The 136,142-nt window shown below is 42.9% G+C and overlaps 4 protein-coding genes and 1 pseudogene across 20 annotated transcripts; 3 read left to right on the top strand and 2 right to left on the bottom strand.

The window, feature by feature from the left end:
• Positions 1-2,725: 2,725 nt before the first annotated feature.
• MEIG1 (meiosis/spermiogenesis associated 1) lies at positions 2,726-14,185 on the top strand. Of its 2 annotated transcripts, XM_064592026.1 has the most exons (3): positions 2,726-3,249; positions 10,391-10,557; positions 13,871-14,185. In XM_064592026.1, the coding sequence occupies exons 2-3, from the start codon at positions 10,420-10,422 to the stop codon at positions 13,997-13,999; spliced, it is 267 nt and encodes an 88-aa protein (XP_064448096.1). In that variant the 5' UTR covers positions 2,726-3,249; positions 10,391-10,419; the 3' UTR covers positions 14,000-14,185. The 2 variants fall into 2 exon arrangements, with proteins under 2 accessions (XP_064448096.1, XP_045730325.1); XM_045874369.2 differs by lacking the exon at positions 2,726-3,249 and having other exon boundaries at positions 8,846-10,557.
• A 14,632-nt stretch (positions 14,186-28,817) lies between these two features.
• Positions 28,818-57,456, bottom strand: ACBD7 (acyl-CoA binding domain containing 7). 8 transcript variants are annotated; one of them, XM_064592021.1, is made up of 6 exons: positions 57,292-57,456; positions 45,547-45,664; positions 44,040-44,200; positions 41,978-42,053; positions 38,920-39,018; positions 36,854-38,412 (listed from the first exon to the last, which is right to left on the bottom strand). In XM_064592021.1, the coding sequence occupies exons 1-5, from the start codon at positions 57,439-57,441 to the stop codon at positions 38,954-38,956; spliced, it is 570 nt and encodes a 189-aa protein (XP_064448091.1). In that variant the 5' UTR covers positions 57,442-57,456; the 3' UTR covers positions 36,854-38,412; positions 38,920-38,953. The 8 variants fall into 8 exon arrangements, with proteins under 8 accessions (XP_064448094.1, XP_064448091.1, XP_064448092.1 ...); XM_064592022.1 differs by having other exon boundaries at positions 38,926-39,018; XM_064592023.1 differs by having other exon boundaries at positions 36,854-41,841.
• LOC123844976 (U3 small nucleolar RNA-associated protein NOL7-like) lies at positions 46,707-47,972 on the top strand (annotated as a pseudogene).
• Positions 57,457-64,588: 7,132 nt separating the features above from the next.
• On the top strand, positions 64,589-69,928 carry RPP38 (ribonuclease P/MRP subunit p38). Of its 5 annotated transcripts, none has more exons than XM_045874364.3 (3): positions 64,590-65,151; positions 67,440-67,535; positions 68,632-69,928. In XM_045874364.3, exon 3 carries the CDS (start codon positions 68,646-68,648, stop codon positions 69,489-69,491), a length of 846 nt encoding a protein of 281 aa, XP_045730320.1. In that variant the 5' UTR covers positions 64,590-65,151; positions 67,440-67,535; positions 68,632-68,645; the 3' UTR covers positions 69,492-69,928. The 5 variants fall into 5 exon arrangements, with proteins under 5 accessions (XP_045730322.1, XP_045730320.1, XP_045730319.1 ...); XM_054507348.2 differs by lacking the exon at positions 64,590-65,151 and adding an exon at positions 65,212-65,257; XM_045874366.3 differs by lacking the exon at positions 67,440-67,535 and having other exon boundaries at positions 64,589-65,139.
• Positions 69,929-72,515: 2,587 nt separating this feature from the next.
• Positions 72,516-135,402, bottom strand: NMT2 (N-myristoyltransferase 2). 5 transcript variants are annotated; one of them, XM_045874361.3, is made up of 13 exons: positions 135,187-135,358; positions 103,232-103,367; positions 102,774-102,816; positions 99,100-99,244; positions 96,266-96,384; positions 96,073-96,164; positions 95,835-95,951; positions 94,303-94,473; positions 93,020-93,128; positions 85,448-85,618; positions 74,534-74,701; positions 73,131-73,268; positions 72,516-72,949 (listed from the first exon to the last, which is right to left on the bottom strand). In XM_045874361.3, exons 1-13 carry the CDS (start codon positions 135,212-135,214, stop codon positions 72,929-72,931), a joined length of 1,458 nt encoding a protein of 485 aa, XP_045730317.1. In that variant the 5' UTR covers positions 135,215-135,358; the 3' UTR covers positions 72,516-72,928. The 5 variants fall into 5 exon arrangements, with proteins under 5 accessions (XP_045730317.1, XP_045730316.1, XP_064448087.1 ...); XM_045874360.3 differs by lacking the exon at positions 102,774-102,816 and having other exon boundaries at positions 135,187-135,399; XM_064592017.1 differs by lacking the exons at positions 85,448-85,618; positions 102,774-102,816 and having other exon boundaries at positions 135,187-135,402.
• Between the last annotated feature and the right edge of the window lie 740 nt (positions 135,403-136,142).

Genomic DNA, 136,142 nt, shown 5'->3' with positions numbered 1-136,142 from the left:
AAACAAGTTCATTAACTTGATTGTGGTGATGATTTCACAGGTGTATGCATTATGTCAAAACTTATCAAATTATAGGCTGTTGGGGCGCCTGGGTGGCTCAGCCATTAACTTTCTGCCGTCGGCTCAGGTCATGATCCCAGGGTTCTGGGATCGAGCCCCACATCGGGCTCCCTGCTCAGCGGGAAGCCTGCTTCTCCCTCTCACACTCTCCCTACTTGTGTTCCTTCTCTCGCTCTCTCTCTGTCAAATAAATAAATAAAATCTTCAAAAAAAATTATAGGCTGTTAAGTATGTGCTAGTTATTGCATTTCAATTATTGCTCAATGGATTTGTTTTCAAAATGTTTGGAGAGGGTATGGGAGAATGTGGACAAAGTGAACAAGATTGGCAAGGATATCCCTTCTCTACAGGCGTGAAGAAGACACTGCATGGCTAACTCACATAACAGAAGCTGGCTTTGAAAAATCAAAATGTATGTTTATTTTGCATTAGTTTCATATACATCTCCATCACCAATATCTCTTCTTCACACCTCCTACCCTCAACCCTCTGATGGATTAAAGTGTTATTATTCAACTAAGAAAAACTAAAGTCTACCCAAAGTCCCAGAAAATGGTAAGTGTTCAATATATATTAGCTTTTATTATTATTTACTGGGCATCCACTAAGTGCCAGACACTGTGCTTGAACCCGGATGTATATAAAGGAATCAGCCTTGGAACAAGACCTACAGTCTGACAGAAGTAGAAACTCGTGGAAATAAATAAATGCAAGACGTTTTACAGTGCTTTATGGGAAGCCTGCTCAGAACACAGTGGAGACCAAGCAGAAGAGCTCAAGTCTGCAAAGAGAAAGAAAACTTAGCAGAGAAGGTAAACTCGAGTTCAGCTTCCAGGCCCAGGAACAGCTTCAGTCCCAGGAATGAGCATTTATTCAGTCTGCACACTGCAAATAGTTCCTTTTAACCAAAGCACTGCAATCAAAAGGAATGAAATAATAGGGACTTACCAGGGGAAGTCAAGGCTAAACCAGCTAAGGGACTAGACACCAAGCCAAATAGTTCAAACTTTAACTTGAGTGACAGCGAGAAGCCTGGGTGGTTTGAAACAAAAGAGTGACAAGTGAGATCAGAACAGTTTCTCAACGTGTGGGCCCTGGAAGAGCATCACTAACAGTATTTGGGAACCTGTCAGAAATGCAAAATCTCTCCCGCAGCCCAGACCTACTAAATCAGAACTCTCCAGCAATCTGTTTTAACACACTCTCCAGGGGACTCTGATTGATGCTTAAGTTTGCAAGCCTCTGGATTTAAGTTTGAAAGAGCACTTAGGCAGTTCTGAGGCAGGACGTCTGGATAGGAAGCTGCCACAATATTCCAAAAAATGTGACGGTGTGGATTCATTTATTCACTCAACAAATAGTCCCTGACCATCTACTATGTGCCGCACACTGTTCTAGACATTAAAGATACAGCAGCGAGCAAAGCAGAGAAAAACCTATGTGGCAATGGAATGTACATTCTAGTGGAAGTCATGTCTATCATTTATATAGTTCTAAGTGCTCTCCTATATGGTTTATATTTGTTATTTCATCCTCACAACTACCCCATCAGATAGGTACACTTTTTGCCTTTACAGTTAAGAAAAGTGAGGTTCAGTAACTTGCATGAAGTCATGTGACAACTTAGTAGAAACCAGATCCAAATCCAAGGTCATGCTTTAGACACGATGCTATACTGCTTCCTAGTGGCCATGGTGGCGAAAGATATTAATTCGAAATACATTGCTTTGGCACCTACTGTGCGCTAGGTACTGTTCTAGAAATTTGGTCAACAAAACCTGTCTTTATGGAAATTATGTTCTTGCAGAAGAGAAACAATAAAATTAAGAAAGAAGCTATTTAAGTAGTATAATAGATGATGATAAGTGCTGTGGACAGAAGAAACACTAGAACATAGTAAGGGGGATAGAGAGCATGATGCAGTAGCCACAACAAAGGCCTCAATGTGGAAAGCTGGGCCAGGAACAGCCAGGAGATCAGTGTGGCTGGAGCAGAGTGATCCAGGGCACCAGAGCAAGGGAAGAAGAGTTGTATGCAACCCTTGTAGGGTTTTGTTGGTTTTTACTCTGTAAGATGGGAGCCATTGCAAGACTGTGAGCAGAGAAATGGTACAGTCCAAGTTATGTTTTAAACGGATTGCACAGATTGTTGTGCTGAGAATAGACTAGCGGGGAACCAGAGATACCTGTTGGGGATTATTGCAATAACCAGAGTGGGGTAAAATGATGGTGGCTTGACCTCGCTGGGAACAGAAAAGCCAACAGTGACGGATAAGGAGGGCAAGACAAAGAGTGGACTCTAGGAGCCATTTACTGACGGGGGAAGATTGTGGAAGGAGCACGCTGGGGAGGGGACGTTTGGAAAGGGGTTGTTGGGACAACTAGGTGGATGTTGAATATGGGTTGCATATACAAGTCTGGAATTCAGAGAGCGATCTGAGCTGAGGAAATAAATTTGGGCGTTATAAGTAAATCGATAATATTTTAAATATACGGATAAAGGTAAGGATAGAGAAACGTCATTTAAGTTATGGAGGTTGTTTATTGTAAGTTCACTAATTGTCAGGCACTAAGCTCTAACCTGTGAATTGACTGGTTCATTTAATTTCAACAAAATGAGAAATGGGGTGGGACAGATAGGAGGTACCTTCTCCCAGGAACCAAAATCGCCAACGGAATTCTGTCTGGTACTGAAGAAGCAAGTTACACATTCTGCCCGATTCCTCTGCCAAATAATCAGCCCCCGCGAGCTTCCCCTCCCGGCTTCAGCCTTGACGCTCCAAACTGGCCACGCCGCCCAGCCCAGCCCTCGCACCTGCGCACAAGGGCCCGCTCGCAGGGGGCGGGGCCGGAGCTCGGCGCTCCGCCGCGCCACGCGTTGCTAGGAGACGCGAGGGTCGCCGAGGCGCGACAGTTGGCCTCTCGCTGCCCAGCCCACGGATTCCTGAGTGGAGAACTCGAGCACTGCCGCGCTCTCCTGGGAGCTCCCGGGCGGGGTGCCTCGGCCTCTCCAGATCGGCCAGCGAGGGTAACCACGGAGAGCTGGACCCAGGGGCGGGGGTGAGGGGCGGTGGGTGGACTCGTCCCGAGGGACCTGAACAGTCCGCCCGCTCCGCTGAGCCTGCCCGGGCCCCGCCCCGGAAGCTCGGCTCCGCCCCTTCCGCTCTGGCACGCCTTTGTGATTTCTGAGGTTTGATTTTCTTGCTTATTTTCCGGGTTAGCTACGGTCTTTATTTGCTACCCCCTGAGTTTCAGAATCTGATTTTCCAGTAGCTTCCAGGCCAAGCCGCGCCCCCTGCGGCTTGATGTATTCTGGGGTCTCCTTTCAGAGTTCTCCTGTGGACCAGTCATTTGACCCCGCGTTTTCAAAACTCTTTCTCCGGCTCAGCCTCCTGTGGCAGATTCACATACAGAATTGGTGATTTCTGTCAGAAGAAAGGCTTGAGGGACTGGAGAAGGCATGGAGTGGCTTTATGCTGCACAGATGCAGATTAGCATACCTAGACCATGGACTACAAAGGCATATTTGGGAAACCAGTTTTGTTTTTCAACTGACTCCCCAAAAACTTTGGGAAGGGAAGTGTGCGGACAAAAGAGACCTTATGATGAGACTTTTTCACTGTTCGGGAAACAAGCCCAGGGATGTTAGCTGATTGGCTCCTTTGCCATATCCTGATGCATCTAGGAACAGAATAAAATAGGTACAGAAATGGAAGGAATACTAATGCTCTTGGGGTTTTAATACGACTAAAGGTAAAAAGCACTTTTCAGAGCGAACAAGGAAGTGAAAAGGACTTTTGCATAGAAGGGAGTTTGAGATGACTGGTAGGTACATCAAAGGCTTCTACTGTCAGATTAAAACCTTAGATTGTCAAGGGTTTGATATTGCTGGGTTTAGAATACCTATATAAACCTAATACTGTTTAATAAAATTAGATTTTCACAAAACTAGAAAGTCAGGCCATTGCCATTTCCTGCTTCTGTAGCTACAACTTAGTATTATAAAAATCAGATGTGTTTATAGTAATTATTTTTTGCCACAACTCTCAGCAAAGTAAACCACTAAATTTCAGAGTGCTGAATGTTACTAGTGGGATTAATATTGCCACTGAATTTCCCAGGATTACTGAAATATTTCATCGAAAAGTTATAAGTTGATCTTTCCCAATTTTAGTTTCATTCTGTTTTTAATAAGTAGAAAGTAAGTTAAAAGAGAGACAAGGGCGCCTGGGTGGCTCAGTTGGTTAAGCAACTGCCTTCGGCTCAGGTCATGATCCTGGAGTCCCGGGATCGAGTCCCTCATCGGGCTCCCTGCTCAGCGAGGAGCCTGCTTCTCCCTCTGACCCTCCCCCCTCTCATGTACACTCTCTCATTCTCGCTCTCTCAAACAAATAAATAAATCTTTAAAAAAAAAAGAGAGACAAAAAAGTTGGAGGGTGGGATTTGCACCACTGCTATATAATATAGTTATAGTAACCCCAGGGCTTCCTATTATGATGAAAATGCATTTAAGTTCCCTTTAGCTATTGTGGGAAAACAAAGTTTTGAAATGCGTAGTATGTCTAGAGGATACATATTTCTACTGAGAAAAAAATGGGTTTTTTTCTCCAGTAGTTCAGCTCTTCTATTGAACAGTTCTTCTGTTGAAAGCATTTTTAAAAAATTTTTTTAAAGATTTTATTTATTTGAGAGAGAGAGCACGAGGCAGGGAGGGGCAAAGGGAGAAGCAGCCTCCCCACTGAGCAGGGAGCCCGACACAGGACTCAATCCCAGGACCCATGAGATCATGACCTGAGCTGAAGGCAGATGCTTAACCAACTGAGCCTCCTAGGCGCCCTTGTTGAAAGCATTTTTATATTTATAGTTGACATGATTGTTTTGTTTGAAAGTGGCAAAAGATTACATAGACGACATTCAGGAAAATACTTTTTGAATGAATATGAGTATATAAAAGTATTTTGTTATGTATCAAAAAGCCAAGCCTGAAGCAAAAATGGCTTGGGTAAAACAAAAAGTATGATTGTGCCACAACTTTTAGAAAATGTGCTTCATCTATAAAGGCAATATAATACAGCCAAAATTCATATAACAAGCATAACTAATTCTGAAAGTCTTTTTGTACAGCAAGTTTGCACCTTTTTTCCTCTCATGTTTCTTTGTGTCATTTTTCTATGAAAAAATAGGTTATATATAGTTGTGTATGTTACTGGATTGTCAGGCTGTACCACACATGTCCAGCTCACTGTTGGTCATATCTAGTGTGCAGCAACAAAGCAGTGAGCCTCCCACTGAAATGAATGGAAATGAAATAGAAACCAAAAGAATAGTAGGATAAATCAACAAAACTAGGAGCTAGTTCTTTGAAAGAATTGATAAGATCGATAAACCCCTGGCCAGACTTATCAAAAAGAAGAGAAAGAACCCAAATAAATGAAATCATCAATGAAAGAGGAGAGCTCACAACCAACACCAAAGAAATACAAACAGTTATAAGAACATATTATTGGCAACTATATGCCAACAAATTAGGCAATCTGGAAGAAATGGATGCATTCTTAGAGATGTATAAACTACCAAAACTGAACCAGGAAGAAATAAAAAACCTGAACAGACCCATAACCAGCAAGGAAATTGAATTAGTAATCAAAAGTCTCCCAACAAACAAGAGTCCAAGGCTGGATGGCTTCCCAGGGGAATTCTAGCAACCATTTAAAGAATTAATACCTATTCTTCTGAAGCTGTTTCAAAAAATAGAAATGGAAGGAAAACTTCCAAACTCTTTCTATGAGGCCAGCATTACCTTGATCCTAAAACCAAAGACCCCACCAAAAAGAATTACAGACTAATATCCCTGATGAATGTGGATGCCAAAATTCTCACCAAGATACTAGCCAATAGGATCCAACAGCACATTAAAAGGATTATTCACCATGACCAAGTGGGATTTATTCCTGGGCTGTAAGGGTGATTCAACATCCACAAATCAATCAATATGATACGCTACATCAATAAAAGAAAGGACAAGAACCATATGACCCTCTCAGTAGATGCAGAAAAAGCATTTGACAAACTACATTATCCTTTCTTGATTAAAACTCTTCACAGTGTAGGAATACAGGGAACATACCTCAATATCATAAGAGTCATACTCAAAAAGCCCACAGGGAATATCATTCTCAAAAACAGAGCTTTTCCTCTAAGGTCAAGAACACAACAGGGATGTCCACTCTCACCACTGTTGTTCAACATAGTACTGCAAGCCCTAGCCTCAGCCATCAGACAACCAAAAGAAATAAAAGGCATCTGAATTGGCAAGTCAAGCTCTCATTCTTTACAGATATTATACTCTATGTTGAAAACCCAAAAGAATCCACCCCAAATTGCTAGAACTCATACAGGAATTCAGCACTGTTGCAGGATATAAAATCAATGCACAGAAATCAGTTGCATTTCTATACACTAAGGAGACAGAAGAAAGAGAAATTAAGGAGTCAATCCCATTTATAATTGCACCCAAAATCATAAGACACCTAAGAATAAACCTAACCAAAGAGGCAAAGGATGTGTTCTCAGAAAACTATAAAATACTCATGAAAGAAATTGAGGAAGACACAAAGAAATGGAAAAATGTTCCATGCTCATGGATTGGAAAAAAAATTTTGTTATAATGTCTATGCTACCTAGAGCAATCTACACATTCAATGATCTCGCTATCAAAATACCATCAACTTTTTTCATAGAGCTGGAACAAATAATCCTAAAATTTGTATGGAACCAGAAAAGACCCTGAATAGCCAAAGGAATATTGAAAAAGAAAACCAAAGTTGATGGCATCACAATTCCAGACTTCCAGCTCTATTACAAAGCTGTAATGATCAAGACAGTATGGTACTGGCACAAAAACAGACCCATAGATCAATGGAACAGAATAGAGAGCCCAGAAATGGATCCTAACTCTATGGTCAGCTAATCTTCGACAAAGCAGGAAAGACTAATGGAAAAAAGACAGTCTCTTCAACAAATGGTGTTGGGAAAATTTTGCATGCACCCCAATGTTTAGAGCAGCAATGTCTACAACAGCCAAACTATGGAAAGAACCCACATGTTCATCAACAGATGAACAGATAAAGAAAATGTGTTATATATATACAATGGAATATTACTCAGCCATCCAAAAAAAAGAAATCTTGCCATTTGCAATGACATGGATGGAACTAGAGGGTATTATGCTAAGCGAAATAAGTCAATCAGAGAAAGACAATTATATGATTTCATCATATGTGAGATTTATGAAACAAAACAAAGGATCATAGGGGAAGGGAGTGAAAAACAAAACAAGATGAAATCAGAGAGGGAGACAAATTACAAGAAACTCTTAATCATTGGAAACAAACTGAGGGGTGTTGGGAGGGAGTGTGTGGGAATGGGGTAGCTGGGTGACAGACATTAAGGAGGGTACATGATGTAATGAGCACTGGGTGTTATATAAGACTGATGAATCACCGAACTCTACCTCTGAAACTAATTATACACTATATGTTAATTCATTGTATTTAAAACTAAAAAAAAAGAAACCATAAATAAATAAATAAATAAATATTTTAAAAATAACAAAAAATAAAAATAAATAAAATGAATGGAAATGAAGGGCAAGGGTTCCACTGAAATATGGCTCACTTATTGTTTTGTTGGGTAATCCAAATTTTACATAAATTCACAATAACATAACAACATATTGCCTTAAAATACAACATGAGCCTAAACCTAAATTAATAAATAAGGGTCAAAAGTTTTTAAAAAGTCAAATATTAACAATACCATAATTTTCTTTGGTCTAGTCAATATACATACTGGTATGCATGATGAAAAAAAATGCAAACAATATTAATGATATATCCATTGGGTAGTTGCTCCTTTCATCAGAGTGAACTGTGTAACTCAAATGGCTTCATTTTAATTTATTTAAATCAGGAGCTAAACCCAAACAACTGTGAGAATTTTGGTTTCAGGACGGAATGTAAATACCACAACCTTTAGAATGTTAAGTAAGAATGTGGCAAAAATATACAGGAGGTAGGGGGGAGCACAGGACCAATTCCCTTATTTTTCATAAAAGAGCCAATTGGTACTTGTGCATGACTTATAACATAAAATTCAAACAAATGATTCTTAGCCTCCTAACAGTCTCCATTAATCTATTTTTATTAACTATGAGGGAAATTTTAGGCCACATCTTTCACATTGAAGAAATATTTATCTGAAATTTAGCAATTCCATCAATTTTATTTCCATTTCCTACTTCCCACCCTGTTAAATCCAGGCTGAGATAAATTTGTTATACTTGTGAAAGCATTTATTATAAGATTCCTTTTTTTATATTATGTTATGTTAATAACCATACATTACATCATTAGTTTTTGATGTAGTGTTCCATGATTCATTGTTTGTGTATAACACCCAGTGCTCCATGCAGAAGTGCCCTCTTTAATACCCATCACCAGGCTAACCCATCCTCCCACCCCCCTCCCCTCTAGAACCTTCAGTTTGTTTTTCAGAGTCCATAGTATAAGATTCCTTTTTATAAAACTTTTAAAGTCTGTCCTTCTAACTCATCTTATGTTTAGGATGATATTCACCTGATGTTAAGGATTGATACTTCTAATTGGTGTGATTATTTTGACTTTTCTTTTTTTGTACTTTAATGTATTTCTTGACCTTTTCAACACACATTAATTCCCCCTTATCCATGGGGGATACATTCCAAGACTCCCCCCCCCCCCCCACTGGATGCCTCAAACCACAGATAGTACCAAACCCTATATATTCTGTTTTTTCCTATATACATGTCTATGATAAAGTTTAAAACAACAATAATAAAATAGAACAATTGTAACAATATATTTTGAAAAGTTATGTGAATGTGGCCTGTCCAAATATATTTTCCTGCACTCACTATTTTTGTGATAATGTAAGATAAAATGTCTGTATGATGAGATGAAGTGAGGTGAATGACATAGGCATTGGGATGTAGCGTTAGGCTACCATTGACCTTCTGACAGTAGGTCAGAATGAGGGTCATCTGCTTCCAGACTGCCGTCAAGTTTAGAAAGTGAAACTGCAGGTGAGGGGGTAGTACTGTAATGAGTATTTGTCATTGTAATTGAAGAAAATTTAAAAACAAGAATTCATTTATAAGACCTACTCATAAAGTCCGTATTTAATGTATTTCAGCCAATAGAAACGTATTTTAATAGAAGAATGGATTCAAGGGGGCGCCTGGGTGGCACAGTCATTAAGCATCTGCCTTCGGCTCGGGTCATGATCCCAGTGTCCTGGGATCGAGCCCCGCATCGGGCTCCCTGCTCCGTGGGAAGCCTGCTTCTCCCTCTCCCTCTGTCCCTGCTTGTGTTCCCTCTCTCGCTGTGTTTCTCTGTCAAATAAATAAATTAAAAAATCTTAAAAAAAAAAAAAAAAAGAAAGAAAAGAAGAATGGATTCAAGGAATCATGGTGAAAATTCTGGGCACTTTATTTCAGTTAACTGATACATATTTTGTTAATAAAATAAGATGACTCTGAGAAAACTGTAAGATATGTCTTTGAAAAACTGACTCTAGAAGTTTGGTGAATAGACAATTACGTGTACTTCAGTTGAATATTTGAACTTCAAAAGCTACTGGTGACTGCTTACATTGTTTTGAAATCAATGATCTCAGTATCATACAGTCTTACAGCTTTCATGGACTTTGTGTTCGTCTGTCTTTTCACATCGGGCTGTCACAGGAGCAGGGTTCCAGTGACCTCCTGAGTGAATGAACTGCAATGATTGGATGCCTCCAAGTAGTTAAGATATGGAAAGAAAGGAAACATGGCTCCTCAGCAAGAGGAATAAGAAGACAGTGAGAAGACTGATCTTACATTACCTTTTTAGGAAAAAAAAAAGTGGGGGATGCAGTTTTTAATATAATCAAATGTAATGGTGGTGAGATATTTTGACAATCTACTGAGTAGTTAAAAATGAGTGTGACTTCAGAAAAGTGTATGCTATTGCCCAGGACACCAGAATTAGGACATCACTCTCTGAATACAATTTTATTTGATGAAGAAATAAACACTTCCCTATGTATCTTTCAGGGTTTATTTCATTTTATTTCCAAAGTAGAGCATGAATCCTTCTCAATCTTGAAATTGAATGTTTAAAATTTAATATGCGTAACAGGATTCTCAACTCTCTAAGTTTTTTTTTTTTAATTCCACTTGTATTCATTTTTAAAGGGACTTTCAAAATTGTCACTATTATGCTATCTATTAATGTTGTTTTAACATCTTTCAGAAATAATTGGCAATAAGACCTCTGTAGCCATGGCTAGTTCTGACATGAAACCAAAATCAATAAGTCGTGCCAAAAAATGGTCAGAAGAGATAGAAAATCTGTACAGATTTCAGCAAGCAGGATATCGGGATGAAATTGAATATAAACAAGTGAAACAAGTTTCTATGGTAAGATGTCTCTACAGACCTGAACTCAAAATATTCAGTGAAAAGTATCAAAATCAAACAAAGAACCAGAGAATAACTAAATGGAAACTCTACTCCATTTCTCTTATTTTATTGACGAGACTGAGGCCCAGAGGAGTGGTTTTCAGGTAGACTGGAGGGAGAGGTGGTCCCTCAGCATGGAAAGATTAAGAACTTTCTAGCTTTTATTGAACAACCATGCTCTGCCAGATAAAGCTTTGATGATAACCACAAAAGCAGAGTCTTTTTACCTTACCCAGGTAATTCTATTGCCAGATATTCAGTTTATTGTGTAACTATTACTTCTTTCCAGTTTCTTTTTTTATCCCGAATTATATAGGGGTTAGATTCTGTTTATTATGGAGATTATAAGTGACAGAAAACTATTAGAGAGCAACTCCTGACTGTTTGTGCATTACACTCCCATGCCCAATAATGTGACTGAGATAAAATCCGATTTAAGAGAACACAAAGAACCTCCTTGAAGGGGAAGTCCCACAAAGTGAGAGGAGTGTGTGTGTGTGTGATGTAGGGAAAAACAAGCCTATTCACTGTATGACTTGGCAATTTTGAAGAGGTCTTGCATTTCATTTCAGTATAACTAATTGGATATAAACTGTTGGGAAGGAGAAAATTTTCGCTTCTTCTTTTGGCTGGTCTAATAATTAATTGACCCATGACAGATTAACAGGAGAAAAGACAAATTTCATCTAATCTCATATATACAGGAGCCCCAAAGATATAAGACCCAAGAAGTGACCAAAGCAGGCCATTTATATACCTTTTAGACAAAGAAATGATAAATGTATGAAGAACTGACAAGACAAAGTAACTTGGGCTTGAGTACTAATTAGTGGGGAAATGAAGCAGAATTTATTTACACAGCCCTCTTGGCTCTGAATGCTCTGTCTGTGGTGATAAGGATGTCTGTTTACCTCCAGGTGCAGGGAGGGTGCCTTTCACGTGTGAGATTTATTTCCTGCTTTCAGAGGTACAGAGAGGAGGGTCAGTGTCCTTCATGCACTGGTTTCTCAAGTAACTTTAACTTGAAACCATCAGTATGCCAAAGTGGCGTATTCTGGGGCAGCATGCCCTCAACCCTGTCACTACCATGTGTAAATTTCTGTGCCAAGCGCTTTAGGAGATAAAAATATGAGTACCTGACCTCAAGAAACTGATTGGGCCAGTAGGAAGAGAACCAGATTTGGAACCTATCCAGGGTCCGCATCCTGGATCCTCTTTCTCATTAGCTGAGCAATCCTGAACAATGTTCTTAACTTGGCTGAGCTCAACAGTTGAATTGTGATGGCAGTGTCTGCTTTAGAAAATAGTTACAGGAATTAAATGAAATCATGTGTTTGAAGTGCCTGACATTGTAGTGCTTAATAATTTGTTGAGTGAATGAAAGATAAGTGTTAATGATTGATAGCTTTTATTATTCTTATTATCTTGGAGTAGAAGATTAATAATGACATGAACAGTAAAAATTTACACAAGTCAAAATCTGTGTGCCTTTAAAAAAGATGCAGGAATTTAGAGGAAGACAAAATCTCTTCCTTTGGGGGACAATCCCCCAAAAGGGCTTCATGCCCCCAGAGACATTTGCAGAGGGCCTTGAAGATTGGCCAGGATGGTAACTGAATGCTTGCCTTGATTGGTATGTCTCTACCAGTGTACAGAGATGGGAAGGGTTTGAGCAAACTTCTCTTTCCTCACCTGAAGCATATGTCCTTTTGGGACACATAAACTATTAGAGCTTACTGACCTCCCCAGCTGCTCTTAAGGACCATACCACTCCACTCTGTTCTACTAACAGGAGTGAAGCTTTCTTCCATCGACTGGGAGTCCTCAAGTGAAAGGCCAAGAAGAAAAAATTATAAAATACAAGGGATATTTAAAATGACTAAGGGTTGATGAGCACAGAACCAATACAGCTGCTTGGAGGCTCATCCCATATACAGAGGCTATTTCTTCACTGGTTGAGATGCTTTTTAGGACCCTGGTAAATGAAAGAGAGCCTGATCCTGGCCCCAAGAGGAAGAGAGTTATAATGGTGTCTTGAGAACACCCTCCTTTCTCTGCTGGGGGCAATGGAAGCTATGAAAGGCAAGCTTGACCTAAGTGATAGGAAGCATTGATTTTTTTCCTATACTGTAAATGTCAGAGAGCCTGCCAAGGTTCATCTGATATGCTGCTACCTATTTTCATTAATTCTTAAATAAAGGAGACAACACAAGAAAAAGAAAATGTGCTGTTAGAAAACAAAGGCCATGCATTCCTTTGTATTCATGATGTATTCCTAACCCAGTGGAAAGTTATGATTTATGGATGGGGCATATGAGAAGTGACAAGCTGCCTGGAGAGATGGTGGTGAAGAGCGTTCAATTATCTAGACCATGACACCTGAGTGATCAGGTTTTGACAATGATAGAGTAGATCTTAAAGAATCCAGAAGAAATATACCAAACAACAAGAGAAATGTATTGATCTGATCATGATCAAGAAAGTAGAACATGAATTTGGAGAGGAAGGGGAGAAAAATGTCCAAACTAGGTCAAGCCAAATGATAAAGTAAGCAAACCAATATGACATATGAGAAAGATGGGGAGAAGGTAAGAAAAGATAGTGGAGGATTAAATTCATGACCTCAAATTTCTATTAAAAATTAGGTTCCAAGGGGCATCTGGCTGGCTCAGTTGGTGGATCATGAGACTCTTGATCTCAGGATTATAAGGGCCAGCTCCACACTGGGTGTAGAGATTTCTTAAAAAAATAAAATCTTTTAAAAATTTGGTTTTCAAGCTGAACTTGTGATATGGATTGAGGAATGCATATGCACTTTAGGTATCTTGAGTCTAGCTGGTCCCATTTGTCACTGTTGTGACATCAATGCTCAGCACCCAAGTGCTTTCAGAGTGGGGCCTGAGCCTAATTTCCTCCTCAGGCATTACTTTTAGAAATTAGGAAGTAATAATGTTTGAAATAATTTGTAAACATAAGAAAAAGTTTTGAGTGTTTTGAATGTTTCCCCTATCTTGGCCACTGAGTAGAAATTTAAATCTAGAGATTGGGATCTAGAGACAAGCACCAAGTTAGCTATTTTGCAGTATAAGGATATAACTTAGGATGTGTTTGAGGTATGTATAATACTCTCTTGAGAGCTCAAGAATTTTTAGATTTAATTTTATGCTTTAATTTTTGGATGTGAGATAAACTGTTAACTATTTGTTAGTAAATTATTATATAAAAATAAAACCAGCATCATAGTATTTGCATTCTGGTTTCTGATGTGCAGGTAGATCGTTGGCCAGAGACGGGATACGTGAAGAAACTCCAGAGAAGGGACAATACTTTCTATTACTACAACAAACAGAGGGAGTGTGATGACAAGGAAGTCCACAAAGTAAAAATTTATGCTTACTAGTCTTTGTTCTTTGTGTTGTCATTACTTAAGACTTCATTGCTTCATTCTACATCATGTAAATGTCATTTTACAAAATAATTCAAAATGCAGACTTCAGCTGAATACTGTGAAACACAAAAGCCATGAAACCATGAAACCATCCTGTTCTGTTCTAAAATATAATTGCAGAAGCATTAAAGGTGTATCCATCTTGGTCCTGTTCTTCTGATTATTTTAACTGAGATAGACTAACCATGATGCACAGAAAGAGACAGCCCCATCTGAAACCATTCCAGTGGTGAGGCTAGTTATGTATAGGTTAGTGTTCCATACTCCCTACCCCCACCCCCAGCCTTTACCACTTTCCAAGACCACCATTTTGAACTGTCAGATCTGCCTCTTGTGGCCCGAGGGCTTTCTCTTGTCCCTGGAGTCCTTTGCCTCTTGCTGAGTAGATTGGAAATGCCAAGGGCTTCTGGCCCCTGGGAGCAGCCCTCAACCAATGACTGATGGGGAGGAGGTGTTCAAAAGCTCCAGCCACCTGGTACCTCAGAGGAATCCATCAGAGGTGTGTGCTTTACACTGGCGCCCAGTTTCCCAGCAGGATGAAGCTTCAGTCACCAGCAGAGGGTGTCTGGCTGGATCACAGAGTCTATTGGCTGTCTCCCTCCATTGCCACTCCCCCCACTCCCTGCCAGGCGTTCCCTTCCTCCTGAATCAGCTCCTTGTATGTGGAGCCTTGTCCCAGGATTGGCTTCTGGGTTCCCAATCTAGACAATTCCTGTTTCAGTCCTGCTTGGAATCACTGCAGAAACAGCCTGAGTGCTAATGAGCAAGGCAATAATTAACCTGTAAGACATAGGAAGTCCCCAAAATTCGTGAGTCTTGAGTGCTTTGAGGTTAAATAGATGAAAGACACCCTTTCTATTTTAACTACGTTTTCACTAGATTTTTTGTCACCATTTGTAAACCCTGACCTTTAAATAGATTTTTGGATACGGGGATCATAACCATCAATTCATCCAACTTCAGCTCCCGTTTTCCAGTGCCCCGTGAAGCTCCATTAGTTTTCCTAAATCAATGTTGTGCTTCTTCAGCATTTTTTCTTTTTGAGCAAAAACATCACAGGAAGGATAGATTGGCAAACTTCTTTTATGCCTTTCCCAGCGTTGCTTGAGATCATCTCACCGCTTTGAACCCATTTATCTGTACCCCTCTGCTCATGCTTTTTATCATCCTCTTTCAGATTTGGCAAACCCCTCAGTACTGATCATAAGGGATCTTCTGAATCTGATAATGCTTTTTTTTTTTTTAACCTACTGTGATAGAAGACATCCCCTGACAACTGCATTGCCTCCAAATACACCCTTATCCCTGAAACCTGTGCATATGGTAGCTTACACAGCAAAAGACAGTTTGCAGATGTGATTAAGTTAAAGAACTTGAGATGGGAAATTATCCTAGAATATCTGGGTTGGCCCAATGTATCACTTGGGCCCTTAGGGCAGCAGGCTGGTCAGAGTTAGAGAAAGAGGTGTGACAATGGAAGCAGAGGTCTGAGGGATGCAAGGAAGGAACCAAAGTCCAATGAATGCAGAAAGCCTCTAGAAACTGGAAAAAGCCAGTAAATGGCTAGTCTCCAGAAAAAACACGATCTCGCCAACACCTTCGTTTTACCAAATAAGACTTATTTCAGACTTCTGGCCTCCAAAACTATAAGAAAATAAACCAGTATTGTTTTACACCACTTCGTTTGTGGTAATTTTTATAGCAGCAAGAGGAAACATACCCCTACATAGAATGGTTGAAGGAAATACCCATCCATAGCCATGGAGTCTACATGAGCTTCAATTACAGGCTGCCATTTTTGACCAGGGAGCACAGATAATGTTACAAATAATATCCATTCCAAGGAAGTTGACCAGGGCCTTTTTGCCTGGAACCTTCTCACTAATTAGCGCAAATGGTCTAATGCCACTTTATCCTCCTGCAGCAAGACCCTCTTAAGATATATGGCCCTTGGGGAAATCCAAATCAAAACCTCAATGAGATACCACCTCACACCAGTCAGAATGGCTAAAATTAACAAATCAGGAAATGACAGATGTTGGTGAGGATGCGGAGAAAGGGGAACCCTTCTATGTTGTTGGTGGGAATGCAAGCTGGTGCAGCCACTCTGGAAAACAGTATGGAGGCTTCTCAGAAAGTTGAAAATAGAGCTACCCTACGACCCATCAAGTGCACTACTGGGTATTTACCCAAAAGATACAGGAAGTGATTTCTGAAGTGGTTTTCAGAAGACACAAAAGTCAACACGTTCTTAAGTTCAGAGAAGCGGGAACCAAATCTAGCCCTACATTCTTCTCTCTCATAAGAAACAGCTTCCCTCATTCTGATACTTATCAAGGCAGGAACATACTGAACTCATTTAGCAATTTCACGGACTATGGATTTTATATTCAGCAGGAATAATGGCTAGAAATCACTGGTTCTCTAATTTTATGGTTCAAGAATTAGGATTTCTGAACATATGTCATCAAGATAATGCGTGACAGAAAAGATCAAATCCTTCTATGATTTAAAATCTAGGCATTTAAGCATGACTGACCCCTTTCTTTACCATGATTAGTGTGCACATAGTAAGAAAGAGGGGGGCACCTGGGTGGCTTAGTCAGTGAACTGTACTTCTTGATTTCAGCTCAGGTCCTGAGATCAAGCCTCGAGTTGGACTCTGCACTCAGCACAGAGTCTGCTTTAATTTCTCTCTCTCCCTCTCCCTCTGCCCCAACCCCCTTGCTCTCTCTCTCTCAAATAAATAAATACATCTTTAAAAAAAAGAGGGAGGAGGGGCGCCTGGGTGGCTCAGTCGTTAAGCGCCTGCCTTCGGCTCAGGTCATGATCCCAGCGTTCTGGGATCGAGCCCCATATCGGGCTCCCCGCTCGGCGGGAAGCCTGCCTCTCCCTCTTCCACTCCCCCTGCTTGTGTTCCTCTCTCACTGTGTCTCTCTCTGTTAAATAAATAAATAAAATCTTTAAAAAAGGGGTGCTGGGTGGCTCAGTCGTTAAGCGTCTGCCTTCAGCTCAGGTCATGATCCCAGGGTCCTGGGATCGAGCCCCGCATTGGGCTCCCTGCTCAGCGGGAAGCCTGCTTCTCCCTCTTCCACTCCGCCTGCTTGTATTCCCTCTCTCGCTGTGTCTCTCTCTGTCAAATAAATAAATAAAATCTTAAAAAAAAAAAATCTTTAAAAAAAAAAGAGGGAGGGAGGGGGAAGAAGAGAAGAAGGAAGAAAAGTGGGGGAGAGAAGGAAAAGGGGGAGGGGGACGGGTAGATAGGAAAGGAGACAGAGACAGAGACACAGGTATGATGGGACTCTAGGAAAAGTTGCTGGGGATGGGAGTCTGTTGGCTGTTGAGGAAGAACATAATGGCCTCTCCCTCTTAGGTAAGTCCATCAGAGGCAGATAGACACCCTTGGTCATAAGAAGAGTATAGACCTTTTATAACCCAAGGAAGGCTACCTCTCCCAATAATCTTTAGCATGTAAAACTACTAGTTTTAGAGAAAGAGGTAGAGAAATTTCTATAGGATCCAAGGACCGTCCCAGAAAGAAAGAGAAGACTCCATCCTTTTTGAAGTTCAACATTATTAGAACTTCTCTGATGCTCAAGAAAGGACACCAAGAAACCTCAAAAGGAAATACAGTGATGGGGGAGGGAGAGTCTGTACTGGAGTCTAATGGTGGTGAAGCAAGATGAGCCATGGTGGAGTGTGCAGAGGCAGGAAGGAGCCTGTGGTCCTGCCATCTTGGTCCTACAGGTGTGCTCCATGAGGGACTAATGAGTTACCATCTTGGGAGCCCATGCTGGGCACCACTGAGGTCTTTACTAAAATCATAGGGTGTCTCGGATTGTAGGGTCAGTTTTCCAAAGTGAAGCACTGAGAGTTGAAAAGCTGGGGTCATTCACTGAACTTCTAGAAGTAGGAGTCGAGTGGGAGTTGGGAGAGAATGCAGTGGGGGAGGGCCCTTCCAGGAACGTGGAGAAGCAAAACCAGAAAAGGAAGCTACAGACCACAGAGGGGATGGCTTGTTGGAGCAGTGACAGTCCAAATCCTAGGAATGGTGCAAACACCACCGCTTTCTGTGTCCCAGTTCTTCTTCCCAGTCAAAAGCATCTCGTACTTTCTTTTTGCCATACTGCATGGGGACCCTAGGAGAAGGTACGGAGTATAACTGACCCCAAGGTGGGAAAAGGGGGAAAAGGCACAGAGCATACCATTTTCCAACGTGGAAAGTCAAAAAATCAAAGTGTATTAGAACTAAAACAAGCCTCGGAGGACCGGTGGCCCAACAGTTGCAGAAATCCAGGCCCACAGAGGGGTGAGGTATGCCCGAGGCTTCACCGTGGCTGAGATTCTAGGCTTAGCCCAGACCCCTTCTGCATACCACCATGGTGTCTACCTGTAACAAGTCTGCTCAGGAACAAGGGCAGAGGAACCTCTCAAAGGCCCTGGTCCAGAGGCTGATAACTGTACATTCAAGTCATGTTACTGTCCTTCTGCTTACTTACGGCTATAGCTACTTCTTGTCAAATCCCCTAAGAATAATTGACAGTGAGAGCTATACATTACTAGCTGTCAATGGAACAGTTTGGGCAGGGACTATACATGGCCCGAACTGATACCCTGATGACCTCTGAGACAACACACAACCTGTTTCCTCTGAGGCATCTGCAGGCCAGGGTGTGTCTGAGCAGGGCAAAGGGGCAGTATGGGAAATCCTACATCTTCCTTACTCCTTGGCCCGGATTCTCTGCATCTGGGGTGCATTCCACTTAGGTGGCCTCATCATTATAAGCACTGTTCTCTGTTCTGTGTATTTGGCAGCAAGTTTGGCCAAGAGCAAGGCTTCTGAGCGCTGTCTTCTGCACCACCAAGGCAATAAGCCAAGGGCCAGAAGCACAGCCAGGATGGACCAGGAGAGGTTACGCCCCAGTCCTTGGGCCAGCTGCAGGCCCGTGGGAGTCACAGGCACCTTGAGTGGTGTTAGGGAGATGTCAGGAGAAAGGATGGGATGTGAGAGAATTCTCTGGGAGGGTAGGAAGAGGGAGTGATGGGGTGCAGGTCCTCGGAGCGTTCGCCAATCATCCCAGGCATCCACAGCATTACCGCTCAACTCTTGTAAAAACTGTCGGCACCTTGATTAAGGAATAGCAGGTCACAGAAAAGCTGGAGTTTACAAAATCTCCCTAGAAAGGTGTGTTTGGAGGTGACTTTTGAGACACCCATTCAACGCCCTCCTACCGCACTTACGTTTGCATTTGGCAGCCCCCCCCCCCCCAAAATGTGCCACTTTGGCATGTGGATTATTTTGAGCCAAAGGCACTTGAGACCCTGTGGGCTCACAAGAAACTTCTGCCCCTCCCTTAATCACACAGAAGAATCTAGATGGAGGGTCTTGCCCAGAATAAGGGTTAGTAACAGAGATAAATTGTCTCTGAGTGACCCATCTGTAGGGTAGAGCAAACATCTGCTTACCAAACATCTGCTCCTCTTATCACTCTGGGAAGTGCATCCTCTCATCTGAAGTCCAGACCCCGCCTCCTTCTCCCTGGTTCAGAATGACACACACCTCATTTTGTCTGACTGTCTTTGGAATTCCCATGTCTGTGTGGATTCCCCATACACACACCTCTTAAATTCCATTCTCTCCTGTTACTCTGTCTCATGTCAATCTGATTCTTCGCCCAGCTGGAAGGACCTTTGAGGGGACAGGAGTTCTTGCTCCTGACACTGGCATGCGGGCGCATGCTGCTGCCAAGGACCCCTTCCCATGAGGCCCACATGCCTGCCCGCCTACTTTCATGGCCTCCACATCCCAGTCGTCTCTGCAGCTTCTCTTTTCCTGCCTGCCATTTAAATATGAGTGATCTTGGGGCTCTGTCCTAGCCCACTTTCTTCTCCCCTTGAACCTGAAATCCACTGACTCTCAGTGAGTCCGTGTGTAGGCTTAGGGGAGAAGGCCCACAGCCCCCATTAATACAGCATTGGGTGCCAACATAACAAATAGTCATGGGCATGCTTCTAGAAAGAAGGGCCACAGTACATGTCTGATTCTGGTGGAGGCCCTGGGCCCCTGCTCTGCCTCCATCCCAGGGAAGAACACTGCTCTCTGCTCTCCATAAGGCCTTCTCACTCCATCCCTTGGCTTCAACCGCCCCGCAACACAGACAACCCCCAACTACTCCCAGACACTCTCCTGAAACCCAGATCCCTATGGCCAAAGACCTGCTGGAAATCTCTGCTGGGAGGCCGCACAGGTACCCCAAACCTAACAGTCCAGAACTCAACACATCACCCTTCCCCCTAATCCACTCCCCCTCTTGTGTTTTCTATTTCAGTAAAGGACACAACCCTTCACCCCACCCCATTGCCCCAGCCAGAAAGCTGGGAGTCATCCTGATTCCTGCCCCCCACACTCCCCAGATCCAGTACATGGCCAATCCCAGCCCCTTCTCTTCAGCCCCTCACACAATGGAGGGCTGCATGGGGGCCAGAGAGCTCAGCTTCTGGAGCTGCACTGCGTGTCTTTTTGTCATGACACGTTTAACTTCTCTGTGCCTTATTTTTTCATCTCCAAAATGCAGAGAATAATAGCAATGTTTTCCTCGTTTTTGTGAACCATGCCCACATAACTGAAAATTTGAAGACTCTCAATACATCTTAAAAGCTTAGAGCAGTGCCCAGCCCTTAGTAGGCCTGCTCCCCATCCTCTCTCTCTCTCTCCTAGCTCAGCCTCCTAGCTTTCTCCGCCCCGACCCTGACCCCGTAGGCTGAGCCCTCATTCCAGAAGGCCGTTCTGGTCAGCGTACCTCTCCACAGAGTCACGTCATTTCTGAAGATCAAGTCCTAGATGCTTTCCGTCGCTTGCTGACAAGGTCGCTCACAACCCGTCTCCTACTTACGTCCTTGCTTTTTCCCTTAGCACCTGCTGGCCATGCTCTGCCCTCCAGCCATACACATCCTTTTCTTTTCTTCTTTGACCGTGCACTGCCCCTCTGCTGGGCTGTGGTACAGGCTGCTCTCTCTGCCTGTCCTCGGGCCCCTGCATGCTCATGACCTTTGCTGTGGCCTGCCCCTGGCTGAGACAAGGAAACTGAAGCCACCCTGGGCGGAAACAAAATGGTTTGGGGTTTTTGTTTGTTTTGTTGTTTTTTTTTTCTTTCTCTTTTTTCTGCTTCTATTCTTTTTTTTTTTTTTTTAAGATTTTTATTTATTTATTTGACAGAGAGAGAGAACACAAGCAGGGGGAGCATCAGACAGAGGGAGAGGGAGAAGCAGACTCCCCATTGAGCAGGGAGCCTGTTGTAGGACTCGATCCCAGGACCTGGGATCATGACCTGAGCCAAAGGCAGATGCCCAACTGACTGAGCCACCCAGGCACTCCCTTGCTTCTATTCTTACTAGGACCTGTGCCCCTATCTTATGCATGCAATGAATGTCCTCCTTGTAAGGGACAGGAGTTAATGATTTCTGTGGAGTCTTCCAGCTCAACAGACAACAGCTAAGGAACAACCAAGTGAGGCGATCACGCGTGAATTCCAGACCACCAGTGCTAGACGTCTTAACGCCAAGATCCCCAGCTCCAGGGAATAAATGACTTAGGATGGATAGCTGGCCCCTGTCCTTGTTCTGACCAGTTGCTGGAAGCCTGAGAGGACACATGCACCACACCACAATCGTCAATAAAAAACCACAGACCCGGAGCTAAGACGAGACTCTCTCTCCTTTCCTCCCTCTGGGTCCTGGAACCCCACCTGCCTGCATCATAGCTAGTCATCCTTCAGAGATGTTTCCTCCGCCAGCCCCAGAGCCCCGCGAGTGAGTATTGTACCTGTAAAATTATGCCAAAATCATAAGAACGGTATCTTCTTAGTACGTCTTACATAAACAGCACATAGTTGGATTGTTGTTTTTTTTTTTAATCCAATCTGAGTATTTTGCTGTCTCACTAGAGAATTGAGTCTATTAATATATAAAATACCCATCACTGATATTTGGGGTTTACACTTGCCATCTTGCGTTGTCTTTTCAAATTATTTCCCTTGTTCCATGTTTCTTTGTGAGACAGGGAAACTTGAAGGACTCCATAAAAGTTTCCTTTTGCTCCTTTTCCTGCTCCTTTCCTGTTCTTGCTACGACCTGCACCCCCACATTATGCATGTCTCATAGTACAAATAGCGCCTGCCCTCCTTCTAAGGAGGAATGAATGATTTCTCTAGAATAGATAGCATCTACGGAAGGACCAGGTGCGAATGACCGGAGGAAGCCATCATATGTATATTCCAGACCACTGACGCTAGACATCTCAACGCCAAGAGCCCCTGGCTCCAAGGAGTAACACCTGAGCCCTTGTCTTTGTTCTAGCCAGTTCCCAGATGCCTGAGAGGACACATACACCAGACACAAACCTCAATAAAAACCCCAGACCCAGAGCAAAGATGAGTCTTTCCTGAGTCTCCCAGACACTCGCCTGTACCTTCACTCTCTCTACACCTTCAGTAAATTCTGCTTTCACCTCCTGCTGACTCCTGTTTGATTTCCACCCTACTCTCTTGGCTGGTCCTGCAGGGCCCCCTCTGGGTCCTTGGACCCCGCCTCTGTAAAAGGGGGGGGTCCAAGGACCATATTTGTCTTTACTTTTTGCTTTGTGAGTGACCAAGCATTCTTCTCTTCCCATTTGTTTGACTTACGGTGTGCTTCTATTCTTTTAAGGACTTGCCTTACAAATTAGAACGTGCATATTTATTAAAGTCTAAATTTAATCAAATCTCTAAGAGAATAGAAGGACCTTCCTTTTCTTGCTCCCAACTTACGTGTTATTTTTGTCTGGTATTTTACTTCCATATATATTTTAAGGCCCACCAGATATTATAATTCCTATGTCATGCAATCACTGTTCATTTACATTTGCCGACGTATTTTTCATCCTTTCTTGCATCTCAGGTCTTCCATCTGGGATCATTTACTTTCGGCCCAAAGGATTTCCTTGAAGATTTCATCTAATGAGTCTCTTCCTGGTGACAAACTTAGTTTTGACTTATCTGAAAATGTCTTTATTTTGCCCTGTTTCTTAAAACCTGCCTTGAGGGGCGCCTGGCTGGCTCAGTCGGTAGAGCATTCGACTCTTGATCTTGGGGTTGTGGGTTCAAGCCCCACGCTGGGCCTAGAGCTTTATTAAAAACTAAAAAAAAAAAAACCCAAAAAACTAAAAGATCGGCCTGGAGATTTCTAACCTGGCAGTTTTTTCTTTTGGCACTTGAAGAGATCGTTAGAATACTAGCTTTCTTCAGTATGACTACTGTTCCCTCCAAGACAATAGTCCACACCCACTTCCTCACCTTCCTGGCTGCTCTTAATATTTGTCCTTTGTCTTTACTGCTTTGCAATTTCATTACAGTACATCTATATGTGGATTCCTCTTTAATTTATTCCACTAGGAATTTGCACCAGTGTCATACATCAGTTCTGGAAAACTCCAAACCATTACCTCTTGAATACTGCCTCTACCAGATTCTCTCTCTTTTCTCTTCTGGGACTCCAATCAGTTAGATGCCCCTGGTGGTTTCTTCTTGAGGGTAGAGTCACTACCATTCCTACCTAAGGATAATGTTGAGAAGTGACCCAGGACCTGGATCACGGGCCCTCGGCAAATGTCTGTTGAGTAAATCTGAGCATTGGGTAAATGTTTAATCTTCCCACACCTGCAAACTACATAGGCTACAGGTACTGTAAAACTTGTACCCACTCTTATGCTAACACATTACTGATAGAACGCAGATAACTTAAATGGATCGAAGTAGGGCTTCCTCACTTTAAAAATAGGGAATTGCTTTAAAGAAATGTTGAATTCCGGTAATTTTTCTAACCCTTTAATGGCCAAAAAAAAAAAAAAGATGTTCAGAAAAGTCATTTATTTGCTGTGTGGTTTATACCAAACTGTGGTTTGCTCTACTAAAGTTTCTTGCACTCCTTAAAAGATGACAGTAGTGTTTTTCTACCAAGAAAATGGTAGATCCTCATGAAACTGTCATGGAAGGCTGATCCATGGTCAATGAATTTGTCGACAATGGGGTTCCTTAGTGGGAACATTCTTTCAGTACAAATATTCTTCAAAGGACAAATTAAAATTAGTCCTTTTGTTGTTAATTTTTAAATGAGCAATTATTAATATAAGTACCCAAATATAAGGTAAGGAGTTTTTCTTCAAAAGTTTTCCTTCCCCCCAAAAGATCTTAACTTGTGCTTACATTCATATGAAGTCTTGCATATTATGAGTGTCCTCTCAATTATTTTATCATGAAAAACGAAGTCCTCTTTAGAGAATATGTTATCCTAAAAGGCTCTCAATCAGTGATTGGTTGGCTATAGAGATCTGCTGACAAAATTAACACCGAAAAAAAGCAAAAAAGAGGCAAATAATCATTACTCTAGGGTTGATGACCTCACATTGGCAAAGACTACATGTCTTTGTAAACAACTTCATGATCAATTTGAAAACCTCATAGGAAGAGTTTAAACTGTGGAGAATACAAATCTAAACATAGAGGTTGAATTTTTTAAAAAAGAAATGATCCTCATACTCAGTGGATGGATATTAGAAGTGGAGGAGGGACCATAAAGTATCTCCCAAACTGAGAAGGCACTTTGAGACCAAAAACTGAAGTAGCCCCCTCCATACAGTTTACACAGAATTGTATGCGAGGTAACTTGCTGACAGGGCATCAGCTGGGTGACAATCCACGGTAGCTGCACAGCTATTCTTTGCAAAATTCAGACCTTAGTCCAGCGATTTTTATAGAATGAGGAGATGTGCAGTAGGGCACTGTCATGAGATCAAAGGGTTCATATGCACCTCCAAGGGCTTGCATGCCCCTATTGGCAGTAAACCTTTAATTAGCTCTTGGTCATCACCTGTGCATCAGGATGGAGAAAGACTATGTTACCTCTAACAGATTCCTGGCCAAAAGAAGCCTCCCCTAATCCCAGCTGTGGTGGGCATTTCTAAGGTATGTATCAATCTCCAAGGGGCCTGGAACACACAGCCCTAAGAGAGGTCACTGAGCAAACATGAACATGATGGAGGGCCAAAGATGGAGTCGGTATTGTCTGCAAGCCTACAATGGATGCTTGGATGTTGGGGGAAATTTCCCAATGACAACGTTATATGCAAATGAAAAGCTGTAGTTAACACTCAGAAGGAGTGAAAACTGTGTACTCTAGAAAACTTGCAGATGACGTGAATAGTGGCTCTAGTAATCATGAAGACACTGAGACAGAAGCTGCCCATAAACTATTGTTTTAAGATTTTATTTATTTGAGAGAGGGAGAGAGTAAGAGAGTGTGTGAGTGTGTGTGTGTGTGTGTGCATGAGTTGGGGGGAGGAGCAGAGGGAGAGGGACGAGCAGACTCTGCACTGAGCACAGAGTCCAACATGGGACTTGATCCCATGACCCTGAGATCATAACCCGAGCCAAAATCAAGAGTTGGGTGCTCAACCGACTGAGCCACCCAGGTGCCCCCATAAACTGTTTAGATAAAAATATTCCCTAAATTGTGAAAAAGGTGATTTCTAAATTAACATTTATATCACTTCAAATGTGCCTATGAAATGTACTTACTAAATGTTATAGATTATTTCATCTACATCCCTAAAATTTTATATATTCAAATTGTCAAAATCAAGCCCATGAAAACCTTTTTTGGTCTTTCTTTTTGGAAAAATTGCCACTCACTTTATACTTGAACATATTTTCCATATAATTAATGAAGATTTCCATTAAAACATACTTAATTCAGGGGCGCCCGGGTGGCTCAGTTGGTTAAGCGACTGCCTTCGGCTCAGGTCATGATCCTGGAGTCCCGGGATGGAGTCCCGCATCGGGCTCCCTGCTCAGTGGGGAGTCTGCTTCTCCCTCTGACCCTCACCCTTCTCATTCTCTCTGTCATTCTCTCTCTCTCAAAAATAAATAAATTTTTTTTAAAAAGTACTTAATTCAGTTCAGACAGGTTCATTGATTTATGTAATATTAAATACATTTGAATTTTCTCCCTAGTAATGAAAAAGTTGTGAACTACTTATACCAAAACCCTGATGCAATTTTTATACAAATGATTTGTTTTCCCTGGGCTGGAGGTAGCTCCCTTTGTTTTACCAAATGGGGCCAAAAGAGTCATGATTTACTGGAAGGTATTCCAATAAAGTGCTTAGGAATTTTCATCACCATCTAAGTGATTTATAAGACCAAATGTCATGGGACACCTGGGTGGCTCAGTCATTAAGTGTCTGCCTTCCGCTCAGGTCATGATCCGAGGGTCCTGGGATCGAGCCCCGCATCAGGCTCCCTGCTCCGCGGGAAGCCTGCTTCTCCCTCTCCCACTCCCCTTGCTTGTGTTCCCTCTCTCGCTGTGTCTCTCTCTGTCAAATAAATAAATAAAATCTTAAAAAAAAAAGACCAAATGTCATACGTGTACAGGAATCTGAAGCATGTAAAGAATTTCCTTACTGATAGCTAATTAATAATAGGCATTCAAGATTGCTCTTCAATAAGTGATTTTTATATTTCTAAAGTAAGAAATTCTGTTACCTTTCTTTTGTTATTTTCATTAGAGCTAGAAGGACTTCTCAGGAGTTGACATTCTAACCCCGCCCCACTTGTTTTTAATGTAATGGTTGATGTCCTTAAATTGAATCTACCATCTTGCAATTGTTTCAATTTGTCCCATCTGTGATTTGTTCCATTTTGCCTGTTTTCTCCTTTTTGAATTAATAGACTATGTTAAAAAATATCCTGTGTATCTCCACTATTGCCTTATTAGCCAAATGTGGGTTTTTTGTTTTGTTTTTAGAGAGGGAGGGGAGGGGGAGAGGGAGAGAGAGAATCTTAAGCAGGCTCCATGCCCAGCACAGAGCCTGATGTGGGGCTTGATCCCAGAACCCTGAGATCATGACCCGAGCTGAGATCAAGAGTCAGATGCTTAACTGACTGAGCCCCGCAGGCGCTCCCAGCCATATGTTCTTGTTTTATTGTTTTAGTGGATGCTTTAGAATTTACGATATGCATTTTTAACTTATTACAGTCTATCTTCAAATATTATTCTTGGCTAAATTTATTCCTGAGCAACTTACTGTTTTTGATTCTATTGTAAATGGTTTTTTTTTAGTTTCTTTTTCAGATAGTATGTTGCTAGTATATAGAAACACAACTGATTTTTACATGTTGACTTTGTGTACTGCAGCTTTTCTGAGTTCATATATTAGTTCCAACAGTTTTTTGGTGGAGTCTTTAGGGTTTTCTGTATATAAGATCATGTCATCTGAAAACAGAGACACTTTTACTTCCTCCTTTCCAATTTAAATGTCTTTTATCTCTTTTCCCTGCCTAGCAGTTCTGGCTAGGACCCTAGAACTATGCTGAATAGAGTTACAAGAGTGGGCATTCTTGTCTTGTTCCTGACCTTAGAGGAAAATCTTTCAGCTTTTCACCGTTAAGTACGATGTTAGCTGTGGGCTTGTCATATAGAGCCTTTATTTTTTTTTTAAGATTTTATTTATTTATTTGAGAGAGAGAGCATGAGAGTGGGGTGAGGGGCAAAGGGAGAGGAAGGAACAGACTTCCCGCTGAGCATGGAGCCCGATATGGGGCTCTATCCCAGGACTCCGGGATCATGACCCACGCAGAAGGCAGATGCCCAACCGACTGAGCCACCCAGGTGCCCATATATGGACTTTATTATGTTGAGATATGCTCCCTTCTATACCTAATGTGTTCAGAGTCTTTATTATGAAAGGTGTCAAATGCTTTTTATGCATCTATTGAAATGATCACTTGATTTATCCTTCATTCTGTTAATGTGATGTATCATACTGACTGATCTCCATACATTGAACCACCACTGCATCCCAGGGATAAATCCCCCTTGATCATACTATACGATCCTTTTAACATGCTGTTCAATTCCAGGTAAAATTTAAGAACCTTACAGGAGCATACTTCCATTTCCTCCTTCCGACTTTTGCTACTGTCTCTTGTATATAGCATAGAGTTTCGTTTTGCTTTGCACAGCAATCTAAAGATCTTTTTCTTTGAATGGGTGAATTAAGCCCATTTACATTTATTGTTAAGACAATATGTTTGGTCTCTGCCCGGTCATATTATTCTATGTCATATTTATCATGCGTCTTTCACTATATGTGGCTTTAATTTTTTTATAATTTTCGTTATTTCAGAATATTTGTAATTTTGTTTTGTAATAATATTTGTAATTTTGCAGTTACCTTCATACTTTATATAATTTCCTTGGCCTTCTTATTCCTTCATTATGCTTCTACTCTATGCTTTGTCAAGTTTAATATCCTTAGACATACACCTATTATCTGTATGAAATCAATGAACTTAATTCTATTTTCCCTTTTCTTCCTTTTCCCATTTAAAAACAAGTTGTATTATTTCTACTTTATCAGAACATTCATTTAGATATCGATCTTCCACCTTCCTCCCCTTCCTTTTTGTAGTCTTAGAACCACAATTAAAAATATTCTAAGCTCCCTACCAGTCTTTTTGCCAAATTTTCCCCAATCATCTCTTGATTGGATGAAGTCAGCTTCTAGGACAGGAACTGGAAACCTCCTGTGAAGGGCCAGAAAGTAAATGTTTGCAGTTTTGTGGGCCATACGTCCTTGTTGTAACAATTCAACTTTGCTGCTATTTCACACAAGCAGTCAGACACAAGACGTGAAAGCTGAGGATGGCTGTGTTCCAATAAAACTTTATTTACAAAAACAGGTGGCAGCGGTTTGACCAGTGGGCTATTGTTTGTTGGCTCCTGATTAATAAATTCCTTAGGCAAGGCTCATGATTACCATATTTTGTCAGTTCTTGCCTCTGTAGGACTGCTTTGATACAGGAGATAAATTATCGTTGTATCTGGGGCGCCTGGGTGGCTCAGTCGTTAAGCGTCTGCCTTCGGTTCAGGTCATGATCCCAGGGTCCTGGGATCGAGTCTCACATCGGGCTCCTTGCTCGACAGGAAGCCTGCTTCTCCCTCTCCCACTCCCCCTGCTTGTGTTCCTGCTCTCGCTGTGTCTCTCTCTCTCTGTCAAATAAATAAATAAAATCTTAAGAAAAAATTTTTTAAATTATTTTTGTATCTATATTCCCTAAGTTCCTGGAAAATTTTGCTTTATGTTTTCTTGCTTTGTATTTTGCTATCAAAAAGTCTAATACCATGCTGATTTGCTTTCCCAATCAGATGACTTGTTAATTTGTCTGCAGGTCCAAAGGGTTTAAAATTTTTTTTAATCTTCAAATTCCAATAGTATGGGTCATATGATAGATTCTTTCGATAGTTTTGTATTTTATTTCAGTGAAATTTGCATAATTTCAAGTCATAGTTCTTTTTGAGTGTTTTGTTTTGTTTAGCTTTCTTGAAGGTCTCCATTTATCCCTGTTTTGGAGCTTTCTCTGCCTTTTACAATGATTATTTTCTTTGGGGATCTTTTCCCTCTTTGTTTTCCTTTTCTTAGCTCTTGCATTCCTGTCCTTTCTATCCATTTAAATACTTTGCATTTATTATCTCAGAGACAACTTACTTTTAGTCGTTTTTGAAATAATTTTTGTCTTTTGATTCAATTTCTTTCCAGTATTCTGCCAGCTCTTTTTGCAACTAACTGTCTATTCCTATTCAGAATTTTACATTTGTGAGGTACAGTGTTCTTGCATTTCTAGAATTTGTTGGATTAAACTTAATTCATGTTGGACTGTTGTATTAAGTCACCTTCTGCTTTGTGAGTTTAAATAAGATTTTCATTAGCTGAAAAGTTTGATTTATAGGGGTGCCTCGGTGGCTCAGTTGGTTAAGCGTCTGCCTTCGGCTCAGGTCATGATCTCAGGGTCCTGGGATCGAGCCCCGCATCGGGCTCCCTGCTCAGTGGGGAGTCTGCTTCTCCCTCTGCCTGATGCTCCCCCTGCTTGTGCTCTCTCTCTGACCAATAAATAAAATCTTTTAAAAAAAGTTTGATTTATACTTTCTGTATTCTAGCTGTTATGTTTATCCCTGTTTTATGATACAGTGTGTTGGCTTTTCCTGACCAGCAATAACAGATCCATATCGTCCTATCAAAACCAACGTGTTTAGTTGCTTACTGTGTTTCTTGGTTCAAGAGTGCCCTTTTCTGGGCAGTTTAAAAAAAAATAAATGGCACCTTGTTTGAATGGTTGGGGATTCTGTATTATTCTGCTTCTTTGCTATTACCATGTTGCTTATCTTCAGCCCCTTCCTTCTTTATTTTTGTCATCAGACTTCCAAGAGAACCATCCCCTTTCCAAGGTGCCTTTCCTTCCCCTGGAAACACTGCCTTCCCAACATTAAACCTCTCTGTTCCCTCACGTCCTCCAAGACCATTTCTTTTACTCACCAGCCATGACTCTGATACCAAAAAACAACAACAAAATCCATTAACTGGAAGAGAGCCCTGTTATTAATGTATATTTTTTAATTATTGAAAGTATTTTCATATGAGGTTTTTCATCAACAGCTGATGGTTCAGTATAGGCAATTAAAAGCTGCTCCTTTAAACACATTCTAAATAGGAAATATATACAAATGAATAAAGAATAATACCACAAACTTAACCATGCCCACTGGCCCCCTTAAAGAGTAAGACATTATAAGTGCTGTCTGCAGGTACGCCCTCTCCAATTGTATCTATTCTCTCCCTGCTTTTGGCCTCCTCAAATACTGACCTAAGCAAGATGCTGTATCATTTCACATATTTCTAACTTTATATATGTGTATCACGTTGTAAACATTTCTCTAAAACTGGTTTTTCTCAATTTACTTTTTTGAGATTCATCATGTCGATATATGTATCTCTACTTCATTGATTTTTAACTCCTGTATGGTATTCCATCGTGTGACTATAACACAATTTATGTGTTATAGTTCTTCTTTTTATAGGCATTAAGGTCATTTCATAGTTTTGCTATTGTTAATAATGTTTCTAGGAGCAGTCTTATATATGTCTTCTTACATATGTGTATAAGAAGGTCTACATCTAGGAGTGGAACTTCTGGATGGTAGGGTGTGAATGTCTTCAACTACATAAAATATTGCCAAATTGTTCTCCAAAGGAATAGTAAGGGTTTACACTGCCAAAGCAGTATATGAAAATTCTTACTGCTCTATATCCTTGACAATATTGTCAAATTTTTATGTCGTTTTTTTTTTTTGCCAATCTGTGCATGAAATTATTCTGATTTTATTTTTTTTCTAGTTTTACTGAGATGTAATTGACATGTAACATTGTGTAAGTTTAAGGTGAACAACATAATGGTTTATGTATATGTGCAAAATGATTACATGTTTAGTTAACATCCATCACCTCACATAGTTAGAATTTTTTTCTGTGACGATTTTTAAGGTCTACTCTCCTAGCAACTTTCAAGTATACATAAAGTATTATTTTTTTTAAAGATTTTATTTATTTTTTAACAGCGAGAGACACAGTGAGAGAGGGAACACAAGCAGGGAGAGTGGGAGAGAGAGATGCAGGCTTCCCGCTGAGCAGGGAGCCCGATGCGGGGCTCGATCCCAGGACCCTGGGATCATGACCTGAGCCGAAGGCAGACGCTTAACGACTGAGCCACCCAGGCGCCCCTAAATAAAGTATTATTAACTGTAGTCACCTTGCTTTACCTTACATCCCCAGAAATTTATAGTAATCAAAACAGTATGGTATTGGCATAAAAACAGACACATAGACATAGGGACACCTGCGTGGCTCAGTTAAGCACCTGCCTTCAGCTCAGGTCATGATCCCAGGGTGCTGGGATGGAGTCATGCATTGGGCTCCTTGCTTGGTGGGGTGCCTGCTTCTCCCTCTGCCACTCCCCCTGCTTGTGTGCTCTCCCTCTCTCTGTGTATCAAATAAATAAAATCTTTAAAAAAAAAAAGACATATGAAACAATAGAACATAATCAAGAGCCAGAAATAAGCCTGTGTATGTGGTCAACTAATATTTGACAAGGGAGCCAGAACACTCAATGGAAAAGACAGTCTCTTAAATAAATGGTGCTGGGAAAATTGGATATCCACATGCAAAAGAATCAAAGTAGATCCCTATCTTATAGTACTTAGAAAAATTAACTCAAAATAGATTGAAGACTTAAATATAGGACCTGCAATCATAAATATCCTACAAGAAAAGAGAGAAAAAGCTTCTTGACATTGGTCTTGGTGATGATTTTTTCTTTATATGACAACTAAAGCACAAACAACAGAAGCAAAATAAAGAAATGGGACTTTATCAGACAAAAAAGCTTCTGCCCAACAAAGGAAAAAATCGACAAAATGAAAATATCCCGAATGGGATAAAATATTTGCAAACCACACATCCAATAGGGGTTAATATCCAAACTATATAAGGAACTCATACAACTAAATAGCAAAAAAGCAAAACAAAGAACATTAAAAAAAATCCAATTTCAAAAGATAGGCAAAAGCAAAAACAAACAAATCTAATTTAAACTTGGGTGGAGGACCTAAACTGACATTTTTTCAAAGCAGACATCCAGATGCCCAAAAGACACATGGAAAGATGCTCAACATCACTCGTCATCAGAGAAATACAAATCAAAACCACAATAAGATATCACTTTATATCTGATGGAATGGTTATTCTCAAAAGACAAGAAATAACAAGTGTTGGTGAGGATGTGGAGAAAAGGGGACCCTTTGTATTCAATCTTTTCCAGGTATTCTGTCAGCTCTTTTTACAGCAGTTTATTTCTATTCAGAATTTTAAATTTGTAAGTTACAGCGTTCTTGCATTTCTATAATTTATTTGACTAAATTCATGTTGGAATGTTGTATTAAGTTTTCTTCTGCTTTGTAGTTTGTTTTGCTTTTTTTTTTTGACATTTTATTTTTTCCCCTAAATAAATTTTTTTATTTCCAAGTTTTTATTTAAATTCCAGTTAATATACAGTGTAGTATTAGTTTCAGGTGTAGAATTTAGCGACTCAACACCTACTGTTCATTACAAGTGCCCTCATTAATGCCAATCACCTATTTCACCCATCCCCCCACTGACCACCCCCTGGTAACCTGCAATTTGTTCTCTATGATTAAGAGTCTGTTTCTTGGTTTGCCTCTCTTTCCCCCCACCCCATGTACGTTTGTCTTGTTTCTTAAATTCCACATATGAGTGAAATCATATGGTATTTGTCTTTTTCTGACTGACTTATTTCACTTAGCATAATACTCTAGTTCCATCCACGTCATTGCAAAGGGCAAGATTTCATTGTTTTTTATGTCTGAGTAATATTCTATTGTATATATATATACCAAACTTCTTTATCTATTCATGAGTCAATGGACATTTGAGTTCTTTCCATAATTTAGCTATTGTTGATAATGCTGCTATACATATCTCAGTGCATGTATCCCTTCAAGTTAGTATTTTTATATCCCCTTGGGTAAATACCTTCAGTGTAACCACTGGATTATAGAGTAGTTCTATTTTTAACTTTTTGAGGAACCTCCATAGTGTTTTCCAGAGTGGCTGCACCAGTTTGTATTCCCACCAACAGTGCAAGAAGATTCCTCTTTCTCCATATCCTCACCAACACCTGTTGTTTCTTGTCTTGTTAACTTTAGCCATTTTGACTTGTGTGAGGTGGTATCTCATTGTGGTTTTGATTTGTATTTCCATGATGAGCAACGTTGAGCATCTTGTTATGTGTCTGTTAGCAATCTGTATGCTTCCTTTTGGAAAATGTCTATTCATGTCTTCTGCCCATTTTTTAACTGGATTATTTGTTTTAGGGGTGTTGAATTTTATAAGTTCTTTATATATTTTGGACACTAACCCTTTTTAAATTATTTTTTAAGTAGGCTCCACACCCAGCGTGGAGACCAATGTGGGACGCGAACTCATGACCCTGAGATCAAGACCTGAGCTGAGATCGAGTCGGATGCTTAACCAACTGAGCCACACCGGCACCCTGGATACTAACCCTTTTTCGGGTAAGTCATTGAAAATATCTTCTCCTATTCTGTAGGTTGCCTTTTAGTTTTGTGGCTTGTTTCCTTCACTGTGCAGAGCCTTTTTATTCTGATATAATCTCAATAGTTTATTTTTGCTTTTGTTTCCCTTGCCTAGGAGACATATGTAGAAAAATGTTGCTATGGCTGATGTCAAAGAGGTTACTGCCTGTGTCCCCTTTTGGAATTTTAATGGTGTCCTGTCTCACATTTAGGTCTTTCATCTATTTTGAATTTATTTCTGTGTATGGTGTAAGAAAGTGGTCCAGTTTTTCCCAACACCATTTGTTGCAGAGATTGTCTTTTTTTTCTATTGGATATTCTTTCCTGTTTGTCAAAGATTAATTGACCATAGAGTTGTGGGTTCGTTTCTGGGTTTTCTATTCTTTTCTATTGATCTGTGTCTATTTTGTACCAATAGTATACTGTCTTGATCACTACAGCTTTGTAATATAACTTGAAGTCTGGAATTGTGATATCTCCAAATTTACTTTTCTTTTTCAAGATTACTTTGACTATTCGAGGTCTTTTGTGGTTCTATACACATTTTAGGATTATTTGTTCTAGCTCTGTGAAAAATGCTGGTAGTATTTTGGTAAGGATTGTGTTGAATGTGTAGATTGCTTTGGGTAGTATAGACTTTTTAACAATATTTGTTCTTCCATTCCATGAGCATGGAATGTCTTTCCATTTCTTTGTGACATCTTCAATTTCTTTCATCAGTGTTCTATAGTTTTCAGAGTACAGATCTTTTACCTCCTTGGTTAGGTTTATTCCTAGGTATCTTGTGGGTTTTGGTGCAATTGTAAATGGGATCAATTCCTTGATTTCTCTTTCTGCTGCTTCTTTATTGGTGTAGAGAAATGCAACAGATTTCTGTACGTTGATTTTGTATAATTGACTTTACTGGATTCATGTATCAGTTCTAACAGTTTAGCGAAGTCTTTTGGGTTTTCTATATAGAGTATCATGTCATCCGCAAATAGTGAACGCTTGATTTCTTCCTTGCTGATTTGGATGCCTTTTGTTTCTTTTTGTTGTTTGACTGCTGAGACTAGGACTTCCAGTGCTCTGCTGAACAACAGTGACGAGAATGGACATCCCTGTCTTGTTCCTGAATTTAGGGGAAAGCTCTCAGCTTTTCCCCATTGAGGATGATATTTGCTGTGGGTTTTTTGTATATGGCCTTTATGATGTTGAGGTATGTTTCCTCTAACCCAGATAAAGTCTCCACTAAAAGAGAGAACTACAGGCCAGTATCTCTGATGAACATGAATGCAAAAATTCTAAATAAAATACTAGCAAACTGAATCCAAGAGTACATTAAAAAAATCATTCACCACAATCAAGTGGGACTTACTCCTGGACTCCAAGGGATTCAATATTCACAAATCGATTAACATGATACTATACCACATTAATAAAAGAAAGGATAAGAACCATATGATCCTTTCAATAGATGCAGAAAGAGCAATCTGACAAAGTACAGCATCCATTCATGCTTTGTTTTTTTTAAAAAGCATTTTCATCAGCTCAAAAAGTTAGATTTAGGGGTGCCTGGGTGGCTCAGTCGTTAAGCGTCTGCCTTCCGCTCAGGTCACGATCCCAGGGTCTGGGATCAAGCCCCACATCGAGCTCCCTGCTCAGCGGGAAGCCTGCTTCTCCCTCTCCCACTCCCCCTGCCTGTGTTCCCTCTCTTGCTGTCTCTCTCTCTGTCAAATAAATAAATAAAATCTTAAAAAAAAAAGTTAGATTTATACTTTGTGGTTTTTTTTAAAGATTTTATTTACTTATTTGTCAGAGAGAGAGAGTGAGTGAGCACAAGCAGGGGGAGTGGCAGGCAGAGGGAGAGGGAGAAGCAGACTCCCCACTAAGCAGGGAGCCAGATGTGGGGCTCGATCCCAGGACCCTGGGATCATGACCTGAGCCGAAGGCAAATGCTCAACTGACTGAGCCACCTAGGTGTCCCAATTTATACTCTCTGTATCCCATTTCTAATATTTCTGTTTATGATGAGGTGTGTTGGCTTTTCCTGACCAGCAGCAACAGACCCAAGAAACTGTACAAGAGGGACCATAACCGTGTTATGGTCTGCCAGGTGGTATGATTAATTGAAATCTCTCTTTAAGGAGTATATCGATCCAGGCCTCCTCTGGGCATTTTCTCTTTAGAAAACAGCTTTAATACTTTTAAAAAGCATTGAGGAACTCAAAGAGCTTTTGTTTACACGTGATATATCTGTCAATATAGAAATTAAAACGAAGACATTTTAAAGATATTTAACCTCTGATAACATGAATTCACCCATTATATGTTGACATACATAGTATCTTTTTATGTAAAAGACTATATTTCCCCCCCAAAAAAGTAGTGAGAAGAGTGGCATTGTTTTTACAGTTTTATAAATCTGTTTCATGTCTGTCTTCATAGGAGACAGCTAGATTCTCATTTCTGCTTCTGTATTCAAACTGTCACAGTGCCCCAGGTCATGTAGCCTCTGGAAAACTCAACTATGCACACATGGGCGAATGAGAGTTAAAAAGGCAAATAATATTTTAGTATTTTCCCCAAAATGGCTTTTTTAAACTACCTGAAAAGGTCTCAGGAATTCCCGGGGGTTCCCCAGATCATACTTTGAGAACTGCTTTTCCTGCTCTCCCCATACTGCCCAGAGATCCATCCGGAGCTGGGAGTGCCATTTTGGTGGCAGGATGACACTGGAATTATGGAATTACTAGTCAACTTTCTTCTCCCCACTTTTACAGAGATAGGTCTCCCTGAAACTTGTAGAGGAAGAAATCCACTGCCAAACCTTGATCTAAAGACTTTTCCCCTCCATGGGCAGTTTTCAGTTTCTGAACACGCGTGTTAGCGGAAGTATCAGGCCTACAGTGTTCATGTTTCAAGTCAAAGGCCCGGCCTCAGATTCCTCAGATAAAGAATTGTTGGAAGAACAAATGGGCTGTCTCCTTGTGGATTTTGGAGGCTCTCCCAAGTATTTTGCTGACAACAAATTTTGCAAGAATGTATTCCCAAACCGATGGCAGATAGACCCACTGTTAGCAATTACATGTGAGACAAGTGGGGTTTTTTTTTAAAATATATATAATTATCTATAAAAACTGTAGATTGGCAGTTCTTGAGGCTGCTGATACAGGAAGACAACATTCTAAGAGTTTGATTTCATCTTCTTTGGGGCCACCTGTGATCTTTTTATTGGCTTGCAGTGCAGCCTGGGCCCAGAAATTGTACCTATAAAGTATTTTTTTATATAAAAATAGGCTCTATTCAAGCTTTTATAGATACAATTTCTGTGCCCAGGAGCCACTGTAAGCCAGTAAAATACACAAATGGTTCAACATGCGTGTTTCATCACTTAACACTTATGTGTTGAATAAATTAATGCCGGATCATTCTCATCTTCCTTAGACAGGTCAGCAGAAGCAGGTCCCTGCTTATGAAGTGTGGAGGTGTTCCAGGAGACAGAAGTGGTTTGCCTTCTTGTGAATTTTGTTCCAGAGCTCATTCAGCTCCGAGGTCCAGGTCCATGCCTTTGTCTCTGGAGATGTGTATACAGACGCTTGATTCTTCCAAGAGGACTGAGTGTGAACATTCTGCAAAACCTTCTCCAATAATCCAAGCCTACAAATGGCCTTCCTGTTCTAACTTCCCAGGTCAGTGACTGAGGGGCCAGCATCTGGCCCATTGTCACCATTGTACTCTGTCATGCTTTTCTCCTATCTCGCCTGGGTTTCCTTCCTTCAGTGAAGTTTTTGGAAAGCAGATGCTTGACAGATGCTTCTTTTATTTTCTCTACAAAGCCTGGAACTGGGTGTAGGATCACTGTGGCCAGTGCTGGGGACTAGAAGTTTAAGCAAGTAGCTACAAGAAGTGGCCCAGACAAAATGGCCCAGAGTTGCTGCACCTTGAGAATAGGGACAATTCTGCCCATCCTCGCGTCCCTCCATTCACTGCCCACCTCCGATTGGCGGAAAAGACCACCACCCGCCTTCTTGGGGGCTCCCTGGGTGGACCCATCTCTCTCCATTTCCACCCACCGCCTCCTCCCAAGTGTGATCCTCACAGGGGCAGGGGTGTGTGTGGCTCGCTTAGCAGAGTCAGAATCAAAGAAACCCCAGTCCGACACCACCCCCTAAAAACGGAAAAGTAATCCAAATCACTGCACATCCAATGCAATAATGTATGCAGAGCTGGGCTTTAATACTCAAGACCTGCACAAATGTCCATGGCGTCACCTGCAGACTCCACTTAGCAGGATGGAAACCCTCCACCTAGGGCCTTCGGACTGTGAGACTCAAGCTGGGTCTCGCCTGTCAGGGGAAGGGCGCAGAGAACCCCAGGTGTTGTGGGGAGGATTAGACGAGGCCACGCTTAGCTGACAGTTTGGCACAAAACCACAAGCAAGTTTTAAAAACAAAACACACACACAGAGAATTCACTACCAAAGGCTCTTGTGAGTTTTGTTAAACTAACATTTCTCAAGGAGAGCCCCAGCTGTGGGGTAGTGAGCTGGGGTTCAACAACAGACACCAGAGAAATTGAAACGGAGCAGTTTACTACTTGGGGGTCCACAGCACGCCTGGGGGTGCCACGCGGGGGTCAAGTCCAGGTGCACGCATAGCGAGCCGCAGAACCGACAGCACAGGCCTCCGTTAGGGCGAGCGGGGGGAGGGCGTTGGCAGTCCTAGGCTAAGGCCTGATTGGTCAATTCAAACAACGAAAAAGCGGGGTTTGGGTGAGGTTCACGGGGGTCTCAGCTAAGGGGCGCACAAGCGGAAGGCTCCGGGAGGCTGGTAGGGGGGTCGCATGGAACTTACCCTCACCTGTGACGTCCAGGGCACGCGCTCACACTCACGGGGAGGCTGGTGTCTGTTCAAGGGCTGCAGGCTGCTGACCCCACAGTGGATGCCGAGGCACTATGATAGAGGGGCTTAGCTAAATCCTCCACAGCTCTTAGAAAGAAACCTCCCCAAAGCCAAAAACAAAAGATAATCCGCTCTCTGGGATATTCCACCCAGAGTACAAAAAACCTTCCTAACATTCTCACCCTCCCTCCAGTGAATCCAATCACCATAGCTATGCACCTGTCTGCAAATCACTAACACGCCCCAGACCCTACTCCCCGGATTCTGCTCCTCCGCTCCTTCTCCGTCCCCAGCAGGCTTTCAGCTTTTTCCAAAGCGCAATCAGGCTGGTAAAGCCCCTTCCCGGCCTCCCCCTCCCCACCACCTACCCGCAAGGCGTGAGCCTGGTGGCCAAATGGAAATGTGTCACAGCTGGGAAAGACAGCCGCCTGTCCGCCCCCCAACTCAAGCTGCCCCCATCCCTGGCCGCCTGGACAAGTTCCCACCTCTCCTGGGACCCTCATTACATACATCAGGCTGTGTGACAGTGTCCCCTGGCTCTTGGATGTTCTTTTTTTTTTCCTTTGTGTTTCAGTTGGGATCATTTCTTTTTTTTTTTAAAGATTTTATTTATTTATTTGAGACAGAGAGCACATGAGAGGGGGGAGGGTCAGAGGGAGAAGCAGGCTCCCTGCCAAGCAGGGAGCCTGATGCCGGACTTGATCCAGGGACTCAATCCAGGGACTCCAGGATCATGACCTGAGCCGAAGGCAGTCGCTTAACCAACTGAGCCACCCAGGCGCCCCAGTTGGGATCATTTCTATTGAGCACCTTCAGGCTCACGGAATTTGTCCTCAGCTGCGCTGGGTCTCCTGATGTTGCGGGGATTTCTCATTGTTAGTGCCGCTTGTGTCTAGAATTTCCATTTGACCCTTTGGCTCTCATCCAAGTCTGATGCTGTTTATTGCTTTGCTCTCAACAATGGAATTATTTTCTGCTTTCCCGTGGGTCTGATGATTTTTTATTTTGAAAGCCAGGTATCACGCATAAAACAAAGATGGAAGGAAATAATTTTACCCCTGGGTTTGTGCGCATCTCTTCTGCTGGGCCCTGTGCAGAGCTGAGCCCATCTAGACTGGACAGAGCAGTCACTGAGAGTACTCCAGGGCAACACCAGCTTCCAAGTCCCTAGTGTCACTGTGCGCCCAGCATGGAGTCCAGGCTGCTAGAGTATTTTCTCAATTGTCCAGTCTTTCTAGTGCCTCATGGAACAGGCCCCACTGCCAGGCAGCTGGTCACTGGTGTCCGTGTTAGCCTCCGGGGTAACATGGGGAGTTCTTGGATGTCCCAGACAGGGGTGAGCTTTGATCCTAGGCAGGCCCTTCATGCCTGGGCCTTGTGGGTGCGCGCGCCTTTCTCAGTGCCTGCCCCTTCTCGTTTCTGGGGTTGGTCTTGGGCGGAAGTTCCCTGCCCCTTCCCAGAAGTAGTGTTGGTATCCTTGTATGTCCAAGCCCTCTCTCCACTCCTTCCTCGAGGGTAGAAGGTTAATGCTTCACCCTCTGCAGCCGTGTGTCTTTGCCTGCGCCCAGGGAGAAAATGTTGGCTGCCTCTCCTCCAGCAAGTTGAGGCTTTTGCCTGTGGGAGGGAAGGGCCTGGGCAGGGGCGGGGTCAGCACCTATCTCAAGGTCACAGCCCATTTCCTGCTGCCCACCAGCTCCACAGACCACACGGGGCTCCTTCTGGCCCCCTGCCTCGCTCCCAGTCTTTCTCGTGAACTCCTACTGGAGGCTGCAAGTTGCTGTGAGTCCATCTGACACACAGCCCCTCACTTGATCTCCAGCACTGGAACATTTTAGCTGATTTCTTCTGGAATGTACAGCACACGCCCCTTCCTCCGGTGCTTTGCCTCCATGAGCCTGCGTACACATTCCACTTCTCCCTTTAGGGGCCTGCCCCTCCTTGGTATTTGGTTTCCAGTTTGCCTTGCAAACTCAGCCAAGTTCAAGGAAAGTTAGGATTTTGTAGTTTGTCGGGCTTTTTTTTTTTCTCATTGGTAGGGACTGAGTAGCATTCCTCCATCCCAGGCAGAAGCAGGAATCCCCTCTTAGACACTCTGTCCTCCTCCACTCCATTTCCCACACTACCCAGAGGGATAAAAGTCATGACACATCTCGCCTTCAATCCTTTTGGTGGCTTCCTGTCCCTCTTAGGACAGCCAAAATCCCTTAGGAGGCCTAGACGTGGCCCCTGCCTACCCCCTCCACTTTAATTTGTCCCAATTCCCTCTTCGCTCTCCAAACGGCAGCTGTTAGCCTGTGCTTGTTCTATTCCCCCTTCCCCTGCTGCCTCTCTCCTTTTGCCAGCCTTGTCCCTATTCATTTGGATCTCAGAGTCCACTCCATTTCCCCAGGGAGACCTTGCTTGCCCCCCAACCCCCGCCATCATGCTCACAGATCACCCTGACCCTGGCGGCACTTGGCGCCTCTAGTTGCCTCCCAGCCAAATGCCTAAGTTACAGAAGTAATGAGATTGTTTGTTTATCCGCATGTCCCCAGTGTTGAACCCAGCACCCAGCACCCAGCTCAGTGAATACTAAATGCTGTTGTTGTGACCACTGAGAACTGGGCGGAACCAACCCCGGGCCCTGCTTGCGTGAACCTGCTTTTGCTCTGCCGGTGACAACCATCTGCTGACCACGGAGAGCTGGGAAATAGGGCGACGTTTCTGGGGAATGACAGTGCAAGGTACTGGCTGGTACCAGCCTCACCCGGAGTTGGAATTGGGTGTCCAGGCGCCATTGTGCTTCCACCTGCATTGTTCTAGAAGTCAGATGACCTTAGAAAATGGCCTGGCCCACAGCGAGTCTCAGACAGGTACTGACAGGGGCAGGTACCACTAGTTAAAAAAAAAAAAAAGGTCTGTATTGCTGGAAATAGCAAAAGGGAAAGCAGTGAGGATGCACCACATTTCCTTTAAGTGAAGTTATTAACCGGGAGAGGCTCCGAGGTGTTGTGTATGGAAAGTTACTCACCGGCTCTTTTCAGTTTCCTGCTCTGATATGCCATCTGAGGCTGTTCCTTCTTGCGGTTCAACATGTTTTGTTGGATCTAAAAATGTAGCAAAGGTGAAACTGTTTTGATGGTTTGGGGTATTTTGAGAGATTTGTTTGATGATTTTCAGCTAATATCAACTAGCTGTCACTGCAACAAGTGGAAATTTGGCCCAGGTTTTATTTAGCGTAAATGGAGAGAGGTCAGTCGTGTGGGAAGTGAGAGAATGCACCTAATACCATTGTGTCCTGATGGGTCTTGGAGAAATTAAAAATACAGGACGTACAGAACATGAGACCTTAGAAGTAATTCTACCACCGGTGTCAGCTTTAGAAAAGCAGTATCTGGAAGTAAATCTTTTTGTTGGTGGTGTTAAGCATCATTTGTTGTTAAATGTAATTTTGGTTATTTTTAGCCTGGAAAGATGTAACTGGTGGAAGTTTTGATTTTCATGCACTCCCAGGAAATTACTTTTATCTTACGGAAACTTCCGATGAGACCTTCATCAAGAACTACGTAACCGAGTGTCTAGAACTATTGATACTTGCCTATTTTTAGAGATTTTTCCTTTCAGTTTGAAGAGGGTCCAAAGTGATTATATGATACTCTTTTTAATTTTTTAGTAGTTCATTAGTTTTTTTCAGAGGTTGTGAAATTATTCTTTTGCTACTACCGGGCTGATGTGTGACACATAAATGTATTTCTTCACAGAGCGCTTATGGATCCAGAGACAGAAGACAACAAAGGAGTAAAGAATACTTCCGGCAGGGTCCTTTATCTTCCTATCAGAATCTCATTTGAGTCTTATCTGTGGGAAGTTTGTCAACAAAACTTCTGCTTGGTAAATTATCCATTTTTTCCCTTAATTATTTTAACAGTGGAAATGAGAACCAGGGAAGATGCTAGAAAACAAATTGTTCCATCAGCACATGGTGGTGCAAAGCTTGATCCAATCTTTGAAATTAGGGTCATCCCCTTTAATGAGAAAATGTAACCTACTGCTTTATTAAAATAAGATAGTCCTGAGCCATCATTGGTGCCTCGACTGAGTGGGCAAGTCCTCAGAATGCCCCTAAGCCCGGGCCCCCTCCTCACGAGCTTCTCCAACACAGGGCCTGGTGGCTCTGTGGGTGCTGCTCCTGTCCCCCGACCCTGGCAGTGACTGACTAGGGCCAATGGGAGTCCTCCCATGGACAGCCAGTCTGGCGTCTGGCCCCTGGTGTGTGGAGGGGCCCAGCACAAATGCCATGCCTGACAGGATGCCTCAGCCTTGCTCTGTGACAGTTTGCAGTTGACATAAGGAGAAAGCAGAACAGTTGGGAAAAACAGGAGCTAAAAGGGGAAAAAGCAGAAGTCGTGAAAATTCGCTGAGTCCAAATAAGGCAGAACACTACAAATGGGATTCACAGTCGCCGGTCGATAGGAATGAAGGGGCACCGCCCCCTTGGAGCTGCATGGCTCCTGCAGTCTCTGGTGAGTCCCAAACTGTGTTTGGCTCTTGGAATCCTGGTGCTGATTTCCTATGTCCCGTGGGATCTTCACAATAAACTCCACTACTTGGTGTCACTGATGTCTCTTCCTTAAGGCTTAAAGTACTTAACACAGCAATATATATTAAGGTTAAATTTTAAAGCATCTATTTGTTTATGATCACATAAGATGGGTTCATGTTTATGTTAAGATTTTAAAATCCTATACATAGAATCTTTGATTGAGCAAAATGCATACAGGACACGTTTTACAGAATTTATCATTCCTTTCTAACAAAGGGCAAATCATATGAAAAATTCATTGTGGGAGGAGTTAGAATTCATGCAATCAACTTGGGCTAAAAATAGGCTGAAGGAAATTATGATACATGTTTAGTACCTGCTGTGCTTTACCCTTTGGTGTGACACCATTTCCAGGGCTCCCTTATGGAAGCATGGGCACAAAAGTAATTTGATTTGTGATTATTCATTTGAAAAGTTTTTAGTTAATATGGTCCACAACGGGAATCACATGGTGTAGCCAATGGCAGACTTTTGGGGTGGGCCTTCTCACCTGCCTCTCCACCCGGTAGAGGTGAAGTCCACGTGGGAAGAGCTCTGAGAGCTTCCAAGCTCTCCATTGAAGAAGCAGCCCTGTCGTTGCTGACGTCTCCCTTTTCTTGCATTTGGATGTTGACTTCATCATGGCAGACTCCCGAAAATCTTCAGGTAAGACTTAGTAAAGATGAGAACCATCTTTATGTTCTAAAATTTTCCAGAATAGGAATCAAGCTAGATTCGTTTTTCATGAAACTTTTTATTTGGAGATAACTGTAGATTCACATAATACAGAACTACCCACTATGATATTCCAGACTCTGCATTTTCACTCCAATAAAAATGAATGTAAGAGCACAGTAGTTGTATGTTTTATTATCACTAGATACTACATTTAATTTTTCTGTCTTAAATGTAAAAATTTAAAGAAAAATAATTGAAAGATGGCTTTTTTCTTTCTTTGAATAGTTGTGGACTCGTAAGTTTATTTTTAAAATTTTTAGTTTATTTGTTGTTAGGTTTTATATAATGTATGCTTTAAATTGAAGGGTAGGATAATTAGTTACCTCAATTATCAATTCTCAATTATCTGAAGAATCATTCAATTCTTACAACCCTGTGAGACTGATTTTTCCCCTCTACTCTATAGATGAGGCTTAGCAAGGTTAAGTAATTTGTCTCAGGTCACCTACTAAAGAATTACAGAGTATGGACTGGAACCAGGTATGCTTATGATTTCCAAGGCCCCAAGCCAGTGAGAATCCCAAAGTTACATAGTGCAACAAAGGAAGAACCTTGTTATTGGTTCTTAATAAACTGTTTTGATCATATACCAATAATACTAACTCACTGTAGAAAAACAGATAAGCCAAAAAAAAAATTGTAAATGTTTTGTGACATACTACCAGAGCAATACTTTTTTAAAAATCCTCTGGTTTTAGCAAGTAAAATTTCATTAAATACATAGTTTCAGCATACCTCTAATTAAGGATTACAATTCATGTTAACAGCAAACATACTCATGACATGAAAAGAGTTAACAGTGCATTTCTTCCTTAGATGTTAAGAAATGATACCATTATGAAGGCTTCAAAAGAAAAACTTTCTCATAGATGAACTTTAAATTCCATATTTTTCTATCAGCTTTTTTGCTTTAGAAATATAGGCACTCATGGCATCTTCCTTCAACCGCCCTAGAAAGACACAAACAGATTATCTCACTGACTGATGTATTGGGAAATTAAGAAAGTTTATTTCACTTATTTAAGAATTAACAACCTTTTTGGAGGTTCCATGCTTCCCATTTAGCCTTGCCTTTTAAATCTAACATTCCTGGACACTCTGCCAAAAGAAGGATAGACATATTTTCAAGTTTACTTTTTACTCGATGCTTTTATAAACATTGTTCAGATGAAATGTATTTTTAAAAATATGATTTTAAAAATATTATTAATATATTAATAATATATGTTACATTTTAATATATATAGACATATATACACACACACACACACACACAATACCAATATTAATGTCTCCAACTACAGATTGTTTGTAGAGCCCATAGAGTTCTTTCAGTTCTTCATCATCTGGTCTTGTTTTCAGCTTCCTCACATCTTCTGCAATCCTATCAAAATCAGCCTAGAACAAAAGGAAGAAAAGGCAAACGGTGCATTCACTAACTTTCAACAGGCTCATCTAATTTAGGGGTATTTACCACCAAACAGTGGCAACACAAAAAGAAAGAGGAAGGTTTCAAACAGAACTATTACTGGTCTGATTCTACCAGAATTATCCTAATTATTTTAATTTATGGATACCTCTCCTGGTACATACCTGATACTCAGACAAGATATGGAGAACTACATAAAACTGTTATAAGTGAAAATTCCTTTTTTTTTTTTAGTAGGCTCGCATGGAGCCCAATGTAGGGTTGAATCCACGACCCTGAGATTAAGACCTGGGCTGAGATCAAGAGTTGGATGCTTAACTGACTGAGCCACCCAGGCACCCTAATACTGAAATTTCTCAATACTGAAAATTTTAAAACTTTAAAAATTTTTAAAAATTTTTAAAACTGAAAAAGACATAAATAAATGCAAGATATTCTATGCTCATGAATTGGAAGAAATATTATTGTTTAAATGTCCATACTACCTAAAGCTATCTACCGATTCATTGCAATCAATCCTTATCAACATTCTAATGGCATATTTTACAGAAGTAGAAAAAACAATCTTAAAGTTTGTATAGAGCCACAAAAGACCCTGAACAGCCAAAACAACTTTTTTTTTAAAGATTTTATTTATTTATTTGAGAGAGAGAATGAGATAGAGCGAGCATGAGAGGGGGGAGGGTCAGAGGGAGAAGCAGACTCCCTGCTGAGCAGGGAGCCCGATGCGGGACTCGATCCCGGGACTCCAGGATCATGACGTGAGCCGAAGGCAGTCGCTTAACCAACTGAGCCACCCAGGCGCCCCAGCCAAAACAATCTTGAGAAAGAATAACAAAGCTGGAGTCATGCTGTGTCCCAATTTCCAACTATATTACAAAGTTATACTAATCAAAACGGTATGGTATTGACCTAAAAACAAACAGATCAATGAAACAGAATAGAGAGCCCAGAAATAAAAGCATGCGTATATGGTCGATTAATTAATGACAAAGGAGCCAAGAATGTAGAATGGGGAAAGGTGAGTCATTAAACAAATGGTTCTGGGACAACCTGACAGCTACAGACAAAAGACCAAAACTGGACCACAAGCTGACACTATGCACAAAACCCAGCTCAAAGGATTTAATGTAAGGTCAAGTAAGACCTTTTGTTTAGATCTTGAATGTAAGACCTAAGACCACAAAACTCCTCGATAGAAAACAGAAGGGATAAGCTCCTGGACACTGGTCTCAGCTATGACTGTTTGGATCTGACACCAAGAGCAAAGGCTACACAAACAAAAATAAAGAAGTGAGACTCCATTGAACTAGAAAGCTTCTGCACAGTAAAGAAAAGCATCAACAAAATGAAAAGGAAACCTATGGAATGGGAGAAAATATTTGCAAATCATTTATCTTTAAAAAGTGGTTAATATCCAAAATATATAAAGAACTTATACCACTCAGGAGCAAAAAGAAAAAAAACCAATTAAAAAATGGGCAAAGGAACTAAATAGACATTTTTCCCAAAGACATACAAATGGAGGCGGTTTGATGCTGCCTGGGCCATGGTGCAGCTCCAGCCTTGTAGCTCCCACACCCCTGCATCAGTGATGGTGGAGGAGGGCCAGCATGCCTGGGGGAGGGGAGGAGGGAGAGGTCTTGCCTGGGTGGGGTTCAGGGGGTGGGGAGGAGAAGGCAGAGCACCACCTATTGGTCCGGCAGCACCCCAATGCCTGTCAGGGAGGAGCTGACTGACCAGCACCCAGGAAGAAGCACAAAGGGGAGCAGCAGGTTGGGGAGAAAGCACTCTTGAAGAAGACGAGCTGTCCATCCCTCAAAGAAAACTCCTTCCAGATTACATTCTGGAGAAGTTAACTACAGTTGGACAGACTAACATAATGACATCATCAGAAAATTTGAAAGAAACTCATTTGCAGAAGAAAAATGAAGAATGTGAAAAAGGAAGTGATTCCAAGAAAGCTGGAAAAAGGTACAAAAAGTACAGTCTATGGGCCAGAATAAAAGCCACTTGGCTCTAAGGCTAGAAGATCAAGATCTGAGAGATTCAAGGCAATAAGCAACGAAAGCCTTTAGAGAGAATTCTTTATATGGTTCCAGAAGCAACAGAACTACTGTAAATAAGTTCCTATGTCTTGAAAATAAGAGGTTACCAGGGAAAAGGGCCACCACCCAGTTTCTGAATAATGCTTGGGGAACTCAGAAAAAAAAAAAAAATGCCAAGAGGTTTAAAAGACAGTGGCTGGTCAGAAACATGAAAAATTCTAAGAAGTAAATCAAAGCTAAATGAAAAATGAGAACTTGTATGTATAGAGCTTATTCAGTTTAAAGAATTATTTTTTTCTGAAAAAATCCAATAAATCATTTATAAATTAAAATAAATAAAGAGGGTGCCTGGGTGGCTCAGTTGGTTGAGCAACTGCCTTCGGCTCAGGTCATGATCCTGGAGTCCCGGGATCGAGTCCCACATCGGGCTCCCTGCTCAGCAGGGAGTCTGCTTCTCCCTCTGACCCTCCCTGCTCTCATGCTCTCTCTCTTATTCTCTCTCTCAAATAAATAAATAAAATCTTTAAAAATAAATAAATAAATAAAGACATACAAATGCCATGTGATTCAGCAATTCCACCTCTGGGTATATATCCAAAGGAAGCAAAGTCCCTACCTCACAGTGATGCTGGCACCCCCATGTTCACTGCATCATTCTTTACAACAGTTAAGACATGGAAATTACAACCTAAGTGCCCGATGATGGATGGATAAAGAAAATATGGTATATATAGACATGCACACACATAATGGAATATTATTCAGCCATAAAAAGGAAGGAGATCCTGCCATTTGCAGCAACATGGATGGACCTTGAGAGCATTATGTGAGGTGAAGTAAGTCACACAGAGACAGACAAATACTGTAGGACCTCACTTACATGTGGAATCTAAAATAACTACACTTAGAAAAACAGAGGATAGATTGGCAGTTGCCAGAGGTGGGTGAAGGGTGGGGGAAATGGGTGAATGTGGTCAAAAGGAGGGGGAAAAAATCTATCAAGAGAAATTTTAATACATATTTCTTTTTATTTTTTTTAAAGATTTATTGATTTATTTGAGGCAGGGGGCAGAGGGGAAGAGAGAGAGAGGAAGAGAATCCCAAGCAGACTCCCTGCTGAGCATGGAGCCCGACAAGGGGCTGGAACCCACAACCTGGAGATCACAACCTGAGCAGAAACTAAAAGTCAGATGCTCAACTGACTGAGCCATCCAGGTGCCCCTACACATTTCTTTTTATAAGTTAAAAGCATATAAATTCCACAAATTGGAATATTCCACACAAAGGAATGTCTATGTGCTCCCAGGACTTTAAGATTTTATTTTTTATTTCTTTGAGTTATCGCTACCCCCAACGTGGGGTTCAAACGCAGAATCCTGAGATCAAGAGTTGTATGCTCCACTAAGCCAGCCTCCTATGTGCTCCTAGCTTTATCCCTTCTCTTTTAACCTCTTTGTTTACCTAAAAAGGGCTTTGGTGACTACTTCCTTAATATAATTTTTCTATTCTTTTTTTAAAAATACACTGTATTTTACTTTGTGTTATTTAAATCAGGGAGAGGCAGGAAATGTCACCAGCCTGGGTATCAAACAAGAGAAGCTCAAGGAGACATTCTATACCCCCATCCTCCATTGTCTTTCTCCAGTGCATAGCTCCCTTTGATCCAAAGTCCTAGTAGAGAAAGTGGATAGCCCCACTGTCCCGTCAGAACCCCAGGGAGCTCAGCAGAGTTGCGGGATCAAGTTTCCATCCAGCGCCAGAGACAGGACAGTGGCACAGCTATAGCAGTTGTCTGGTGATGAACAGACATCACTTGTAAATCAGAGACCTGGCTCTCCAACCTAAATAACCTTGAAAAGGGCCCGGGGGTCTAAGAAGCATGGGTGCATGTGACAAGGGTCACACACCATGCCTCACCTTTCTGAGTGTCCTTCTAGGAAGTTGTCAACTGCTTCAAACAATGTCAGGGTTAAGAACACAGGTTCTAGGGGCGCCTGGGTGGCTCAGTCAGTTGAGCATCCTGAGATGGTGTAGGCTTGTAGACCCCTTGCAGGCCAGGGTCATTTGAGGACTGCACTGAGGTTAAGGATGGCCAGGCAGGCCTAGGCCAGGAGGAGAAAATGTTCTCTTCCCCTTATCTCATGTTGCAAGTCCTAAATGCCTGGATCAGCAGGAAGTGGCTCTTGCCTCGCTTAAAGTGTGTCTTTCTAATCAGAAGTGTTCTTTCTAAAGACAAAGAACATGTTGTCTCCAAAGGAAGGATGGCTAAGAGAATTCTTTATTCTGCAAGCATAAACAGGATGTATTTTGTTCTTATTGCATTTTGTGTATATTTCACTTCACAGATGTTGGCTTGATACATTGTTATGTTTATCTGATCTCTGCGAGTATATAGCTATGTGAGAAATAAACGGCAGTATGCAGTTGCAAGTGCTGCCTTTGCTCTGCATCCCCTGTGTCCTGGTGATTTCGTAGACCCTTACCCAGGGACCCCAACGCACTAGACGTTGACAATTGGCGCCCGAACAGGGACCCTGAAGGACGTTCAGGAAGGGTGAGTAACTTAAGTACAGGGTGATGGGACAAGAAACTTCTACTCCTTATGTTCGAATGCTGAAGCATTCACTTGCTGTCTATGGTATTACTGTCGCTTCTAATGATACTGAGCTGTGTTTGAAGGTTTTTCAGCAGGTTATGGCTATGACGGAAGAGTCTAAGAAACCCTCTAGGAAGCCCTCTGCTCCGCCTTTGCCGTCTGTACCAGCTCTTTCTTCTAAAAATCCTTTCCTTTCTGCTGCTTTAGCTGAGCTTGATGCGCTAGAGGATAGCGATGATGAGGGTGGCGCAGCTAATTCTGTCTTTGCTTTTCCTGTTATTAGGCCTCCCCCGGTCCAGGGAATGGCACAAGCACCATATTATGAAGGAATAGGTATAGAGGATATTGGTCGCTTGAAAAAGGCAGTGTCTTTATATGGACCTCAATCACATTATGTTAAGGAGCTAGTTAATAGTCTAGCTCGACATTATAACAATTTTTCTCCTGAGGACTGGAGGGTCCTCTGTCGGGCTCTTTTAAAGGAGCCTGAGTATCTGCAGTGGCAGATGTGGTTTTCTGAACTTTGTATGTATGTACATGTGGTAATAGATACATATTCTCAATTTATATGGGCCACAGCACAAAGTGGTGAAACCACACAGCATGTCATCTTCCATCTTCTAGAAACTTTTGCTGTGATGGGTTTACCATCTATTATTAAAACAGATAATGGACCTGCATATAGCAGTAAAAAATTTCAAACTTTCTGTAAACAATATGGTATAATGCACAAAACAGGCATTGAGTATAATCCTCAAGGGCAAGCTATTGTAGAACGTGTGCATAGTACCTTAAAGTTACAAATTAAAAAATTAAAAAGGAGGAAAAAGGATCATATCTTAGCATTCACTCAATCAAATGCACGTTCTATTTTGCAACAAGCTCTGTTCGCATTAAATTTCTTGAATCTTCCGCAGGGAGATATCCTCTCCCGTGCAGAGAAACAGTTCATAGAGGGAGAGGTCGCTCCCCCTCCATTAAATGAACATATATGGCTTAAACCGACTGCAGATGCAGAATGGCAACCGGGGCTATTGCTTTGCAGAGGGAAGGGTTATGCTTATGTCTCCACAGAGGATGGACGGACCTGTTCCTGGCTGCCCTACGCGATGGATCCGGTCGAGGGCCAATTCGAACGGCACCGTATCCCACCAGGCCGAGAATCCAGACCATGAACTTCTGTTACAGGCCATGGCACATCTGAATTTGGGAGGACGACGTCGCCGTCGGCAGATATTTGCTACTGCTTTGCCGACTTGGGGGCAAATTAAAAAGCTTAGTGGGGAAGGGCAAAAAATCCTGCAGCGAACGGGGAAGGCTTGTACGCCTGAAAATCTATTTTTGGCTATGTGTGCCTTGCTTACTGTATCAGATGCCGCTGCGTTGGCCAATTTACTTCTTAAGCAACTTGAGGGACTAGATCCAAAAGGTATTATTCAGAGTTTGGGGCATACTGCCGGAGGAATGGGATTTGTATTGTTGATTGTTATCTTACGCTTTATGCTGTTGCATTTTTGCTATCTAAAGCCTTCCCAGAATTCTATGGCCATCCTTTGGAGGGCACTTTTATTAAAACAAAAGAAGAAAGAGGGAATTGAGATGGTGTAGGCTTGTAGGCCCCTTGCAGGCCAGGGTCATTTGAGGACTGCACTGAGGTTAAGGTCGGCCAGGCAGGCCTAGGCCAGGAGGAGAAAATGTTCTCTTCCCTTTATCTCATGTTGCAAGTCCTAAATGCCTGGATCAGCAGGAAGTGGCTCTTGCCTCGCTTAAAGTGTGTCTTTCTAATCAGAAGTGTTCTTTCTAAAGACAAAGAACATGTTGTCTCCAAAGGAAGGATGGCTAAGAGAATTCTTTATTCTGCAAGCATAAACAGGATGTATTTTGTTCTTATTGCATTTCGTGTATATTTCACTTCACAGATGTTGGCTTGATACATTGTTATGTTTATCTGATCTCTGCGAGTATATAGCTATGTGAGAAATAAACGGCAGTATGCAGTTGCAAGTGCTGCCTTTGCTCTGCATCCCCTGTGTCCTGGTGATTTCGTAGACCCTTACCCAGGGACCCCAACGCCCTAGACGTTGACAAGCATCCCATTCTCAATTTTGCCTCAGGTCCTGATCTCAGGGGCGTGAGATGGAGCCCCATATCAGGCGCAGCACGGAGTCTGCTTGAGATTCTCTCTCTCTCCCTCTGCCTTTCCCTCTGCTCATATGCGCGCGCTCTCTCTCTAAATTAAAAAAAAAAGAAAAAATAAATAAAAAAAGAATGCAGGCTCTAGAGCCAGACTGCCTTGATTAGAATCTCAGCTTCATCACTTAAGAGCTGTGTATATTTGGGCAAGTTATTTAACTTGTGTCTGTTTTCTCGGCCAGAATATAGGACAATAATACCATCTATCCGCCAGGTTGTAAAGAAGATTTAAATAGGTTAACACGTGTAAAATATTTAAAATAGTGCCTGGGACATGGTGAATGTTTAATAAAGGTTACCATTATTATTTTAAGTCTTTTTGGGAAAAAAAACTAATCCTAGAAAAAAAGTGGAAAAAAAAGTACTCATAATGACACAAAAAACACTTTGACTTAACAAATACAAAATTGTTTTTATACACTCAGCTTTGTAAGTTACGTAGAAAAAATAAAGACTAGCAAGAAATATACTAAAATATGAAAACAATAATTGCCTCTGATTATTGGTAAGTTCTCTGGGTTTTTCATGCTTTCTGTACTCTCCAAATGTTCTATAGTGTGCACATATTGTGCCTGTAGTAAGGATAAAATGAAAATGCTCCCTAAGTGCCCAGGGCTTTCTCAGGGCAGGGCTCTTCAGAGAGGTGTAGGGATCTTCCCCTTCAGATTTATCAGCGTCTCAGTTCATCTGCTTGCTGTGAGGTCTTGCACCCTTCTCCAGTGACAGCAACTCAATTCTTCTTGGCAAGCCAAGCCTCGAGGAGAATCCTAAGGCTTCTCAACAACCATACTAGGTCCCTGCCTTCCAGAAGGAATTTCTGGGACATTGTTCTTCATATACGGGGTGGGGGCGGAGGGTGGGGCATGGAACCGTGTGACAACCTAATGAAAGTCTTGGACACTCTCCACAAGAGGTCACCCTGACAGGGTTTCACACACAACTTCAGGGATCCCTATTCTTTTTCCCTTCCAGGGTACAGAAGCCTGTTCCAGAGCAGGGGCCAAGATCATTCTTTCCATCCAGCATGCCCTTTTGTGGTGCCACAACTTGATACATTCCTGCTCCATGATGTGGTTCCAATGTACCCTCCTCTATGGGGCCTTTCCCAGTTCAACCACGATGAGCTCTAGGGGAAAGAACACTGGCCTCACATCAGGATCTTGGGTTTGAATTCTAGCTTTGAGACACAATGCCATGGGATGTTATGCAAGCAACAAAACTGCTTTGAGATTCAGCCTCAGGCAAAAAAATGATACTATCAACTTCAGTGAGAAGGTGTTAAGATTAAATCCCACTAAGAACAGATATATTCTTGGGGCGCCTGAGTGGCTCAGTCGTTAAGCGTCTGCCTTCGGCTCAGGTCATGATCCCAGGGTCCTGGGATCGAGCCCCGCATCGGGCTCCCTGCTAGGCGGGGAGCCTGCTTCTCCCTCTCCCACTCCCCCTGCTTCTGTTCCCTCTCTAGCTGTTTCTCTCTCTGTCAAATAAATAAATAAATAATCTTTAAAAAAAAAAAAAAAAAGAACAGATATATTCTTGATTTCGTTCTGTTGACTCTGCCCACCCAGAGCTCATCACTCGGCTTACACTACTTAACAGATGTATTGAACACCTGTGGTGCACCAGGCCTTTGCTAGGCAGACAGGGATGAACAAGGCAGCCGGCGCTCAAGGAGCTCAGCTCTGGGGGGAGATGAGCAGGTCAACAATGATCGTGAGAGACTTGCTCCAGTGGAGGAGCTGTGGGCCCTCTGGGGATGCAGAGGCAGGGGTGTCAGCAGGTGGGGAAGCAGCTTTCCCAGTGGAGATGGCGCTTAGCTAAGCCCGAGGGGACAGCATCTGTTGGATGGACAGGAGCATGGAAGGGTGTTCCAGGTGGCATGGACAGCATGTATTAGGGCTCAACAGGAAAGCCGGGTGGGACTGGATTTGTTCCCCATACATGCGTAACAGAGGCAGGCGTAAGTATTCATGCCTTACAGAGGGCACTGGTAGGCAGTACCAGCCCCTCTGAGTCCTTGGTGAATAAATGAATGAGTGAGTGAATATTAGGCGGGTCTGAAAACTATCAGAGATGAGAAACAGCTTTAAATGTACAGTTGTTTACACTTAATTTCAAAGCATTCTGAGTCAAAGGGGTAGTTTAGTAATATCCCTGTGCCACTGTGGAGCTGGGCTCATTGCTTTTGGTGAGGAATTTCAGCCTTTGCTAGCTCATTCTTCTAGCACTGGGGCCTCGGTGTCCTGCTTGCATGCATGTGTACATCATCTCCCTCAGAAGGCCTCTCCCCAGACTCTCTCCTGTTCATGTTTTCATAAGGCCCTCTGACCACACCTGGTGTAGCAGTGACCCCAGTGTCCCCACCAACACTCACAGGGGGTGCATCCTGCTTTCCTGGAGCTGGAACCCTCAACCCTCTTACCACCTAGGAGTACTGACCACCCTAGCCTCTGGTAAATTTGCTTTACGATTTCATCACAGCTGAAAATAGCCTCTGAAGGTGACTCACCTAATCTAGTTTTACTTTCTGCAGCCAAAGAACATGGTCATCCCACAATACAACGCTGACAAAACCTTTTCTTTTTTAAGATTTATTTATTTATTTTAGAGAGAGAGTGTGTGTAAGTGGGGTGAGGGGTAGAAGGAGAGGGGGAGAGAGAATCTCAAGCAGACTCCACGGTGAGCGCGGAGCCCAATGTGAGGCTTGATCTCACAACCCTGAGATCATGACCTGAGCTGAAACCAAGAGTCGGACGCTCAACCAACTGAGCCACCCAGGTGCCCTGACAAAGCCTTTTTGAGCAATCATTTCCCATTGAGGAGCTGAATTAGGAAGATCATAAATTCTCACACTGCATGGTTCTTTAGTCATACAAACATGCATGGAGGGAAAGGGGTTAATTATTTGCCCATTGTAAAATCGTGAATCCCCAAGACTCAAAAAGATGTAGCTTCTTGAAGAAGCAGTCCGCCTTTGAGCATCATCTTCTAAAAAAGAAATACATCTAGTTTACCTGGCACTCAGCTTTGCTAAAAGTTTTGCTACTGAAGTAAACATATTGTAAGTTTAAAATAAAGTTTGGAGGTTATAGCTGAATTAGAAATCCCATTTGTTTGCCAAATAAAACAAAATACTAAGCTAAAAAGGAATACAGTTTTAATATTGAAAGGTTTGATTATTTTGAGGAAAGCTCAATATGAATTATTTGTCCTACATAAGCGAAAAATATCTAAATGTGCAAGGACACACTTTCCTTATTGGGTACTTACTACATGCCAGGCACTGTTTTACTTGGTTTATCCATGTAGCTCATTTAATCTTGACAGTCCCTCTCCTCCATTTTTGGATGAGAAAATAGGCACAGAGAGGTTAAGCAACCACATCACAGGCTAAGAAGGGGTGAGGTTTGGATCTGAACCTGGCCGACTCTGGAGTATGTGCCTTTAGTCACCATAACATACTGCTTAAAGAATCCTTAAGGGGGGGCACCTGGGTGGCTCAGTGGGTTAAGACGCCCAACTCTTGATTTTGGCTCAGGTAGTGATCTCAGGGTCCTGGCATCCAGCCCCACCTGGGGCTCTGTGCTGGGCGTAGAGCCTGCTTGAGGATTCTCTCTCTGCCCCTCCCTCCCTCCAAAATAAAAATAAATCAAAAAAAAAAAAAAAAAAGAACCCTTAAAGAAGTGAGCCATGCTCATTCTGTGAAATTGTATGCAGGTATTTTTTCAAATTTTATTTTAGAAGAATATTTAATGATGAAAAATGCTCCTAATATAGTGATAGGTACAGGAACAAAACTGTATATACTTAAGAGTATAATCGAATCAGGGGCGCCTGAGTGGCTCAGTCTGTTAAGCGTCTGCCTTTGGCTCAGGTCATGATCCCAGCGTCCTGGGATGGAGCCCTGAATCGGGCTCCCTACTCAGCGGGAAGCCTGCTTCTCCCTCTCCCACTCCCCCTGCTTGTGTTCCCTCTCTCGCTGTGTCTCTCTCTGTCAAATAAATAAATCTTAAACAAAAAAGAGTATAATCGAATCAGTGTGTGTATATACACACATATGCACATGCATGTACATATGCATGCACATGCATGTGCAAGCACACACAGGCACATATATACACACACATTTTTCACACATACAAGAATGTAATCCCTCATGTTAGCAGTGGTTATCACCTGGGTGAAGGAATTCCTAATGGTTTTTACTTACTTTATATTTGTTCTCTTTCCCCAAAGTTCCCACCCTGAACATATATTTTTCCGCATATCAGCAAAACTACTATTTTGTAGTTTTACCGATCTCTGCTGTTCAGAGAAACACTTGCCTTACCAAGGAGCGAGGGGGCGCGGGTGGGACCCCAGCCGCCCTCGCCTCCCTCTCCCAGATGGAAAGAGCGGGCGGAGCAGGGCCGCCCGGTGTCCGCCCTCCCCGGGGCCAGCGCTTACTTTGCGAGTAACCAATCCCCGGGGTTCACAAGTGTTGCCATAGGGAGCCCCGGCTCACCGTCAACAGATGGCACCGGTGCGGTCCCCACTGCAATAAGCGGGTGCTCGCGATGGGGGTGGGAGGGTCTGCGGGGTCACTCCGGACAACTCCGGGGGGGTGGGACTGGGGGCGCGAGGACTGCGGGCGACAGCTGTCCCAGACTCCAGTTCCGAGTCGCCCGCCACCCAGGGGCGTCACGCCTGCCCCAAGCCCCACTCGAGCGCTTCCCTCTGAGGAAGCCCTCTTGGGCGGCCTCTGCACCCTTCGACTCACCTGCAAAGAAGACATGGTGACAGCACTCAGCCACTGCCGCACTCCTGAGGCACCGGTCCCTAGAGCCCGGGCGGCGGGCCTCCTTAAATCGAGGCGCGCCTCCGCCCGCCGGCTCCCATTGGCTGCGCTGTTGGTCCGGCCGGTTTCCATTGGCCACCAGTACTAGGGGGCGGGGCCTAGCAGTGAGTGGCACCTGCCCTGACCTCTGCGCCCGCCCGCGTCCCAAGCGGCGCGCCAGGGTTGTGAGCCGCCAGCGCTGCTGCAACTGGAAAGGCGAGGAGCAGGGAATTTAAATGAGTTCCTCTCCGCTCTTGGCTCGCTCCCCAGTTCTTTCTCAAGAGGTTGTTTGCAGGACATCGGGAAATCTCCCTAGGGCACGGACCTCAGTGGGGATTCCTTTTGGTATATATCTCCCTCTGCCCTCTCGTAATTCCTAGAAACCTGGATGGCAGTTTTTTGAGAACTCTCAAGCCTCCTCTCATATCTCTAGGCACACTTCATCAGGAATGACAAAGGCGTCTTCTCTTTAAAAAGCAAAAACACATTCTGAACACGTGCTGCAACCCCCCTAACTAGCTCTCGGTTATTGTAAAGGCACAGAAGCACGCACCTATTCAGTTTGACCCCATTCTCCAGGGCAACAAATCCAATGTCACTGCAAGTCTGCAGGCACACAGAATGGGGTTGTGATTCACATTTGATTAAGTTTTCAAAGAACTGAAACAGCATTTCCTGGTCATAGGAGGAGTTCATTTCCGACTCTTTTAAGAAGAAACCTTCGTGGAGCGGAATGACTGGAAGAACTGACAAATTCAGGGTTTAGAGAGCTATCGATCTGAAACGTCTAACATAACAATGCAAGTGGTGGAGACGAAAGGACCCAAAACATTTTAGCCTGTTTTTGCATAAAACTACATTTAAAAAATATTTGCTTGGGGCGCCTGGGTGGCTCAGTCATTAAGCGTCTGCCTTCCGCTCAGGTCATGATCCCAGGAAGCTGGGATCGATCCCCGCGTCTGGCTCCCTGCTCAGCGGGAAGCCTGCTTCTCCCTCTCCCACTCCCCCTGCTTGTGTTCCCTCTCTGGCTGTCTCTCTCTATCAAATAAATAAATAAAATCTTTAAAAAAAATTTGCTTTACCTTTTCATGTAAATCCCTTGGTTTTTAAATCTCAAAAACACTTTCATGGTATAATCAATGAATTTTTAAGTAAAAGACAAAAAGCAAATGTTAGCAAAATCTACTGGCCAGGATTTTTTAGTTTTCAAATTTGCAGGTGATGGGAAATACACTGTGGGGTACAAAGGCAAATGGCAACTTCAGAACAGTGAGTGCTTTCTCTGCTGAGGAAGCCCTAACAGTGTTTCAGTAGGGAAATACTGGGGGCAAACTCCAGTACTGAGGTGTATTTAGAGCTGAGACATTTGGGCATTACAGTCATTATAAGAAATCAGGAAAAGGGGAAAGGGTAGGTACACTGTGCTCTGTTTTATTCTCTAAGTCTAGAATGTTCTTCTAAGAACTCTTTTCAAAGTATGTTCTTCTCTTGAGTTGCCCTCCCATAAACAGAGGCTAGAGCCATGGTGTCTTGTTCCGCGGAACAAAAAGAGAGAAGAGACAATTAAAATACTGATGTCTTCTGCCCAGTGATAATAATATATCAGGTACAGTAAAAACTCAGCTTTCCTTTGGGAGTGAGTCAATTTGGACAATCAAGTTCCCTTTTTTTTTTTTTTTTTTTACTATTTATTAAGTATTGATTACAAACCAATATACATACATCCATATATTTAAAATTCTAAAAATAATGGGCACATTTATGAACCTACCACCAGTTTAAGAAATAGAACACTACCTTTACCTTTGTGACTCTCCTGATTCCATTCCATCCTATCCTCCTTATTCATTCTTTCATTCATTCAAATAGTTATTGAGGGCCTAATATGAGCAAGGCACTGTTCTAGGTTCTTGAAAAACATTAGTCAACAGAATAAACAAGATCCTTATCCTTGCATTACATTCTGGTAGGGGGTCACAGACAATAACACATATGATAAGCAGATTATATAGTCTATTAAAAGGAGGTAATGTTATTATTTTTTTTAAATATTGTATTTATTTATTTGACAGAGACACAGTGAGAGAGGGAACACAAGCAGGGGGAGTGAGAGAGGGAGAAGCAGGCTTCCCGTGAGCAGGGAGCCCGATGCGGGGCTCGATGCGGAGCTCGATGCGGAGCTCGATCCCAGGACCCCAGGATCATGATCTGAGCCGAAGGCAGACGCTTAATGACTGAGCCACCCAGGCGCCCCATATGGATTTACTTCTAAGTAACTTTATAATTTTTTATTATGTTAGATTAAATGTTTTTAAAAATTTCCTTGTTTGTCCTTTTGTAACTGGTACAGAGAAAGGGGATTGATTTTTGTATGTTGACTCTTTATCCAGCAGTCTTGATAAATCTTTTATTTTTCAGTAAATTATTTTGGGTTTCCTATTTAGCAAACAATAGTCTATGAATAATGACAGTTTCATTTTGTCCTTTCCAATCCTCAGATCTTTCTTTTCTTTGCTTTTCTGCAGTAGCTGGGAACTGAGTATAATAATGAATAGGACAAGTAGTATATGATTCCTTAAAGGTAATGCTTCCAGAGTTTCACCATCAAATGTGGTATGTTCACTGCAGCTCGCTTATTTCAGTGGATATATATGTGTAGTATGTTTCTTCCTATTTGTAGTTTGGCAAAATTTGTTTTCATGAATGGATGTAGAATTTCATCAAAAGCTTTTTTTAAACATCTATTGGGATGATCATATGTGTCTTTAATCTTGTATTTTAATTTTTTTAGATTTTATTTATTTAATTGAGAGAGAGAGCATGAGCAAGAGAAAACATGAGTGGGGGGTGGATAGAGGGAGAGGGAGAAGCAGACTCCCTGCTGAGCAGGGAGCCTGACATGGGGCTCGATCCCAGGATCCTGGGATTACAACCTGAGCTGAAGGCAGACACCCAACTGATGAGCCACCCAGGCACCCCTTGAATTGTTTTTTGGGGGGTTCAAACTCACAACACAAAGATCAAGAGTTGCATGCTCTATGGACTGATCCAGCCAGGTGCCCTATGGGCTTTTTTGTTTGTTTATTTTTGCTTTTTGTTGTGGAGTTGTAGTTTTTATATATTCTGAATATTAATCCCTTATCATACATGATTTGCAAATATTTTCTCTCATTCTGTGGGTTTTCTTTTCACTCTTTTGATAGTGTCCTTTGATGTACACAAGATTTTATTTTATAATTTTTTTAAGTAGGCTCTATGTCCAACATGGAGCCCAATATGGGGCCTAAACTCACCACTGTGAGATCAAGACCTGAGCTGAGATCAAGAGCCAGGCGCTCAACCAACTGAGCCATCCAGGTACCCCAAAAAGTTTTAATTTTGATGCAGATCCAATTTATCTATTTTTTCTTTTGCTGTCTGTGCTTTTGTTGTCATATCCAAGATATCATTACCAAATGCAATGTCATGAAGATTTTCCCCTACGTTTTAAGAGTTTCAGTTTTAGCCCTTAAGTTTAAATCTTTGATCCACTTTGAGTTAATTTTTTTTTAAGATTGATTTATTTATTTTGGAGAGAGAGAGCAAGCACACAAGCAGGAGGGGCAGAGGGAGAGAGAGAATCTTAAGCAGATTCTGTGCTGAGCACAGAGCCTGATGCAGGGCGTGATCTCACAACCCTGAGATCATGACCCTGAGATCACGACTTAAGCCAAAACTGAGAGTTGGATGCTTAACTGACTGCCATCCAAGTGCCCCACTTTGAGTTAATTTTTGTATGGGATATAAGTAAGGGTTCAACTTCATTCATATGCATGTGGATATCCAGTTTTCCCAGCACCGTTTTTTGGAAAAAAACCTTCTTCCCCATTAAATTGTCTTGGTCTCCTTGTCAAAAATTAATTGACCATATATGTAGAGTTTATTTCTGGGCTCTCTATTCCACTGTCTGTCTTTATGCCAATACCACACTGTTTTGATTATTGTAGATTTGTAGTAAGTTTTTAATATCAGGAAGTGTGAGTCCTTCAATTTTGTTCTCCATTTCCAAGATTGTTTTGGCTATTCAGAGGTTCCTTGAGATCCAGTATGAATTTTAGGGTGGGTTTTTCTAATTCAGCAAAAACAGCCATTGGGATTTTAATAGGGATTGCATTGAATCTTTTTTCCCACAGTGCTTTTCATCACCTAATATACTATATATTTTACTTTCTTTGTTTTACTGTCCGTCTCCTCCATTAGAACTTTGGTTCACTGCTTTATCCCTAACTTAGAATTCAATAAATACTGTTATCTGTTGACAAAAGGAAGGAAGGAAACATTCTTATGTATCTAGCATCTGGCACATTGCTTGACATAAAAGATGCTCAATAAAAACCTGTGAATAAAGTAAAATGCTATTTATATTTTTCACCTAATACATAGTTATAGACATATATACATATTTCTACATTAAAAGTGCTTCTCAATCATTTGTTCTCATATTGCTTCAGAAAGAATTCTGTGATAATTTAATTCATATACATTTCTATACTTTAACTAATTCTAAAATTATAGGTTTATGTTTATGTATATGTATGGCATATTTTGAATAGTTATCTGCAGCTGACTTTATATCATATAGACACTTTATTTCCAAAATTACTGTTGCTGGCTCTTTAGGACCTATGGAAAATCTAAAGCCTAGCATCATACCACATTAGGCTTTTGCATGTAAAAATAAAACAAAACTCTAATAAATAGTCTACTTTAAAAAAAGGAGCGGGGGCGCCTGGGTGGCTCAGATGGTTAAGCGTCTGCCTTCAGCTCAGGTCATGATCCCAGGGTCCTGGGATCGAGTCCCACATTGGGCTCCCTGCTCAGTGGGGAGTCTGCTTCTCCCTCTCCCTCTGCCTCTTCCCCTGCTTGTGCTGTCTCAAATGAATAAATAAAATCTTAAAAAAAAAATCCCAGCTTTGTGACCATTTGATGTAAGGTTTTTCAAATCTCTCCTTTATAATAGAAAGACAGCTCTCTGCCAAGGCCCCTGACAACCTTGCATGTAGCCATGTAGGCAAGGCTTGACTGCAGTCTGAGTCTTGGCAGAATGCCTGGGATTCTTCCTGGAGCAAGGTCACAATCTTTTTTGTTTGTTTGTTTTAGAGAGAGAGAGAGGGAGTGGTGCAGGGGGTAAGGGGGTAGGGAGAGAGAGAGAATCTCACGACCCTGAGATCATGCCCTGAGCCAAAATCAAGAGTTGGATGCCTAACTGACGGAGCCACCCAAGTGCCCCAAGGTCCCTATCTTATGGGAAACTCCCACAAGGATGTTTCTCTTCCATATCTCTAGTTTTAGTGGAGACTAATGCTTTTCATGTTGCCCTCCCCTTCCCCCCATCACCTCGCCACCTTAGGGTACAGCTGTGGGCTTCTGTGTAAGTCTATGAAACTGCTCAGCTGAAGTGTCAAGTTGATTTGTTAATGCAGAGTGATGCATCACTCATGACACCTATGGTTATTGATCTCTGGGACTAGGGATATTGTCCCATGGGCGTAAGATCCTGTTGATCTTGCTTTTGCTGTCTTCTAAGTATAATAAATGGTCTAAATCCAATTAGAATCTTTTTGTCTTTACTGACCTTATCTACAGATGTGTGGCACTGCCACCAGCTGTTACTTAGAGATCCCTTAACTGCTTGAAACGCCTCACATTTACATTGCCTCTAATGACATGATTTATCACTAGGTCCCTTAAGCCACACTTACATCATGACAAGCATATAAATCTAACAATAGTCCAATTCTAGAGTTAATATAAAAAAAACCTTTATTATTCAAAAACAAAATTGAGGTTTTACAGGGTGAAATAATTGAAACATCTGTCATTAAACATTATATATATGTATATGTATATATATTATGTATATAGATATTATGTATATGTATATATACACATACAACACATATATGAGTTAAAGTGATAACTTGAAGACTGTGAGAAACATACAAAAGTGTTATATGGGAAGCAAATCAGAACACAAATTTTAATCTGTGTTATTATTTCACAGTTTAATTGCATGTATAAATGTGAAACAAATTACAAGGGAACACAGAAAGGAAATATGTTTTGAGGCAATTTGGGTCATGGGAGGACTGTTTACTTTTTTTCTTGTAAAGTTTGTATGATCCAAATGAGAGAAGTTACCTTTAAAATGTAGTCACGTTAGCAAAATTCTTGGGGAAATTATATTGGTGGTCTCAAAATAAAACACAAGCACTAAAGCCATAGAGGCTGCTGTTAATTTTTATTAACTCCTCATTCAGGTTGTCACTAGATTCATCACAGTTAGAATTATCAAGCACTTTCTGCATGCCAGGGACTGTGCTAATCATCTTACATAGATTATTTCTTCTAATAAGCACAACAGGTACTATTTTTATCACTTCAAGGGTTAGTTAGCTGGCTTAGGGGTCACATGCCTAGTCAGAGATGAAGTTAGGATTTCAAGTAGGCAAACTGGCTCCAGAGCTGTGGGACGTAATGGCAGGTAATCTTCATAGAGCGAATGTCAACTTAGATGATGCTGTAAATCTAACTCTACACTCTGGAACCTTAGGGGGACAAACACTTGTGCACAATTCCTTCCCATCATTCTAGCATTTCCATTAGATATGTGTGTCAGCGTTTCCCTTACAGCTTGAAAGCTAGATCTAAGACTACTTAAGCTAGATCTAAGGCTGGATGTTTGCAGTTTATCATAATGAATCAGTAAGATCCATTTTACGAAACAAAAGCCTCAAACTCGTTGTAACTTCATTCTTTTTGATTGTGATTTTAAAAAAAATCACATTGTACTTTAACCCTGTGTAACCTGCAGAAATCTTTGACCAAAAGGAACACGGTTTTTTTTTGTTTTGTTTTCTGTTATGGCCAGTTAGGTACTACGTAGGTGATAAGAACTGAAAATGGAGAAAACAGATTAAAAAACGGAAAACCAGATTGCGAAGGGAAAAGTTCTGAGAAAAACGGACAGAGGAAAAGTAAGGGGCGCTAAGTTAGGCTGGAAAAGAGAAAGGAATGGGGTGATGAGGGGGGAGGCTCTTTAGGTCAGAAGCAACGCACTTTCTTCCAAGTTCTCGCCACGGGTAAAACAAGATTCAGATGCCCGACCTTGCAAACGTCCTTCAGCTGTTTTATTACAGTTGTGTCCATACCTTCCCAGCGACTCCATTCGTACCTTTAGTTTCCACTGGTCGGAGTAGCTACTGCAGACATTGGGAGTTTTCAGAGCTGCTGTCGCAGGACGCAAAGAAGCCTTTACTCTCCTTTCAGGGGGCTCAAGATTGCCTACACTGTTGCCTGTAGGCACGTGGTTTTTTTGTTTTTTGTTTTTTGTTTTAACCTCAAACCACCCCTGATCCCCCCGTTTATCTTCCTGGTGCCGGAGAGTCGACGGAGATGGGGACACTGGACGGGAACTAGGGTTTTGCGTCCCCTTAGGCAAGCCAAATACAGAAGAGCGAGAAGAGAGAGCCAAGACTGCCAGGCGCTGAAAGGGAGAAACTGGATGAGAAGAGAGAAGGCGACACAGGAGAGAACCAGCCTTCCGGCGGCTACCGGCCTTATAACACCCCCCCGACCAAGCTGTGCAGCCAGTGAGCCGCGGGTTACCACGGCAACCGTGAGGTCTCGCGAGACCGGCGTTGCGCCTGCGCACTGCCGCTGTAGGGCTGCGTCCTGAGCCTCCCAGCCACATTCCCGGACTCAGGGCTTTTATAGTTCGGTCTTCGCGAAGCTGTGGGCCGACTCTCTATTGTGAGTGACAAGGTGAGATGATGAGATGCGAAGCTCTCTGAGCATTTGGAAGGCGGGGCCAGGGAGGGCGAGGGCTCTGCGCACGCGCGTCGCACGTGGAGGTGGTGCGGTTGCCATCGTGAGTGGGAGCGGGGTGCGGGGGACGTAAGGGGACCGGAGGGGCGCGCCCCGGGTGGGATCCGGCCTGGGAGGCGGCGGAGGGCGGAGGGCGGCGGGCACGCGAGGTCCCGAGGTCTTCCCCGAGACCGCTGTCTCTCGGGCCGCCCCGCGTGAACGGGCGTACTTTCCTGGGCCTTGGTTTACTCTCCTCTGTCTGGAGCTGAGCATCTGTAGGGTACGGGAAATAGTAAGATAAAGCCCACCCTGGTCCTTCAGTGCTCCACAGCCTAGAACCGGGGACGGACCACAGAATAACTAGAGTTTGCGAATCTAAATAATGAATGAGGGCACTAGATACAGGGCAGCATGCACGGGGAGGGGCTCTGGGACAGGAATGCAGCCAGCGGGGACTGGGGCTGTCCTCCCCTCCGCTACCGGATCTAGAGACCGGAGTCCTTCCTCTGCGTTACTCCCGGGTGATAGCACCAGGCCTGGTAGATCCTACCTCTTAACTATTTCAACTCTATGAATTTCTGTCCCAACCCCTCTGCGGCGACTCTAGTGCAGGCCACCGTCGTGCCTACTCTGGGAACCTCTTTGCTCCTTCCACTCTTGGCGAAGGACGCTTCCAGGCCGGGAATCCGCAAAGATCTTTTTGCAGTGCCTTTCAAATCATGGCACTCTTCTGTTTAAACGTTACAGTTGCTTCCCATTTATAAGGTTTGCAAGGACCTTCACCCTCTCGTCCTTGCTTCCTTTCCCTAATACCTCACCCTCTCTAGCATCTCTGCCTCAGCGACGTTGAACTTAATTCGTGTCCTTAATGTTGTTCCCTGGGATACTCTATTTCAAACTCCCTTTGGCAGGCATTCTTCAGATGTAGGTTAAAAGGTCAATTTCTCCAGGACCTCTTTTCTGACTCCTTAAGCTAAGTTAGCTTCTGCTGTTTCCTTAGTATTCTGTAGTTCCCGGACTTGAATTGCACATCTTACTATGTTATTACCTGCTGATATGTCTTTTTCATGGATTCTAAGCGCGGTGAGGCTAGTAACTGTTTTTACTTTAATACTTTATGGCTTGGTGTGTTGTGGATAATCCAGAAATACTTGCTGAAGAAAGGTGGTTGTGGGGGCTGAAGGTGGAAGGGACTAATGTGTATGAGGATATGGAGGTTAGAAACTGGTGGCCTCGTTCAACAGTAAGTGGTTCAGTGGCGGGGTGTAATCGCGCATGGTGGAAGAGGCTGGTGGATGATGAGGGCCAGAGTGTGGAGGGCCTTGTAGGTCACCCTAAAGGGTTTGCCCTTGATCCTGTATGTGGTGAATGCCTCCAAGACCTAGCTCAAAAGGCACCTCAGCAAAGCCTTCCTGTTTTTCTCCTCCAAAACCGTTGCGGCTTCTCATCAATCAGTACTTTGTTTTTGGATTATATGGTGTAAGAGTCTGCGTATCTGAACTACTTGGCTCTGGTCTCCCCGCGCTAGATTCTGAAGATGGGAGTTCGTGCCTAGCTTACTCTCCCTCCAGAGCATACAACTCTTAAGTATTTACTTAAGGATTTCCGCATTCTGTGCTGTTTGAATGCTGAGGCCCATGAGCTGACTTGCAGTTTGGCAAGAGCTCTGTTAGATCGTATTTGTCTTGTCTTCCTGACCACCTTCAACCTGATGCCGGTCCTCTACCAAGGATTTGGCTGAGCTACTTCCTGACTCCCCGAGCTGGAGGGGAACAATGAGAAAATGGGGGATGAGGAGGGCTGTGCAGCAGGTAACCAAGGCTCTGGCAGCACTGGCATGAACGAAGTCTGACCCTGCCCGGAGGAGCTGAATTTTAGATTTCTGTTAGGTGACTTAGGAGGTACACTGGATGGAGACCAGTGGAGGTCAGAAAGCCGTTTCTCACGGCTGTCCAGGGTCAAGAGGCAGCCTGTCCTACTCCAGCTGTTCTAACCCTGTTCTGGATCAGACTCACCTGGACAGTTTTTTTTTTTTTTTTTTACAAATACAGGTGCCCTGGTCCTATTCCCAGGGATTCCAATTCAGTACATTCAAGATAAGGACCAACCATTTGTATGTTTTAAAAGGCAACAGGTTATTTTTGAGGTGCAGCCAGGATTGAAAAAGCATAAAGTTCGGGTTTGGAAAACCAATTGTGGCTTTGGGCAAGGCATTTAATCTGACTGTTTCTTCACCCACATGTTAGGCAATTCTATAGGAATTTTGTGAGAATCAAGTAATAGATGGAGAAAATGCCTTCTATGTTCTGACACACTCCACAAAGACACCTGCTCTTTACCTGGTGAGTGGAAGTTCAGTTGGAGAGGACTTAATTCTTAATTGTGCATGGGCATTTCGGGGAAGGCAAGCCTCAGTGGGATAAATGAGCACCTGGAATGAGGGACTGTCTGGAGGGAGAAAATCTGGTCATCTGAAAATAGGGACAGTTCCAGATGCCAGACTTCTCGCGGGCTGGCTCATTTAACTTCCTTCAGTTTTGCCATGTAGGTCACTATGGTTCTTAGCTGAGCACCAGGAAGAAGCAAGGAATAAAACTGAGGGAAGACAAATGCACTTGCTCTGGGAAGGAGAGCCAAGATATGCTCCCTACATCAGTGGTTTATAACATTTTCCCAGGAAGGATCCTTCTTATTTTTCTTTAACGGATTTGTATTTTTAAGTTTCATCACAAAATTTCCCTAGTTTTCCTCAAGTTGCCAGCTGCAGAAGCAGTCAGCTTGGAATAACTGTCCAGAAGGGGGAATATATACCTGTGTATGTGGGAGATGTTTAAGGAAGGATATACAAGAAGCCTAGAGTTCAGGGAGGGAGAGAGACTTACAAAAGGGCATAGAATGAAAGTATCATTTGAATTTGTAATTGTGTACATAGATTACTATTCTGGTTCTTAAAAACCCACACCTGGTTGATTATAAACAGCAGAGGCTTCTGGGCCCACACAGCTTGGGGGCTCCGTGCAGGTGGACTTGCACACAGGGGGGTGCTCAGGGAGTCTTTGTGGGATGGAGGCCTAACTGGAGAGCAACTCAGAAAATGGTAACAGATTTGTAAGATTAATACCACACAGTCATGAAAAAAGATAATCATGAACAGGTAGAAACATGGAACATTTTTAATAAATGAAATAGGATTTCACTGTGATTGCAGTAATGCAAAGCATTTATATATTACCTGTATAAGAATAAAGACAAAGTCATGAAAAGATGGGGAACAGAAATTCCTTAATCTTAAAAGAGGTTTAGTGTATGGTCATGTCATTGGTTCTGTATAGTCAGGCTTGCTATATAGCCTATCAGGAATCAGAAAGAGTACAAACAAGATATTCTTCTGACATGCACTGCTCATAACACGAATTTACTTTGTCGTCTGCTTCTTAGGAAAGATTTTCAGAATGGCTGCAGCCCCTCAAGCACCGGGGAGGGGCTCTGTTCGGAAGACAAGACCTTTAACGGTAAAGACAGCGCTGAACAACCCATATGCTATCTGCTGGAGTGCACTAGAGAGAGAAGACATGCACTTTATATTACACACCCTTGAAGACAGATTTAAATCGCTTGGGCTTCAGAAGACTGAGGATAAGAAGAAAAAGAAAAAACCGTTTTTAAAAAAACAAAGCCCAGACAAATGTAGCACAGAGGTTGATACGAGTGAGGGTCAGAAGGAGGAACCACCAGGAGATAATGAGCAAGGGTCAGGGTGGACTCCTGTCCACATCAGGAAGCAGCTGACCATTGGCGTTAATGAGGTTACCAGAGCTCTGGAAAAGAATGGGCTGCTGCTGGTCCTAGTGTGTAAGTCAGCCAAGCCCGCGCTCATTACCTCACACCTGATTCAGTTAAGTTTGAGCAGATCCGTTCCTGCTTGTCAGGTTCCCCGTCTCAGCGAGACACTTGCACCTGTCATTGGCTTAAAATGTATCCTGGCCTTGGGGTTCAGAAAGGACACCACTGCCTTTGTTGATGAAGTCAAAGCCATAATTCCCCGAGTACCCAGTTTACACGTACCATGGCTTCAAGGCAGACTGGAAGACTCCAGGGAAAAACCAGACACTGAATCTTTGGAAAGCCAAGACAAAGAGATTTTGGAAACTTCCTTTGAAGACCTCTCTAAACATAAAAGGAAGCTTGCTGAAGGTCAGCAGGCTGTTGTGTTACAGCCCCTGAAAATAAAGAAAGTGATTCCAAACCCCAATAAGATAAGGAAACCACCCAAAGGTAAAAAAACGACTTCAAAGTAATCTATAAACTTGTCATTTCGTGTAGTTGTAAAACAACACTTCGTAAAGAAGCCTTAAAACTAATAAAATGTGTTATTTTTACATATATTCTTGGGGTACTTTTAGTAACATTCCTTTCATAGGTGTGAGACTGTATAAATAGGCTGACACTTAAAAACACTTAAGTGCAGAAAATATTCAAAAGTACGAATATCAGGGGCGCCTGGGTGGCTCAGTTGGTTAAGCGACTGCCTTCGGCTCAGGTCATGATCCCAGGGTCCTGGGATCGAGTCCCACATCGGGCTCCCAGCTCGGCGGGGAGCCTGTTTCTCCCTCTGACCCTCTCCTCTCTCATGCTGTTTCTCTCTCGCTTGCTCTCTAATAAATAAATAAAGTCTTAAAAAAAAAAAAAAAGTATGAATATCAAAACAAAAGTTTATTGAAACTAATGTCCATGCTTGTATAAATTCATTTTTTAAAAGCCTGGTACAGTGCTTGTAAGCAAGAAACTCCGTATCCTACAACACTTGACATCTTTCTATCAAACTTGGAAAATGTGCCACAGTAAACAGGTTCTAGTTAGTAATGCAGATGAAACTGGATTGGAGATCAATCAGTTTTAAAAGAAAGATACTAAACACCAAGCAATACACTGTCTTCAGAAACATCAGGAAAAAATTATTTTTTTACTTCCTGTTGATCGGACTTTTTTTGTAGTAGGCATATGCATGAGCTTGTAGGAAAAAGCCAGATGCAGTATTTTGAATGGTTGAAATTCACCCCTTTACATGGTTAGCTTATTTCCTTGGAAAATTAACATGGGTAAAAAGTATGCTGATAATTAGGTCAAATGAGGCAGGAAGAGAAATAAAGTGAGGAGCTTGAGGTCTCAGAGATGGGTTTGTGCAATTACTGGGGTTCTTCATGTTAGAAAATGGAGCATAATCAATCCTCTACGTCTGTGTTAAAGTGTCTGCCATTTGCAGTATGTGTTCGGAAAAGGTCCTTTTGTAATTTAGGGGGAAGGTACTGGATTGCTGAAGTGTATTTTCAGCCTAAATTCTGGTTGACTCTTGGATTATGCCACCTCTGTTCTTTTAAATTTTATTAAATGCCATCTTGGCAAAAAAAAGGAGGGGATGGGGAGGGAAAGACACCTCATGGAACAGAGCATTTCCATTGTTGACAAAGATGAAGGACAATGTTTTTTTGAATCTCTAAGACGCTGTATAATGCAGTGAAATTTAATTCTAGTAACTACTTTATAAACACAAGTAGTTTTATCAGTTTTCAATTTTGAAATGTTCATTGGTAATCTAAATTATAAAGAGGCCTTTTAAAGAGGAAAATATGCTATTTATTAATTACTGTATTAAAAGCATCTGAATTCTATAACAACTGGAATTATGTAAACAAATAAAGGAAAAGTGCCAGATTTATCACGACGTGAGCTTGTGATAAAATTACTGACTGGCAAGTCTGCAATCACCTGAAAACCTACATCATATAAGGCTGTGCCTTAAAAATGAATGGAACACAATTCCCAACGAGAGACGTGACTCCAGATTCAAATCCCGTTTACTTAATTCTTGGTGTTTTGGTGGACTGGTTCAGTTTTGCTTCCGAAGCCACTCTCCTTCTGTTAAGAAAGAATGGTAATGCAGTGGAGTCGGAATCGTCCTATAAGAGAAGTCTTCTCTAAGGCTCCAAAGAGGTAAACCCCGCCGGCCTGACTGTGCACTACTGTGCAGTCCCCGAGCCCCCTCTAGTGGTGGTTGCAGCTGTGGGTTTGTCTTTAGGACGATGGTGCAGAGTGGCTTTCAGCTCTAGTAAGTCAGGGACGACAATTTTTTTTCCCCCCTGTTAAGGGCCAGACAGTAAATATTTTAGGCCTTTTGGGCCATAGAGTTCTGTCAGAATAACTCAACTCTGCCTCTGTAGCGTGAAGCAGCCACAGGCGATACGTAAGCAAACGAGTGTGGCTGTGTCCCAATAAAACTTTATGGATGCTGAGATTTGAGTGTCCTACAATTTTCACATGTCACAACATGTTATTCCTTTGATTCCCCCCTTCCCGCATCCCCCCCGCTCCCCGCCCCATCCCAGCAACCATTCAAAAATGTGAAAACCATTCTTAGCTCATAGGCTGTACAAAAACAGGTGACAGGCTGGATCTAGCTCATGGGCCAGAGTTTGTTGGCTCCCACCTGATCTAAGATATGACTGCTTTCATTTGACCACTTAGAACATAAAGGAAAGGCTGTCATGTTGTCTAAAATTAAATTTTTCTGGACAAAAGAGCCTAGGCACTGGCACAGTAAAAGGCAGGAAGAAGGATCTACTCTGTGGTATCTGAGTCAAAGCCAGTGCTTTGTGGCTTCATTCGGCATATTCCTGCCCCTCCTTGGACTACTGGCGATATATACATATATATGTACACTGCGAAAACGGGGTTTTCAAATTCTAGATAAAAACACCATCAGTAACAAAATTATGAATACTTATTTACATATATTTTCCATTAGCATGACAGCTTTCATGATAAAGTCAGCATAAAGGAATATGTGCAATTTTGCATAAGTCATAAAAAACATTCAAACTATCTATGTCCTGATAGCACTAATAAATTCCACTGAGCATTTCTTGTGACTTTAGAACTTTTATTTTCTTTGCCTGACATCTCTGCTGCTGCTGAGAAGACACGAGTTTGTGCGGCAGCAGCGAAGTCTAGTCACTCACGGGTGTACTCTCAGCACGTGTTTGCACAAAACTTTGCTTTTGAACCAATCCACTGACTGCTGGAGATCAAAGTACACATCTGTGTGTTTATTTGGCAACTCTGCTTCCGGAGGAATAAATGTACTTCCCAGTCCCCAGTACATTTTTATCTCCCTCTATACTTGAACACCCACCTACTCTGTCACCGAGTTATGGAAGGTGCTGATTCCCTAAATGCTCCCAGGGATACTGTGTAAGGTGACGGGAGCACACATTTTCCACATGGATCCTTTGTTCTGTTACACGGACAGACAGACCAACACTTAATAAAGAGAAATGCAGCAGTTTATCTCCACACAATAGCAAAGATTTTCTTACACAGTTCTGTGACTTCTTCAGTCCACAGAAAAACAGTCCCTTTTCTACAGAGTGGAAAAATACCTTCTCTTCATCAAGAGACAGCCCAAAGTCTGAAGATTAGAGGAATGTGCTCTCTGTACCCTTTCATCCCTCCTACAAATGGGTAAACAGTGAGAAAAAAGAATGTTAACATTCTAGCTAGAAATATGTACTATTGGTCACATACGGGTGGTTTTTTTTCATCTTTTCTGATTGTTACCGACTACATCGATTTCACTTAAGTTGTGCTTTTATTCTTCTTTGGAATGGCAGTTCCAGGAATCATTAAATAGAATATTAACAAATGATGATGTCAGAGTTCTAGAAATAGAAATATCCATCTATTGTAATACTAGTCCAACCTAAAGGGAGGGAAGAAACAGAATGGTAAGAACAGGTAAGCGAGAAAAAATAAATTACAGTACAATAGCTCTGTAGTTTTTAAAAGCTACTAAAAAAAACGCCTTCATCCTAAGGGCAGCAAGTATGGGATTTCCTAGGGACATTTGTTAGGTTTATAAAGGGTGTAGCTACTGCACTTACCTTTTCAGAATCTGTTCCTGGACATCTCCAGTTGTACAAGTAATACTGCAAATTGCCGTCTCCTATGCCAAATTTGAGTTTTTCCAAGAAGGTCTTATTTTCCATCAAATCTAGTGCATTGAATACATCAAATCCTTTCTGCCAATGTAAAAAGGATTTCAAATTTTAAACATCAAAGGACTAGAGTGTTTTCTATTATTATGTACTGCAGTGTACCGTTTTATTCCTCTACTAATAGCTCAAATATGCATTTATAACAAGGTTTAATGTCTACATTCTATGTATAGGTTAAGAACTCAGTTCAAAACTGTCTTAGGATATTTTCAGAAGGAACATTTTCCCAGGGGGCTCCATCTCCAGAGCTGTTAGTTATGGGACTTTTGAAGTTCTGACTGAGCTAAAGCTTTAAAGACTTTAAATGTGTACTTGGTCTTGGGCTGATGCTTGGAAATAAATTTAGTAAAATTTTAGTAGTAAAAATTGTATTTCTTGAAAATGTTAGGTAAAAATACTATGCAAAATGTGGTATAGATTTATATTTCTCAGGGGTTTTACCTTAAATCATTTATTATTGGCTTTTGGGGGGAAGTAGTTGAAAAAGAGCAATAGGATCAAAGAATCATAGGATAATGTTGTTTTGGAGATGGAAGAGTACTATGTTAAAAAAATGTTTTCAGTTTATCAAAGAAGGCACTTTGGACGTGTTGTTCTCAATTTCTCATGAATAATATTTTCTCATGTCCAGTAATTACACTGAAATAACTGTCAGCTAATTTCAACTTCTTTAAAAAAAAATGTTTATCTGTAGCAAGAGTTTAACAATTATCCTAACTACCACACTAAGGAAACAGAAAAATATTGCAAATATAGTAGAGCACATTTTGAATTTATTTCCTTTCATTTTAAATGCCTTTCTTTTTAATACTAAGCTCCTTAATTTTAAAAATAAAATTCCTTTAATTTTAAAATTCAGAGACTATTTAAGTTGAAGTTCAAAGGTTTCCTGTTGCTAATTATGCACTGCAACACGAACATGTATATTCCTTTTATCAAGGTACCATGTATTTTTCCTATATTCCTTGTATTATGGGTTTTATGCATTCTTCTATAAGGGTTAAGAGTTTCTAATTTGCACAAAATACCTTTTTGGCTAAGCTGCAATAGAATCAACGATACAAACAGCCTCTGAAGTTTTAAAAGAAAACTCTTATCAAAATTCTCCCTTTGACGGACTGTCAACAGTAACAAATATCTCAAATGAATTGCACCCGTGCAGAAGGAGCTCTAGTAAGAGGTTTTATATACTTTGGCACACATATTTGGAGAAACACAAAAAGGGCAAAGAGAAAGGACAAAACACAAAAAGGGCAAGAGAAAGGACAAAAAGGGAGGGAGCCGCTTACCAATTTGGCTATAATGAGCGCATCACTCATGAGGTCCAGCAGGGGCGTCTCCGTGTGAATGTTGTAGAAGGAGTAGGCGGCCTTGAGGCTCTTGTGCGCAGGGTGGTGCATGACTGTGGAGGGGAGTGTGTAGAAGCTCAGGAAGTCAGTTAGTTTACCACTGGAGTTCTAAAGGACAAAGGTAACGTCAGGTAAATACCTCCTTGAACATGCTGCATCCACGCATTTAAGCTCACTTTTTGATTTTTGACGTGTACCGTAACTTGCTGTTAGAACAAAAAGCAACAACTCCTACTACCTTTCTCTCAGCAGTCTGTTTGGGGGCCCAGAGGGTGGGCTGGGTAGAACCTGAGAAGAGCATGGTGTTGTACCTTTCTTAGCCTACTGGTAGCTGGCTGTCTGCATAATGTTCTTAAGAAGCAGAATGTTCTTTTATTTTTATTTTTTAAAAGATTTTATTTATTTATATGACAGAGAGAGACACAGTGAGAGACGGAACACAAGCAGGGGGAGCGGGAGAGGGAGAAGCAGGCTTCCCACGGAGCAGGGAGCCCCATGTGGGACTCGATCCCAGGACCCTGGGACCATGACCTGAGCCGAAGGCAGACACATAACGACCGTGCCACCCAGGCGCCCCAGAAGGAGAACGTTCTAAAAGCAAAGTTTCCTCTAGCTCAACTCCTGAGTCTCCCTAGACCTAGGGAACAGGGATGAAAGTAGATTCACTGTTTTTGTAGAAACAAAAGCTCCAGGGATTGGAAGGCTGCCTTTTCCAACTCAAAGATACCGTATCATACTAATATCTTCTTGGCACAAAGCAAGAATTGTATCAGCGTAAAGTGAAGGTGGAGAGAGTCTGGAAGCTGTTTTGAGAAACTTGTGAAAGGCATCAGTACCACACCCGAACATGCACCTGTGAATCTGAAGCCACCAAAAATCAAAAGGGATGCAAACGACGGTCTTGGTTTCATCGTCACTGGGATACCTGTTAATACAAGAAATGAGCCAGTACTGTTTACATTGCTTTAATTAGCTGTGGTGGCCTACACAGTTGGCATACAACTCAAACTATGCTATGCCTGAATTACACAGCTGAACAGGCTACACCACATGTATGCTCTTGCAAGTATTTCTTTCACCTGAAAAGAAAATTCCATATGGATGCATTATTTGGCTTTTGAATGCTTCTGATTTATGAAACCGTTTTTCAGACACTAAGAAATTAAAGACATCTCACTAAAGTGATTCTCTACTGCTCTGTATTAGCAGCTCAGTATTCGTGATCAACTGAAGACCTAAACTTTCAGCTTTGATAAGGATTTTCGGCTCAAAAAATTGAAACTGAAAACCAAAACTCACTGGATGGGCTCAGTAGTGGAGTAGAGATGACAGAGGACAGAAATGACTGCACTTGAAGAATTCAGTAGAATTTACCCAGTCTGAACAAGAGAGAGAAAATAGACTGAAAAAAAAAATGAATTAAGTCTCAGGGATCGTGGGACAGGAACAAAAGATCCGACATTCCTATCACTGGAGTCCCAGAAGAGAAAGAAAAATGTGGGGGCTGTGAAAAAAATGGGTGAAAGCTTCCCAGATTTGGCAAAACACACACAACAGAATCAAGAAGCTGAGTGAACCTTAACAGGAAAAACCCAAAGAAATCTACTCCAGGATGCATCCTAATTAAATTTCTGAAAACTAAAGACAAAAGCCTTGAAAATAGTCACAGAGAAAAGGCATTACCTACAAGAGAATACCACTTTATATGACAGCAGATTTCTCATCTGAAACCACAGAGGCCAGAAGGAAGTGGAACATTCTTTTGTTTGTTTTTTTAAGTAGGCTGCATGCCCAGTGTGGAGCCCCGTGCAGGGCTTGAACTCAGGATCCTGAGATTAAGACCCCAGCTGAGATCGAATCAGACACATAAACTGACTGAGCCACCCAGGCACCCCAGTGGCACATTTTTAAAAAATTTATTTATTTGAGAGGGAGCATGCGCAAGTGCACACAAGTCCATGGAGGAATGGAGGGAGAGCGAGAGAATCTTGAGCACACTGCACGCTGAGTGTGGAGCCCCATGTAGGGCTCAATCTCACAACCCTGAGAGATCATGACCTGAACTGAACCTTGACTGACTGTGCCCCCTAGGCACCCTCCAGTGGCACAACATTTTTAAGGGCTGAAAGAAAAGAATGATCAGCCATGAATTCTGCATCTGGTGAAACTATTCTTCAGGAATGAAGGAGAAATAAGGACATTCTCAGACAAACGAAAACTAAAAGACTTTGTTGCTAGCAGACATACCTTTAAGGCTGGCCAAAGGACATTCTCCAAACAGAAATGCAATAATAACAGAAGAAATCTTAGAGTGTCAGGAAGAAGGAACAACAGAGCAGAACTCTTGTTATATGCTGTAAACTATGCTTCTCCTCATGAGTTTTCTATATCTACTTGACGACTGAAACACAAGTTGTAACACCATCTGATACTTAAGACAGTATTTAAAAAGTCAAGAAGATAAAGGGATCTGATGGAAGTAAGGTCACTTGACGTGATAAAATGTTGACACCAATCGACTGTGGTAAGTCACCATATTCCTATATATAGGAATAGTCAGAGTAACCATCATACAAACTACACAAATACACTCAAACGCACCATAAATACATCAAGACAGAATCCTAAAAAAATATTCAAGTAACCCCTAGGAAGGCAAGGAAAAAGAAACAAGAGGAATAAGAATCAGAGGAAACAAACAGAAAACAAATAATAAAATGGCAGACTTAAGCTCTAGCCTATCAGTAATTATCAAATATAAAGGGCCTAAATACAACAATCAAAAGAAAGACTGGCAGAGTGGATAAAGAAACACGGTTCAACCACATGCTGTTTATAAGAAACTTTCAGTTCAATGACGTAGATAAGTTGAAAGTAAAAGGGCTGTAAGAGATATACCATGCACTACTTTAATCTTAAAGTAGTAGGAATGATGGGATGCCTGGGTGGCGCAGCTGGTTAAGCATCTCCGACTCTTGATTTTGGCTCAGGTTGTGACCTCGGGGTTGTGACAAGACAGCCCCATGTTGGGCACCACGCTCAGGGCCGAGTCTGCTTAAGTTTCATTCTCCCTCTCCCTCTGCCCCTCCCCACCATGCATGCTCTCTCTCTCAAATAAATCTTTAAAACAGTAGGAGTGACTATATTTATATCCAATAAAGTAGAGTTCACACAAAGAAAATTACTAGAGACAAAGAGGGGTATTATATTCTGATAAAAAGATTGATCCCCTGAGAAAACATAAAGGTCCTATATGTATTAAGTACTAAACAGGACCCTCAAAATACATAAAAAAAAAAACCTGATAGACGTGGAAAGAGAAATAGACAAGTCCAAAGATATAGCTGGTGACTTGCACATCCTCTCATCAACTGACAGAGCTGCTAGAAAGAAAATCATCAAGAAGGTAGAAAATCTGAATAATATAATAGGATCTAAATGACATACATAGAACACTCCATCTAAAAAGAGTAGAATATACACTTCACACACATTCACCAAGATAGACCATTTGGGCCTAAAATAAGCCTCAAGAACCTTAACAGAGCTGAAATCATACAGAGTGTCTTCTCCAACATAATGGAATGAAACTAGAAATCAAGAGGAAATCTCTCAGAAGTCAAAGTTGAAAAACAGAGTTCTAAATAATCCAAGGCTCAAAGAGGAAGTTTCAAAATAAATTTTAAAAAATACAGGGGCACCTGGGTGGCCCATTTGGTTAAGCATCTGCCTTCGGCTCAGGTCATGATCTCAGGGTCCTGGGATGGAGCCCTACATCGCGCTCCCTGCTCCGCGGGAAGCCTGCTTCTCCCTCTCTCTCTGCCCCTCACCCCCCTGCTCGTGTGCACTGTCTCTCAAATAAATAAAATCTTTAAAAATAAACAAATACATATATACATAGAACCAAATGAAAATGAAAATATGACATACCAAAATATGTAGGATGAAGCTAGAGCAGTGCAGGGAGGGACATTTATAGAACTACATGCTTACACTATAACAGGGAAAGGTCTCAATGATCTAAATCCCTCCCTCAAGGGACAAGAAAAGGAAGAGCAAAAGAAGCCCAAAGCAAGCAGAAGGAAGGAAATAATAAACATAAGATCAGAAATCAATGACACTGAAAACAGGAAAACAGAAAATCAATAAAACAAAAGCCTTGTTCTTTGGGGGGGAATCAAAATTGATTTGATACAACACTAACAAGACCAACAAACATAAAAAGAAAAGATACAAATCGTCAATATCAGGAATGAAATAAACATTATCACTATAAATCCTTTGGCCAAAAAGACACATGAAGAAGTGCTCAACATCACTCAGCATCAGGGAAATCCAAATCGAAACCTCAATGAGGTACCACCTCACACCAGTCAGAATGGCTAAAATTAACAAGTCAGGAAACGACAGATGTTGGCGAGGATGTGGAGAAAGAGGAACCCTCCTACACTGTTGGTGGGAATGCAAGCTGGTGCAGCCACTCTGGAAAACAGTATGGAGATTCCTCAAAAAGTTGAAAATAGAACTACCCTATGACCCAGCAATTGCACTAGTGCATATTTACCCCAAAGATACAAATGTAGTAATCCAAAGGGGCACCTGCACTCCAATGTTTATAGCAGCAATGTCCAGAATAGCCAAACTATGGAAAGAGCCCAGATATCCATCAACAGATGAGTAGATAAAGAAGATGTGGTATATATTTACAATGGAATATTATGTAGCCATCAAAAAATAAAATCTTTCCATTTGCAACAACGTGGATGGAACTAGAGGGTATTATGCCAAGTGAAATAAGTCAATCAGAGAAAGATTAAGTATCATATGATCTCACTGATATGAGGATTTTGAAAAACAAGACAGAGGATCATAGGGGAAGGGAGGGAAAAATGAAACAAGACCAAACCAGAGAGGGAGACAAACGATAAGAGACTCTTAATCTCAGGAAACAAACTGAGGGTTGCTGGAGTAGTAGGGGGGTGGGAGAGATGCGGTGGGTGGGTGATGGACACTGGGGAGCGTATGTGCTATGGTGAGCACTCTGAATTGTGTAAGACTGATGAATCACAGACCTGTACCCCTGAAACAAATAATACATTACATGTTAATAAAAAAATTAAAAAAAAAAATCCTTTGGCCAGTAAAAGGACAAAAGAATAATTAAGCAACTTTACTCTTACTAAATTTGACAATCTAGAAGAAATGGACCAATTCCTCAAGAACCACAGCCTATTAAAATGCAATCAAGATGAAACAGATCACTTGAATAGTCCTATACCATTACAGAAATGGAACTTACTTTAACAAAAAAGAATTTTCTAAGGTCAGACGGTGTCAAGTGGAGAATTCTAGCAAATACTTAAAGTATTATCACCAATTCTATACAATTTCTTCTAGAAGAAAGGGGAGGGAACACTTCCCAATTCATTTTATGAGGCCGGAATTATCCTGAAAAAACCAGACAAAAGCAGTATTAAAAAAAAAGGAGAAACTGCAGACCAATATCTCTGTTGAACTCAACAAATACTCAAAATGTTAGCAATCCAAATCCAACAATGTATAAAAAAATTTATACACCATAACCAAATGGGTTTTTTCTAGGAATGCCAAGAGTAGTCAAACATGTGAAAATCAACCACTGTAATATACCACATCAACAGACTAAAGAAGAAAAATCACATGATCATATCAATTGAAGCAGAAATAGCAATGGACAAAATCCAACACCCATTCATGATAAGAACTCAGCAAGTTAGGAATCAGGGAAATTCTCTCAAATTGGTAAGAAGCATCTACTAAAATCCTCCAGCTAATGCCACGCCTCATGGCAGAAGACTGAATGCTTTTCCACTAATACCAATAACAAGGATGTCGACCTTTACCACTCTTATTCAACAAAGTACTGGGAGATCTACCCCCTGCAACAGACAAGAAGAAGAAATAAAAGGCATGCAGATGGGAAGGGAAGAAATGTAATTGTCCCTATTTGCAGGTGACATGACTGTCTATGTAGAAATCCCAAGAAATCTACACATAAACTCCTGGACCTATTAAGTGATTTCAGCAAGGATGCAGGATACAAGATCAACACAGAAAAAGCAACTGCACTCTATGCACTGACAATGAACATGCAGAAACCAAAATTAAAGACATAATACTATTTATAATTGCTCTAAGGAAAATCAAATATGTAAGGTATACACTTAAGAAAACATGTACAGGATATGGATGCTGAATATCATTAAATGCTGATAAAATTCAAAAGTTCTAAATAAATATAGAGACATATCGTGTTCATGGACTGGAAGACTCATGAATTCTCCCCAAATTAATCTATAGATTTAATGTCATTCTTATCAAAATCCCAGCAAGGTACTTCATAGACAAAAACAAGCTTATTCTGAAATTTATATGGAAGGGGGAAAGAAATAGATTAAAACAATCTTGACAGAAAGAATGAAGTGGGACGAATCACTCTACCTATCAAGACTTATATAGAACCACAGTAATCAAGACAGTGTGGTGTTGGTGGGGGGACAGACACCAGAGATCAATGGAACAAAAGAGAGAACCCAGAAATAGAGCCCAATACAAATATTAGCATTCAACCTATGGAAAAACCTTTAGAAACCAAGAAGATTACAGGTAAAAAGAGGCAAAGTATATGCCCGGCATAAAAATGGCTAGCAGATTTATGAGATGATGTTCAAATTCATTAGTAATAAGAACATACAAATTAAAAACAAGGTATCACTTGATACCCATCAGACTGGCCTAAATTTAAAGTCTGGTAATAACCAAATGTGCGTGAGGATCTGTGGAAACAGGACCTCCCCAACACTGCTAGGAGATACTTTGATGAGCTGTATGACAACACAGCTCGACCTCTGAGTATATACCCGAGGGCAGCAGTTCTCAAAATGTGGTCTGTGAACCCCTGTGGGTATCTGAGACCCTTCCAGAAGTCCGAGGAATCAAAACGATTTTCCTAACAGCACTACGAAGTTATCTGCCTCGTTCACTGTGTGGACATCTGCACCAAGAATGCAGGAGCGATGGTGCCACCACCATCCGGGCCTCGGCACCAAACCGTGCCGGTGGTCTTCTTACTCTTCACCACCACAAACTCACGGCTTAAAAAAAAAAAAGGTTTCACTTAAGCACGTCCTTGAATAAGAATTCGTAACGGTGTTAACTCCCGATGCTTAACAACTCATCCTTTCCCATCCTGTGTGATGGCATGGGACGAAGCACACAAAGCAGTTCTGTTGCCTACTGAAAGGGCAGTCTTTTTATTTTTCTAGGAAAACTCTCATTTTCCTTGAGTTTGCTGTCTCAAAGAGAAGCCTGTAGGCGATGGAGGTGTGAGCTGAACTAGCCACTTTTTTCATGGAACACCACTCAAAAAGAGGACTAACAAACTCCGGTCATTGAAACTTGGGTATTTGGCACATCTTGGAAATCAATGATGTGATCCTATCACTTCAAGGAAAATATTGGTGGGATTTGTTGCCAGTGATATAATTTGAGCTTTCAGGGTACAACTTTATGTCTGGAAAAACCTGTATCCTCCACCATGAACTATATTATATACTTTTCTGATGACAATGGTGGGGATATCAATGAATGAGACTTTTTGATATTATATAATGAACTGTTAGCATCTAGAAGATCTTTTTAACTCAGTGAATTGGTATTTTCCAAATGATCAATATATGATGTTACAAACTCATACACTGGTAAAGGAATGATCAAAGGACAAGACAGACCAATGGATTTTAATCAAACAGAGTATGCAAAGTTCATTAGTATGCTTTCAGGTAGAGAATATTCAAAACGATCTGAATAGGCTACTAAAATATTTACTCTTTTCCATATCGTCAATACTTCATGTGAAGGATTTTTTTTCACACACGTCGGCCAAAATAATTTATCACAATAGATAGAATGCAGAAGTAGATATGAGAGCCCAGCTGTCTTCTAGTAAATCAGACATTAAAGATATATGCAAAAATTGGGGCGCCTGGTGGCTCAGTCGTTAAGCGTCTGCCTTCGGCTCAGGTCATGATCCCAGAGTCCTGGGATAGAGCCCCGCATCGGGCTCCCTGCTCGGCGGGAAGCCTGCTTCTCCCTCTCCCACTCCCCCTGCTTGTGTTCCCTCTCTAGCTGTCTCTCGCTGTCAAATAAATAAAATAAAATATTAAAAAAAAAAAAAAGATATATGCAAAAATATAAAACATACCATTCTTAATTTTGTCACTTTGGGAAACAGTTATTTTTCATAAAAAATATGTTATTTAGGTAACATGTTTATTATTGTTATTAAATTAAATATATATTTTTTCAATTATTTATTCTTTCAAAACTAAGATATAATTGACATATAACATTATATTACTTTCAAGTGTACAAGATAATGATTCGATATTTGTATACATTGCAAAATGATCACCACAGTAAGTTTAGTTAAAATCTACCACCACATGTAGTAACAACTTTTTTTCTTGTGATAAGAACTTTTAAGGTCTGCTCTCTTAGCAACTTTCAAATATGCAACACAGTCTTAACTGTAGTCACCATGCTGTACATTACATCCTCATGACTTATTTATTTTATAACTGGAAACTTGTACCTTTTGACCCTCTTCAACCATTTCGCCCACCCTCTACGTCTGGCAACCACCAATCTTGTTTTCTCCATCTGTGAATTTTGGATTTTTTTTTTTTTATTCTACATATAAGTGAGATCATACAGCATTTGGCTTTCTCTGATTTATAAAATAATAATATTAAAAATTTTTGCTTCAATTTTCAATGTAATAAGTACCTGTAAATATAATCCACAAAAATAAAAGCTCTTTGGGGTCCTCAATAGTTCTTCAGAGTGAATGAGTCCTGAGATCAAAAACTTTGAGAACTGCTGTCCTGGAGAAACTAACCACAAATGCATAAAGATTTGTGCTTAAACTTTTGCATAGCAAAGGAAATAGTCGACAAAACCAAAAAACAACCGACAGAATCGGAGAGGATATTTGCATATCAGATAAAGGGCTAGTATCTAAAATATATAAAGAACTTATCAAACTCAACACCCAAAGAACAAATAATCCAATCAAGAAATGGGCAGAAGACAAGAAAAGACTTTTCTGCAAAGAAAACATCCAAATGGCCAACAGACACATGAAAAAGTGCTCAACATCACTCAGCATCAGGGAAATACAAATCAAAACCTCAATGAGATACTACCTCATATGGGTCAGAATGGCTAAAATTAGCAAGTCAGGAAATGACAGATGTTGGCGAGGATGCGGAGAAAGGGGAACCCTCTTACACTGTTGGTGGGAGTCTAAGCTGGTGCAGCCACTCTGGAAAACAGTATGGAGGTTCCTCAAAAAGCTGAAAATAGAGCCACCCTATGACCCACAATTGCACTACGAGGGATTTACCCCAAAGATACAAATGTAGTGATCCAAAGGGGCACCTGCACCCCAATGTTTATAGCAGCAATGTCCACAATAGCCAAACTATGGAATGAGCCAAGATGTCCACTGACAGATGAATGGATAAAGAAGACGTGGTTCATATATACAAGGGAATATTACTCAGCCATCAAAAATTTGAAATGCTGCCATTTGCAATGATGTGGATGGAACTACAGGGTATTATGCTAAGTGAAATAAGACAGTCAGAGAAAGACAAATACCATATGATCTCACTCATATGTGGAATTTAAGAAAAAAACAGGATCACAGGGCGAAGGGAGGGAAAAATAAAACAAGATGAAATGAGAGAAGGAAACAAACCATAAGAGACTCTTAATCATAGGAAACAAACTGAGAGTTGCTGGAGGGGAGGTGGGTGGGGGAATGGGGTAACTAGATGATGGACATTTAAATGGAGGGCACATGATATATTGAGCACTGGGTGTTATATGCAACTGATGAATCACTGAACTCTACCTCTGAAACTGATAATCACTATATGTTAATTGAATTTAAATTTAAAAAGATTTGTGCTTAAAGATGTGCACTCTGTTCTAGAAATAAGAGCTTAAAAACAAAGACTGCTCGGTTGTTCTCCAGAAATGTCCTTTGAATTCACCCTGTCTGTTTCTACCATTTCTGCGCTGCCTTGGCTGTCATCCTACATCCAGATGGATGCCTGACAATGTTGAAAAGACAATTCCAGCTCAGTGCTCACACCTGAATGGTGAATGGACTGTTGTCGGAATTTCTACCTGGCCTCCTTATTCTTTCTCTCCTCCAGGTACTTACCAGCTTAAATCTCAACTTTTGAACCCAATCCCACTTCAACTCAAAGAGCTTCTATGCGAAACATCATCTGAACAACAAATTCCAAGCTTTTTTTTTTTTTCTAAAAAAAGGTTTAAAAAGCACTATGTTAAATTCATCCAATCAATAATCAGAAAATCTGTTACTTTTCCTTCCTTCCCTTGAACAAGGGTTAAGTGGCTGAGTTATGCCATCTCAACGGAAAGCAGTTCAGGTCAAACCAGGTTTGCAAAACCCAAAGATATTAAACTTTGGAAAGTACCTCAGATAACGCCATCCAAATCGACTTTTTCAAAACTGAATAAAGCAATTAATCACATAGGTACCAACAGAAACGTATCCTGATTTCCTATTAATCACTAGCAAAAATATGCTCTTCTCTAGGAACGGAAACTGTAAGAATAAATTCTGGTTCTATCGGGGGGAGCAGAAATCTGGTTTGGAAGCAGTGAGTCACGGAGAAAGAGGAGAGAGAGCGGCACTCTTTGATCCCTCCGGAAAACAGACTCAGCTGTGTGGTGTTTTCATACTTGTCTGTAGTGTCTTAACCCCCTTATGTTTACCTCCACTACAAACGTATCAATAATGTGCTCCTGGGGGAGGAACCAGTGAGCTACTTCCTCTTCATCCATCACCGGGACGAGATGAAACTGCTTCAGGTAAGTGTTGGTCAAGTCTCGAACGGCCCGGATATCTCTCGGTTCCATCGGTCTCAGGCCTGACGTCTTGGTAGCCTTGTTGCAGTGAACACAAAACAAAGTGGGAAGTTGAACTGTAAGAGGAACGGAAGGCCGGGTACGTCAGCGTCACCTGGGAGCCTGTCAGAGCTGCCGAATCGTGGCTCGCCCTCAGCCCTACAGAATCCGCCGTTTACCAAGACTCCCCAGTGATCGGTCTACACACAAAAGCTTGAAAAGCACTGACGTAAAAGTACGTTAGACAATGCGTTGTACCTTCTATCCGTGGGCCCGGTCTGGGGTCAGTGCTGCCCCAACGAAGCCAGAGGGGACACCAATCTACGTGCCAAAGCCAAGCATGTTAACAGCCTCCACCCCGGGGCAGAGCAATCTGAGCATGTGTTCTGGAAGGATGTGCTTTAGAGACTGCCCTGTCTGACATGTTGAGGTGAAGACAGCTCAGAAACTGATTTTATTGAATGGCTCGTGAAGAGGCTGTAGAGTTCTTGTGAGCAACAAAAATAAAATAAAAGTAGATCATATTGGTTAGAAGGGGAAGGGCAAGCATTTGACCAGCCAAGTATTTTCTAAAGGTGCATGGCTAGCTGCCAAGTACCAGGCCTGGCTTCCCCTGCCCATCTCTTTTGATTAAAAAAGGTGATTAGAACAGGCATTTGGATTCATCATTCCAGAGCATCACAATTTCTACGGTATTCTATTAGGAACAGAATTAACCTAACGGTCAGGACAGGTCCCCATTTGGATTTGTTCCACTGTGACCTCAGATGAGCTCCAGACATCACTTAGCTCCCTGGGAACTGCCCAAACACCAGAACACTTGAGCCGTGAAGTGAGAAAACCCACTACAAGTGCTTGTTTGTACACAATACTAAAAACTTAGCAAGACAACTTCATCTTTCCAGTTAGCTTGATTTTTTTCCTTTTTCCTAGAAATAGTGGATACATTTTAAGCAATAAGTAACCTGTATATAAATAGTTCTATTCTACCTTTTCTAAGTTATCTTTAAATGCTTTAAATTAAATACTGCCTTTAAAAATAGATCATGACAACTCCCGCATGCCCCCAGACTCGGAGCATAGCAGATAAGCCTAAGGTGGAAAATAGGTTTCATGCTGAGCGCTGGCTCTGATCCATCTTAGCGGCTGTGCCGAGGTCTCTTGGGGTCCGTGACAAAGAATGCTGACTGATCACTGACTGGTGGGGGCTAGGAGGGGGGGTTGAGAGATCTGTTCTTTGTATTTACAGACCCAAATGTCCTTTCTGTTATGACTTATGTAATCTATAAAGACGTAGTAATTCAGCTAAACTACAGTTTACTAGTCCACATCGAGAGAAGATAAGCCCTGAACATTTAATAGAGAACTCGTACTTCTAGCCTTCCTGTGGATCACAAAGCCAAAGCACGAGAAATCTCCAGGCCCTGGCTTCCATCCAAGGCTTAACCCTTCAAGCAAGAAGGGTAATAACAGCCCGAATATGTGCGAATGAATGAAATGAAATGAATGAATGAATGAATGCCTATGTTTCGAACCACATTTACACAGTAAGGTACGGTGAAGGCTGCAGACAGGGAAAAAAGTCAGGGTCAGTTCTTCAAAGATGACACTTCTTGGGCCTGGCACTTTTATGTAAGCCAGGCAAAAATTCTTTTTTCCTTTCCCCTGACCCAAGTTTAGTGTTTGGTAGCATTTCTATACTGCAAATTCATGGCAAGATGGAACCTAGGTGATTTCCAAATACTGGAAAAGGTAACAAACATACATTTCTAAATGTTAACAGGAAAAACCAAACTACATATACAGAAAGAATGTATTTAAAAAGTCATTTACAAAGATGGTTTTCTGCTATGCAGATAACCTCGATAAAGTCTTAAGTAGCCTTGCTCAATAGTAAACTGCTTTTTCTTTTGTTGCTGGTTCAGGAACAATGATATCAAGCAATTAGATTCATTAGTGCAAGCAATAGGATAGTGCATGTGTTAGGCGGACATTCAGAAAGGAAGAACAAGCCTGCCAACTTCTTTCTAGACCAAAACACTCCTCTGCAGCAATATTCTCCCTGAGTATTTATCCTGCAAAATCACTAAAATCAACATCTTTTGCCCAGCAGACACCCTTAAAGCAGCAGTTCCTGAATATTTTTGTCTAAGACACCCTTCCCCTCTTAAACACGGAGTATTCCCAGCGAGTTTTGCGAAGGTGGGTTATATCCACCCGCACATATCATATTAGAAATTAAACCCGAGAAAATCTTAAAACAAAAAAAAAATGCAGGAGCACACATTCCAGAAGGCCTCTCGTAGACGTCACAGTTCATCTGTAGGGTAATTAAAGCGAAAAATGCATTTTATGTCTCACTGTTATTATAAAAATAGTGTTGATGTCACAGACCCCGCTCCCCCGGAACGGACTTGACTCCAGGACTTCTCAGGGGCCCCAGGACCAACTTTGAGAACTGCTGTGTCAGGTCTCCAAAAGTCAGAATAACGGGTAGTCGAAGTGGGAGATGGAAAACTCCGTGAAACAGTATGTTTGGGTGAACAGGCAGAAAGTATACGCACTGGGCAATTTATAAGCCCTAGAAGTGCTTTTTCACAGGAGCTTTTTTTTTAAAGAGAACATCAGACTGTATCAGCTATAAAAAAAAAAAATGCAAGATCCCAGAAAACAGGAGAAGAATGTTTACTTTTGCTGACTCATAATGTGTGTCTCAGGGCCTAAACGTGCTTCTTTCTAATATCATCAAGTTTCACACTCTCCAAAAAAAAAAAAAAAAAAATTAACAGAAGCACAAAATACATTTTAAAATATAAAATACACCCTCCAATTACAGCTGCGGTCTTCAGAAAGAGGTGGGGAAATGTTAAGCCTAGATTTAAAAAATGGTAAGTTTTGGCATAACCCAAAAAAGAAAGGTGGCTTCCAGAGAATTCCAAAAAAACAAAAAGACATTTCCAGTGACTGAGACAGCCTCACATTTCATATGCAAACTCTATTATCTCAGCCAGACTCACTTTCCCAGGGTCCAACTAGCAGGCGTGACTCGTTGGGACTCTCTGTACATTGAAATATGTGTAAAATCTGCTTATCAGTGCATATGGCGAAAAGGCTCAGAGGTCTATTAAAAAACAGAAGCCGTTTTGTTCTCTGTCAAACTATGTGGCGTAAACTCTCTTAGAGCCAAGATTCCAGAGTAGAGATGTAAGCAATGATTATGGGGATTTGATTTAAAAAGCAACCGCAGGACGCTAATCATTAAAAAAAGCATCTACTGCAACTAAATGTTGCACGTCTTCACAAGCACGTCCTTCCTGCAACACTGTGGAAGGACCCCAGGAGATGAACCTGACTCCAGTTTTTTGCCGACTTTAAATTCCTTCACCTTTAAGAGCACTGACCAAAAAAAAAAAAAAAAAAAATTCCAACTTTGTTTGAAAATGCTCAAAAGTGGGGCACCTGGGTGGCCCAGTCGGTTAAGCATCTGCCTTCGGCTCAGGTCATGATCTCCAAGGTCCTGAGATCGAGTCCCGTGTGGGGCTCTCTGCTCAGCGGGGAGTCTGCTTCTCCCTCTGCCTCTGCCCTCCCCTCCCTGTTCATTCTCTTTCTCTAATAAAATCTTCAAAAGAAAAAAAAGAAAAAGAAAACGCTCAACAGCAAGCTAAAACAAACCAATGTTTACAAGGTAGGGGAGGGCATGACACTCGGGGAGACCTCAGCATTGCAGAGAGCAGAGGCTGGGGGGGTGTGGGCCCTGGGTGGTTCTCTCCTAACAAGAAGATGACGATTCTGGGCAGAGCAATTTCACTGCTCTCTTCCACAAAACGGGGAGAATGCCCTGCCCTCCTAGAACGGTTCTGAATAATAGTTGAGACTATGGATGTTCGGTGTCTAGCACAACGCTGGCCATAATAATGTTAACGCTTTAGATCCAGAAGTCCACAAACAAGGCCTACAGCAGGCACGGTACGCAGAAACAGTAATGATGGATCAGAAGATGAGACTGATCCAGAGAGCAAAAGCTGTACGCAATAAAGTTCTTTACGCTTAAGGGCACAAAAATGTTCTTAAATCACACGACTGGGCCCTATGCAGGCAGAGGCCATTGTCTAGTACATGCTACGTTGTCCAGCCTTTTTTTTTTTAAGACTTTATTTTTAAGTAATCTCTACACCCACCATGAGGCTCAAACTCACAACCCTGAGATCAAGAGTCGCATGAAGAGTCTCACACTCTACTGACTCAGCCGGCCAGGCGCCCCTGCACCGTCCAGCTTCTAACTCAAACGACACACTCCCCGGCGGCTCGGTGGGTGCCTTCCAGATTTTCTAATATCTGTATTCTCATCTCTTCTACCCTCTCTTTTTCCTCATTGTTTTACTCTTCATTTTTCTCTCCTTCCCCAGGACTTAAAAGCAGGGAGGCAGACTGGAACACGCCAACGAGCGCTATTTGGCCCCTGACGATCATGCTTTCCCGCGTTCACCTCCGCTCTAGTGACCGTGTGGCGAGACATCCGGTGGGACCGGGCCACGCTGCCCCCTGGGGGTGTGTGAGAGGTGACGGCAGGAGCAAAGGGATCTAACAGGCGGAACGTGGATGTTCGGGGCGTGCATCCCGAGTCCCCCACTTATTAGTGACAGGCCCGTGTCTAAGTGTCAAACTGCGTAAGCCCTGATCTCTTCATCTGCAAAATGCAGACAGGCCACACCAGCTTTGAAAGGTTGTCATGAGAGTAACATGAATATATATACACATGTGAGAGCACTTTGTAAACTTCACTTTATTGGGGGAAAAAAACTCCCAATGCCGGACCAGGGATTTATTACCAACTTGTTAACACTGTTACCTGAGTTGATCGATTTTTGCGTAAAAACATAAAGGATGAGGGACAAAAGTCAAAAATACTCTTAGCTCAAAGTTTGATCACCCTGAATAAACCCATGACAGATACTAAAACTCCTCCTTCATCCCATTTTAGGAAACCTACACGGAAGTGGGCGCCTTCCTTACACACAAGCTGGACGGCTTCAGGCTCAAGAAACTGAAATTCGGGGAGACCACAGAAGAGCGTTAGCCCCTAGTGAAAAAAGTGGGCACGCCTGAAGTTTTTAAATTTCCGCTCCTGGATGGCCAAGTCTCCAACCGCAAGGAGGCCGCTGAGAACGGACAGGCCTGCAGGGGGCGTGTTTCGCCGTAGTCGTGTCCTGTGCCTCTACGTGCCTGTCCCTCTCGGGTCACTCTGGGTCTTGGCCCCTAGCATCAAAAAAGCCCTGGCCAGTCAGTATTCAGTGTCACGTTGCTAGTGTGACTTCTCTGAACGTCTTCCGTGCACACATCTCCACACACCTACCTTCCCTTCTGCCACTCCAGCATGAGGGGCTGGCGCCCCCTCCCCAGGTCCTGTGACCCTACTCTCTCATGCTGTCTGCAGTGTTTATTTTCTTCTCTTCTGCTCCACATTTCCCCTGCTTCCTTGGCCTCAGAGGCGGTGGGTTCATTAGTCTGAGCCCCACCGTCTGCAACAACAGTTAAGACCGAAGGGAAGCCAAGGCCTTCCGATCCTTCTGCCAGGTTACAAAGCTCCAGAATGACGGTCCTGATCTCTCCCACATCCGGTTTCCCTCGCCTCCATTTTTCTCCTCATGAAATTCTGCCTAAGGTCAGAAATCAGTTGATTCCTGTCTATCACTGGAAAAAAATACATCCGTTCATGTAGCTACTCACATGTACTTGGTAAACACACAACATGGCCGAAAGACGAAAGGAGGTAGTGGAGTCCACCGCGCCGAGAAAGGCCACCGCAGGTGAAGCCCTCCCCGTGTTCAAGAGGAACATGGTGACATTCCACGGGGATCCCTCAATCAAGTTAAAATAGTCACGAAACTACTTTCTAACAACCCAAGAGAAAGCATAGCTCTGGTGAAATCAAAACTTCAAACGAAAGATCCCATCTGTGGCAGACAGATTCTAAGATGGCCCCCGGTGATGCCACCTCCTGGTGCTCACAGCCTTGCGCTCCTCCTGAATGTGGAACCTGGGACTTGCTTCTAACCAGTGACATTCACAGCGATGGTGACTGGATGTCACCTCCAAGCACTGATTACATAAGGTTCTAACTTCCACCTTGCTAGCGGCTCTCTCTGTAGACTCACTCCCTCACTGGCTTTGATGAAACAAGCTGCCATGTTGTCACAGCTGCTACCCTACGGGGAATCTCACCTGGCGAAGACCAGAGGGAGGCCTCAGGCCGATGGCCAGCAAGGAATTAAAACTCTCGGTCCAACTGCCAGCAAAAACTCAGGCCTGCTAACAGCCATGTGAGGTGGACCCACCCCCAGTCAAGTGTTCAGATGAGACCCAGCCCCAGTGGATACCTTGATGGCAACTTCATGAGAGACCCTGGGGCAGAGGCCCCAGGCAAGCTGGGCTTTGATTCCTGAACCACAGAACCTGGGAGAAAACAAATGTGTGTTTTAAACTGCTAAATTTGTGGGAATCTATCACAACAGCAAGAGACAACTAACACACCATCCAAGCCTCAAATAAAGGCAACACTGGTAAGCACATGTAACTTTTCCTCTATTAAGAGACAACTTGTCATGTTGGGAATTTACTAGCTTAAAAAGATATTTTTTTGAGGGGGCACCTGGGTGGCTCAGTCAGTTAAGTGTCTGCCTTCGGCCCTGGTCATGATCTCAGGGTCCTGGGTGAAGCCCTGCGTCAGGGGCAGTGGCGGGGGGTGGGGGGGGCGGGTACCTGCTCAGCAGGGAGCCTGCTTTGCGCTCTCTCTCTGCCCCTCCCCTCTGCTCATGCTTTCTCTCTCAATCTAATAAATAAATAAAAATCTTTCAAAAATATATATATTTTTAAGATTTATTTATTTATTTAAGAGATGGGGTGGGGAGGCTTAAGAAGAACCTTTCAAGCAGACTCCCCACTGAGCACAGAGCCCAATGCAGGGCTTGATCCCACAACCCTGCGATCACGACCTGAGCTGAAACCAAGAGTCAGATGCTTAACCAACTGAGCCACCCAGGCGACCCTAAAAAGATGGTAATTTAATGAAACATTATTTCCTCTCCTTGGTCTCTCACTCTAAGCCTTATTCCTTAAATAGCATCAGAAGCCCCAAGTTTTCTTCCTTCTTATGTAACAAATGGTAAATACTCGAAATTTCAAAACTTACGTATCTTGAGTTCAATCCCATCCAACCCTAAACTAAAGACTTAAAAGTCTTAAAAAACAAAAAGCAAAAAAAACCTGGTGTTTCCAAATGAGCTCCCCTATTTTTGCTAGCCCAGAGTTCCAAAAAGCGACATATTCACATTCTCAAACACATGAGCTGGTTTTTTAAGACTCTTGCAAATAACTCTTTTCTACATTAAAAGCTTTAGTTAAAGTCACAGCTTTGAAAAACTGCAGAACATTCTTACTTACATCCGGAAGTCTGTAGAGCTTCATTGTTCTCTGTAAAGTCATATTTCTACTCAAGTGAGAAAATTTCACTTCTACCAGTTTTCTGGGGTTTAGTGATCGATGCCAGTATCTGGAATATAATAAAGGTTTTAAAACCTGATTGGTTTCTAACCCTACCAGTTTTTTTACTCTTTGTCCCAGTTATAGAAGCATTTAACGAACACTAGTGATGCCCCTGGTGCAGGGTTGGATGCTAGCCCTCTTCTTGCATAATTATTTTATCAGCTGGTTTTTACATCTAAAATACATCCTTACTTTCCTTATGTTCCTTTGTAGTCTGTGACATTTCATCTCTTTCAGTAAAGAGCAATCAAAATTGTAAATAAAGTTAAAAAGTGCCCAGTCTGCAAGTCTTTAATGACCACTGCTGATTCTACAGGAAGCAAACCAAAAAGTTTAAAAACATGAAAACATCCCCCCTAAATTTGTAGCTGTCGCTTTTATATAATGCACACCAAAGAAAACAACTTTTTGAGAAACTATCTTGAATTTCTTCAGTGATTCCAGTTTAGGTACTAGGATGATTTGTATTAAAACATACCTGCGAAGTCTTATTTGTTCAGGTTATTTATGAATAATTTAATCGGAGAGAGTCGTTTTGCAGTTTACCTTTCATACCTTTCATAAGTTTTCGTCTTATTTGAGGCAAAAATAGTCAAGAGAGATAAACCCTGAGGCTTTACAACAGGTTAGTCCAGGCACCAAATCTGCCCTGGATTAACCTTTGAAAGCTTGGTAAGAACAGATGAAGTCATAAAAAACAGAGCTTAAGCCTTTTCTTACTCTGAGCAAACAGGTTTGTTTGGGCTTCTCAACTGGTGTTTATCAGGCATTTGGGACAGTTCCCTGACAGCCAGGGCAGAGGCTGGTATAAACCTGAGTGTTTGGAAGGAAAGAAAATGCTAGCAGGCTGGATGTTTCAAGATCACAATGCCCCGAATTCCCCAAGGGAGAGGCAGTGCTGGTCTCTCCAACGGAAAGGACACAGGAATACAGAACCAGCATCATTAGCAGGTAAATGTTAAAAAGCAGAGTCCCCCGCACCCCCCGGCTTTTTTTTTAATCACGAAGTGGTTCTATGGCAAACTGGAAAGAACACTGGACACAGTGGTTCTTGGGTCTGGTCTCCCCCCTCTGCCACCAAACTACGTAATAACAGGTAAACCCAAATCCCTGAGTTACACGTGAGAGTAACTGGTAGCAACAGAGCAAGGGGGCAAGAGGTGAGCCTGTGGTGTTGTTACCTGCAAGTGGCCACCGGCTTAGGAAGAACCACTCCAGCAGTATAGACGGCCTGAAAAATCCCTTCCAGGTTCACTCTTCTGGTTATTTCTCGAATTAACACTGGAGCTACCCGTTTTGATCTCAATTTCTTATGAACACAAAGAAAGTTGATTTCTACCATCTTTTTCACACTAAGAAAGAGAAAGAGGTCAAAAATCGGAGGGAATGTAAGACGAAAACATTTAAAAAAATAAGACAACACCCATGACATTTCAAAGAATATGAAACCGAAAGATCCCCCCCACCTTCAACACAATATTTAAGAACAAATGACCATCATTTAGACATTTCACAAGTTCAGATGGATATGCTGGTCTCCAAATCCCCTGCTAAAATGATCATAACTCTAGGCCATGGAGACCCAAACGCCCTTGTCCTAAATAAATTTAAGACTTTTTTTTTAAAGTAAGTTTTCACTTTAGAAAACGGGTAAGATGGGGAGCCTGGGTGGCTCAGTCGGTTAAGCGTCTGCCTTCGGCTCAGGTCATGATCCCAGGGTCCTGGGATCGAGTCCTGCATCGGGATCCCTGCTCAGTGGCAGGGAGGCCTCTCCCTCTCCTCCCCACTCATGCTCTCTCTCGATATCTCTCTCTCAAATAAAATAGATAAAATCTTTAAAAAAAAAAATAAAAGAAATAAAATAAAAAAAATAAAAGAAATAAAGTAAGATGTGCCTCAAAGTTTCTACATCTGTTTTTTTCTGTCATGTACGCAATTAGGACAATAACTGGGTCACCCAGCTGCACAATCTGGTAAGATGTTGCTTTGGAGTATAATGCAATTCCTAGGATCCTGAGAGGTGCCTTGACCAGACGAGAGCTGGTGTTTTTCTGAGCTACAGTAAACCTTCCAGGGCTCCAAAGCCTGTTCCCCACTCTGGTTCTACGTATGCAGGCATTCCATGTGGCACAGAGACTCCTTGACATCAAATGCCTTTTAGTAGCAAAGAAACTAACCAATACACTGAGAAGTACACAGTCCCACTCTGCACAAGATCTCTGACTTTCTGGGCTAGAGACCCAGAGCAAAAATGCAACACAGTTATCCTATGGATAAAAAGATTTTTAAAAAATCTCTCCTAAGATTTTTTACGATAATTTTTTTCTCCAGAAATAAATCTGAAATAACCATTTATAGCTTTTTTATTCTGATACATACATATATACATGTATACGTCGTATTTGTGTGTGTGCACTGACGAGATTGAGAAAGAGCTATCCTTTTTTTGCTGTTTGCAGTCTAATTTTTTTTTTTAAATCAACTTTAGTTTTCCACTGGTCCGTGTTTCTGAATCAGCTTTATTTTTAAGAGTTTTAGATTTAGCAAAACCGAGCAGAAAGTAGAGTTCCTTCCTGCAGACCCCCGCCCCAACCCACCCACAACCTCCCCTAAGATCAACAATCTGCATCAGTGATTTTTCAAAGCCCATTGTAACTGCAGTTCTTAGAAAAACAACACATCAAAGCCGGCATGGACAAGCTGTAATAGGTACCTGTCATAAATCCGAATGTTTGCTGGGATGGCACTTATGAACCCTACTAGTTTTTTGTTCGAAGACACTCGGACCCCACAGTGCCACTGAAGGAGCCAGCCCGGGGGACGCAGCGCCCTGAAGCGGATGCAGGCAAGGAAAACAGGCAGCGGTTAGTGTCCAGGAACCCAGGGAGACCGAGGCACGCCGCCCCGACTGCCCAAGCCCGGGGCACCCCCCAGCAGCCGGCCAGACTCACCACAGCAAGAATTCGGGCGAGTAGTCGAAACGGAACACGCTCTCCTCATCTTCCACGTAATTCTCATTTAACAGCGTGTACAGCTCCTTGAGCTACAAGACCAAGCAAGTGTCCGGTCTATGGTGCTCACAACCCCCGCCCCCCAGAAGCAATGTGTGCGAAGGCAGGTGTTGAACCCCAGAGTGTTACTCACCACATCAGCGTTACCCAAGTCCAGGGTGTCCCACATAAAACCCTGCGGCAGGGAATAGGGCTCCTGACGCACGTTGTCTTTATCCGCTTCAATGGCCCCGTGAGAGGTTATGACTTCATCTGGGGAGGAGCAGAGGAGAAAAAAGACAGACAAAAAGACAGAATATTCAAGGACAAAGCATTGTGATGATCCAAAATGGTCCGTCACAGAAAACGAAATCATTTCTAGGGGACTTGGGTTTCACATCATCTTTGAAAATATGCTATGTTTCAGCTCCTTCTTGGAGGGAGACAAGGTAGCTAGGTGGCGGAGAAGAGCTGCTATCTCACCAATTAAATAGAGGGAGCAATCCTTTCTCATGCAATGACAAGGTGTGTATTAGGACATGACAGTGACTTCTCAGCCTCAGCCCCTACTTGACAGATCCACTGCACTACACCACAGTGGACAGCTTAGGTCCTATGACGGCCTGGGGAAGTCTCTTCTTATTCTGCATTTCAAAAACCTGGTGGGGTGGGGGGAGGGCTACGGTGACCTCTGACCCCTCCCAGCAACACCTACAAGTAATTTGCAGACTGCTGACAATGCAGCTGAAGTCATCCACGGCTCCAGTGATCTCCACAAAGGTGCCCTTTTCCAGTTCCTTCTCCACAGCTTCCCAGTGTGACTGGGATAGAACCCAGTCCCCTGCGTGTGGCTGATGCCCACCTGGCCTTTCTCTCCAGCTTCATCCACACTGACCCCCCTCAGGCTGGCCCCAGCTCACGGTGTCTGGGGTTTCCCTCTGCTCTCACAGCCCTTCCCCTGCTCTCCTTAGGCGAGCCGCTTGCGTGTTTGCAGACATAAGCTTACACATCACTTTCCCACAGCATCTTTCCCTGACTAAAGCTGTTTCCTACCTGGAGGATGCCCTCCCTCCATCTCCACCTGGCCACCATTTGTATCCTACTTCCCCTTCACTGTTTCCCCGCCATGTTCCCCAGCGCCTGGCACTGAGCAATACACACTCACCACTGATCTATTACTCAGCCATAAAAAAGAATGAAATCTTGCCGTTGGTGACCTTGAAGGCATTATGTGAAGTGAGTCATGTCAGAGAGAGAAAGACAAATACTGTATGATTTCACTTATCTATGGCATCTAAAAAAAACAAAAATTCTGAATTCCTAGACACGGAGAACAGTCTGGTGGTTGGCAGGGGTGGGAGTGTGAAATGGGTGAAGGGGGTCAAAAGGCACAAACTTCCAGTTATAAGGCAAGTAAGCTCTGGGGATATAATACACCGCATGGTGATTATAGTTAATAATACTGCATTGCGTATTTGCAAGTTGCTAAGACAGCAGATCTTAAAAGTCCTTATTATAAGAAAAAAATTCTGGGGACGCCTGGGTGGCTCAGTCAGTTGGTTAAGTGTCTGCCTTCAGCTCAGGTCATGATCTCCAGGTCCTGGGATCGAGTCCCGCATCGGGCTCCTTGCTCAGTGGGGAGTCTGCTTCTCCCTTTCCCTCTGCCTCTCCTCTCCACTTATGCGTGCGCTCTCTCTCTCTAATGAATAATGAATAAATAAAATCTTTAAGAAAAAAAAAAGAAAAAAAAATTCTGTAAGTCGGTGTGGTGAGGGATGATAACTAGACCTACCGTGGGGGTCATCTAACAAGGTACACAAACATCGTTATGTTCGACACCTGAAACTAATATAGTGCTGTATGTCAGTTACACCTCAAAGAAGAAATAAATAAATAAACAGAAGTAGAAGGAAAAAAAACAACAGGTATTTGCTGAATAAATGACCCTCAGGTACAGGTTTTGGCCTCACCTTTTTTTAAATTTATTTTTATTACTATTTTTTTAATCACCTTTTTTTTTTTAAAGATTTTTTTTTTTTTAATTTATTTATTTGACAGAGAGATAGCACAAGTAGGCAGAGCGGCAGGCAGAGGGAAAGGGAGAAGCAGGCTCTCTGCTGAGCAGGGAAATGTGGCGCACCCCGGCTATCTTCCCAAAGATGTATGGTGGTGTTAGGAGGCGGCCCAAGGCGGCTTGCTTGACCCCGGTGCTGTGACCTGAAAGCCACCAACAGCTTGCCAAGCAGCATTCAGCTAAACCCAATACATACGGATCAACAGACCCACATCCCTTTCTCTAATGGCCACTCAATTCAACGGCATTTAAAATCCTTTAAGTTCACTCTAGGGAGTCTTCCTCCACAACCAAACACATGTATTTCTAGAGCCTGAAGGAAAAAACAAGTGAGGAGAATCGCTTTCCTTGATCTTTCCCACTCCCAAGCCCGTGCTTTTTCCAGGTACGTGGGGTGGATACGGCAGGGAGAGGAGCAGGAACTTCAAAAAGGTTGAAAACCATTATTTGAGGGCAAAGACAAGGACTGTTCCCGGATTTTTATGCGATAAAACGGATAATTTGTACATAACTGGACTACAAAGAGATCTGGATGACAATCCTTTACCTTACACAGATTCTGGAACTCGAACAATCAAGAAAGAAGAACAGAGAAAGTAATTATAATCTATTTGCATAGGAGGATAAGGTCCTGAGACTCTGTCTTTTATATATGTTTTGAATACACTAAGGTTTCAAGTGGGAGAAGTTGGATTTTTTCTATAGGAAGAGGAATTAGACTCTAAAATTGTGTCTACTGAAAGCCAGTGTCACTACCCAATATTTCTATTTTAAGACGAAAAACAGGACTTTTGTGTACACTGCTAATCTGTGATAAAAAAACAAATTATGGAAATTATGGAAGTTTCTTTTGTTTGTTGTTAACCCAGCTGTTTTTGTGAGGGGGGGGCAGAAAGAAAGGCAGAAGAGCTTACTTAATTTGGGTACCGGCTGTGTGTCCCAAAACTGGTATCTGTGTTTGGCAGCCTCATCGATGCTCCTGGCGGGGCCCTGGCACGCGGACAACAGCTCCATTGCTCTCTGGATATCCTGCAACTTCTGCATTGGAATGCTGGGATTCTAGAACAGCAAAGACACACACACACAAAAATGAGGCAGCGGCCACCGCTCCCAAACCTGGGGCAGACACACGTGCCATCTGCCTTGGAGCCTACAACACCAAAAAACCAACCAGCTCTCCTCTAAGCCTGGTCAGGGATCGGGCTCAAGGATGCTAAGGTATTAAAATAGAAGCAAACACATTATGTTAAAGGTAACAATAGCTCGGTAGTTTTAACGGGGCTTTGATAGTTTTGGGAAATCTGAAGTAAAGCCGACCACCCCTGGCTTCAGGGTCCCCCCTATCTGCAGAGGGTCCTCACCCGCACTCATGCGGGCAGAGCGGCAGAGAGGAGGGACACGCGCGAATGCGTTACTACCACGTGGCAGCCCGTCAGGCATACCCTCGGTTTCACTGTTGGGGTTTATGCCCTGCAGTAGCAATGTGGGGCCAAAGGAAGTAAGTGCTAGAATGGAAAGCGGGCAGATGAGGGAAATTTTAGTCCATTAAAAAAAAAGAAGAAGAAAGAGGAAGGAAGGAAGGAAGGAAGGAAGGAAGGAAGGAAGGAAGGAAGGAAGGAAGGACAGGAAAGGAAAAGGAAAAGGGAAAGGGAAAGAAAAGGAAAAGGAAAGAGAATTGAGTGCTGAGCTGGGAAGGAAGTTAATCAAGAAAGGGAATCTCTAAGAATGCCCTCCACCAGGACCACACCTTGCCCTCTCCCAGCTCTGATGTTCCTCCAGAGACAAACCTTCCAACGAGAACAGTTTCTTCTGTGAGTTTAGATCTTTGGCAACCACAGCCTGTTTTCCCCAACGCAAGTGTTGGAAACTAACCTTTTTAAGTAAAACATATTCTCAGTCTGGAAAATTGACAATACCTTTCCAATCTCAAGTTCCTTCCTCAAAGCCAATATCCTCTTATCTCTGAAGATTCCCCAGCTCTTTTTTTGGAAAGTCCCTCAGATAATGTAATCCCACACGGAAAGCGAGCCTCTCTTTTCCACTTAGGGCTGAAGAGGAAAATCACGGAGTTTTTTTCAGTACGCAAAATTATTAGTTTTAGGATTTTGATGCCACACAAACAGTGCTCTTCACTGTAGTTCAGAAGTGGTTAACAAGAATTTCGGAGCCCTTTGGTTTTCCTGTGTGCCAACAAACCGGGGGCGCAAAGAAAAGCTACTATCGACCCTCGCTGGTTTATTAATAGTAGCTCTGGACTTCTGGTCAACGTTGAGTCTAACGTCTGTGGTCGGAAGCCAAGCCTTTAACCTGGGAAGCTTTACCCATGTGACACACTACAAAACAGAGTTTATTTAATATAGGCCTCCCTGTGTTTGCTTAAGATTCTTGCCCTGAACCTCCAACATAGAGTAACTGATTTCCAGCAAAATGAAATTTACATCCATTGGAACCCCTGAACAAGGGCATCTACTAGAAGACCGACAACTTAGAGAGAAGTCGGAGCACAGCATATTTCAACTTAATAATGCTTGAACATGTCCCCATTTATCCTTAAAAAGGCAAATTTGAACCTACAAAGCCTGCACTGAATTTGTCATGGGAATTTTTCTTTCCTGATTCTGGAGTTAAGTTCTTGATCACAAATATGCCAAACTCTAGCTAGTTTGCAGCAAACATGAATCAGCATCTTTGTTCCAAAGGAGCCAAGGATATCCCAACTCCGTGAAGACAGACCTCAGAGTGGTTTCAACCCTACCTAACGAGCCTCATCAGGTTGACTAGCAGTCTTTACATAAAACGACCATTCGTGAAATATTTATATCTGAATGATCACTATTTTAAGTGCTTTCTTTCTTTCTTTTTTTTTTTTTTTAAAGATTTTATTTATTTATTTGAGAGAGAGAGAATGAGAGACAGAGAGCATGAGAGGGAGGAGGGTCAGAGGGAGAAGCAGACTCCCTGCCGAGCAGGGAGCCCGATGCGGGACTCGATCCCGGGACTCCAGGATCATGACCTGAGCAGAAGGCAGTCGCTTAACCAACTGAGCCACCCAGGCGCCCCTTTAAGTGCTTTCTTAAAGTAGAGAGTTGCGCAAGCACAATTTTCAAATCCATGGTGACAAAGCAGCAAGGGAAATTCAGCTATGATACATTCTTAAACCTATCCATTTACTTTCCACAGCAGCACCGCCTGGGGAGAAATGAATTAGTGTTAGGGAAGGTGAGAACGTGGATCAATCCCACGTTAGCTTCCCACTACCATATCCCTAAGTCAGGCGCACCTCTTTTCCTCCGTGGACTACTAAGCTCCAACTGTACGTAACTTTACCCTTTACTTTCTAAATTTAGTATCTTGGAAAGATGTCCAAGTCCTCCACCACTAAGAAGTCTAAAGAATCCAGACAAATGTCATCTTATTCTGGTTCTTGAGGGCAGAAAATAATATTTTCTACACACAATCCACTGTAATTTATAGTGTTATTTAGAGCTAGCATCTTGTGTAAGGGAAAGAAGCTCCAGTTTAAAAAAATGCAATGGACAAAGGCCCACATTAACACAATTCTTATTTATTCTCAATTAAAAAAGAAAACAACTTCTCTACGTACACGCTAGCCATTCCTCCTGCCTTGGCTAGCTCTAGTTTCTCATAAGTGACCAGAAGTAAGGGAAGGGCTCAAAGTCACTGGGGGGTGCGGCGAGGGGTACAAGCTGATGGTGATGGTAGAAGCAATACGGAGGGTCAGAACTGCATATAAGTGGCACCGCATTTATCCAATGAAGCGACATTGAGAAATGGGAAAAATGTCTTGGGAGTAGATGGTGTACCTTATATGAGTGACCTCAGGAAGTAGGTACAGTGAATAGAGTATTTATTACCTGAGAGACGAGCTGAAAAGCAAGGGGGGAACATCCCATTTTCTTCTCACCCCACATAGGCAGTCAGGGAGAATTGGGCAAAGTAAGTATCCTCTCAGTGACCCCTGGTCTTACATGTAAAACAGTAACAACACCAAAATCTGCCTGCAAGACCCACTTCCCACGATACAGTGTCAACTGTGTGCAAGAAAAAGAATTTCAACCCCGCGAAACCTGCCATATATACAGTGCTTTAGACTATAAAGACCACTTAACAGAAAGGATCTAACAGCAAATAGGCTCGCAGAGCGCGGCACCCACACAGCTCGTGGGCCGGGACCGAGCCCCTCGGCCACACCACGACCCCCGGGACAACTGACGTGGAGCTGCAACCATCAGGATCATCCGGGCTTCGTCATACTTCTAACGCCACCCCCTTTGCCCTGTGAGTTTCCTGCACGGAGAGGGCCCTGTGGTCCCCCGTGGCCCGCACACAAGGCCTGTGTTCCCCGCCAGGGTGACCCGGGTCGGCCCCCCGGAAGGCGGGGGGGGGGGGCTGCCATCAGCACCACCAGAACCCCACGCGGCCGGCCATCCGCCCACCACAACTGCTGGCTGGGTCTCAGAGGGGTGTTTCTCCGGCGGGAACGGCAGGAGCTACGGCCCACCCTAGGCAATGGGATGTAAGAATGGCCGAGAAGCCAACTGGTCGGATTCAAAGTCGTAAGACTTACCCGTGGCTGCTCCCGTGGGAATCTGCTGCCAGATCGTGTGGTGCTATTCAGGTAATTAGACAGATACCCAGAAAAATTAAAATGTGAATATCTTCTGAACTAAAAGTAATGAAATATTAAGCGTAACTTCAAAACAACAACAACACACACCTAACAAGCTCCCGTGGAGACTGACTTCTATCACTACAATCTACATACAAATGCGCTCTTTGAGAAAAAGGAAAAATGCAGGTCGTATCCACATACACACAAAAATGCAGTCTGTACCTCTTGGTTATTTAGGTACGAACATCAGCGTCAGGAAGGCTGTAAATGCCCGCCGGGGACGAGCGCCTTCCAGCACACGGTCCCAGCAAAACCCTAAGGACACCTCTGCTCCCCCGGGGGCGCTGAGCCCTACAGTCCGGCTCCCACATGCAGGAGGAACCACAGAGGCTAAAATAAAACAGGGGTCTCACTTTGGAAGGCTGCTGGATTTTAATCTCCTGCGAATCAGAGGCCGAGTCTGACTTGGTGCCTCCGGAGTTCGGTTTCTCCTTTTTTCTCTTCTGTTTCTTCTTTTTCTTTTTGGCACCCAAATCCCCTCCAGGACTTCTGTTAGGAAATTCACAGAGGGTAAAACAAGAACAAAAAAAATCATTATATAAAATTAATCATTGAGAAGAACGCAAATTATACCCAGGAAGAAAAAAAAAGAACTAGATTAGGATGCCTGATATTGTGATTTATAAGAAACGTATATATGTGATCATTCAGACGACCTAATATATAGCTCTCATACATACTTCCTAAGTGACAAGAGCTTAAAAATGTCTGTTGTGTTAATGAGGTGACTTTTGGAAAGTGCCTAAGGATGGGGGTTGGTTGCCAGTGGTGCGAACCCTGTGATCAGAGGGCTGGAACTTATATTCCCAGCCCCCAGCTTCCAGGGAGGAGGGGAGGGCAGCAGGATGGCCAGTGATTTGATCAGTCGTGCCTATGTAATGAAGCCTCTATAAAACCCTCGAAAAACAGAGTTTTCCTTGTACAGATTCGGGGAGAGTGGAGCATGGATGCTCCGCGCCCTTTCCCAGCACCTGGCCCTGGGCATCTCTTCCACCTGGCCATTCCCCAGTCCTATCCTTTTATGATAAACCAGTCATCTAGTAAAGAAAATGTTTCTAGTACTTCTGTGAGCTGTTCCAGCAGATCAATCGAATCTGAGCAAGGGGTCTTGGGAACCTCTGATACACACCTGGCTGGTCAGGAGTACAAGGGACACTGGGTTTGCGACTGGTGTCTCAAGTGGCGGGCGGCGTGGGGTGGGGAGCAGTCCTGTAGGACCGAACCCCTGCCCCGGGCAATCTGATGCTACCTCCGGGAGGACGGTAGCAGAATGGAGTTAAATGAAAATTCTGCTAGTGTCGGTGGGAAGCCCGCCCTCCACACGCACATGATGAGATTAGATCCAGAAACTCAAAATGGCATGTAAAGTGGGAAATGGAAGTGAGATGAGAAGTTAATAGCACAAGGAACTCGGAAGACTTACTAGTCTACACGAAGTCACACTGCAGGTGCTTAAACAGCATTCGAGCAGGAAAACTGGAGCTAGAAACCATATTTTATAATGGAAGTCAAGTAGCTTTCACCCTTAACCACGGCTCCACTAACCTACTTTTTAGGCAGCCTTTTAAGGGAGAGATGCGTGTTGTAAAAAATTCCATTATAAACATCTCTTGGGTACAACAAACCACAAATCTCAACACAACAGAACCAAAGAAACCGCTTCTCTGCAGAAGGGGAAATTTTCCTTGGTAAATCATTTAACAAGAAGAATTAACAATAAAAAATTCTACGTGAAAAAAAAATGTTCACTGGTAAAACATTTGTCTGGAACTCTTGTCATCTTATGGCTGTCACCCCCTGAAAGAGCGGAAGAGACGCCAGGAGATTTGCAATTTCCAGTTACTTGGGTCTACACTACCACAGTATTCCCAGAAGGGAAGTTAAAATTCAGAGACAGTTACTGCATTACCGCCTGGATGTAGGGGAAAGTGATGGAAACAATCAGTTCCATTCTGTTGCCCTCAATGAACTGTATCTGCTACCTACTTTCTCTGACTAGTTATCAGAAATGTATGCATCAGACAAGACACAAATGTCACTGATACATAACATATATATATATTAACAGCCTCATAACATTGTCCCTCAGAAGCAACCAGTGGTTTTTCTGGTACATATTCTTCCAAAATTCTCTTTTTTCTCTAAGCACGCCTTTATTTTCACTGTAAGTTTTAAACAAAAACTGTATCTTAAACATACCATTTGCCACCTTACTTTTTTTCTCCTTCCACTTACTTAACAATGTGTCTTAGACTTCTTCCCATGTCAGGATATAGTGAGCTACCTCATTTCTTTTTAGCAGCTAGAGAGCATTCCATTGTGTAAATATATCATATTTAACCATCCCTATATTAAAAAATGCTGCTGCAGGGGGCACCTGGGTGCCTTCCGGTTAAGCATCTACCTTCGGCTCAGTGACGATCCTGGGGTGCTGGGATCGAGTCTCACATCCAGCTCCCTGCTCAGTGGGGAGTCTGCTTCTCTCCCATCCCACCCCCCGCTCATACTCTCTCTCTCAAATAAAATCTTTTTAAAAAAATGCTTACAGGGCGCCTGGGTGGCTCAGTCGTTAAGCGTCTGCCTTCGGCTCAGGTCATGATCCCAGGGTCCTGGGATCGAGTCCCACATCGGGCTCCCTGCTCGGCAAGAAGCCTGCTTCTCCCTCTCCCATTCCCCCTGCTTGTGTTCCTGCTCTCGCTATCTCTCTCTCTCTGTCAAATAAATAAATAAAATCTTTAAAAAATAAATAAATAAAAATAAAAAAATAAAAAAAAATAAAAAAATGCTTACATCTTTATGCATTCATGCCAGTATGTCCAAAGGTGCAAATGCCAGATCAAAGGGCACGAACGTTTTTACTTTTAGTAGATAATTAAGATTGCTGCACTAAATACTGTACCAATATCCACTCCACCAAGAGTAAATCAGTTTCTGGTCACCAATTCCGGTCAACAATTCCTCTCAGATTCATGGGAAAGGCAAGGACCCAGGACAAACTAAGACTGGCCCCAAGACTGGCCAGACAGGTGAATACAGGGCTTCCTGGAGAAAAGCCTCACGAATGCAAACCTGCACGGCAGCGGTGCTCAGGTAAGAAAACCAGAGTCGTGACTGCCCAATGCTGGGGCCTATATGTGGACCAGGGGGGTCCAACACAAGGGGAATCCCACACGCTGGTGAGTTTTACCTCCAGGAGCAGTCAGGTTCCCAGAACAAACAGCAGACAAAAATCCCCCCATGCTTCTGGCAGTGGGAGGGGAAGAGGGACCCTTCTGAAATGAGCCAGAGCACTCTGTTCTCAACAAAGCCTGCCCCCAGAAGAAATTAGTCGTCGACCAGAGCCTAACTGACATGGGGAAACAGCCAAACCCAGCCCACGGTAGCATCCTGTCCCACATGATCGGGGAAAAGAAAACAGAGGAAACAGGAGCAAGTTCAGAGCCCAGAGGCACAGGCTCACCAAGGGCTGGGAGGGGCAAGACGGCAGAACCCCCACGCCCTCACCTCTCCCCACTGTGCTACTGAAGGCCAGCCTATAGCAGTCCCTCTTACCTGGTACCTCACGTCTGGCTATCCAGAAAAAGTTGTAAGGTGTACTGAGAGGCCAAAAACACAGTTGGAAAAAAGACCAAGCACCGGAATCGGACAGGGCAAGGATGCTGGAATTATCAGACTAAGAATTCAAAACAGCTATGATTAATATGCTAAGGTCTCAAAGGAACCAAGCAGACAGCATGAAAGGACAGACAACATTAACAGAGAGACAGAAAACCTAAGAAAGAACCAGAAAGAAATGATAGAAATAAAAGACACTGTAAGAGAAATGAAGAGTACCTTTGATGGGCTTATTAGTAGACTGGACAGAGCTGAGGAAAGAATCTCTGAGCTTGAAGATGTTGCAACAGAAACCTTAACAGAAACGTCCAAAAGTGGGGTGCCTGGGTGGCTCGGTCAGTTAAGCGTCCGTCTCTTGATTTCAGGTTCAGGTCATGATCTCAGAGTTGTGGGATCAAGCTCCGCGCTGGGCTGCCCCCAACCCCACTCTCGTATGCAAGCACACACTCTCTCAAAAACAAAAACAAAAATACAACAGCAACAAAAGAAATCTCCGAAAGTGAAAAGCTAAGAGAACAATGACTGATGAAACAGATTAGGATACCCAAAGGCCGTGGGACACCTACAAAAGGTGTAACACATGTGTAATGGGAATACCAGAAGGCAAAGGAGGAACCTAACAAATATTTGAAATGATCACAACCGAGAATTTTCCCCAATGAATGTGAGGCACCAAACCACAGATCCAGGAATCTCAGAGAACACCAAGCAGGATACATCCCAAGAAACACTACGCCTCGGTACTGGCATATCCTTTTCAAACTACAGAAAATCAAAGATTAAAAAGAAAATCCTGAAAGAAGCCAGAAGCAAAATATGCTTCTCCTATAAAGGAACAAGGAATGTCAATTTCCCAACTTCTCTGCCAATACTGAAATATTAACATTCTTTTTCATCTTGGACAGTCTTTTTTTTAATTTTTATTTTTTTTATTATTTTTTTTAAAGATTGTATTTATTTGACAGAGAGAGATACAGCGAGAGAGGGAACACAAGCAGGGGGAGTGGGAGAGGGAGAAGCAGGCCTCCCGCCAAGCAGGGAGCCCAATGCGGGGCTCGATCCCAGGACCCTGGAACCATGACCTGAGCCGAAGGCAGACGCTTAACGACTGAGCCACCCAGGTGCCCTTCATCTTTGACACACTTATAGGTAGAAAAGTCTTATTGCAAATTTAACTTTTCTTTATTTAATCAGGAGCAAGGCTATACATCTTTCCATATGTTTACTGACCATTTATATTTTTCTATGAATTGCTCATTCATACCTTTTTCTGTTACCCATCTCTTAAAAAAATTGATTTGTCGGTGGCCTTTATACAAGCATGGATGGAACTTACCAGTTGTTAAGTATTTTTACTTTGGGTACTTTCATTTCATTCAATCCTTGCAACAGCTCTATGACCTACTACTTTATGTCTGTAGTACATTGCCTAAGCTGTTGTGTATTACTTAAATTGCAAATACTTTACCTGGTTTATTTTTTTTACAGTATCTTTTCCTATATAGACATTTAAAATCTTGGTGGAGTCTAAGAAATTTTCCCTGTGGCTTCTGGGCTTTTAAATCTTGCTTAGAAAGACCTTCCCTACTGTAAAACTACATTAACATCCTTCCATGTTTCTCCTCTACTGTGTGACTTTTGGAAAATAATATTTCGCTTTCTAATTCACTTGGAATAAAAGGTGTACAATGTGAAGTGCCCATGCCTCTACTTTTCAAAAATACTACTAAATACAAGAAGTAACATCACTTGTTATTACTGGGGTCACACTGTAGCCCTCAAAGACTGATAAGCAAATTTTATAAGAGAGGCAGATCTGCCTACTAATTGGATGCAATCACATAGTGAGGTTCTCTTGCTGCCGGATACCGTTCCAGGTGCAAGCAGTATCAAAACACATCTGAAAATTCTCTTTTTTAAAAGATTTTATTTATGGGCGCCTGGGTGGCTCAGTTGGTTAAGCGACTGCCTTCGGCTCAGGTCATGATCCTGGAGTCCTGGGATCGAGTCCTGCATCGGGCTCCCTGCTTGGCGGGGAGTCTGCTTCTCCCTCTGACCCTCCCCCTTCTCGTGCTCTCTCTCTCTCTCTCTCTCATTCTCTCTCTGAAATGGATGAATAAAATCTTTAAAAAAATAAATAAATAAATAAAATAAAAGATTTTATTTATTTATTTGACAGAGAGAGAGCACAAGCAAGGGGAACTACAGGCAGAGGGAGAAGCAGGCTTGCCCTGAGCAGGGAGCCTGATGTGGGGCTCGATCCCAGGACCCTGGGATCATGACCTGAGCTGAAGGCAGGACGCTTAACGACTGAGCCACCCAGGCGCCCCTGAAAATTCTTTGATACTTCTCTCAACAAGAGGTGAGGTCTATTCCCCTCCGCCTGAATCTGGGCAGGCTTGTCACCTGCTCTTTGTGCAGCAGAAGTGACCCCATGTGATTCGGGAGGCTCGGACACAAAAGGCCATGCAGTTTCCAACCTGGCTTCCTCAGGGTGCTCATTTTGGGGGCAGCCAGGAGCCACGGACGAGGCCTGAGTGCCCTGAGACCTCCGGGCCAGCAGACAGCGCACCTAACTCCACAGGAGCACCAGGTAGGGCTGTGGGAGGGAGGCCGCCGGGTGGACGACCAGCACCGTGGAGCCTGCACCTGCACAAGAGGCCCTAAGGGAGTACCTGCCTTTCCAACTTCCTACCCACAGAATCTGCAAGCGTTAACAAAGTGACCACTGTTTTAGGTCACCAGCTCTGTGATGACTTGTTACAGAGCAGTAAAAACTGGATCAGATGGGCGCCTGGGGTGGCTCAGTTGGTTCGGCTCAGGTCATGATCCCGGAGTCCCTGGATCGAGTCCCGCATCGGGCTCCCTGCTCGGCGGGGAGTCTGCTTCTCCCTCTGCCCCTCCCCCCTCTCATGTGCTCTCTCTCATTATCTCTCTCTCTAATAAATAAATAAAATCTTTAAAAAACAACAACAACAACAACAACTGGATCAGCAATTGGGTGCCTGAAAATGGAGGGCCACTCTAATAAAACCCTAAAACACAAGCCACCGCTCCAAGGCCAGGTGAAAAGGCCGGGAGGGGTGGTGGGGGTTCCGAGAAAAATAGACACAATGTCTCACATAATGATTATTTCAGTGAGTGCTTCATTTTCAACTAGGAACCTGAATGCGGAAGGGAGACCCATGCTACATACTAGAGGAAGAACGTTTATAAAGAGCTGTTGCCAGCGATGATGTGGAAGCCAGAAAATGTACCTAATGAGCTGATGATGCTCGAACTAAGAAGATCACTGGGCAGAGGGCTGAAGGTGCTGCTTCGCCCCGCTGTCTATAATGAGACAAAAGAGAGATCAACTCAAGAATCAGCTAGTTAGTTTCTGAGTAGAAATTAGAGAATATATATACTCAGCCAGTATTTTGCAGGTTAAAAAAATAAGTGTTTCTCATCCCAGCATCTCTAGAAGGCAAAGGGTTTGCATATTGAGAAATGGCCTCAGGGGCACCTTCAGCTCAGGCTCAGGTCGTAATCTCACTGGTTGTGGGATCGAGCCTGCATCAGGCTCCTAGCTCAGGGGGGAGTCTGCTTGAGATTCTCTCTCCCTCTCTCTCCCCCTCTGCCGCCCTTTTTTCTCTTTCTCTCAAATAGTAAATAAAATAAATCTTAAAAGAAAAAAGAAAAAAGAAATGGCCTAAGCACAGGAAGTCAAAGCAAGGGTGGAGCAATAAGACCCTTTGTTAGGATGTTGCGAAGATCTAAGGTGGTGCCTCTGGACCATTCCAAACAGACAAAAGGCCTTCTAAGTTTCTGAAGAATGGGCCTCATCTATCCTCTGTAAACAATAGTTCTAAGAATCTTTGTCCCACCACACTCTCACCAGGAGCCCAACAGAGAGAAAAGTTTATTTGACAGAAGAGATTTCAGGGTAGCTTTTGTCGAACAGAGTGGATTATAAATGGACATGTAGGAAAGCCCATGACATTTCTATGAGCATCACACCAGCTTGAAAGGGAGCAGAACAAAGTGAACAGAGGCCTTTGGACCCTCAGCCTTTTATAGGCAGGAAACAGACAAAGAAGTTTACTCACTGAGGTGCAAAGTCAGTTTTCTTTTGGAAGGACGACTGGAGGGCCAGAACCAAGAGCCCCAGGGACAGAGCCCAGAGCCCCAGGGACAGAGCCCAGAGCCGCAGAGGACAGCTACCAAGGAGAAGGACTGAATGCAAAGCCAGGAGCTGGAAACACGTTCCTGGTTGGATTTCAGAACTGCGACAGACCACTGACTGTGGTTTGTGCTCTACTTTCCCCCCTTTGGGGCTCTCCTACACCTGCCCACCATCCCATGAGGGGTATGGGGGAAGCAGCCAAGGTACCTGCTCAGTTCATCGTATTCATTCAGTTGACCCCGAGAGCCCTCAGTCACACCTAAACTTAGTTTACATGAGATCCCAGACTTCAAGCCTGAGCCTAATATCTAAGCCAAAACACGACATGATTTTGGGAAGAGTCTTAGGGAGGGTAAATGTATTCTCCACGTGGAAGAACGTAAATAGTTTTTGGCCAGAAGACAGACTGTGGTAGTTTTCAACATATCCTCAACATTTTTTTTTAAAGATTTTATTTATTTGACAGAGAGACACAGTGAGAGAGGGAGCACAAGCAGGGGGAGTGGGAGAGGGAGAAGCAGGCTTCCCGCAGAGCAGGGAGCCCGATGCGGGGCTCGATCCCAGGACCCTAGGATCATGACCTGAGCCTAAGGCAGATGCTTAACAACTGAGCCACCCAGGCGCCCCTATCCTCAACATTTTTTTTTTAAAGATTTTATTTATTTATTTGACAGAGAGAGAGAGGGAACACAAGCAAGGGGAGCGGGAGAGGGAGAAGCAGGCTTCCCGCCAAGCAGGGAGCCCGATGCGGGGCTCGATCCCAGGACGCCGGGATCATGACCCAAGCCGAAGGCAGATGCTTAACAACTGAGCTACCCAGGCGCCCCTATCCTCAACATTTTTAAGAAAGATGAAAGATGGTGTGATAGACAATTCACAAGTGGTTACTACTTATAGTTTTCAATGGAGACTAAGGTTTCTAAAAGTAAAAATTCTGATAAATGTAATTGATGTTTCTAAGAAATGACAAGGAAAGCAACTCTGTATGCAGGGAAAGTAAGATGTGTTTTGTTTGAGAGAGAGAGAGAGAGAGAGCTTGTGTCAGTGGTGGGGAGCAGAGGGAGAGGGAGAGAGAATCTTAGGCAGGCTCCAGGAGCTGCCTCTATCGATGTAGAATTACAATCAGAGGCTTTAGCTAAGCCCACGGCGGCCGTCTTTAATTAAACCCGGCACCCACTCACCCTCCTTAAAACCACATTCATTTGAAAAGTAGTCCTTCAACACTGGGTGGCCCTTGAAGATATTTTGACTGCAGCCCAAAGAGGAACCTATGCTCTCAGTTAAACAGAATGTTGTGTCTATATTCCGAATTACTCAAAAAAATGTAGCTGAAGCCACGGAAGATTTAAACAAACACATCACTGCTATAAATGCTCTAGCTCTAGATCCTTTTAGCATGCTCTAAATTCGATTCCTTCTAAATAGAAATATGCCCTGCTAAGCACTGCTATATTTCTTGTTCTTTTTGGTGGTTGTTTGCCTTTTTGTATTTGTCAAACGGGAGCTTAATTCGCACAGGCTCGGAGATGCCTTTACTGTGTATTTCAGGAGGGACTAGAGAAACGAAGTTCTCCTACCCTGTCAAAGTCTTCCATTCCCAAATCCCTCCATCATCCCTGGTCAGCAGGAAGTAGCTACAGAAGAAATGGCCACCGTCCCTTCTCCTTGCATAGAAATGCAATGGTGTTTTGACAGCAGGGATTTGTAAGAGGGCCCCAACTACCTCCATTTTGACCTCAGTCTGTACTTTCTAACTGATTAAGTTCTTTCCAGCTTATCTCTTAACTCAGGCAAAAGACCCTCCAGGCAAACCATCCCATGACAGGAACCAAAACTACCTCCTCAAGCAATAGGGACCACGTAGACACCAGCAAGACGTCCAAGGCAAAGATCGACCTGACCTTTACTGCCCCCATCCTGTACCCACTGACCTTTGTCCACATTTTCCTTATATACACCTGAGAGTATTTTCAGCACTTCGGAAAGAGTTTTTTGAGACACTAGTCCGCTGACTTCCCGGTGTTGGTCTCACGGAAGTAAATTCCTTTCCTGTTCCACTACCATTCATCTCTCTACCTTTGGATTCTGTCAGTGATGAGCGGATGACCCTGGGCTGTTTGGGATCCCTGAAGCCAGGTGCTCTTGCACCCTGGGCCCTGGTTACAGTTCCCTCCCCCTGGATGTATGCCCTTATAGTCTTGTGACTCATTACAACCAACATTCACAACAAATGTGTCCATATGTGACTGCCAAGTCTAGTGAGAAGAGCAAGCAGCCCCCACCCACTTCTTGCAGAACTCTCCATCGGACAATGTTGAGACCTGTCCTTCTGGTGAGGCCATGGGTAGGCACCCCGAGGGAGAAGCAAGCTGAGCTCCCACTAACGGCCAGCCACATGAGTGAGCCACCTGGGGAGTCAAGTGGAGCCTTCGGCCTACAGCTGTCCCAGCTGAAATGTGATCGCCGGAGAGACCCCCAGTGAGAAGCTCCTCCAACTGGGCCCTTTCCAAATTCCTAACCCACAGGATCTAATAAAATGGTTGCTGTTTGTTACAGAGTAACAGTTACTGGAATGTAAAGATATAACAACAAACAAAGCAAAGTCTTGTTTTATGAGGCATGTATTTCCAATGTAGTGGATAATACACAAATGGGAGACCCGTGGGAAATTAAATGAGACAGGGTCTGTAAGTGTGTAGCCTAGTGGCTTACACGAAGAAAGCCAGTCAATAAATAGCAGGTACTGTTATTAGTATATAGTTAAGCATGTTGTTTCCCTTGCCGGGACACCCTTCCCTCCTTCACCGCCCAGCAAATTGCTTGTCACTCAAGATTCAGGCCAAGAATCACCTCCTCTGAGAAAGCTTCTTGCTCCCCCCACCCCCCAATCTGAATCAGGTGCCCCTAACTCAAAGACTCCCCTGCCATCTGAGCATTGTTCTGTTCAGCACACTCTAACTTGGTGTTCTTATCTACTTTTCTCACTACAGTGTAAGCTCCTTAGGAACAGAATGTTTCGCATTTCTCTATAAAATGTATGAAATAGTAGAAAAATATATATCGGTCTCTAATCATCAGGAAGACCAAGCCATGATTAGAAGTTTGGAATTTTTGGCCCCAACCCCCCATTTTTGAGAGGGGGGAGAGGGGCTGGAAACGCAGTTAATGATCGATCATGATCGATCATGCCTACTTATGAAGCCTTCATAAAAATCCCAAATGTCTAGGATTCAGAGAGCTTCCAGGCTGATGAGTACGCGGGGGTGCTGGGAGGGTGGTGCACCTGGAGTGGGGGGGCATGGGAGCTCCATGCCTCTTCCCACATACCTTGCTCTATGCATCTCTTCCATCTGAATGTGCATCTGTTTCCTTTATCACATTTTTAAATAATAAACTGGTAAACAGCAAGTCACCTGTTTTCCTGAGTTTGGGGAGGAGGCAGTCACATGGGGCTACCTCCAGGAAGACAGTATGGGAACCGAGTTAATGCGTAGGGCACCCAGCTGGTGTCCCAATGCTGTGATGGGGCAGTAGCATGAAGGCAAAGGAGAAACACAGTGGGAGAGCTGGGTTTTTCCTACTCAGATGTGTGGTAAACATTATCCATGCTCACCAATATTTCTGAATCTCCTCTCCTGTGGGCGCTAGAAAGTATGATGCATATACATCCCCCGCCCCCTTGAAGTGAGGCGCAGGCAGGCAGTTTGCTTAGCCAGTGGGAGACCAGGACACGTGACAGGTGTCATTCCCAGGTGGAAACTGGAGAGCCATTATACCTTCCTCTTTGCTGCCCTCTCCTTCCAGCCAAGCCCTGCAGCCCTGAGTCAAGATGATGGCCATCAGGAGGGGATGGAGCCTCCTGCCTAGCTAGGTCCCCAGGTACCTCTAAGGAGTGGAGGATCTTGCCTGCATGCACACAATGTGCATGGGAGACAGATCTTTGGTGAATTACACAACAGAACTGTGAGGCTATTTGTTTGTTTTCAGCGCATGATCACTTAAAGTCTATTAACTGATACAAAGCATTAGCCTCTCACCCAACAGCAAGGTCATAAAGGGACTCCTCTTTCTGTTGGTTAGTATGTACTAAAATCATAAACTTTGCAATTTTAAAATGGATAATTCACTCCTCTGTAAAGTCAAAATATGAAAGGTGTCTTCCATAGTGAGAAAAACTGCTGAAGAACAGCGCTTGAGATAGAGATTCATAGTTCCCTATTCCTGGTCCTAAAATAGAAAGTAGTGCACATTTTTGGAGACACATGAAGACCCTGCCAAATGGTACCCTAGTGGTCTAAAAACAGTAATGCATTCCCACCCCAAAATGAGTGGTTTATTTTCATCAAATTTGAGTAGAATCAAATTTGTACTATTGTGATGTTTACATTTAAAATCATCTGGTGGCTAAAGACAACCATAAATATCTGACTAGCAACTGGGCTTAAACAAACACATCAGAGCCACACAGCAGAGCTGGAAATATGCCGGGGATAAGTATGGTTTTGTAAATTCTCTGATTTGGGAGTCCGAGTATTTCAGGCTTTCCTCCCTCAATGCTCCCATGGCTGGGAGCTCACTGTAAAATAGTGAGCTTGCTGAACTGTGTGGCGGCAGACAAAAGCTATTCCCATTTGCACCCCCAAGGTCTGTAATGCTTTATTGCCTGACACTAGTAAATTTTTTGTGACAGATGCTTGTTGAATGAACGAGTGAATAATTCTGGCTCTTGAGATGACTCCAATCACCCATTGTCAGGTGGCAAAATACCTCTGAAAGCTACAATTCTCCCTACCTGCAGGGAAAACTTACTACAGCCTATTATCACGTCTTTATTGTGCATCTACCAAGTGCTCAATAGTGTGTTGGGCGCAGGGGTGGGTTGGGGGAGGGGAGTGGTGGTAACTAAAGTCATCAATGACATGCCCTTGGCTTCATAACCCAGGGAATTACCCCCGTCCTGCCTCAATTCTTTTACTGCTGCTGGTTATGGCTTTTCTAGAAACCACTGGGAGCCCAGGACCTTACAGCTCTTCCGTCCAATACACCTAGTTTAAAATATCTGCAAATTTCCAAGATTTTTTCACCTAGAGGGATATAAGCTGAGAAGTTATGACTGGCATGGATGCCTACCCAAATGGACAGAAATGAAGAATCAGGACCAACGAAGAATCCAGATATTTTGGTCCTGTGTCTGTCAATCAATTTTTTTCTAAAAAAGATAAATTAAATTCATGGAAACTGGAGTTGATACAGAGACAAAAAATAAATAAAAATACAAGATTATATCACCAAAGTGTCCTTAAACATGTTTACATCACCGATTCTGTAACTTCTAGGACATTTGTACAATGAAGTTTTCCATTAAGTTGTATTTTGGGGTCTGGTATTACACACCCCAACTCCCCCACCTCCCAACACTGTCTTGTTAAAATTATACCATCTTATCTTGTTATGATGGAGAAACTGGAATCATTTTTGTTAACTCTAGTGCTCAAGCTTTTTTTGTTTTTGTTTTTTCCCCCTTTTTTCTCCTGGGCACTAAATTAACCATCCCCTCCTCCAAACTCCCAGACACATCTGATAGTATTTCCACAGTGGAAAGAAGCAGAAATCCCCCACCCCTGAGTGAGGACAAACTACGTTTCCATTTTCCAGAAGCCTCCAACGGAGTACAATTTGGAAATGAGAATTGGCAGGCATACCACTTCACACTCGGAGGGATAACCGTAATCACAAAAGGTAATAACAAGGGTTGGCAAGCATGTAGAGAAATCAGATCCCTTGTATACTGCTGGCAGAAATGCAAAATGGTGCAGGTCCTTTGGAAAACAGTCGGGCAGCTCCTCGAAATGCTAACCATGGAGAGTTACCATGCCACTCAGCAATTCCACTCCAAGCTATATACCCAAGAGAAGTGAACACATACATCCACCCAGAAGCCTGCACACATAGGTTCCTAGAGGCATCATTTATAATAGCCAAAAAGCAGAGAAGCCACCCAAATGCCCACCAACGGATACACGAATAAAGAAGATGTGTTAATATCCATACCACGGCATATGACTCAGCAACAAAAGACAAAGTCCTGACCCACACTACAACATGGATGAACCCTGAAACCATCAGGCTAAATAAAAGAACCCAATCACTAAAGACCACATATTACAGGATTCCATTTACACAAAATATCCAGAGCAGGCAAATCTATGGAGACAGAAAATAGACTAGTGGTTGTTAGGCGCTGGGAGAATGAAGAGCACTGGGGAGTGACAGCTAAGGGACCCAGGGTTTCTTTTTGGGGCGATGAAAATGTCCTAAAATTGATTGTGGGGATGTTTGTACAACTCCATGGAAATACTACATGCCAGAGAACTGTACACTTTAAATGGGTGAATTGTCAGGTATGTGAACTGTAGGTCAACCAAGCTGTTAAAACACTAGCAGGTGCAACTCCTATCCCTGGAGCTGGTAGGATGATGTCAAGGCCTTTGCAGACCAAGAGCTGGGGATGGCGGCCTAACTACGGCCGGCCTCCTGCAGACCAGGAGGAGTGTGCGACACACAGAGATGTCACGGCCTCCCGGGTAGGAGAGATGCTGCTGGGCCCTCAGGATAATAAAGAAAAATCCCTGCTCGTGAAGACTCTTCTTGGAAATCCAATGAGGAAAAACTGACTCAGACTCTCAGGGCTCAAAACTAAATCCTGAACCACAGTTTAGTCATGGAAATCACACAGCCCTTTTATAAAGATCTCTTGGTTCTTTAAGAACAGAAGTTGCACTTCCTACTTCCCCAAGAATTCATATGAAAGATTCATAGCAGAAAGCCTCTCAGTTTTCCTACCCCAGGAAGGACAGGTACTTCTGTCTGTGCCTACAGAGAATCTTTGGCATATTCAAACCCCATTTATCCTTAAAAGGTTAACCAATAAACTTCTCAGCCATGGAAATGGCAAATATTTAATATGTACATCCGGCAAATCTCTTCAAAGAAATATTCAAGGATTCTATAGACAGGACTTAATGGAATGAACAAAGGAATACAGCTATGCAAACATTCTGCAGATGCTCCAGGATAAACAAGTGGGGCAGAGATTGCTAGCTGACTACAAAATCCATCTTCCCTTTCTTTCTGGCCTCACAACTAGACATTTTCCAGCTCACTCACCGTCAGGTATAGCCATGTGACTAAGTTCTAGCCAGTGGGATGGGAGTAGGAGTGAGGTCTGCCACTCCCTGCTGGACCAGAGATCCTCTTGGGTGTTCTCCCCACTCCTTCCCATGTGCTGATGGGATGCAGGCGTAGGATGAGACAACAGAGAATGGGAGAGCCACATGATGGGAGAACCCTAGGCTCTGATTGACAGAATGAAGGAAGTCTTCTTGCCACCCATCTGAACGCCTTCCCACAGGTGTCATATGAAGGAAATTTTCATTGCGTTGAGCAAATTACACATTAGAGTCTACTTGATATAGAAGTTTAGCCTATCATAACTAATACATTAATATTAAGGGTGACATCAAAAGAATTGAATTTAGGGTATGTGAATCCCCAAAATAACAATTTTAGATTTCACAGGATTCCACCAGAGATCATTTAGTTCCTCCCCTCAAAAACCACTAATAGTTTGATGTTTTAATTGTTTTATAAATTTTTCCCCTTGATTTACTATTTCTGCATAGAAAACGATGGGATTATAGATAAGCTTTGTTATATTTTCATGCATTTTTCTAGAGTGTCTATAATAATTACAATGCCTAAAATGGTCAAGAACAAAGACTCTGGAAGAGGTTTCAAGATGGCGGCATAAAAAGATACTGAGCTCACCTCCTTCCACAGACACAACACATCTACATCTATATACAGAAAGGAACCTGGAAACTGGATGAACAGAGGCACCACAACAGGGACGGCACCAGAGTGGACAGAAGAGGTAGAGATATGGTCTCACTGAGGAAAAAAAACGTACTGCACCCCAGCCATGGAGTTCCAGTCAGGAGGGGCCCTAGCTATAAGAAAATTTCCCCTAAGGAGCAAGAGATTTGAGCTCCAAACCAGGCATGCCAACACTTAGATCCTTTGAAAACCAATAGGGAGTATATTCAGGAAAACTACAGACCTGTAGGGAAAGAAAAACCCACTCTTAAAGGGCTTGTGCACAGACTCACTAAACCAGGAAATGAGTGCAAAAGCTCCAGATATAAAAGTACATAGATTATAGGTAAAGGAGACCCATTTACTAATCTGGAGTGCCTCTCAGACAGGCAGGAGGCAGCTGGGCCTCTCCCCAAGGACCGAGACACCGGTGTCAGTCACTTTTGCTGTCTCATTCAGCCATGCTGATCCTGGCACTAGTGGGCACCATTTTGGAATTGTTCCTCTAGACTGCTAAAGCCAGGAGCCATGTTCTGCTAAGAGCCCTGCACAACCTGTTCCTCCTTGAACCCCACAGCAGACAGGCTGATAACCCTGCCCAGTAGCACACCCACAGCAGTCGGGGCAGGGCCTCACAGCCCATCAGGCTGAGGGCCAGCCCTGCCCAGCAGCAAGCCCCCACCAGTGGAAGCCCAGCCACAACACAGGGGCAATGCCCAATGAACTTGAGAAACAGTGGGTGAACACAGTAAGAACTTCAACAAAGAGCTATAAAACAAAATAAAAAAACAACAGTCAGAGCTGAAGAATACAGTTAACTGAAAAGAAAAACACACTAGAGGGAATCAACAGCAGATGAGAGGATGCAGAACAGATCTGCGAACTGGAAGACAGGGTAGTGGAAACACCCAAACTGAACAGCAAAAAGAAAAAAGAATTTTAAAGAAGGAAGATAGTTTAAGGGACCTCTAGGACAACATCAGGCATACTAACGTTCACATTATAGAGGTCCCAGAAGAAGGCAGAGGGAAAGGGGCAAGATACTTATTTGAAAAGTAAAAGCTGAGAATTTCCCTAACCTGGCATCGGAAACAGACATCCAGGTCCAGGAAGCACAGAGAGTTCCAAAAAAAGATAATCCCAAGGAGATCTTCTATAATAAGACACATTATATTTAACATGTCAAAAATTAAAGAGAGAATCTTAAAAGCAGAAGGAGCAAGTCAAAAGTTACATAGAAGGGAGCCCCCATAAGACCATAAGCTGATTTTTTGACATAAACTTTGCAGGTCAGAGGGAGTGGCACAATATATTCAAAGGGCTGAAAGGAAAAAATTTACAACCAAGAATACTCTACCCAGCAAGATTATCATTCAGAATTAAAGGGAAGATAAAGGGTTTCCCAGAGAAGGAAAAGCTAAAGGAGTTCATCATCACTAAACAGCTTTATAAGAAATATTAAAGGGACTTCTTAAAGTAAAAAAGAAAAAGCCAAAACTAGAAATAGAAAAATATGTGAAAAAAAAAAAAAATCTCATAGTAAAGACATGCATATAGTGGTATATAGAACCCAAAAGGTAGTGGATCAATCACTTACAAAGCTAGTCTGAAGATTAAAAGACAAAAGCAGTAAAATTAAGTATATCTACAATGATTAGTTAAGAAATTCACAAAATTAAAAGATGCAAAATATGGCATCAAAAACATAAAATGTGGGTGGCGTGGGAGTTAAAAGGTAGAATGCAACTAAACTTAAACACCAACTTAAGATAGACTGCTATGTACATAGGTTGTTATATATGAACCTCACAGTAACCACAAACCAAAAACCTATCTAATAAAAGTGCAAAAAATAAAGAGAAAGGAATCCAACCACAACACTAAAGAAAAATCACAAAGAAGAGAGCAAGAGAAGAAACAAACAAGAACTACAAAAACAACAAAAAAACAGTAAACAAAACAGCAATAAATTCATACCTATTGATAATTACTGAAGATATAAATGGACTAAATGCTCCAGGAAAAAAGACACAGGGTGACTGAATGGATAAAAAATAGTCCCATCTGTATGCTGCCTATGAGCGACTCACTTCAGACCTAAAGGCACACACAGACTGAAAGTGAAGGGATGGGAAAAGATAGTCCATGCAAACAGAAATGAAAATAAAGCTGGGCTAACAACACTGATATCAGACAAAATATACTTTAAATCAAAGTCTGTAACACGAGACAAAGAAGGGCATTACATAATGATCAATCCAACAAAAAGATGTAACACTTGTAAATACCTATGCACCCAATACTGGAGCACCTAAATACACAAAGGAAGTATTAACAGACACAAAGGGAGAAACTGCCAGTAATACAATAATAGTAGGGAACTTTAACATTCCACTTAGATCATCCAGACAGAAAACTAATAAGGACAGTGGCCTTAAACCACACGTTAGACCAGATGGACTTAATGGATATATATGGAACATTCCATCCAAAAACAGCAGAATACACATTCTTCCAGGGGTGTGAAACTTCCAGCTTTGTTTTTGCTCAAGATTACTTTGAATATCTGGGGTCTTTTGTGGTCCATACAAATTTTAGGGTTATTTGTTCTAGTTCTGTGAAAAATGCCCCTGGAGGGTAAAAATGCCATTGGTATTTTGATAGGGATTGCATTGAATCTGTAGATTGCTTTGGGCAGTATGGACATTTTAACAATATTAAGTCTTCCAATCTACAAGCATTGTATATCTTTTTATTTGTGTCCTCTTCCACCTTTTTCATTAATGTCTTACAGTTTTCAGAGTATAGATCTTTCACCTTCTTGGTTAAATTTATTCCTAGGTATCTTAAGCTTTCTCAATGGAATATTACTCAGCCATAAAAAAGAATGAAATCTTGCCATTTGTGACAACCTGGATAGACCTGGAGGGTATATGTTAAGTGAAATTAATCAGAGAAAGACAAATACAGTAAGCTTTATATGTGGAACATAAAAAACAAAACAAACAAAACAAAACTGAAACAGACTTATAGATACAGAGAATAAGCTAATGGTTACCAGAGAGGAGGTGGGGGGGGGGGATGGACAATCTTCTAGTTATAAATAAGGCACGGGGATATAATGTCTAGCACAGGGAACATAGTCAATTACATCATAACGATTCTGTACGGTGATAGATGGTAACTAGATTTATCGCAGTGACCATTTTGGGCTTTTGTGGTTGTTGTTGTTTTTAAAAGATTTTATTTATTGGGACGCCAGGGTGGCTCAGTCATTAAGCGTCTGCCTTCAGCTCAGATCATGATCCCAGCATCCTGGGATCAAGTCCCACATCGGGCTCCTTGCTCAGTGGGGAGCCTGCTTCTCCCTCTCCCTCTGCTGCTCCCCCTGCTTGTGCTCTTTCTCTCGACAAATAAAAATCTTTAAAAAATAAAAAAAAATAAAAAAATAAAAGATTTTATTTATTTATTTGTGAGAGAGAGAGCAAGCAAGAGAGCATGAGCACAAGCAGGGGGAATGGCAGGGAGATGGAGAAGAAGGCACCCTCCTGAGCAAGGAGCCCGATGCGGGACTCGATCCCAGGACCCTGAGATTAGGACCTGAGCTGAAGGCAGACGCTTAGCCGACTGAGTCACTTAGGCGTCCCGCAGTGACCATTTTGTAATATATTTAAATACTGAATCATTATGTTGAATGTGAACTATTCTTCAATTAAAAAAAAAAAGGAATAAATAGGGGTGATCTCAAAAGCACAAACCACAAATAAAAGGCAATAACCTGACTACATCAAAGTTAAATATTTTGTGGCAAACCGATTATAAAAATTTTAAGCTACAGAATGAGGCAAGATATTCGTAAAACACCTGATAAAATACTATTAATAGCCAGAATACACAAAAAGCTCTCTTCCCCTTTACACTGTATCTCCAGCACAGGATAGAGAGATAACCTACCATCCTGGCCAGGAATGCAGGCATTAGCCAGGGTCTGGCTTTGAATTCTGGCTCCACTACTTCCTAGCTGTGTGACCTGGAATGTATTACCTTCACCCGTCTGGGCGTCAGTGTCCACAGCTGTAAAAGGATAGAGTTTCCAACAGACACTATTAGAAAAATTGCAAGGACAAAACCAGTTACTACATGTAAGAGCTTGGGGCAGAGCGGGCACACAGAAATCACTCAACCCACGCTAGCTATTCATGCGATTGCCCTGCGTTACCTTTTCTCATAACCCACTGGTAGCTAAGTTATATATTTATTCCTCTTCCTCTAGCCAGGGCCTCAGGTCCACGCAACAGCATTTTCCTCTGTATTCTTAGCATTTCAAACAGTGTCTGCCATACCAAAGGTCCTCAGTAAATATTTGCTGGGTGAATGTGAAATCAATAAAAAAAATCAATGAGAAAAAGACAAAAGGCTGACAGAAGCACGGGCTGCGAATGAGCGCGGCTTGAAGCGGAATCTCTAACAGCCCGAAGAGTCGGGACAAGCAAGATGCGCCGCCTCACCGGCAGGAAGGGACATGAAAAGAATACCACCTCAGAGTCCACCCTTTGTCGACTGGTTTGTCCAACATCAGAAGAACGCGAGGCAAAGGAACCCTCACACGGAGAACAATCTGGCAGGAGCCACCATCGCGGCCCGCGCAGCAGCGGCCTGACCCCGCCAGGTGCTGCGCTAAGCCCCTCACAGACGTCAGCCTTGCACGCGGTCACAGCTGGTAAGGCCGGTGCTACCGTGACGGTTCCTGTCGTTTTAGGGACGAGGAAACGGACATACAGGGCGGTTCCGTCGCTTGCTGAGAGTCGCGGGGCAAGGAGGGGCCGAGCCAGGGGCCGAGCGCGGCCGGACTGGCTCCAGAGCGCGAGCAGCTGCTACACCAGCCTGCCTCTCGCCTGCGCCTCGCCGCGGGCTGGGCGCCTTTTGAGACAGACGCCGGCAACATTTAGCTCTTCTCTGGTCCACTGCCCATTCATGATCCTTGGACACTCTTTAGCAGCCTATTTGAGTCATAGCAGATGTTTAGCGCTGCGTGTGTTACGGCTGGGACGCCACATCCCTTTACGAGACGGAAAGGCACTACGAGGGACAAACTCTGTGCCCAGGTTTTGATACAGTTTATGAACAACAGTAAAGGTGACGCAAAGGTGCTTCACAGGGCCCTGAGGACAGGCAGCTGTGGGAAGTCGGCCGCGGCAGAGGCAAGTGCTCTGGGGGCGTGGGCCACACGCTCTCCTCGTGCTGGATCCGGGCATCCATCGCGCGTAAGCTGATCACGCGGCCACCCAGTTCAATAATGGACTTGACCTACGGTTCAGGTTCGCGAGGCAGCCTGTTGCCAGTGGCTCATCAGTGCAATTCCAGTAATGACTTCTTCACCCTTTTTCTCCCCAGGTGGAACCCACAGTCCAGAGCAGGAAGCCACCCTTCCCAGGTGTCACCATCTGGCTTTGTGATGGCCTGACCTAAAGTAAGATTTCTGCCACCTCATCGGTTCGGTGGCTTCATCCCTTCCCCAGCACATTCCTCTCCTCATGGGACTGACACAGGAAATCTAGGTCAGGGTTCTCCAAAGCCACATGATCTCTGACCAAAGCAGTTAAGTTATGCACAAGCCTGTGAAAGGCTCGCAGCTCAAAGATGCCCCCAAGTTTACGGCCAGTGAAGGTCAGAGATCATTATAAAGGCCAGCCAAGGAGGCTGGTGGCTACAGTGACTAAGACCATAATGTTGGGTAGAGGTCACGGTGGGACCAGCCAACAATTTCAATATTTACACAGCTGTCAGAAGCAGAGGGTGGCTAGCTCTGGGCAGTGGCTTCCGCAAGCCCTAGATTCAACCCAGACCTAGCCGAGCAGAAGAACCTGGATGACTCCCTTTGCTAGCTTCTGATCAACAGTTTGCTAACCAATCCCCCCTTTTTAGATACTTGGTTGCTTGTAAGTTTTCAGTTGTTTCAACTCTTACTGTAAAGTCAATGTGGGAAAATGTGTCCTACCTGTTTAGTCTTCTCTCCACAATCACTTCAGTATTATCAAACAATTTTGGTGGCCTACTTCCTATTAAATCCAATTCTGGTAAGAGTTAATGTTAATTATAATAAAATTTTATCAATATGCATTGGCTAGAAACTAGCCTAGTGTGAATTAGTTTGTGAAGTTAAGACTTGTCTTGGCAGATAGTCCAAGATCAGAAGAAAATATTTAAAATGTAAATGAAAATTTTTAATGCATTTTTAAGTTCATTATATATAATTAAAAGACTAAGTGCAAATTGTTCAGCTATACAACAAACAAATTTCTTAGAGGCTTACATCTTTGCCTCTTAGGCAAAACTGTTCCTAAGGATGAAATGATGATCACAACAAGTGGGAAAAACATTTTGTAAAGGCTTAAGGGAGCTGGCAGAGTATACCTTTCAAGATAGTCCAAATTAGTGAAAAATCATGTATTTCCTATAGTCTTCTCTCACCCACGCCCATGATGTTTTTCTGACAGAACTGATATACACTAGCTCCTACTTACACGATTTTTCTCATTTCTGACCTTTCAGAGGCAAATAGTTAACAAGTCAAAAATAAATAATTTCCCTGGCTGAGATTCATTTCAATAATGGATTAGCATTATTATATTTAATATTAATGTGTCCGCAAAGCATCGACATGCTTTTCAAATGATATTCCTATTTCTAAATGCCCTTATGTATCCAAGTTTCATTTTCTACTTCCTCTTTTCTATATTCCAATGCTGATCACGGACTGAGTCAACTCTCTCATTACAGGAACATTCCATACGTACAGGAAATCCTTGTGGTTACAGACTGTGGCAAAACAGTATGTTTTTCCCCCCTGAGAAAAATCCCATGAAGAAGTGAGGGGCAACATCTGTATGGTGTGGGGGGAACGACGTCATTATAGGAGGAGTGACGAGGCCGCCATAGCAACAGGTTCAGTCATCACCTGGAATCCCAAAAGTGAACTTGGAAGTTCTCAAACACAGAAGGATATGACCTCCCCAGCCCAGAAGGCAGCTAAACACAGTCCACTTTGGGATGGTAGAGGAGAAAAATATCCTTATTTCTTTTTTCAAAAGCACAGAGACACCCCAGAGCTCAGAGAAATTAAACTGAGGGTTAGTGACAGAAGTTTCTCGATCCCTGGTTTAATACTAATTTCAATACATCGCACGGCCTCCCTGAAACTTAAGCAGAAAAAGATTCTAAAATATTTGTTAAGGAATATTTTGGAGAAGTGATATACATACAAGGATACTAATTTCAGCACTGTTTACTAGCACAAAAGACAGGACACCACCTCAGGATCTATTCACAGGGGACAAGTGAAAGAAATAATGGTACACCCAGTCAATGACATAACGCACAGTCTTTTAAAAAATGAGGTTGGTCTGGGGCGCCTGGGTGGCTCAGTCGTTAAGCGTCTGCCTTCGGCTCAGGTCATGATCCCAGGGCCCTGGGATCGAGCCCCGCATCAGGTTCCCTGCTCCGTGGGGAGCCTGCTTCTCCCTCTGCCTGCCTCTCATGCTCTTTCACTCTCTCTCTCTCTCCAATAAATAAAATCTTTAAAAAAAAAATGAGGTTGGTCTATGTGGTCTGATATACATACTGATTTCAGTACCAGCACAAGGACACACAAGCGTGCACGCACATGCACACACACCATGTCCTTCACCACAGGAAGGACGGGCCACGACCCGGCAACAGCGGCTGCTCCTGAAGAGGGATACTCCGTGCTGGGAGAGTAAGAGTCACTTCTCACTGGATACTCCTTGGCGCCTTGTGAATTTTGTAACCATATGCTCATTCTACCTATTCAAAATATTTATTTTTTTTTTTTAAGATTTTATTTATCTTTTGACAGAGAGAGACACAGCGAGAGAAGGAACACAAGCAGGGGGGAATGAGAGAGGGAGAAGCAGGCTTCTGCAGCCCCAATGCGGGGCTTGATCCCAGGACCCTGGGATCATGACCTGAGCCGAAGGCAGACGCTCAACTGACTGAGCCACCCAGGCGCCCCTATTCAAAATATTTCTTAATCTAAAAAACTAAAGTGGATACAAAGCCAAAGCTAATATACAGATGATATATTAGTTAGCATACAGGTTGGGCTGTGGGGGAGTAACGTCCCAAATAACAGAGCATCCGACACAAGAGCTCCCTTCGCTCTCATGAATCTCAGCTTGCCCCGTAGGTAAGTTCTAGAAGACGGGCCAGGCTCCCTCTATTTTGTTCGCTGCCATCCCCAGGATGTCTGCGGGGTTTAGCTGGTCCAAGGCAACTTTTTACCACGTGCACACCCCGGCCATTGGGAGGGGAGGGAAACACTCCAGGTGGCAGGAAAAGAGGCATTGCTTTGGAAGAAGGGGCCCACCTGCAGCCTCGGCACAAGAGCCCAACAGCAGACTGAGTAGATGATGAGGCTCCACAGAGCCGTAGGATGGACTCGGAGAGAGCCAGGATGTTCACGGCACATCAAATGACAGGAATTTCAAGGATAATGGGAAGAGTATATTTGCATTTTTGTAAATATATATGCATAGGAAAATGTGCACATGTACATATGAATTATATATATGAAATACATATATATATGAAAATGTATATACGAATACACCAAGGCATTGCTTGTTGCTACATTCTGACATCCTACATTAAAAATGGTGTGCTTTTGCAAAAAAGAATTTTTTTTAAAAAAAACTTCATTTGGAAAAACAAAAAAGAACTCTGCTTTCATTGGTTCTTTCTTCAGTTTCTATAAAATGTTAATAAACACCCAAAGGATAGTAAAGAACAAGTATCCCTCCATCCCCCACAGCCCCCCCCCCCAAAAAACAACAAACAAATGAAGAGACTATGGAAAATTATATTAAGTGAATCACCATCTTTCTCGGGAACGTACTACGTGAACTTGAACACTGAATGAACTCAGCCATGGGAATAAAGGAGCCCATATTTCCCGTGTGTGTGTGTGTGTGTGTGTGTGTGTTTTGAAGCCAGTAACAGAAACGCAATGCGCTAACAAAAGAGAAACTGTGAAGTTCAAATTCCAACTCCACCTGGGACCCCCACGGGCTGATCTGTGCCCTGGATTTTCTCCTGCAGCTTGGGGAGCGAGTTACGGGAACTCAAAACACCCACAAAAGCACGACCCACTCAAGGGCCAAACAGGCCGGGCGGTGGAGCTGGGGAACCAGTGGGCTCACGTGGACTCCTCCCGCAGCGCTATCCTCCCGAAATGCTCAACACCCGATTCCCGAGCCCGTTTTGCTTCCTATAGGAAAGTCGCTGTGGAGACTTGACGGAAGGCACTGCTGGGAGGCGGACGGCACCAGGGGAAGGAGGCCACAGTGGGGCCGCTCCAGAACTTGGTCTAGAACAGAGACGAGACTGGTATGAAACAGGCACGGAAGAAAAAAGATCTCACTGCAAAATACCAGTGCTATCATTAAAATTAGTTCTTGAACAGACATGAAGAGAAATTCAAGAGCGCTCTCTCTAATCAAGTTGCAGTATTTTTTTAAACAAGGAAATGTATTCATTTATTTTCAAATCCACTGACATTTCCTGTACTCATTACACTGGCGAACTCTGATGCTAGAGGTGCTCAAGTCGGCCATTAAAGGGCGAGGAGCTTGAAACACGATCAAATTACTCTTTATTGATTTACGGTTCATGCAGTTTAGTGCGGGGGGTGAGAGTTTACAGTCAGGTGGCAAGAGGCCCAGGACCTAAGTGTGAATCTGAGATGCGGCCTGAACAGGTTCTTTAAACTTGGAAAAGCCCGCGTCTCCTCATCGGCTGCAAAGGTTCAAGAGGAAAAACGTATACACGAAGTAGGAAGAGCCTACCAGAAGTTCAGAAAATTAGCCATTATTTTACCACGCTGGAATCTAGACAGCATAGAAACCAAGTGCAAATCTAAGCCCAAGTCCTTTCAATTAGAATTAGGAAAAAAAAATCCTTCACATATTCCTCATGCACATAGGGGAAAGCTTTCTAAATCGGAAATTAATTTGTCAGTGGAGATTCAGAGCCACTGGAATCCATTAAACAAATCTTTGTTAAGCCACTACCATATTCCACGCACCAGACATGGCAAAGGTCAGAGCCTGCAAGCTGACGGGGGACACCCGTTGGTGTCCTGCTGACATGTTTTGAGGTGCCAGTCTTGTCTACTACCTCCGTCCCTGAACAGGACCACAGCTCCCCCTGTGGTGGCCAGGGCTATAGGGCCTTTCACAGGGGTGATCACCTTGGGCGGAAGTCTTCATGAAAAAACGGACACTGGGGCCTGACCTTGAATTTGGAGGAGGGGCGGGGGTGGGAAGATTCGGAGAACACCCTGGGAGGGAGAGTGGACTCCCAAGAACATGCGGGAAGCCGTGGCCTCTGGAGGGGCACGGACACGAACTAAATCCCTTCGGTGGGCAGCGATGTCTGACGTTGCGCTGGAAGCTGCAATAATCAAGCCTCTCCCCTCATCATCCACAAAACCCTCCGTCGGTGGTGTGCACAGGAGCCTGACATTAGTGACTCTCGGGGCGCAGGGGATGACAGACAACTAACCGACTCGGTGTCAAAGGTCTGAGGAGAAAGGGTAAAGGAACTGAAAGCATTCGGAGCTAGTGATGGGAAAGCTGGAGGGAACACGGGCAGCGGGGGGACCATGAAAGCCTCAGTCCCGAAAAAATCTCCATCCCTCTGTCTCAGCTTGAGCCACTCTGGTTAGACAGTAAAGAAAAGTGTGATTGTAGAACGTAAAAGGATGCAGAAGCCCTCGGGTTATAGAAAGACAGGGAGAAAATCCTAGAAACTTCTAGACTAAAAACAAGTCAAAACACAGAAAAAGAGTGAGGTTTCCTATATAACAAAGAGAAGCAGATTGGCAGAGCATCTGTGCCACTAAATGCTAGATGATAATAAATCGTTTGCAGAGTTTGGAGAAAAATGATTATTACAGAATTACCCGCATGCCCAGACTACGGTTTATGCATGAAGACAAAAGAAAGGCATCTTCAGACATACAAGAATTCAGAAACCAGATCACCTGCATATGCTAATAAAAAAAAAAATTAAGCAAGGGGCGCCTGGGTGGCTCAGTCGTTAAGCATCTGCCTTCGGCTCAGGTCATGATCCCAGGGTCCTGGAATCGAGCCCCGCATCGGGCTCCCTGCTCGGCGGGAAGCCTGCTTCTCCCTCTCCCACTCCCCCTGCTTGTGTTCCCTTTCTCCCTGTGTCTCTCTTTGTCAAATAAATAAATAAAATCTTAAAAAAAAAAAAAATTAAGCAAGAAAGTACTCAAAAAAGAAGGTATGGTTTACAAGGAATAGTGATAAGCAACAAAAATAGGGGAGTCTAAGAAGGTTTTGACAATATGGCTGTGAATATAATGTAATAGTTAAGAAGAAAGTTTTAATGGGATACAAGGGCAAAAATAAAAGAAGCCACATGTAATTAAAATTCCAGACTATTCTAACAAAACCCAGGACACGTAAAGGAAGGAGAAGTTAAAATATCCTCCATGTTTTGTTTTGTTCAATGGTAGAATATTTTGAATAATGGTTAATTTTTAACATTGATAGAAGTACAGATAAAAACATGCTTGTTCAAAATTTAAAGATGATTCCCAGGGGCGGGGAGGGAAAGGGTAGAAATAGGGTATAGAACTTCTAAACCGCAAGAGGGAAGAAATGAAAAATATTCTGCGAAGACAAGAGAAGAACAAAGAAGTATTTTGAGTACCACAAAAACTTCTAAAAGTCAAAAGCAGGATATGATCTGAGCTGTCCAATCTGATACACACTACCCAGAAAGGGCTAGCTACATTTAAATTAATTAAAATGAAATAAGATTTAAGATTCAGTTCCTTAGTGACACTAACCACTTTTCATGTAGCTAGTGACCTCTGTATTGGACATAATCATCACTGCAGAAAGTTCTAGCAGACAACACTAATAGTGAAAAATACAAGATAACAAATAAGTCCATGTAAAGTTTGATCTTATTAATATTAAATATGCACTTTTTAATATATATTAAGATGTTAGTTGATTAAACTGTCAGTAGTGGTTTCTCTAGCAAATACAGGACCAGGGCCTTCCACTCCTTACACACTTTATTGTTTGAATTTTTAATAAAGCATATTTTACTCTTAAAACAAGTAAAAGTCAGAAACATATTTTCAAATACAGTAACAAAAAAACCCAACTGACCAACCATTTTCTTGAACTTACTCGGTACAGAATTTGGTTCCAATCCCTGAGTTAACTGAGCAACTGACTTTAACTCATACATATTTACTGTGGACACTTGTGTTAATAAACAATTTCAACACAACAAAGAGTGTGTCCCACAACCTAGAAATTTTCCAGAGTTTAGCTAAGTTTCTGGAAGAAGTCTGTTTGGGGCCCAAGGGTGATACCACATTTCAGATGCAAGTCTGAGCAGACATTTGATGATTTCAAACTGTATTTCTTGAGTTGAGGGAGTTCCTTGGGCATAAGCTGTTAACACACCTTTCCATTTAGATTTACACAGTTGATAACATCAAATTTCAGAAAGGGCAGCTCTGAATGATCCTCCGGAAAAATTCCCATAGCCGGTCTCAACAATACACAGATAAAGCCAGAAAGAACAAGACACTATACGGAGAGTAACTTCAATCCGCGCCCCACCCCCCCTTACTGGGTGTGGGAGAAGAGAGGTTATGTTCTTTGTTAAAAGAATTCCAAAATTTTAATCCTTACCAAATACCAGATCTTTAATTTTTCTAAGAAAAAAAAAAATTTTTTAATGTCTCACAATAACCCTCAAATACTAAAACTATTTCATATCTACCCCAGGGAATAATTTGATCATTTATCTGCCAACAACAGCATATTCATATATGCTTACTTTACCCCCTAAGTAAATATTCTTGGTAGCTTCCTTCTATATTCCACCACAGTGAATACTGAGGAAAAAGCTCTTAGCAGGAAAGAGATGAAAAACAACAATCTGCCTAATTTTTTCTTTTCTTTTTTTTTTTTTTTGCATTCTGAAAGTCAGTGTTGGTAAAGCCAGGAAAGAGATTTGGTTTTGTGCCAACCTGAACACTAATTTTATCTGGGGCCGAAAGTGTGACCCTGCTTCCAACACTGGACAGTAAGTATGCTTCATGTGGGTGGTAGGCCGAATACGAGGTAATTACCACTACCCAATGTATTTTACAAATGGAGAAAAGATGTATAAAAAGGCTAGAATGAGAAGATGGTCAGCTTAGCATATCCTTCAACAATCTGCCCCATCCTCGTTGTTTCCCAAATCCCTTTCGCAGAAAGAAACCCACCATCAAACTGAGGTTAAGTATTAAAGATCCTTGAGTATTTACCTCACCTCGAACCCACCTGGGAAAACTCCAGGGGATGTCACCCTCTAGGTAACCTCTTTAGTACCAGAGCCACCCCCAACAGAACAGAAATCTTCAGCAATCTGGACTATTTCTAATAATTCACACAGAAAGCTGGATTGAAGTTCATTTTTATCTACGTAGAAAGTCTTGCTAAGAAAATAATAGTATAAATGTGATTACCTTAAAACTTTGAATTTGCTTGAAAGTTTCAAGTTCCCTCCAAACTCTTTACAAGGACCGAGTTACTTGCCCTAATTGTAAATCCTGTGTTTAAGGGAGTTGTTTAAGCAACCTTTCTAGGTAATTGTCTATTAGTCTTTTCACTGAGCGTAAAACATATTTCATTCATGGGCGGAAGCATTATCCACAAAAATGAATTAGTCCATAAGGAAAATTCTATGAAAATGAAAGAAAAGCATACTACGCAATAATGTTTACATTTTGGTGGCAAAATAATCTAATTTGGTATCTTCCTTTTATCCGAGTTTCTAGTTGCAACTTAGTATGTCTAAAATGAGTGGTAAATACATGACAGTTAACCCCTGAACAGCATGGGTTTTAGGGGCTCTGACCGCCCACGGAGTCAGAAATCTTTGTATAACTTGTGATTTCCCCAAAGTTAACTACTAATAGCACAGTGTTGACCAGAAGCCTTACCAATAACATAAAGAGTCGACTAACAAATATTGTGTATGTTATACATATTATATACCATATTCCTGGGATAAAGTAACCTAGAGAAAGAAAAATATTAAGAAAATCATAAGGAAAATACATTTATAGTACTGTGCTGCATTATTTAAGGGGGAAAAAAAAAATCACATATAATTAGACCCATGCAGTTCAAGCCAGTGTTGCTCAAGGGTCATCTGCATACTCAATTGTGGGGGTAAATTAATTCCTTCAGGCCACAAGGGTACTATTTAGTAAATTACTGCTTTGTGCACTGATCCATACCGAGCAGCCTCAAAGCAGTAATTCATCATTAAAAGGTAAAGTGTTTACCTACACACTCTTCCAAAGGCTCTTTATTCATCACTTAATTTAAACCAGTAGAGAATGAAAAGGCCGTGCATAGAAAAAGAGGAGTCTTTCAAATTTTAACATCTACAAACTGGAGCCACACAAGAAAAAAAATCTAGGTTTCTACTGAGCCATATCATCAGTACACAAGCCAAAACAAAACACAATTACCCACAAACTTGGCACATGCCATCTAAATTCAAATCCAAAAAAGGAGCAACTCGAAGTTTTACTGATCTCCTCCTAACAGACTACAAAGAAATCCATTCTATCACTCTATTCCCACTAGAAGTTGTTATATTATCTGCTCTTGGTTAAAACACTTGAGTCCACTGGGCATCTCTAAATGGTGAGTAACCATGCTCACATACAATACGTGGATGTCTAACACTGAAAATCTCTGCAGAGGACACAGAGATGCCTCTGGGTGCTGATCTGGAAACTTTAAGCAGCCTATGTGTGGCAAGGCTTCCTGGGCCAGGCCCCAGATCAGTGCAAACACAAATGAGTACTTCTCTGTAGCATGAATGTTCTGGACTGTGTAAGCAAGGAGGTACAAACCAAGCCTTCAAAAGAATGAATAATAAACAGAAATTACAGTGGAGAAGACAGAAGTCCAGGGTCTCGCCAGAAAGATCATGGACAGTTATTTGGGAAGTTATTTGGGTAATCCATCACATTTCACCTGGGCCCATTCTAGCACTAATGCGATTGTCTCGAAAGCATATTTATATGTAGCTGGCTATGACGGGCAAATTTCTATCCCTGCATAGACATAACTCAGGCTCAGATTTCTGTCGAATTTCCTTTCCTCTTAAAAAAAAAAAAAATCTAGACTTGAATTGTAACATTCGGTACTTGCACTGCCACCAAAGTATTATTCACTGCAAAAATATAAAAAGCAACTTGCAAATGGGAGAAACATTTAGTCAGCTTTTCCTTTTCTTGATCTCTTTTAATATTTTATAACACATGAAAGCTCAGTAAAAGTTCCTTTCTTAAACAAATCTTCAAGCAGACGTTAAACAGAATGCAAATGCTTTACACTGTAAATCATCAATCATTTAAAGAATCCTCTCCATGAACTGAATAAATAAGCCATCTGTGACGAAGGCCTCCCTATCATGTTTTCAAGCTGACCCACTTCTTCATCAATCACCATGGTTTGCAAAAATCTCACATCTAAGGGGCAGCAATAAGTGCTCTGGACCAGCGAAATAGTTTGAATCCAATGGGGTAAAAGGGGAGTGCAAACACCACCTTTAAGGACACCAGTCTTATTTAAAATGACCGGCCCCCTCCCAGACTCTAAAAACAGAACTTCAATACCCTTAACCGGAAGCAATCTTTTCTCCAAAGGGAGAGCAAATCAAGTCTCCGGGGGAGAAAAGGGAGCCAGTGAAAAGGAGTAAGAAGAAACCTGATCAGGTGCTAAAACGCTTGGTGCATCTGGCTTTGGAGATCAAACACCCGTTTTGCAAGCAAGATCGGTTCAGATCTCCCAAGCCTGAGCCCAAACCAGCGGACCGGTCCTGCTTTAGAGAGCTCTGCAGGCACGCGGGGCAGTAGCAACTCCGCGCGTCCCCGGGAGCGGCGGGGTCCGGGACCCCCGGCGCCCCCAGCCCCGCTCCGCGCGGGGCGGGCCGGGGGCCGCGGCCGGCAAGCACAACTTTCCGCAGTTCCCCGCCACCCGCGCGCAAACGACCCCGCGCAAATCTAAAACCACTCCCCCCATCAGCTCCTCTTTTTTTTTTTTTGCTGGAGGCGGTGGCGGCTGGGGGAGGGGTGGGAGGGTCTGGAAGGACTTAAGGAGAGGATGACAAGGAGCCGAGGAGGACGACTTCCCACAAACGGGGCCGCCACAAAGGGACGGGGGCCGCGCCTCCCCTCGGTCCCGCCGAGTCGCACGCGGGCCAGGACGGCGCGTCGCACCCGCGGGCCGGGGCCGGGCGCAGACGGAGGCGGGGACGAGCAGGGGCCGGCCGGTCGCGCGGCAGGTGACAGCGGCGTCGCCGGGCCCCGCACCGGGGCCCCGCGCCTCCCGCCCACCAGGGGCCTCGCCTCCGCCGCGCCGCGCGGGAGCCGCGGGAGCCGGACCTCAGCAGGTCTGGGGGCCGCCCGCCCCCTCAGAGCGGCCCCGGCCCCGCCCGCGACCCCGGCCCCGGCGTCCGAGCGCAACCCGCGCCGCGCGCTGTCCCCGCGCCCCGTGCCGCCCGCGCGCCTACCCTTTGGCGTGCTCCGTCTCCTCCTCATTGTCCCCGTCTATCCCGCACGTGTCCTGGTCGTCCAGCTCCAGGCTCTGCTGGCTGGCCGCGGACTCGCTGTCCTCCGCCATCGCGGCGGCGCGGGCTGGGGAGGCGGCGCTCGGGGCCGCGGGCGCGGGGGACCAGCGCGGCGGCGGCGCGAGCAGCTCCCCCTAGCGCCGCCCGCCGTCTCCTCCGAGCCAGGAGCGCGGGCGCGGCGCCCGCCAGCCCCGCCCGGCCTGGGCCCGCCCACCGCGGCGGGGGCGGGGGCGGGGAGGGGTGGGCGCGCCTCGCGGCGCCTGGGGGCTGGGGGGAGGGGCCGTGCAGGGGAGGGGAGGGCGAGGGGCGGGGCGGGCGCTGGGGCCGAGCCCTGCCGCCCGAGCCTGCACCGCGCCTCGGCCCCGTGCTGGTCTCTGAATGCGGCCACAGTCTCCAAATCCTTGAGTCTTCATTTTGGAACACAGGCCAGGCGATTTTACACCTCTACAGGTTAGGAAGCGCTTTTAACCATTGCAGGGATCTTTTACTCAAGAGGAGGCGTGCCGAGGCCCATGATTTCTAGAAGCCTCCCACACATACACATACACTCCTTAAAAATTCCATTTCTTGTATCTGTCTTTCCAATACACTATAAAAGCAAAGTCAAAGTCAAAACAGAGGGCTTCCCACCTCCCCACATCCCCATTCCAAACAGACTGGCAGCCCGAAAACTTAACAGAAAAATTCTGAGCTGTCCTGTTTTCCGCGGACATCACAGGCAGTCGGCTCAGAGCAGAACCATCTTAGGGGAATTGGGGTAATGTCCATGACGCTGGGGGATTGGACAGTGCCAGGCAGGACACTTCGGCTTTGCTCCGTCAAAGTCATAGCCTACACCTCCAAGCAACACTATAGGGTTTTCTGGCTGAAACCCTCTGTGTCGGCCCGAGGAGGGAAAG

This window comes from Mirounga angustirostris, unplaced genomic scaffold (genome assembly GCF_029215605.1).
Source record: "Mirounga angustirostris isolate CCGP_5_RB_7025 unplaced genomic scaffold, mMirAng1.0.hap1 SCAF_5, whole genome shotgun sequence".
Classification (NCBI taxonomy): domain Eukaryota; kingdom Metazoa; phylum Chordata; class Mammalia; order Carnivora; family Phocidae; genus Mirounga; species Mirounga angustirostris.
The sequence above is the reverse complement of the archived record's forward strand: the minus strand, read 5'-3'. Positions and strand labels throughout refer to the sequence as shown.

Bases quoted from the DNA above. Each gene is read 5' to 3' on its own strand.
- MEIG1 (XM_064592026.1), top strand. From the start codon at position 10,420: ATGGCTAGTTCTGACATGAAACCAAAATCAATAAGTCGTGCCAAAAAA. The intron at 10,558-13,870 runs GTAAGATGTCTC...TCTGATGTGCAG, and splicing joins AAGTGAAACAAGTTTCTATG to GTAGATCGTTGGCCAGAGAC.
- ACBD7 (XM_064592020.1), bottom strand. From the start codon at position 57,441: ATGGAAACCGGCCGGACCAACAGCGCAGCCAATGGGAGCCGGCGGGCG. The intron at 45,665-57,291 runs GTGAGTCGAAGG...CTTTTGTTCTAG, and splicing joins TCACCATGTCTTCTTTGCAG to GCTGATTTTGATAGGATTGC. The intron at 44,201-45,546 runs GTATTGTGTGTG...ATCTTTACTAAG, and splicing joins AGTTGGAGACATTAATATTG to TCTTACCTGAAGATTTTCGG.
- RPP38 (XM_045874366.3), top strand. From the start codon at position 68,646: ATGGCTGCAGCCCCTCAAGCACCGGGGAGGGGCTCTGTTCGGAAGACA.
- NMT2 (XM_045874360.3), bottom strand. From the start codon at position 135,296: ATGGCGGAGGACAGCGAGTCCGCGGCCAGCCAGCAGAGCCTGGAGCTG. The intron at 74,702-85,447 runs GTAAACATAAGG...TTTGTCCTTTAG, and splicing joins TTGATACGTTTGTAGTGGAG to AACTCCAGTGGTAAACTAAC. The intron at 72,950-73,130 runs GTAAGTGCAGTA...CCCTCCCTTTAG, and splicing joins CAGGAACAGATTCTGAAAAG to GTTGGACTAGTATTACAATA.